At 33.2% G+C, this 127107-nt stretch overlaps 6 protein-coding genes across 10 annotated transcripts in view; 4 read left to right on the forward strand and 2 right to left on the reverse strand.

Moving 5' to 3' along the window:
- Positions 1-13439, forward strand: part of LOC132728528 (ceramide synthase 2-like) — a 17490-nt gene extending 4051 nt beyond the window's left edge. For both annotated transcript variants that reach the window (XM_060714165.1, XM_060714166.1), the window contains exons 2-11: positions 2566-2834; positions 3915-4038; positions 4981-5087; positions 5713-5770; positions 6561-6611; positions 7334-7426; positions 8460-8588; positions 10394-10500; positions 11363-11522; positions 12175-13439. In XM_060714165.1, coding sequence (XP_060570148.1) covers positions 2638-2834; positions 3915-4038; positions 4981-5087; positions 5713-5770; positions 6561-6611; positions 7334-7426; positions 8460-8588; positions 10394-10500; positions 11363-11522; positions 12175-12402 — 1254 coding nt within the window. In that variant the 5' untranslated portion in view covers positions 2566-2637 and the 3' untranslated portion in view covers positions 12403-13439. The remainder of the gene's footprint in view (positions 1-2565; positions 2835-3914; positions 4039-4980; positions 5088-5712; positions 5771-6560; positions 6612-7333; positions 7427-8459; positions 8589-10393; positions 10501-11362; positions 11523-12174) is intronic.
- A 13925-nt stretch (positions 13440-27364) lies between these two features.
- On the forward strand, positions 27365-46873 carry LOC132728529 (ceramide synthase 2-like). The gene is made up of 10 exons (XM_060714167.1): positions 27365-27784; positions 29827-29956; positions 31833-31939; positions 33862-33919; positions 38077-38127; positions 39025-39117; positions 42392-42520; positions 43590-43696; positions 44365-44524; positions 45396-46873. The coding sequence occupies exons 1-10, from the start codon at positions 27591-27593 to the stop codon at positions 45522-45524; spliced, it is 1158 nt and encodes a 385-aa protein (XP_060570150.1). The 5' UTR covers positions 27365-27590; the 3' UTR covers positions 45525-46873.
- Positions 46874-52425: 5552 nt separating this feature from the next.
- On the forward strand, positions 52426-57385 carry LOC132728531 (NAD(P)H-hydrate epimerase-like). The gene is made up of 7 exons (XM_060714168.1): positions 52426-52522; positions 53401-53525; positions 54016-54124; positions 54682-54792; positions 55084-55261; positions 55663-55746; positions 56595-57385. The coding sequence occupies exons 2-7, from the start codon at positions 53416-53418 to the stop codon at positions 56810-56812; spliced, it is 810 nt and encodes a 269-aa protein (XP_060570151.1). The 5' UTR covers positions 52426-52522; positions 53401-53415; the 3' UTR covers positions 56813-57385.
- Positions 57386-60087: 2702 nt separating this feature from the next.
- Positions 60088-98510, reverse strand: LOC132728532 (ceramide synthase 2-like). Of its 4 annotated transcripts, none has more exons than XM_060714169.1 (11): positions 98148-98510; positions 97417-97628; positions 88249-88372; positions 81834-81940; positions 77964-78021; positions 75374-75424; positions 73769-73861; positions 73140-73268; positions 72012-72118; positions 67367-67526; positions 60088-64285 (listed from the first exon to the last, which is right to left on the reverse strand). In XM_060714169.1, exons 2-11 carry the CDS (start codon positions 97611-97613, stop codon positions 64205-64207), a joined length of 1107 nt encoding a protein of 368 aa, XP_060570152.1. In that variant the 5' UTR covers positions 97614-97628; positions 98148-98510; the 3' UTR covers positions 60088-64204. The 4 variants fall into 4 exon arrangements, with proteins under 4 accessions (XP_060570152.1, XP_060570153.1, XP_060570156.1 ...); XM_060714170.1 differs by lacking the exon at positions 98148-98510 and adding an exon at positions 97988-98114; XM_060714173.1 differs by lacking the exon at positions 98148-98510 and adding an exon at positions 98014-98037.
- Positions 98511-109805: 11295 nt separating this feature from the next.
- LOC132728533 (uncharacterized) lies at positions 109806-111186 on the reverse strand. The gene is made up of 2 exons (XM_060714174.1): positions 110642-111186; positions 109806-109944 (listed from the first exon to the last, which is right to left on the reverse strand). Exons 1-2 carry the CDS (start codon positions 111184-111186, stop codon positions 109845-109847), a joined length of 645 nt encoding a protein of 214 aa, XP_060570157.1. The 3' UTR covers positions 109806-109844.
- Positions 111187-120473: 9287 nt separating this feature from the next.
- Positions 120474-121010, forward strand: LOC132728534 (dynein light chain Tctex-type 5-like). The gene has a single exon (XM_060714175.1). The coding sequence runs from the start codon at positions 120474-120476 to the stop codon at positions 121008-121010; it is 537 nt and encodes a 178-aa protein (XP_060570158.1).
- The last annotated feature ends 6097 nt before the right edge of the window (positions 121011-127107 follow it).

Genomic DNA, 127107 nt, shown 5'->3' on the forward strand with positions numbered 1-127107 from the left:
GTATTCCGAGGGTCCCAGGTTTGAGTCTAGGTCATGCTTCACATTTAAAAAAAAATTAAATGGAGGTGTTTCAAACATTACTTATGGCGAAAAAAGTATTTAGTGAGTAAAATATGTAAAGGATCAATTGGGAGGGATCCTTTTTAGGGAAACCTCAGATGATTCCTACAGTGTAGAATTACCGTCTGAATGCAAGTGTTGTTTTGCTTTAGTGCTGTACAACTAAGTCCTCCGTCTGTTGAGGCCTTTAAAAGGGGGTTGTCCTTAACATTGGGGTGGTCACCGAGCGCGGGTCTGTACTGTATTTCTTACCGCAACTATAGCAGTGACATTTCGAATGTTTTTTTAATGATTACACCAGAACAACAATACAGGCAAGTGATACTGGAATAATGGATAGCAGCACGTGATCCAATGATAATCAATTATGTATTATTCCGCCAACATGATTAAAGGGGAAAAAGTAATGGAAACATGTATACATACACTGTTGTTGTTTCCCAGAAACAGGCATAGGAACTTTTACATGAACGATGGAAAAGTTCATCTATGGAGTAGTTAATCTGAAAACTTTGCTACGAAAGACCGGTGGGGACATTTAAACTTCATAAATTCCCGATATCATTCGTGAAGTTGAACTTCATGAATTCACGTTTTGAATTTCACGATTTTAATTCCGTGAATATTTAAACTTCATGAATTCACGATTTAAACTTCACATATTCAACATTGCGAAATCACGCTTTGAACATCACGATTATAATTTCACGATTTCGACTTCACAAAAAAAATCACAATTTCAACTTCACAAATTCACGATCTCAACTTCACGAATTCAAGATTTTATGTACACGGCATTGAAATCGTGAAAATTAAAACATATATTCATGAAGTTGAATTCGTGAAGTCGAAATCGTGAATTCCGTATGTTGAAAGCTTGAATTTCCGAAGTTAAAATTGTAAATTCACGAAGTAGAAATTGTCAATTAACGAAGATGAAATCGTAAATACATTAAGTTCAAAATATGAATTTATGAAGTTGAAATCTTGAATTCATGATGAAGAAATCGTGAATTCATGATGTTGAAAATTGCAAATTCGTAAAGATGAGTTGTAAAACCCGAGAATTTACATATTGCAAACGCCATTTACAATCCATGTAAATTACGAAAAAGAAAAAATGACGAAGAATCTATGGGTGAATAAATTAAAACAACTTTAAAACCTAAAGTGATTTGACTTCACCACTTGAGTTAAAGTGCTGTTGGCTGACTAACTTAAAGATTTTTGATTCTGATATCCCTAAAATTGATAATGGATAGTTCCGAAATGGAAACTGAGCAAGTCCATGTACATTTTTTCCCATAACACTACTATTGTTTTTGGTGTTGTAATCAACCCATTCATGCTGCCTTCTGTCCTGTCCTGTTTTAATTTTGGTCCTGTTAGGCTTCTTACCGGTGTTCTTGTGTTGCTGTATCGTGTGGGGGTTGCGTTCATTGAACGCCGCCCTTCCTGCTTGTTTATCATATGAGCCGCATCACGACAAAACCAACATAATGGGTTTGCGACCAGCATGGATCCAGACCAGCCTGCGCATCCGCGCAGTCTGATCAGGATCCATGTTGTTCGCTTACAAAACCTATAGCAAGTAGAGAAACTGATAGCGAACAGCATAGATCCTGATCAGACTGCGCGGATGCGCAGGCTGGTCTGGATCCATGCTGGTCGCAAACCCATTATGTTGGTTTTGTCATGACGCGGCTCATATCTTGTTGTTGTTGTTCAGCCAAGGAAAATGGCACAGCTGTGAAAAACTACAAATGTAGCGTAATATATTATTAAGTAAATGATGAATTAAGATAACACCGGTTTTCCTTATTTCAATATATAGTCGATAGCGTTCTTTTCCTAAATGTAAGTGGCGACATCTGCACCACAATGTAAATAATAAGTAAAAAGTCGTTACTTTTCGGTCATGTTCGTCCAAAATTCGGATAAATAGTTCGATCCCGACATGGGCTTTAGTAATCGGCAAGGCGTTTCGAATGGTAGACTCATAAAAACGACAGAGTGTTTCAAATGGTAGACTCATAGATAGGCCATTGTTTTATTAGATACCTTATATTCAAATTAAGTGGTCATTTGTCAAGCCGGATGTTGACAATCGAAATTAATCTAATGGACGCCTGGTTTCTTATTAAAAACCCGTCATTGTTTCTGTCATTGTTTCTTGTACAATATATTGATACGCGACAGTAAATCCAGATGGCGCCTTTTAATCAAGTGCCCAATCATTCGGAAGCTGTGTTTCTAAAAACAAGCATTTCTATTTACAGCTGTTGCTGTAACATGTGCTACGATACTTGTCAATGTCATCATTGATGTATAAATGTCATGCAACAAATGATGTGATGTGTTACTTAGCATTCGTCAAATTGTGTTTTACTCTTTCTGAGAAATAGTCATAAATTAGCACATAACACAAGGATGTTTTCCAGGGAAACGTACGTTTACATATTTAAAATATATCATTCAAATCAATTCTCATCGCCATGCTTTCAGAACATTTCAACTTGATGTGCACCGGAAGTAAAGCTACAAACCGGAAGTGAAACATATTTTTATCTTCCAAACATGGCATTGAAGAGTTTCAACGACTTCATCTGGGACGAACGGTGGTGGTTCCCGAACAAAGTATTTGGCAATACGTATGGCTGGAAGGATCTTGAGAACCAGCCAGGATCGGAAGTATACTATCCAGAAACGACGGATCTTCACTTTGGTATTTTACTAGGAGCTGCTCTTGTTATACTCAGGTTTATTATTGAGAGGTAAGATCTTTATTCACAGAGGCTTGGGGGGGGGATCTGACCCCATACGTCGGTGCCTTTTTTATATCGAGATCTAAATGAACATTCTATTTTCATATTTGCATTTATTTTCATATTTGCATTTTATCATTATCATGCAAATATGTACAATTCATCATAACGGCAAAACGGAAGTACGATTTCACACGTGCCTTTACTCTAATAAAAAGGTAGAACCATTATGAGTTTTGCTCTAAGGGCTTAAGTTCGCCGGAAGTTCAAAGTCCAAGTACCTTTCAAGTTTCTGTGAACAACAGTACATGTGTCATGGGATCACTGTTTAATATTTAAAGCAGATATATCTATGGGTTTTTAATATATTCAGTGTTAAGCGTTCAATGCGCCTACAAAAGACTTGTTGTTTTTTGTTTCTTGTTTGAGCTCAGATATTTTTAAAACATTCTATTTTATTATGATTAGGAGTACTGTATAATATATTTTTGAATAATGTTTGTCTGTTTTATATTCTTAATAATATTTGATTCTTATGTACTTTAAACCGCTTTACATATCAAATACCGTAGTTATATTTACGAAAGACCGGTGGGGACATTTCAACTTCATGAATTCCGGACCCCATCTACGTGATTTCAACTTTATTTTATATTCACAATTTTAACATACAGAATTCACGTTTTCAATTTCGTGAATTAATGATATCATCGTTGTGAAGATGAAATCTTGAATAAGTGAAGCTGAAATCGTATGGTTAAAAACGTGAATTCGCGAAGTTGATTTCGTGAATTCATGAAGTTGAAATCTTGATTTCGTTAAGTTGAAATCGTTAATACAAGAAGTTGAAATCAAGAATCCGTGAAATTCGCAAGTTGAAATTGTGGATTGACGAAGTTAAAATTCCAAATACAAGAAGATGATTCGGGAATTCAATAAGTTTAAATGTCCCCACCGGTCATTCGTATTTATTAGAAATTTGCATATTCATCATAAAGAAGTAACTTGATATAAAGTTAGAATGATGCACAATAAATACTACTATAAGTTAGATGTCACAATGTGGATTTTTTATGTTTCTTTTCACAGTGTTCTGTTGAAGCCAATAGGTTATAAACTTGGTGTACAACCACAAAGGGTTCCATTTATAACACCAAACGCTGTTCTGGAGGAGGAATATAAACAAAAGAGACAACTTCAACCAAATTATGAGGTATAAATTTATTTCTTATATTTAATGTTGTTCTAAGTGGCCCAGCAGGCCCACATATATTTAAATCAAAGAAAATATCCCCGGAGCTTAAAGGGACTCCACTGAGGTTTTTTGTTGTTGTTTCCCCCCCCCCCTTTTAGACATGATAGGACTGATACTACTTTTTTCGGGATTAATATTCCATTTGATGTAGGTCTATACCAAAGCTTTTATGCAGAATTTCAAAACATTTGCCAGAACAATAAATCTAATTGTGACAAATGACCCAAAATTGAAAAACGTTGCAACGGTTTTTCACTGAAACCGGGCCAAGAACAGCACAAAAATACTTAATGATTTTTTGGGTATATTTCTTGATTATTTTTTGTGTATCTTTCTTTTTTAAGTGCCCCCAGCTTATCTTCATATCGTATATGTAAGAAATTCAAATTTTCTGTTAGACTTTTTGACCTCAGTGGGAGTTCCTTTAAACTATCAAATTGTTGAATACTTTAATTAATTAGGTTCGCAACTATACAACAATTTGAGTTTTCTTTATGTTTTGGGGTAAAACTTTAAAATGAAGTCGCTTTTAATATTAGAAGTGTATTGCAAACTGCACCTGAAAGAATCAAAGATTATTTATGTACCTTGTCTTGACTGCCTATTATTATAGTATTACCTATAGAAGATTGGCCTATCCTTGCTTTTGATGATGATTGTAAAACTTGTATGTTTTATATAACAATAATGGTTCAAAAATATAAATCATGCTAAACAAAGACTACAACTATAATCCTTTTCAGTGTGATAACTGGATAAAATGCCATTACAATACACAACGGAACGTCCTCGGTTATCATCCATAAGACCGGAGATCCGAAGACTGACGGAAAGGGCCGAAAAGTTGCGAGTGTTCAATATTTTATTTTGCAAATAATAAATTTATTTGTTTTATCAAAGGCATTATCAAAGCAGACTGATTGGTCAGTACGACAGATAGAGGTGTGGTTTCGGAAAAGGAAGAAGCGTGATGCCACGCCCACAATAAAAAAGTTCTGCGATAGCGGGTAAGGCCTTATTTCTTAGTTTGTTGATAGAATCAGTAGAGGGTTTATGCACTTTTTCCGTGCATGAACATCTGCAAAAGAAGGAGGATGCATTTAAAGTCCGCGAAAAGGATGCATGGCATTAGCCCTATTCTTGTGTTAAATTATACGTCGGTACTTCCGCGTTTTGTTAACCTTTTTCGTTTAAAGAAACAATTTTTCCATGCTTTCCATGCTTTCCACGTTCTAGTGCGGTGCCATTTGACAGTTATGTTCTGATAAAAAAACTACCGGGCCGTCATTGCAGTCAGCTATTTTACATGGTGCCCCGAGTGGCGCATGTTAAAAACGTGTAACATAGCGCGTGCTCACGTGTTTTTGTCCGTTCTTCTCCGTTAATGTATGCATTGGTAATTTTATACAAAAATAGAAGTTTAAGCTCGTGTAAGGGTAAATGTAGGATATCTTACAAGAATTAATCTTGTTTTCTAACACTACAATTTTCTGTGAACTGTAAATTTGTTTTAAAATAGTCGTAAAGACGGTAAACAACACTTGTTTTGACATACGTTTATACAATTTTTACATTCGTATGTTTATATAAATTTAACTTCCTTTTATGATTTTATTTCTTCTTTATTTGCAGATGGCATTTTATATTTTACACATCCTCGTTTATCTATGGCTTATGTCTACTATGGAATGTAAGATATTTTACAACATTATATTTAAACCTTACACCACCCCTGGATTCGTAAATGAACTTCACCAGGTTTTGTATTGAGATTAGTCCACTTTAAGTGAAGGGGTTCCGATACAAGCAAAGATCATTGTCTAAACAGACTGCACGGATTTGAATGGTTGTCGTCTGACTCTATACTGTTACACAAGCTGGTTCCCAAAGTTCTCGAATGGTTCCCATTCTTCAGCCAATCTAGCCACAGCAAGGAACGATGCTATCATTGGAAGCTCCTTTGCATTGCCCTTTAGAGCGTCTATTTCTGTGGGTGCTTTTAGGTCACGTGCCGCTTCTGTGTTGCCAAGTAACGGACACTGTTACAGATTGTGCTCGGTTGTTTTGGTTTTCAAATGCCACAGGAGCATTGTGGTGACTGAGGCGGCTTGAGTCTATTATGCAGGGCAGCATTTGTAAATCAAACATGTTGTGTCCGGTGCTGTTCAGGTCTTGAAAAAAGATAATATTCAATCAGCATCATTGATTGTCTTAGGCACCACAACCCCGCCCCCCCCAAAAAAAACAAAAAAACAAACAAACAAAAAAACAAACATTGGTTTATATTTTGAAGCACACTATTTCATCTGGTACTTCTTATACCAAAGACATGTCGTTATTGTCAATGCTTTCTTTGAAATAGTTCATTTTTCTATTGTAAAATATTTCTTGCTAACAATGCTTATGTATTTGTTGATCAGTCAAAACTTTGTAATATGTTCTCTGTATATAAATTTTTGTTTACTTTTCATGTTTTACAGAAACCATGGTTTACAACAACAAAGGAATGCTGGGTAGGATGGCCGCAACAGGTGAATAATATATTTCGAATACTATATTTAGTAACACGAGTTTATCGTAAAAATGTAAAACAAAATTCATAACTATACATTATCTAACTAAACCAATTTATGTCGCAAAACTGGTTGTCATCAAAATACCATTTCAATGTATTGAAGTTAAAATATTTCCTGTCCCTGTACATATGCTAACAATGATTCCTCGGGTGTTAATTACTCGTCTTTTAGAAAGTCGTTCTCAATACAATCGGGACATCTCGGTAATTATTCAGAATAACTTTTCCGAAGTTTGACGCGAAAGGCCGAGAAGATCCGAATGTTAAAAGTTTGGCTATCGGAACACGTTAGTCTCAATTTCCAATTGTATTTTCTCGGGCTTTACCGTCAAACCTCGGATGATTATGAATAATCGCCGAGATGCTTCGAATGCCAAAAATGTGCTCGCATAGACCAATACTCGTCTCATGTAAACAAAAAATCAACAAAAACAGACAAACAAACAAACAAAAATACATAAACATGATATGATATGACACGAGAGATTATTGTCTATAAAATATAATGAATTATTTACTGAATGTAATATATACATCGATAATATAGCAAAAGAAATAGTACATTACATGTTACAGACTTTGTCATATCATATATTTTATTACATTATTACCTTTAATTAATTTTTATTACATTTTTACATTAACTTAATTATGATCATAGTTTTATTGTATTTCCAGCATGTATCTGACGGCATATATTGGTACTACATGATAGAGCTTGCCTTTTATTGCAGTTTGATATTCACCTTACTCTATGACCACAAAAGAGCAGTATTATACTTTTTTCCATTACACATGAATATATATGAATTGCATAGAAAAAAATGACCCTGTCTGCATATTTGAATCACTTAAATTACAAATGTGTATAAAAATGATTAAAGTTAATTACAAAAGTGCATCAAAAGTGCATCAGGGTTTTTTTAAGCTGCGCATGCATGCCTCCAGATGAGTCAAGAATTTTTCAAAAATATCCACTTTGGCAAAAATGCACTAAGATGTTTAATAAAAGTAAAAAATCTCACAATTCAAGTTATGAACTACATGTTACATGCATTTGAATGTCGGATTTTGCAGTATAATCACCATATTTGAACTGTGTGACTAACGCAGTAAGGGCTAGTTTTTGCATATTTTGACCTATATTTGGTAATTTACGTGGATTGAAAGTGCCGTTTGCAATGTGTAAATTACTGTATGTAATATTTTACTTTTAATACATAATATAAAATTTCATGAAAATTATCAGGAGTCTGGAGGCGTGCTGTTTTAAGCTGTAGGTAGACGATAAAACAAATAATACAATAAAGTCAGTTAATACAGAACTCATTTTAGTCCGATATTTTGATAAGGAAGCTGTAAGCATATAGGCACACTCTCGAATCGAACCTGTTCCTGAAATCAACCTGTACTGAGCAATGAGTGTACATATTTATTGCCAAAGTAAACAACGGCTTGACCCCTAGTGTTGCTTTAAGTTTGTAACACCCCAGGTTAACCAAAATCATCTTTCCTGTTTCTGCGTTATATGACCTAAATTGTGCTATAGCGCCGTAAAACCAAACAAAACAAAATATCTCTCCCTCGTCTTGTGACTTGACCTTGTAACTAAAATTTGTTATTCTTTATGTGCAGCGTTCTTTCTTCATTCTCCTAAACTCATGGCAAAGGTCGTACTAATTATTAATACTCGCCAAACTTTTCTACATTTAAGCTGGAAACGTTGTGATTTAATTGTAAAAAAAAATCTTAAAATTAATAATCTTGTTGTTAATTTGATGGATTTATCTTATTTCATTTTCAGGATTTTGTACAAATGATAGTGCACCATTTAGCAACAATAGTTCTCATATATTTTTCTTGGATCAGTAACTTTGTGCGAGTTGGTTCACTTGTGCTTCTCATACATGATGTCTCAGATCCCTGGTTAGAGGTAAAGTGCATTATCTTTAATTAAGTATTAATTAATTAATTCATTAATTCATTAATTCATTCATTCATTCATTCATTCATCCATCCATCATTCATCCATCATTCATTCATTTATTTATTTTGTGTGCTTCTATTTCAGTCGCCCATCGGTAAATTGGTGTGTTACAAGATATAGGCGAAGAACATGTTATTAGTACTTGAACTGGGGATCATGGTGGCTTATTTGTGCCATGCCGTTTTTCCCTCCGCAGGGCGCCAGAAACAAATACGAAATCGCTTTGTCGTAATTTCATGCCGTCGCCTTTCGCTCCGCTGGGCTGCAGCGAAATTACAAAAAAAAAATAACGAAGTAACCACTTTAACCAGGCAAAACTTCGAAATCACGACAATGTGACTCTTTTATCTTACTTTCGTGGTCACTTTGTCGTATTCTGGTATGGCGCCCCGCGGAGCGAAAGTACGGCATGGCACAAATCAGCCACCATACAGAATCTCTGTGTTTGGTAAAAATAAAACTCTGTGTTCTACCAATTACTGATGCTAGAAGTCAATAAATGGCTTTAAAGAGTTGTTAAAGCTGCATGCCTCCACATAAGCCATAATATTTCAAGAAAATCAAACTTGATAAAAAAATATAACCATATTTTTTACTGCGTGACTAACACAATAACAATTTTTGCATATTTTGACTTTTTTTTTGTCATTTACGTGGATTGTTACTGCCGTAAATTTGATCACTTTACAATATTTTACTATAAAAACTAGAACGTTTGTACTTTTATTATGATTATGACTGTGCTAACAATTTCATTAAACACACGTAGCCTATTCAGGGCGCTATTGTATTACGGTTATATGAGTCTAGATATCAATAAAGATTGTATATTATAAATAAATGTAATAAAACGCGAGGAATTTCTCAACAATTATTGAGCCGTGTCACGACAAAACCAACATAATGGGTTTGCGACCAGCATGGATCCAGACCAGCCTGCGCATCCGCGCAGTCTGACCAGGATCCATGCTTTTCGCTATCAGTTTCTCTACTTATAATAGAGTTGGTAAGCGAACAGCATGGATCCTGATCAGACTGCGCGGATGCTCAGACTGGTCTGGATCCATGCTGGTCGCAAACCCACTATGTTGGTTTTGTCATGACACGGCTCAATTGTCAAAGTTGTAAAATTATGTTTAGTGAGAAAATTACGAGGCGTGTATACGTGAAGATTAACAACTATGTCATTCACGTGAATAATTTACCAGCTTGTATTTGGTTATAAAATATGGACCACCTTTGACCCCTGGTTTGAAATGACATATCATAAGACACATGATTCAATTACATTTTATGTTGATTAGTAATGGCGGCGTAAGGTACGGATTGGCGGAGTATTAAAGGCACACCATGCCTTAGAAATGAATAAACTTTTCTTTCTTTAGAAAAGTCAAACATTAGTTTGGTAATGTTTCAATAAAGTTTTATATTAAGAGCATGTTAGATGCTTATCACCTGGCGGAAGTAGCGCTGAAAATAACATTATTTGTCATTAAAAATGTTCAAGTAGGAAAATTTTTTGACTTTCATACAAAATGCTAAATCATTATACTTACTTTCGAGGGATGACCCCTTTACCACATTTTTATGCTTCAAATGCAGAAAGTGTTTGATATTTTGTAACTTAAATCATCTATATTAAATAATTCTGTAAATATCTATGTAATACATGTGCAGTTTTGTGTCTTTTTTTATACATGTACTTTTAAATATCTTTATATAATATTTATGACGAATATTTTTTACTTCAGTTGGCAAAGATGGGTATATATCTAAAACGTAAGACACTAACAGATGTTGCGTTCGGCATATTTGTTTTGGTTTGGACGGTAGCTAGACACTATGTATTACCTTTTATGTAAGTTCTACTTTATGTGACGATGTTTTGAATGTCAATTTCCTTTTTATTTCACATGCTCGTTTCTTATTAACATTTTATGTATAATATTTAAAATATGACGTCATCATATCTTGTCAATTGATAACATACCCGTTCAATTTTTGTGAATCCGTAAAATCGGGGCCTACTTTTATTCAATACATAAAGGATATTAAATGAGAGTAGTTTGAATACAGAATTTATTGAACGAGTCGAATAAATATGATGATCTTCATACCACAAGATGAAAACAAATCCTGTATTTATAGATAAAACTTTTTTTATTATAATTTTTTTTGACGTTACAATTTGAAGTAAAACGTGTTTGTATTGGCTGAATTTAGAAGAAAGAAGTCCGACAAGACATTAGTGAAAATACGGAAAATATGTTTCACTGCAGTGAAAAATTAATTTTTACAGTGAAAATACCGAAAATGAAAATAATATTGTAAACTGCTCCTCACGAAAAAATTATTATACAACAAATAAATTCCTTTTATTGCCATTGGTCGAGACAAGGTCACATGACTTTACAATGATATTAAAATGTGCTTATCCGTCTTTATCTGTCTTACGAGCCCGGAAGTGTCATTTGATTCACATTTAGTGTTGCGTGACACTTTTTAGTCTCGTCTTACCTTAAAGAAATGGTCGGTACATATTTAGTGTTGCGTTACCTGTTTAAGTGTCATGTTACCTTAAAAGCACGATGATGATACGTTTAAACTCCGTATTATGTTAGGCACAGACAAAAACATGCCTTAAAAGAGACCAAAGGTAACATTCGTCCCGGTTTTTTACGAAAGGCATATACTTAATATTGTGTTATGTTCTGTTTCAGAATATTGTATACAACCACCATTGAAGTTCTCGATATCATAGATGCACCTACCTTTGTTAACTACTTTTTCAACTTCTTTTTGTACCTGCTACTGATGTTAACGTGTATTTGGTCGTATCATATTTATAAAATGGTGTACAAGACGCTTACAGAAGGCGATGTAAGTATTGAAAGTAATTAAAACTGCGTCAGAAATGTTTTAAAGAAAATCAATCTTGAGAAAAATGTACAAAAATTTTAGTTAAAGTAAGCATATTCACAATTCAATAAATGATTTACATTAAATAAGCAATTAATGACTGACTTTGCAGTATTTATCACCATGCATTATATTGTACTGCGTGACTTACGCATTAATAGCTACTTTTGCATATTTTGAACTATTTATTATTAATTTTAAGTGAAGTTTGAAATGTGGAAATGACTTCCATTTATCATTATATATTATCAATATCATATTTATTTCCCCTTTTGATTTATCATTATATATTATCCATATTATATTTATACCCCCATTTGAGTTATCATTTTATATTATCGATATCATATTGATCTCCCCTTTGAATATATCATTATATATTATCAATATCAAAATTATCTCCCCTTTTGATTTATCATATATTATTAATATCATATTTATCTCCCCTTTTGTTTATCATTCTATATTAATTTGATATTATCAATTTCGTATTTATCTCCCCTTTAAATAAATTATTATATATTTGTCTCCCCTTTTGATTTATCATATATTATCAATACCATATTTATCTCCCCTTTTGATTTATCATTATGCTTGCATTTTATTGATGCAGATTAAAGATAGTCGGAGTGACTCGGAGGCCGACGATGATGACGTCACTGTTGACAAAAAGCTTGACAAACCAATTGACAGTTATCAAAATGGAAATAATCACACAACAGAAAATGGAAATAATAACACAACAGAAAACGGAAATTGTCATAATGAAGTAAATTGTCATGCGCCGGCAGTGGAAAATGGAAATATAAAAATAGACAAGAAACAAGCGTTAGACACATGAATTTTATATTAAAATGCAGACTATTGAAATAAATAGAGACTTTTAAATTATATACATGTACATGTACGTATATGACTTTTTAAAACCTTAGAATGGATTATAATATAGAGCATGGGAACGCTGTAAAACATCAAAGATGAAGTTATATGTGAAGTGATAAACACGTGGTACCTGTATTTTATATATGAGAATGTTGAGATATTTAAACAACAAATTTGTTTATGTCCAACAGTGTTTAATCATATTATATATAATGATAGAGGTTATGCAATATGCATGGCCTATCATGAAGAACTTTAATAGAAGATCACCAAAGAATCCACGTAATGACACTTACTCTTTGATTTCTAAGGCCTGCTATTGGAGTTCTGATGCGTGCAATTTGAGATATATTCTTTTGTAAAATTATTGTATCTGCTTAGGATCCTGCCTGGGTTTGCGGTTACTTTATCAATAAAATCTAGTCAACAGTCTTGCGTGAGGTCAGTAGTTCTACTCGGGTACCTGCTCGTTACTCAGGTGCCTGCTCGCCACTTAGGTACCTTCTCGCCACTCAAGTACCTGCTCGCAACTAAGGTGCCTGCTCGCCACTTAGGTGCCTACTCGCCACTCAAGTACCTACTCGCAACTCAGGTGCCTGCTCGCTGCTCAGGTACCTGCTCGCCTAAAATCCGCATGTCATTCTCCACCAGTACACCTTGTAATGCCCCATATGACATTGGCAATGTCGGCTTGTCTGAAAACTCAGCAAAATATACGTTCTACCTATATTCTTATATAGAATATTGATGGAGACATGCCATATTTTTTTAATTTACGATTTTCTTAATTCACGGTTCACTTAAAGTAAACCAAATTTCCTATTCAAATATACATGTATCATTATTATTTTTTAAATATTTTATCCCGAATATAATTTTCATCTTCCAGTTTCTTTGAAATTTTTATATACGTATGCTCATTATTTTATTATTATTTTCTATTATTATTATATTGAACGTGCTGTATGAATTGATTATTAAATTTCTTTTGCCATACTCATTGTGTAGACTTTCTATGCGCAACATATTTTATTTAAATGTGTCTATAGTTACATTTGTAAAATACCAAAGTTGTATTAAGTTTGTAATATTTGAATAGAATACTGAAAGGGGGGAAGATTTACAGGGAAGCACCGTTTTGGAACCAAATCACAACCAGTTTAATTCTTCGCTATTTAAATAAGATAAAGATTGAAATTAAAATACGTACTTCCGGAGTTTAGAATTAGAAACGATCCTGCTCAGGTGACACATGACCTTGCACGTAAAACCAATCACGTGGCAATTTCTGGCGGGAAAACTCCTGTCCTCCACACTCGCGCAGGTTATAAACACATACCAAAGGGACACAACTCTTGCATATTTATATATAAGTATTGTGATGGGTTTTCCCTCTTGTTTTTCATTCACATATAAATGTACATGTATATTTGAAACACGCTTTTAGTCATTTAAAGAAGGATTGCCAATGATTTATGTCAAGTACAGAATTCTTTTGGCGGAAAGAAATGGTGCAAGGCAGGTAGGTAAACAAGTTTGCAGGCTAGCTCCTGATCTATGTTAAATGTTTCATACTTACAGTCAGTCATTCATTACGAAACACAACAAATTGAGATCCGGTTTCACCCTGAAAAAAATTCGATCCCCGGGAGATGCTTTGGTAGTTTAGCGCGGAGGATGGTAGTCTAGTACTGGTGTAACTCTCCAGGAACGATGGTCAGGAAACTACCCGCCGATATGACTGAAAAACTGTTGGGAAAAGGCGTAAAATGAAACAAACAAACAAAAGAATCACCCTGAAAAAAACATTTATGACGGTGCTACTGTCACCTTGCCTTTCTTTATGTGTGTGTATTTGAGTTTATTTATACTCGTAACCGGTTGCCCATATTGGCGAGTCCTCCAGGAGAGTACTAGTATTAGTCATTTAAAATATTTTGGAGGATAGTGCAAGAAACAGATACAGAAAGATGACTCAATTCCAGACGCTTCTCCTGGTTCTTTAACATGCCAAGTGTTAAGTCTCATCTATAAGACTGTTATATTAATTTAAGTTGGCCAGCCCGGGAATCGAAACCACAATGTCAAGATTACAAGTCTGGTGCTCTAACCGATAGAGCTCTGCGGGCTGGCTTTCTTCATCCATTGTTTTCTTTAAATTCAATACTTATTTGTTTCAGAACTGTTTATTGATGTGTTTGCTTTATTCTGAAACGCTATTTGTCTTAGGAGTAAAACGCAAACAAACCACGGTGATAAACCTTTAAGAGGGTTCGCAAGTTAACCCACGGTGATAGCCTCAGAGATTCAGGAAAGCTGAAACGATCCACGGTGATAGGCCTTTAAGAGGGTTCTTATCGCAAGGTAACCCATGGTGATAGTCTCGGGGAATACAAAAATGCTCAAACAACCAACGGCGATAAGCCTTGAAGAGAGTTTTTATTGCAACCTAACCCACGGTGATAGCCTCACGGAATACAGTAAAGCTGAAACGACCCACAGTGATATGCCTTGTAGAGGGTTTTATCGCAAATTCACCAAGGGTGATAACCTAAGGGAATACAATAAAGCTCAAACGGCCCACGCTGATATGCCTTTAAGGGGGTTCTTATCTCAACTTAACCATCGGTGATAGCCTCAGCGAATATAGTAAAGCTCAAACGACCCACGGTAATAAGCATTTAAAAGGGTTCTAATCTCAACCCAAGGCGATAGCATCAGGGAATACAGTAAAGCTGAAAGAACCCAGGGAATACAGTGTAGCTATAACGACCCAGGCTGATTGGACTTTTTGAGGCTTCTAATCTCAAGTTAACCCAATGTGATAGCCTCATGGAATACAGGAAAGCTAAAACGACCCACGGTGATAGGCCCTTTAGAGAGTTCTCATCTCAATAAACCCACGGTTATAGCCTTAGGGAATACAGTAAAGAACAAACGACCAACGGCGATAGGCCTGTCTAATGGTTCTTATCGCAACTGAAACCTCTGTGACAGCCTCAGAGAATACAGGACAACTAAAACGACCCACGGTGATAGGCCTTTAAGAGGATTCTTATCGCAAGTTAAACAACGGTGATAGCCTCAGGGAATACAGTAAAACTCAAACAACACACAGTGATTGCCTTTTAGAGGGTTTTTATCGCAGGTTTAACCACGGCGATAGCATCAGGTAATAGAGTAAAGCTCAAATAAGCCATGGTCGTAGGCCGTTTCAAGGGTTCTAATCTCAACACAAGGTGATAGTCTCAGGGAATACAGTTAAGCTCAAACGACCAACGGTGATAGACCTTTAATGGGGTTCTTATTTCAAATTTAAACACGGTGATAGCCTCAGGGAATACAGTGAAGCTCAAACAACCCATGGTCATTGGCCTTGCAGAAGGTTTTAATCGAAATTTTACCCACGGCGATAGCCTCAGGGAATACAGTAAAGCTCATACGACCCATGGTGATAGGCCTTTAAGGGTGTTCTTATCTCAACTTAACCAACAGTGATACCCTTAGGTAATACAGTTAAGATCAAACGACCCACGATGATAAGGCTATCTAGTGGATATTTTCGCAACTTTACCCTCGATGATAGCCTTAGATAATACAGTTTAGCTGAAACAATCCACGGTGATAGGCCTTTTAGAGGATCTTGTCGCAAGTAAACCCACGGTGATAGCCTCAGGATACAGTAAAGCTCAAACAAACCACGGTGATAGGCTTTTCAGAGGGTTCTTAGTGCAAGTTTACCCACGGTAATAGCCTCGGGGAATACAAAAAAGCTCAATCAACCCACGGTGATTTGCCTTGCAGAATGTTTTAATCGAAACTTAACCCACGGTGAAAGCCTCAGGAAATATTGTAAAGCCCAAACGACCCACGGTGTTTTAAAGGGTTTTTATCTCAACTCAAAACACGGTGATTGTCTCAGGGAATACAGTTATGCTCAAACGAGCCACAGTGATATGCCTTTTAGAGGGTTCTAATCGCAAGTTAACCCATGGAGATCGCATCAGAGAATACAGTAAAGCTCAAACGACAAACGATGATAGGCCTTCAAGTTGGATTTTAGCGGAATTAAGTTAACCAGTTTAGATATCGTCAGGGAGTACAATGAAGCTCAAACGACCCACGGTGATAGGCCTTTAAGAGGGTTCATATCGCAAGTTAAACCAAGTTAAAAGCCTCGGGGAATACAGTTAAATTGAAACGTCCCACGGTGATTGGCTTTAAAGAGGGTTGTTATTGCAAGTTAACCCACGGTGATGGCATCAGGGAATACAGTAAAACTCAAATGACCCACGGTTGAAGGCCTTGTAGAAAGTTCTTATCGCAACTTAACCCCCGGTGATAGCCTCAGAGAATATAGAAAAGGTCAATAAAGCCACGGTGATAGGCCTTTCAAAGGGTTCATAGCGCAAGTTTACCCACGGTGATAGCCTCAGGGAATACAATAAAGCTCAAACAACCCACGGTGATAGGCCTTTTAGAGGGTTTTTATCTCAACTTTACTCAAGGTGATAGCCTCAGAGAATACAGTAAAGCTTAAACGACCAACGGTGATAGACCTTTAAGCGGGTTCTTATCTCAACTTTACACACGGTGATAGCCTCAGGAAATACAGTAAAGCTCAAACGACCCACGATGATAGGCCTATCAAATGGTTATTTTCGCAACCTAACCCTCGGCGATAGCCTTACAGAATACAGCAAAGCTCAAACAATCCACGAGGCCTCTAAGAGGGTTCTTGTCACAAGTAAACCCACTGTGAAAGCCTCTGGGAATACAGTAAAAATCAAACGACCCACGGTGATAGACCTTTAGGATGGTTGTTACCGCAAGTTTACACACGGTGATAGCATCAGGGAATACAGGAAAGCTCAAACAAGCCACGGTGATAGGCTTTTTAGAGGGTTATTAGTGAAAGTTTACCAACCGTGATAGTCTCAGGGAATACAAGAAAACTCAAACAACCCAAGGTGAATGGCCTAGCAGAAGGTTTTAATTGAAACTTAACCCTCGAAGATAGCCTAAGGGAATACAGAAAAGCTCAAACAACCCACGGTGATAATCCTTTTAGTGGGTTCCTATCGCAAGATATCCCATGATGATAGCCTAGGGGAATACAGTTTATGTCTCACAACCCACGGTGATAGGCCATTTAAAGGGTTCTAATTTCAACTTCACCCAAGGTGATAGCCTCAGTAAATACAGTAAAGCTCAAACGACCCACGGTGATAGGCCTGAAAGGAGTTACTTTTCTCAGCTTAACACACGCTGATAGCCTCGGGGAAGATAGAAAAGCTCAAACAACCTATGTGAGAGGCCTTGTAGAGGGTTGTTATTGCAAGTTAACCAACGGTGATAGCTTCAGGGAATACAGTAAAGCTCAAAGAAGCCACGGTGATAGGCCTTTTAGAGGGTACTTATTGCAAGTTAACCAACGATGACAGCCTCAGGGAATACAATAAAGCTAAAACAACCCACGGTGATAGGCATTGTAGAAGGTTTTTATCGAAACTTAACCTACGGTGATAGCCTCAGAGAATACAGTAAAGCTCAAAGAACCAACGGCGAGAGGCTTTTAGAGCGTTCCTAACGCAAGATAACTCACGGTGATAGCTTCAGGGAATATAGTAAAGCTCAAACAAACCACGGAGATACGAGTATTTATGGTTGTTATCGCAAGTTAACCATCGGTGATAGCCTCAGAGAATACAATTAAAGCTCAAACAACCCGCGGTGATATGCCTTTATAGGGTTCTTATCTCAACATAACCCACGGTGATAGCTTCAGAGAATACAGGAAAGCTAAAACTACCCTCGGTCATAGGCCTATCTAATGGTTCCTATTGCAACTTAACCCTCGGTGATAGCCTCAGAAAATACATGAAAGCTAAAATGACCCACGGTGATAGGCCTTTTAGACGGTTCTGTTCGCATGTAAAACCACGATGTTAGCCTTAGATAATACAGTAAAGCTTAAACAACCCACGTTGACAAACATAATAGAGGGTTCTAATCGCAAAATTTACCCTCGGTGATGACCTTGGAGAATTCAGTTAAGCTCAAACAACCCACGAAGATAGGCCTTTTAGAGAGGTCTTATTGCAACTTTACCCACGGCGATAGCCTGAGGGATTACCATTAAGCTCAAACGACCCACGATGATAGGCCTTCTAAGGGGTACTTATCTCAACTTAACCCACGATGATAGCCTCAGGGAATACAGTAAAGTTCAAACAACCCATGATGAAAGGCCTTTCAGAGGGTTCTAATTGCAACATTACCCACAGCGATAGCCTCAGGGTATACAATAAAGCTCAAACGACCCACGGTGATAAGCCTTTCAGACGGTTCTAATTGCATGTTAAATCACGGTGATAGCCAGCAGGAAATACAGTAAAACTAAAACGGACCCACTTTGATAGACCATTCAGAGGGTTATTCTTGCAAGTTAACTAATGGTGATAGCCGCAGGGAATACAGTAAAGCTCAAACGACCCACGGTGATAGGCCTATCTTATGGTTCTAATCGCAACCTCACCCTCGGTAATGACCTTGGAGAATACAGTAAAGCTGAAATAAACCACAGTGAAAGCTGTTTCAGAGATTCCTAATCGCAAGTTAACCCACGGTGATATCAGCAGGGAATATAGAAAAGCTCAAACGACCCACGGTAAAAGGTCTTTTAGAGGGTTCTAATCTTAACTTTACCCACCGTGATGGCTTCGGAGAATACAATAAATCTCATATAACCCACGGTGATAGGCCTATCTAATCGTTCTCATCTCAACTCTACCCTCAGTGATGACCTTGGAGAATACAGTAAAGCTCAAACAACCCACGGTGATAGGCCTTTTAGAGAGTTCTTATCTCAACTTAACTCACGGTGATAGCCTTAGTATATACAGCAACGGTCATACGACCCACGGTGATAGGACTTTTAGAGGGTTCTTATTGCAGGTTAACCCAAGGTGATAGCCTCACTGAATACAGTAAAGCTCAAACAACCCACGGTGATAGGCCTTTTAGAGAGAGTTCTTATCTCAACTTAACCCACGGCGATAGCTTCAGAGAATGCAGTAAAGCTAAAACAATTAACGGTGATAGACGTATCTAATGGTTTGTATCACAAGTAAACCCACGCTGATAGTCGTAGAGAATACAGTAAAGCTAAAACGACCCACGGTGATAGGACTTTTATTTAGAGGGTTCTTATCTCTACTGAACCCACAGTGACAGCCAAAGGGAACACAGTAAAGCTTAAACGAACCACGTTGATATACCTTATAGAGGCATTTAAGCCTCATGGAGTACAGTAAAACTCAAAGAACCAGCGGTGATAGGCGAATCTGATGGTTCTTATGGCAAGTTAACCCTCGATGATAGTGAAAGACCTTTTAAAGGGTTTGTATCTCAACTTGACCGAAACTCATAGCCTCAGGGGATACAGTAAAGCTACAAAAAACAGGGAATACAGTAAAGCTACAACAACCATCGCTTATTGGCCTTTTAGAGCGTTCTAATCGCAAGGTTACCCATGGTGATACACTCAAGGAATTCAGTTTAGCTTAAACAACCCACCGTGATAAGCCTTTTAGAGGGTTCTTATCGCAAGTAAACCAACGAAGATAGCCTCAAAAAATACAGTTAAACTCAAGCAAACCACGGTGATATGCCTTTTGGAGGGCTCTTATCGCCGGTTTAGCCACGGTGATAGCTGCAGAAAATACTGTAAAGCTCAAACGGACCACAATAATAGACCTTTTAGAGGGTTCTTATATCAACTTAATCCACGGTGATAGCCTCGGAGAATACTGTAAAATTTAAACGACCCACTATCTCAGGGAATGCAGTAAAACTCAAATGACCCACAGTGATACGCCTTTAAGAGGGTTGTTATCGCGAGTGATCAGGGAATAGAGTAAAGCTCAAACAAGCCACGGAAATAGGCCTTTTAGAGGGTTTTAATTTCAATTTAACCAAAGGTGATAGCCTCAGGGAATACAGTTAATCTCAAGCAACCCACGGTGAAAGGCCTCGTAGAGGGTCATTATCTCAAGATAACTTACTGTGATAGCTTCAGGGAATACAGTAAAGCTCAAACAGCCCACGGTGATAGGCTTATCTTATGGTTTTTATCGCAAGTTAACCCATGGTGATAGCCTCAGGGAATACAGTAAAGCTCAAACAACCCACGGTGATAGGCCTTGCAGAAGGATTTTATTGAAACTTTACCCAAGGCGACAGCCTTAGGGAATACAGTAAAGCTCAAATGAACCACGGTGAAAGGCCTATCTAATGCTTGTTATGGTAACTTAACCCTCGATGATAGCCTCGGGGAATAGAGAGAGCTAAAACGACCCACGGTGATAAGCCATTAAGAGGGTTGTTATCGCAAATTAACCCCCGGTAATAGCATCAGGGAATACAGTAAAGCTCAAACAAGCCACGGTGATAGGCCTGCTGGAGGGTAACCCACGGTGACAGCTTCAGGGAATTCAATAAAGGTCAAACAACCCACGGCGATAAGCCTTGCAGAAGGTCTTTATCGAAACTTTACCCACGGTGATAGCCTGAGGAATTAAAGTAAATCTCTACCAACCCACGGCGATCGGCCTTTTGAAGGGTTGTAATCTCAACTTAACCCAATGTGATAACCTCAGGAAGTACAGTAAAGTTTATACGACCCACGTTGATAGGCCTTTAAAGTTTTTTTTTTATCTCGGCGATAGCCTCAGGGAATACAGTAAAGCTCAAACGACCCACGGTGATAGGCCTTTTAGAGTTTTAATCGAAAGTTAACCCACGATGATAGCATCAGGGAGTACAGTAAAGCTCAAACGACTCACGGTGATAGGCCTTTTCCAGGGTTCATATCGCAAATTAAACCACGGTGAAAGCCTCAGGGAATACAGTAACATACTAACGACCCATTGATATTGATAAGGCAGTAAAAATGTTGAAAAATAATAAAGCATGTGGATTAGACCAAATAGTTAACGAACAAATAAAATGCTCATATAGTTTAATGAAAGATACGTATTTCAAACTTTTTAATTTAGTATTTGAAAAAGGTGTTATACCTGAAATGTGGACTATTGGGATAATAAATCCAATATATAAAAACAAAGGTGATGCTAGTAAACCTAAAAATTATAGACCTATAACACTTCTAAGCTGTTTGGGAAAACTTTTTACCAGTATAATAAATAATAGGCTTACTACTTATGCAGATGAAAAAAATATAATAAATAAAAGTCAGGCAGGTTTTAGGAAGGGGTTTTCAACCACAGACCAAATTTTTGTATTACATCATTTAATCAATTACGTTAATAACAGTAAAAATAAATTATTCTGTGCTTTTATCGATCTCAAACAAGCCTTTGATACAGTCTGGAGAAATGGTCTTTGGCAAAAGCTCTTTAATCTTAATATAACAGGAAAATGTTTAAATCTCATTAAAAACATGTACGATAACATTAAATCATGTGTCAGAGTTAACTTTGAAGTTTCAAATTTTTTCCCTAGTAACATAGGCGTACGTCAAGGAGAGAATTTGTCCCCTCTACTTTTTTCAATGTTTTTGAATGACCTTAGCGATTATTTTGCAAATAGTAATGACAATATGGGAATCACGGTACAAAATGACCAAAACGCTGACGAAATTCGTGATTTTTTAAAGATATTTATATTACTTTACGCTGATGACACTGTTATTTTATCTGAATCGGTTGAAGATTTTCAAAAATCATTACATTTGTATGAAAATTATTGTAAAATATGGAAACTTACTGTAAATACATCTAAATCTAAAATCGTAGTATTTTCTAAAGGACGACAACAAAACTATAATTTTATCTTGAACAACGAAAAATTAGAGATAGTAACGGAGTACAAGTATCTAGGAGTTTTATTTTGTAAAAGTGGATCATATACTAAAACTAAAAAGCATATAGCATTACAAGCTACTAGAGCAATGTATAGTTTAATAAGAAACTCAAATCGACTTAGTTTACCAATTGATATCCAAATAAATCTTTTTAATAAAACAATAAAACCTATTCTTCTTTATGGGGCGGAAAAATGGGGATATGGTAATATAGAAGTGATTGAACGAGTCCAATTAAAATTTTTAAAGTATATTTTAAATATGAAAAGATCCACTCAAATTATATGGTGTACGGAGAAACAGGCTGCCTGCCGCTATCTATTGACCAATTAAACATTTACCTTCTGCTCTATGCGGATGACTGCATACTATTGAGCGAAACCCCGGAAGGAATGCAATCACATCTCGATTTGCTATATAACTATGGTGTAAAATGGAGATTAACCGTCAATGTAACGAAAACAAAAATTATAGTATTCAAAAAAGGTAACGGGCGTGTGAGAGATAACGAAACATGGACATATAACGGCAACGGGATAGATATAGTCGAATCTTTCAACTATCTGGGCTACGTACTAAGCAGTAATGGTTCGGCGAAACGGGGCATTGATGCCCTTGCATCAAAGGCTATAAAATCCATGAACAATTCACTATCGGTAACAAAAGACATAGAAATGCCAGTTAAGATAAAATTCAACCTATTCGACGCATATGTTACTTCCATTCTTTGTTATAGTGCTGAAATATGGGGTTTTTCATCCGCAGAAGTAATAGAACGTGTACACCGAAAATTCATTAAGCGAGTCCTAAATGTGAAACTATCGACAAGTAGCCATGGCATATACGGTGAAACGGGTAGACATCCACTAGTTCTTAACAGAAAAGTTCGAATTGTTAAATTTTGGTTGAAACTTTTACACAACGGACAACGGAACTGTATAATATGGAATGTGTACGAATCTATGTTAAAACAGCTGAAAATGGACTGCAAAACTGGGCCTCAAAAGCGAAGAAACTACTTGATGTATGTGGCTTTGGGGAAGTATGGCTATATCTACGTTCGGTAGATATTAACGCGTTTATACCAATATTCAAACGAAGATGTTATGACATATATGTTAGTGAATGGAGAGTGTGTACGCGAAGTAGCCCAAGTATCATGTTATTTAATAGTATTAAACAAAACTTTGGAATGGCAGATTATTTAACATTGATGGAAAATAAGAAATATAGAAATGTAATAACAAAAAAACGTTTGTCCTCTCATTGCCTTGAAATTGAACAAGGTAGGCATAGGAACATTCCTAGGAACGAGCGTCTGTGTAAATTATGTCTTCAACGAACAACAGAAGATGAATTCCACTTTATATTAGAATGTCCGGTGTATAATAACATTAGAAGACAGTATATACCACATTGGTACAGAACAAGGCCAAATATGATTAAATTCATTGATTCATTATCATCCAGTGATGTGCAAATTTTATACAGACTGGCAAAATATCTAATCAAAGCATTTGAAGAAAGAAAGACTCTCTTAAATACAAATAGTTAATTAAAATACTTAACTTAAATACTGTGTCATATGAAATAACAATTACCAAGTTTGACATTTTCGTTATCATAATTGTATATGAATAGTCAGAAATAGCAAAGCCGAATATCTCAAATCTATCGAAAATATGTAGACTTTGTATTTATCTTTGATACATTGATTCATTATTGTATATGCTCTCATTACATACTTTTATGCATGCATGTAAAATATTATTGTTTAATCAATATGCTGTTCGCATACGATTTATTAATAAGCTTATGTTCTGTTCTGTTCTGATATAAACGAAAGAATAATCATGTTTTGGGCTAGATTAAAAAAGCACGATGTAAATAATCATCAAAAGAAATTGTCGTCTCTATAATACAATATTACATATAATCTTTCAAAAAAACTTAAGTGAAAATAATTTGAGAAAAAAATTTCCTTGGATTGCAAACTTAGGACAAATTTTTATAAATTGCGGTTTATGTAATATATGGGATACACAAAATTTTGGAAACGAGAAGTGGTTAAAATTAGCAATTAGACAGAAACTAAAAGATATTTTTCTAAATGATTGGTATTCCGTTATTCAAAACTCTAGCAAAAGTACATTCTACAGAATATTCAAAAAAGAATTTAAATTCGAAAAATACCTTTTATCAACCCCTTAACCTTTTCTTCGTTACATGATAAAATTTCGTACACGTAACCATAGATTACCAATAGAAACCGGAAATTGGGCCCGAATACCAATCAATCAAAGAACATGTACTTCTTGTAACAATAAAATAGGCGACGAATTTAATACTTATTTGAATGTGTTTTGCTTAATGATGAAAGAAAGAATTTTTTGAAACCCTATTATTACAGACGTGCAAATACATTCAAACTAGAACAACTAATTAATACAGAAAACAAGAGCGAATATTTGAAATTATGTAAATTTGTTAAAACAATAATTTTAAGATAATCAAATTAGTATTCACCTCATATGTGATTACTTACATTACATTCCAAGACTATTACACGAATATTTCACAGATTAATCTTTTATTACCCATAGTAAATTTTAAGTGTTTGTTTGTTATAATATTTGTCTAAATAGTATGACACTTTTTTCATTTAGCTTGTTAGTATGAGTCTATAAATGTCATTGTAAAGGTTTAAAATATTATGTCGTACATAATTGTACATCACTTGTCAGTTGTTTATATTATTATTTCTTTTCCCTTTTTCTTTTTTGTAACTATTCTCATCGTTTGTCGATAAATAAAAAGAAAGGTAATATAAAACGAAATTATACCCTTAGAGAGTGTCTAAATTACGTGACTCTCCACGGTTTTTTGTGGTAACATATTTACTAAGAACTTTAACAATTTGTGGTTTTGATACATTGTTAATTGAACGTACTGCAGTTCAGCAAATGATATGAATAAATACTCTTTTTACGAATTATTTTACCACTCAAATTATATAATTATACATTGTACATTTGTTTAAAGAGCCTCTACTAACATTGTACTTATTACTAACCACATTTATTCATGTTAACATGAAATGTGTGTAATAAAGGAAATTTGACTTGACTTGACTTGACTTGGCGATAGGACTTAAAGAGGGTTGTTATCGCAAGTTAACCCACGGTGATAGCCTCAGGGAATACAGTAAAGATCAAACGACCCACGGTGATTGGCCTTTAAGAGGGTTGTTATCGCAAGTTAACCCACGGTGATAGCCTCAGAGAATACAGAAAAGCTCTAACAACCCACGGTGATAGGCCTTTAGGGGGCTCTTATCTTAACTTAATCCACAGTGATAGCCCTAGGGATACAGTAAAAATCAAACGACCCACGATGAAAGGCCTATCTAATGCACTTTTTCCTTTATGAGGTCTACTTGTGTGTGTGTGTGTGTGTGTGCGTGCGTGCGTGCGTGCGTGCGTGTGTGTGCGTGCGTGTGCGTTCGCGCTAGTGCGTGTCATATTTACACAGCCAATAGCTTTGAGTTTTGCTCCAGAGTAATATTATTAAAAAAATGAAAACACAAAACAAAGGGCAATAACTCCGAGATCCTGCTAAAGAAAGTTAAATTTCTTGTGCATTGCACCTTTCGTTGTTAAGCTATTCTCATTTATGATTTTATATTGATACCACTGTTTTGCTCCGAACGAAAAATCAGCCGGTCGCATGAATAAGCCCGGTGTACTGCTTTTTAACCGCTTACCAATACAACCATTATTACTTCGCTATAGAAAACCTTTTAATTCAAATTAATATTCTCGTATCATATTTTTTTTATAAAGGTTCAGTTTAAGTCATTACTAAACACGTTTAGATCCTCTTAATAAATACACTATTATTCAATTTTACATTTATAACAAATAGTAACAGTACCCGGGACCTTATAGCTCGTCGTGCCTGTCAATATTAAAAATCACCCTTTCATTTTAATAATAAAATGGAAAAGATCAATACCCCCTTTCAAATCGTATCATCACGGGGCTTATTTTAGATTAATTTCTCTTTGAGCGGTGTTTTTTATGTTTCTGTGTATTCAATGGTATTTCAGCCTCTCTGCTACGGAATGACAAGGGCGAATATCGATCTGCGCATTTTCTGTATTTAGTTCACATTCAAATTGATCAGTTGTAATTAGTAGAATGAGCAGCACGTGCGAGGTCCACGTGCTGGGTCACGTGATGTAGGACGCACACATACAAACTTGATTTGAATTACTTTCGTTAAGTTATGGTCTTACATGTCATATTTTGCATTAATTTTTTAATTATTATCATTGTAGTGTGGTGGAAAAGTAAATAAAATAAAATATAAAACCCACCTTCGGCAAATATATATATACGAGTACTAAGTAGTTCAGTCTTCTTTTCTTTTTTAAAAAAAAATAGTATTAAAGCCACACCCTATAGACAAATAGAGTTAAAGCTACGCACTGGGATGCACGCCTCTAAAAAAATAATAGAAATGCTTTGAAAAATTGATAAAACCCAATTTTAAGTGTCGCTGCAACAAACTTTAATAAAGTTGTGATACATCTATGGTTCGATTTAAAAAGATTATTTGAATGAACACACCTAGCAAATTCAAATTGATGGAGATTTTTTTTCTATTTTATATTTACATGAAGGGCGCGTGACACAACTTTGTACCTTTAAAGTACCATTTGTTCGTTAAAAACTCAATATTTTTCTATACGTATATCGACGCTTGCATATATGTACTTTAGATACCTTGTTTACTTAGAGACATAAAGTAAACTTTAATGCATTGGAAAAAAGATAAATGAGAAATAATTCTGATTTGCAAAGATTTGAATAAATGAGAGAGAAAAATGTATTATATGGCGCGTATTGATCCGAAATAAAATAGTCCTGGCATTGTTAATTTTATATTGTAATGATGAGAAAAATAACAGCCGATATTTGGTTATCTATGACAAATAATTTCGTAAATTATGTTTTTATTATTTACATTAGTCGCATATATCGATCTCAGAGCGTTTGCGAGATACATTTTCCCTCTCAGACTATCATGATTCCCCTGGAATAAAGTATTAGAGCCAAGTCGTCTGTAATGATGCGAATCGATCTTAATAGACGCTTGGTATCAGTAAAGCGCCTTCGCCAGACATTTTGCATTCTGTACATAACAGAGATCGATTTGCGCATTATGAGATAGGAAAAAAAAGTGAAAGGAATAAGTTGATGATGAAATCTTTTACTGATGTAATTTGGGATGAAAGTTTGTGGTTCCCGGGAGTGTTTATGGGGAAATCGTATGGCTGGAAGGATTTACGCAACGAGCCGGAATCAAGCATCTACCTCCCTCAGATTTGGGATCTGCATTGGTGTATCGTCGTCGGCGTTAGCTTTGTCTTTCTTAGGGTCATCGTGGAAAGGTAAACAATATACATGTATAATATACAATTAAATTTCATCTTTGAAGGCTTTTATCTAATGTTGCAAACACATGTTGCCCAGCCCATTCGCTTATCAGTTTTATATTTATTTAGAATATACGTGAATGTGTGCTATATTAAAATATATTTAATAAACTAATTATTTTTCACAGAATGTTGTTTAAATTATCTAAATTCTATGTTTATAAAAGAACACATTTATCCAAAATACCTACGTTTGATATACATGTATTTGGTAATTATGATCATGTATAATTACTTGGTACATAACATTATCAGATTATTTTCGCAACGAAAATTACAAGCATTCATATTGCGTTCATATTCGAATGTTCGTGCTTAATTATCGGTCACTAAAACTACACATGGTTTAATTAATCGAGTCACTTTGAATTTATAGAAGATAGTACAGCTACTCTTTTTCACAATGTTCAGCTTTGTCTTCTTTGACGTGTATATAGATGCTTAATATCGAAAACTAGGCCTATTTTATATATCACAAACTCCTCCGCCAACCCCCCCCCCCCCCCACTGAAGACCCCCCTCACCCACCCGCGCACTAACCCATCAAATTTTTTTTAGAAAAATAATAAAAATAATAATAACAATAAATTGTATTTGAAGTTGTCAAGGGAAGAGTATGTTAAGAACAATTTCATCAAGTAAAAGCATGAAGTGTACATCGAAATACAAAATAACTTTATGTTCTATGAGTTTGAAAGTCAAAGTCTAAGAGTCAAAGATATTGGTCTTTAATAATGCAATGTTGATATACCTCTTCAATATCAAAGATGCTATATTGAGTAGAAAGCTATAAGCTTATAGGCCGACTTTCGAATCCGTTCCTGAAACCAACCAGTAACTGAGCAATGAGTGTAAAGTTTCTTGCTCAAGGAAACAACGACTAGCCCCTGACGGGGTTTGAACCCATGCAGCTAGCGATCATTAACCACTCGGCCATGCCGCTCAATATATTTTTAATATTGTTATTCATGCGATATGTTATATATAAATAACAATAAGAGTTGAAAATCGAACATTTGTGAAATCACGGTCTAGTGACATAGTTCTATACGATTCAAACATGTACAAGCTGTTCGTACGAAAAAAAGAGCTTTATTCGATCATATAGCCATTGAATTCGTCTATAGTTTAGTTACATTTATCCCCATTGTTTTCTCTCCACAAAAATCGATTGGACCATTCACTTTGTTTAATATTTGCTGTTTTTTTTTTATTTTTTCATCTGTAATCAAGCGGTTGATTGCTGACGTCAAAAATGAATTGTATTAAATTTTAATGACAGGACGTCTATATATATCATTTTAAAGGGAGAGTGGTTGGCAGTTAAAGCGACTTTGTTGGCATTGTTCATGAAGTATTAATACATAAATACTAATAAAACAATGTATAAATAAACTTTGTGTCACATAACGTGTAAAAATAGACTTTAAGTAAAATGTTTTCTGTTATATTTGTAAAAAAAACCTCAGTGGAGTCCCTTTAAGCGTCAATGTTGTTCAATAAGAATATACAGTATTGTAAGTATCGTCATATTTTCATATAAGTACTTTATTAATTAATTGTTATTGAACAATTCTATGAGGCAAATTAAGACTCCAGAAAATAACTAATTGTGTTAGATGTGTGACTGACATAGTAGTAAGTGCAGAATGGATGTCGTGTCCGGTGTTCGTTCTTTTTAGAAAATATTGTATATTGTGCACCGGATTTAACCATATGTCCAAGAATTATCGGCACCCTTGTCGGCCAAGATAAGATCTCACGGCGGGGAAGTGGGTGGAGGGCGTCTTCTTAAGCTGAATTCCCTGTGTCTTTCACCAGCTCTTTCATCCGTTGTTGGTAGGACTGAAGGTTTGTAGATTTGTCCCAAAGTCTACCGATTATCTTGATTAAGAAGCAAAGATATTAAGTCGGACCTTAAAACCTTGTATCCGCTCTTATATGGTAGCCAATATATTAATATTTTTTTATCAGAACTCTTATATGTTTATTTATAGATTAATTTTAACACCTGTCGGGTATTATTTGGGAATTCCAAGAAAACAACAGTGTAAATTGACGCCAATCCCACAACTTGAGGCGGCCTATAGGAAGAACAAAATACACAAACAGAAACACGACTTCCAGGTAAGTTTGAGCCATTATTTGTACATAAGATCAAAAGATTAATGGCATTCAAGTGTTTAAGATCACTGATTTATAAACCACTTCTTGTCATTTACCGCTGATACTCTTACTTCCATAAAGAGCTTATCATTTACCGCCGTGGCTTCAACTTCCATAAAGAGCTTGTCTTTAATCGCCGTGGCTTCATCTACAATAAGTACCTTCTCATTTATATCTGTGACTCCAACTTCCATAAGGAGCTTGGCATTTACCGCTGTGGCTTCAACTTCCATTAGGAGCTTGACATTTACCGCTGTGGCTTCAACTTCCATTTGGAGCTTGACATTTACCGCTGTGGCTTCAGCTTCCATAAAGAGCTTATCATTTACCGCCGTGGCTTCAACTTCCATAAAGAGCTTGTCTTTAACCGCCGTGGCTTAATCTACAATAAGTTCCTTCTCATTTATATCCGTGGCTCCAACGTCCATAAGGAGCTTGACATTTACCGCTGTGGCTTCAACTTCTATTAGAAGCTTGGCATTTACATGTACTTCTGTGATTCCAACTTTCATTAGAAGCTTGACATTGACTTTTCCTTTACCGATGTGAATCTAACTTTCATAAGTAGCTTGTCAATTACAGATGTGGCTCCGACTTTTTTCAGGTCTGTTATTTCTAATTGTGACTCCAACTTCCAAATGTAGATTGGCATTTACCGCTGTGGCCCCAACTTCCATAATGAATTTGTCATTTCCCGCTGTTGCTCCAGCATCAACAAAGACCTTATCATTTATCTCCTATAAGTAGCTTATTATTTATCTATGTGGTTCCAACTTCCATAAAGAGCTTGCCATTTACCATTGTGGAAATATCGTTAAATTCTTTTATAAAGGGAAGCTATTCAGCAAGCTTATTGAAAGTCTTTAGTTATACTTCTAAGTTGCCAACTTGACATCATCCGAGTCCGTTCTTTTACCGGTATAATGGAAAGTCACCTGATATAAGCCCCCACCCTGCTGTTGACACCTGAATCTACCCATACTACCAGTGCAGACCAAGATCACCTGGCATATTCGCGCCATCTGATCATGGTCTGCACTGTTTAGTCAGTACTTTTTACCCCTAAAAATGATAAATGGTTGAGTCCAGATTGAAAGATGGACAAAAGAGATTAGGAATGTCAATGAAACATTAAAACATACCAATTAAACACACGAAAGGAAAAGCATAGGGCATGCATACCATATAACATGTTCATTGTAACTAATTTAGTAGAAAAGCTATCAATTATTAACACATGGTTTCTGGTTATACAAGAAAGTGTTCTTGCAAATGGATAACTTTTATTGTTGTAGTTGATATATGATATTACTTTTATCATTTTCAATATTTGAAAATATGAATTTCATGAAGAATTGAAAAACGAATAGAAATAATGATGCTGATGATGATGATGCTGATGATAATGGTGTTGATGCTGATGATGATGAAAAAATGATGCTGATGATGATGGTGGTGGTGATGATAAAAATGATGATGATGTTGATGATGTTGATGATGATGATGATAATGATGATGATAATGAAAATGATGATACGTATGAAATGAAGACTACTTTGATATCTTAACTGCGCTACTATGCAATGATGAATTTGAAGAAAAAATGTTTAAATGTGTCAGGCACAGCCAAAGCAAATAAATGAATTTGTAAAAAAATTGATCCCTCGGAACCATCAATCATAACAAAATAACATGAAAATTGTAAACTCGGTTTGTTGATGTCTGTATATGTGGGATAATGGAAAAGTGCAACATCTCTCACGCCCCTTGCAGAAATATTATTTCAATTGCAATATTCTTTTTAATAAATACAGGTTTATTTCATAAATTGTTTCAGTTACTGTCAAAGCAAACTGACCTAACAGAGAGACAAATAGAGGTGTGGCTTAAAAAACGAAAAAGGCAAGATGCCACGCCTCCTATTCGTAAATTTTGCGAAAGCGGGTAAGTACCAGCTTAAATAACCATAATTTTTATGTTTATAAACATTTATTATTATTACTCATTATTTACAACATTTGCGCTAGTGTCAGCTATAGAATATAAGTCTTTAGGTATGCACAATAAGCCATTCTGATACATAAATATTCATATAAATATAATTTTTGTCCTATTTACAAAAACAAAAGCAATGCACGAAAATATGTTTGATTTAGCTGAAATGTTTAATATTGTAAACGGAATGATAATAGATATTGCCTTTATTTGTTGATGGAAATAACATGATCTTGAATACATGTATATACTTCACATTGTAACCTTGTCATTTTCATGCGGTTCCATTCCTTATAAACGAAAATGCATAATATTTTTTGCAAAGCATCAGCAACAATATAAGAAGCTAATTTGTTTGTGGTTGTTAAGATACCGTAGAATGATCGTATAACACATCTGAATCCTTCACTTTTTTGTCATCGATTTGGTGTCTGGATACAGATGCCAAGTTTTCTTTCACTCTCTAAGGATTATTGTAAAACGAGCGTAGGATTTTCTCAATGGTGTAGACGATCTTTATTAAATATTTTTCGATGATGTAAACGATATTTATTAAATATTTGTTTTGTCACGCGAAAATTCACTAGCTGCCTTCCTACTACGGTGGCACAGAGGTGACACGTGTGTATTGTCATTTATCTCAAGCGAACGATATACTATGTCGTGCGCAAGAGTTACTATGTCGTGTGCCCGAGTTACTAAGTCGTGCGCACGAGATCAATTAGTGGTGCCCACGATATACTTTGTCATTCGCACGAGTTACTATACCGTGCGCTCGAGATCATTAATCAATAAGATAACACTAAATATATCAATTTTTAACTTAGAAAATTCCTGGTTAAAGTTTCATATGTAACATAAATCTTTGAAACTACTACATGTACTTAAGGTTTTTACTTGCCCATAGACCAGACAATAATTTTACTAAGTAATTGCCCCCCCCCACCCCCGCTTGAAAACACAGTATCTCGTAAGCACAACTTAATTATCTCGTTAGCACGACTTAGTAACTCGTGCACATCACTTAATAATCTTGTGCACAAGACTATAGTAACTCGTGTGCACGACTTAGAAACTCGTGCGCACGAGATAATTAAGTGGTGCGCATGAGATTCTATGTCGTGCGCACGAGATAAATAAACACACACATGTCACCTCTATGCCACCATATGTTTAATCGTATTTTTTTATAAGACACATGTGTTCTTTTATACCAATATCTCTTTTAATCACGACAATATCAATATAATGCGAAAGATTTTTTCAAGGCGGTAACTTTCGTTTGAACAAAAAAGCATATGTTAATTTGTATCACAGTTCGGTTTCTATGGTGATTTACTGGTGTCAGTTTTCTAAATTATTTCTAAAAATCTTATCATGTACATGTATATAGCACTAGTATATGTATTTTGACATTTTGATGACTAATTCCGCTGTAAGACAAAACAATATTTATTTTCCTTTCAAATTTGAAAAAAGAAAATTAGCAGCTGAAGCCTAAAAATATCAAATTGTTTCGACCTTTCAGATAATTTAAACTATTATGTAATGCTTTTAAAAGAAGTGACAGGAAATACTTTGTATGATTATACACCTGTTAAGTAACTTACAAGACATGAGGTTTTTTTTAACTATTAAAAACTACTAATTTCTCGAATGTCGTATAATTTTCCCAATTAATGCCAGGAGCCTGTGAAAAGGCACTGGGTGGACAGTGCTTACCATTGAGTGTACAGTATGTTCATGTTTACATGTTTAACTTACAACCATTTAAAATAATTTTTGATACCTCATTGAAAAAATGTACCAGTGATTCACCTTTAAAGTGTACAATCTATTTATTTATTCATATGAATGTTTACAAATTTCAGATGGCATTTTCTGTTCCGGACCATATCTTTTATATACGGCTTGTGTGTACTTTGGAATGTAAGTATATTACCAAATGTTCAGATACTTTTTAAATTTGTTCCTTATTATCTATGACATCCGATTTAATAATCATATTAATAACACGATATCTATTTACAATTATATATGAATCATAGTTTATCCTGCATACGCTGTTAAAGCAATATGCCTACATTTTCATGCGTTTATTCAAGAAAAATTTGAAAAATTTAATGTAAAATATTGTAAAGTGAACAAAGAAAGTAATTTATATACACATTGCGAACGTAGAGTAGAAATAAAGCGATAAATATTGCAAAATCAGTCATTATTCGCATATAACATGTAAATTATTACTTGGATCTTGAATCCTTTTTACTTTTCTTAAATTCTTAGAACATTTTTTTTCTCAAGTTTGATTTTCTTCTTATAATCTGGATCATCTGGACGCATGTAGCTTTTAACACTACATTAAAGTTTGCCAGTGAAGATGAAATTCTAAAAGTTAGTTATAAAAGAAAGCTTGTATGAATACGTTCCCAATGGACGCCGAATAACTAAGTCATTGTTAAACGAACCAGAAACCCGACAATTCTAGAATACAGTTAATCATCAATTTTAAGCACATATTTACTACCCACGTGACCTATTACATTGTACATGAGTCACATTTCAACATAATTGTTTGTCATTAACGTGGTCAGTACTGAATAATGTATAAGTTTGATGTAACAAGCTATTGATTTAAAATATCGCGAATAGATCTTAAAAACACGGAAAAGGCATTCCCAAAAGATTTACAACACGCGAATTAACAGGAAGTGGATCAATAATCTTTACCAGAATGGACTAGCCTTGTCTTCAATTAACAAAGGGTTGTAAGAACTTTAAAGGAACTCCACTGAGGTATAAAAGCCTAATTACATTAAATATGAATTTGTATATATAGATCAGATCAGTTGAGGCACTTTAAATAAATAGATATGCAAACGGTTATTAAGAAATATACTTAGAAATACATGTAAATTGAAAAATATATATTCTTAGCCCGATTTGAGTGAAAAGTGTTGCAACGCTTTTTAATTTTGGGTCATTTATTCACAATTAGAATAACTATTCTGGAAAAACGGAGTGAATGAATGATCTGAAATTTTGCACACAAGTTATGGGTCTACACGCCTATGGTCTGCACTGTTCGCTATTTGGTCAGTTTAGAACTGACCTAGATTTAAACTATCATTTGTGATTTTTTTCTGATGACAAAAAATGTCAATGTGAAGGTGCATCGAAAAAGCTTTTTCATTGACACGCGGTTGCAGAACAAAACAAGATTCGGACTATGTATGTAAGAAATTTGTTATGTCATTCACTGTTGCGTTCATAAACATAGGGATTCGTTTTATTTTCAGGTAAATGTCAAATGACATTGAATTGATGCACTCAGTGTGATTTGAAAAAAAAGTTCACTGTGTGTCATTTAAAAAATGTTGATCTATCACATTTATAACTTTTCCATCTTGAGAAAATATAACAAATGAAATTTTAAAGGCACATGCTACAGTTACATAGAAATAAAGCATGTTGAAAACTTGATAAAAGAATTGATTTTGTTAAAACTTTGAATGAGCTTTGATGAAAAATAAGTATATATGACAACTTACAATGTATATATTTACAACACTGCACCTTTTACAATTCTGGAACCGAAATTATTTTTACTAGTGTATCATCCTTGCAGAGTGAACCAGCTCATTACTAATGACTAAGTTTAGAAATTCCAGGCTTGATATACCAGATTAATAGACATTTAAAAAAAATCGGGAGTTTTGAAAAGTAAATTTCACAAATTCAGCGGGTAAGATAAGACTTGCAAATATGTATAGTCTTACCAGTGCCAGAATTGTCGGCTGCTCAAGTTTAATCTTTTTAAGTTTAATCTTTTTTTTTCTTTTTTTTTTTGCAGCCCATCACATTACCTTTTCTATTACAAGTAGAGTTTGTCGAATATAGAAATTAAATGCGAACTTTGGCGAAAAATGCCCCAAGGTTAACCGTAAATATTTGAAAACAAAGTGTGAAATTTATCTTCAATATTTGATGCATATAAAACGTATTTGAAACGTCGATGTTTAAGAAATTTGAAATAATTCTGTCATATATCATTCTATACAGAGAATGAAAAGTGGAATAAAGTTAAAACACAAAATTTCCCAAGAAATTATATATGGTATTTTTAAAATTTCATTGCGGACTTAAAAAGATCGAAACTGATACCCGTCCGGTTTGCATTACTATTGTCGTATATAAACCAATTCAAGTCATTTCTGTTAAAATTAGCCTTCTTATCAATAACAATAAGGCAAAGGCATATTTTTAAGTCTGCCCTTTTTCAAAAGGGCGGACAGCTTTTTGTCCCTTTCTCGTGGAATCCTGTGATGCTGGGGAATCCTGTGATGCGTGTATGAGGTCGCACGGTCACTTTCCTTGTATGTCCTCGATGCGTGTATGTGGTCGCATGGTCGAACATCTCAATAAAACGTTTGCAAAGGTAATTTGATATGGCACCGTCTGGTTCTAAACATACTGTTGAAATCGTAATAAGGACTTTAAAAGCCTCAATACTACTTTTTTTTATTACCTTTCGCCTGTAATTTAAAATAACCTAAATATGAGAAAAGAGATTAAAAATTATTACAGTTTGTAAATTAAATAGAATTTTTTACTCATAATAAGGAGAAATAAACCTAATTACAACTTTTTAACTATAGATAAGTAATTGTAAAAGCCTAATTGGAAGGAATAAAAGAAGCATTTTTTGGAATTGAGAAATATAATTTTTATTAGGAGCAACTTCAAAAAACTTAATGTAAAATAAAGCTTTTTACACCAAAAAAAAAAAAAAAAAATAAGTAAAAAAAATTAGGAATTTTATATATGTCCTAATAAGTGTTTAAAACTCCTAATTAGGACATGCAAAGTCCTGACTAGTTTTTAGACATTGAAAATGTCCTTAACTTACCTCACAGAAGTAACATTCAGTCCTAAGAAGGTTTTTATAACTCTTAATTACCATTTCAACAGTTTTTAAGAACATTAAGATTTTGCACCAGACGTTTCTATACCAACACTCCCTGAAAACGTTGTCGATATATTAGGAGATTTTCAACCATTTGGCCATTTATATACACAGAGGGCATGGCATGCAAGGACCAAATACACACATCACAGGATTTCCCATTCTCTTACGAGAAATGGACAAAGAGTTGTCCCCCCTTTTATTACAAGACAGATTTTAAAATATGCCATTTTATTATTGTAATTGTTAATTAAGAAGGCTTATTTTCACAAAAATGTCTTGAAATGGTTTATTTAAATTCCATTTTTTAGAACTGTCTATCAATCTGGGAACATCAAGATTGAAATTTCTAAAAGTATGAAAGGATGTGCGGCCTGGCATACATGTATCTCTATATTGGTAAAGAATTTCGGTTCCAGCATTGTAGTGCTGTGTTGTTAATAGTGATCATATCTCAAGATGAAAAAAGTATCAATGCGATAGGTGCACCAAAGTTAAAACACTTTTTAATGACACACAGTAAACTTAATTTCAAATCACACTGAGTCCATCAATTCCAAGCCATTTCACATTTCCTGAAAATATAAGGCATCCTAACGTCTATGAACTCAACAGTGAATGACATAACAGATTACTTACATACATAGGAAAATTTCATCGTTCCAAATCTTGTTTTTTCCTTTCACTATGTGTCAATAAAAATCTTTTACGATGCACCTTTCAAATTATCATTTTGTTCTGTAATCAGAAAAAAAATGCTAATTTAAAGCCTCTATTGTGGATAATAAAATAATAAAAAAGAGTGACAGAATGTAAGCAAGTTTCAGAGCATTTTCCACCACCATAGTAAATACATATTTTGCCTACAAAGGCAGAATTTATATTATTTAAAAATAAGACATACTGTGCGATCATTAGCGTCGTTGCGACATATAACAGCGCCTCAAAGCTCGCCGATGATTGGCTGTGTGAAAGGTCACCAGAAAATGATTTTGTATTTGGTCACGGTCAGATCTAAAAGCAGAATGTTATTTAGAGATGATTTTAATCAGATTGACTTATGATATTAATGCAGAAATCTTATTGTTATTTCAATTCAGAAATCTTATTGTTCTTCCAGAAATCCTGGTTTAGTTCTAGTAAAGAAGTTTGGACAGGATGGCCAAAACAGGTAAATGTTACTTTATTAATTTTATCATCCTTCAAATATTTAACTTATATCTATATAATTTGTTGAACGGTACGTTGACTGTTAACCTTGACAGAACAGGGGTTATGTATATTTCAGGATGTATCACATGGTATATACTGGTATTATATGATATAAATGGGGTTATGTAAATATCAGAATGTTTCACATGGTGTAATTCAGGTATAACATGATACAACGGGGTTATGTATATTTCAAAATATATCAGACGGTTTATACCGGTATCACGTGGAATAAATGGGATCATTTATATTTAAAGACGTATCACATGTTATAGATTGGTATTACATGATATAAATGGGGTTATGTATATTTCAGAATGTTTCACATGGTGTATACTGGTATTACATGAGATAACAGGTGTTATGTATATTTCAGGACGTATCACATGGTATATACCGGTAACACATAGTATAAATTGGATCATTTATATTCAAAGACGTATCACATAGTATAGATTGGTATAACATGATAAAACTGGGATTATGTTTATTTCAAGATGTATCACATGGTATAAACTGGTATTACATAATATAACTGGGATCATTAATATTTCAAGATGTATTACATGGTATATAAAGGTATCACATGATTTAACTGAGGCTTTGTATATTTCAGGATGTGTCACATGGTATCTACTGGTATTACATGATATAACTGGGGTTATGTATATTTCAGGATGTATCACATGGTCTATACTGGTATTACATGGTAGAGCTTGGATTATGTATATTTCGGGAAATATCACATGTTATATACTGGTATTACATGATATAATCGGGGTTATGCATATTTCAGGATGTTTCCAATGGTATATACTAGTATTACATGATATAACTTAGGCTATGTATATTTCAGGATATATCACATGGTATATACTGGTATTACATGATAGAACTGGGATTTTATTGGAGTTTGATTTTCACGTTAGTCAGTGACCATAAAAGAGCGGTAAGATAAATTTTAATTGTTTGTTTCTATTTGTTACTTTAAATGAGATAAGGAAGAGTGTTGGCAGAGACATATATCTTATTAACATAATATTCATGTTTATCATATAAAAGGAATATCTATCGTATAAATGGAACATATACATTTTGAATGAAACATATACCATATAAACAGAATATAAACGGAACATATACCATATAAACAAAACATGGAACATTTGTCATATAAATGGAACAATCTGTCATATAAATGGAACATCTGTCATATAAATGGAACATCTGTCATATTAATGGAACATATACCATATGAACGGAAAATATATCATTAAAATTGAACAGGTATCATATAAATAAAACACTTAAGAACATATATATCATATAATCGGAACATCTGTCATGTAAACGGAACATCTGTCATATAAATCGAACATATATAAACGGAACATCTGTCATATAAACGGGACATCTGTCATATAAACGGAACATATATCATATAAACGGAACATATATCATATAAACGGAACATATATCATTTAAACGGAACATCTGTCATATAAACGGAACAGCTGTCATATAAACGGAACATCTGTCATAAAAACGGAACATATATCATATAAACGGAACATATATCATATAAACGGAACATATATAAACGGAACATATATCATATAAACGGAACATATATCATATAAAATGAACATTTATAAACGGAACATCTATTATATAAACGAAATATCTATCAAATGAATAGAACATTTATCATAAGGTCCCTTAGAAAATCACAAATGACAGTGTAGACTGTAGAATAAACCTTGACGTTGATATTTTTTCTATATTTTTACTAAAATACACAAAACGTCGTATAACTTTCACGACTAGCATAATACCTAAAACTATAACACCGAAAATTGGACAGTTAAGATTTTTTACGCTGTAAAACTGTAAGTTAACCAGATATATAATGAAATATGTGTCTAGCGCGTGCTTAGCAAAATGTTTTAGGTGAACCAGAGGCTGTGAGTTGTTCCATCTGTAAATTGTATTGGTAGACAAAACAAACCTAGCTGATAGGTTGGATTATCTCCGATATGTACGTTACTCAAGCCAATATTTTGTACAATTAACTTCAATAATTAATGATAATAACGCAACAGACATTATAAATTATCCATCAATATTCTAAATATATTTCATTTCTGGCCATGGCTATAGATTTCTGCCCCAGCATAGATAATATTATTCCTTCAACACATACAGCTGCCTAGCTTTGCCTGCAAAATGTGTTTGACTCTTTATGGAACTAGCATGTAGTATAAACTTTTGTCTTCCTAAACACTTAAAGCAGCATACATCCAGATATATGATAATTTTCATGAAAATTTTGAAAATGTATCAAAAAAGTTATAATTGTCAAGTGAACAAAGAAAGTTATTTACACATTGAAACAGCACTCCGGTCCTCAAAAACTACTTAAATAAAGGTCACAATTTCCAAAAATAGCCCTATGTTAGTTACTGCAGTAGAAATATAGTGATAATATACTATAAAATCAGTTATTCATGCAAATAATTACTTAAATTTTGAATATTTGTACTTCTCTGAAAATCTTAGTACATTTTTCTTAAAGTTAATTTTCTTTATAGGGACGGGAGGCTTATATGGAGGCATGCAGTTCTAAACGTGAAATAACATATTTTGTGACATACCTTTAAACCGAACTCAATGGCGCTTGATATATCTGATTAAACCACTTCAAACATTATCAACACCAAAAATAAAGGCCAAAGATACATTGTTTTTACAGACACGGTCTATTCATAATGTTAAAATTTTAAATTCAATTGGTATTTAAAAGAAATCAAATTGTCTTGGAAATTGAAACGAATATTCAGACATGCCGTAAAACTCTCACAATTTATTCAATCATCTTTAATTTCCCCAAGGAACAACGAATATTTCATAAATTTTCTTCTTGAAAATGTTTTATTACTTTGAAAATGTCGCAGTCAGTGTCTTCGGTTGTTTTTTGTAAAAATTTTCTTCTCGTGAGAAACTTGGCTAGAAGTCAAAGTTAAATCTAATTTAAAGTTGTCAAGAACATAATTATTCTCAAGTATGATTCAAAATTAAGTCGATAAAAAAAATTGTTTAAATTCTACTTTTAAGTTTTCAAAAAGTTCTTGAAATTCTTGTCCCTTGAGAACCAAAAAATAAAGTGAACCGTTTATTTCAAACAGTTAGTAAAATGTTTGAAAATGCAGTGATCCTGTATGTTGTAAAAACACTTAAGTAAGATTTCATATATGAATATAATTATTCATCTAAAACAATTTTCAATATGTTAATATATGTTGAATATGTACAGCAACTGTTTATGTGCAATATATGTAATCATTAAAATATATGCATTCATTTCTTATTGAAATATTTGGCTTAGACTTTATAGAAAACAAATTTCTAATTACCTCCATTTATTTACATGAAATGTAAATTTGGTAATATCTTTACTAATCATGCATTTTTGAACTTATAATATTGATCAAATTTATTGGAGCATCATATTTATGATTTAATACCATAAAAAAATTGTGTTACAGGATCTTGAAAGGGCAAAATAACCTTTTATTATATTAAACATTTATTGGTAATATTAAGCATAACACAGACGTTAAAATACATTCATATGTCTTTTACCAGACATGGTTAATTAATGTCCGGAAAGTTTTCATTTAGTTAGAATTTTAGTGCTAAAAGAGTTTTCCTTACACACACAGCGGCTTTGAAAGGTAGACAAACATTTTGTGTTATTTCATTTCTCAATGGTTATGGTTTTGAAAATGAGTTTTTTCACTTCTATAGCTGATATCATTCAGTGAAATCATGTGAAATCTTGCAGACATCTTAAGTATTATATAATGTAAAGTGCGCTCTCTGGAGAAGATTACGAGATTTGTTTTGTTGCGTCATATAGACGATTAATATATTTTATAACACACGGAAAATGACGGAATGTCCAAGTTTCTTTCAGTAAAATCTCATATTAGTTTTAATTAACATCTTATAATATTATTATACATGTATATCTAAAGAGCGTTTTTTTTTTTGAGAAGATGACGAGATTTGAATTGTTTTTTTTTTGCTCTACGTGATAAGGACGCTTAATATATTTTCATAACAAACGGAAAAAGACGAAATGTACCGAAGGTTCACGAAATTATAATAGATGTTTTTTGTATGTATTCTTGATTTTTTAAACTTGATTTATTTTATTTCAGGATTTTACACAGATGTTGATTCATCATATAGCTTCTATAGTTTTGATTTATTTCTCCTGGTTAACAAATTTTGTGAGAATTGGTACGCTAGTTCTTATAATCCACGATGCATCCGATCCCTGGTTAGAGGTATAATTTACAATAGTATATAGAAGATATTGAATGAGTGCAAGTTCAATACTGAATTTATTGCACGAGTTGAATAAAATTATATGATGCGAGCCTGTGGCGAGCATAAATTATTAATATTATTTTATTCAGCGAGTTCAATAAATTTAGTAATGATCTTACACGAATGCAATATTCTTTTTATCACATACCAAAAGTTTTAAGTAAAAAAAGAATCATTTTTCATTGACTTGCCTATTTAGTGTAAGTACTATGTTTTTACAACGGCCGTGCAATATCATTTTTACGGAGTCGCACAATCGGCACGAATATGTGATAAAATATTTCTCTGGTTTAGATGTGTAATATATGTTATAAGAATAGCTATGAAATATGTTTAAATGAAAATTTCATTTTCTTTTTCTTTCCTTTTTGACTTTATGAGATAACGACACTTAACGTCATTTTACAAATGACGTCAAAAAGACGTTAACGGTGTCTTTGACATTAAAAATATAGAGGATATTTATTGTGCATGTAAGATTGAAATTTAAGGGATAGTCGATTTATCTACAATGCAATCATTTTCCATCCTTTTTTTCAGTCTTTCAGATATTGATAAAAAACAATTAAAATGTATTATTTAGATATTTTGATAAGATAACTTTTAAAGGGCACTAAGAAATGCTTTTAGTTTTATTGCTCAATAGCTTTTTGATTTTGATGTATTTCTATGGTATCAAAAAAGTTACTCATTGGCCATATACCAAAATTATCTTTTTCATCTGTTGCTTTTTGGCAAAAAAAACAAACAAACATTTATAGTGAATTAGTATTTGCCTACTAACTTGCCTACTATTTGGTATCGAAGTCAAAGTACTAGGCTGTTTACATTTTGCTTCTTGTATAAGTTATTTCACATTTATCACTGATGTATTCAAGTACATGTAACAAGCAATTGACATTCTCTAAAACAATTATTTAAACATTATAACATTCATGTTTGCCCTCTCTAAAAAAATGTAAAAATTTATTTGTCCTTGAGGCATAATGGGCCTTTAATCTAATATCTTCTTAATCATTATTTCAGATTGCCAAATTAGGAATTTATCTCAAATGGAAGAAAGCTACTGACGGTTTCTTCACAATTTTTGTCTTAGTTTGGACACTATCTCGACACTTTCTGCTGCCTTATTGGTAAGTTACAATCTGTATTTGTTTGTGTGTAGATTGCTTGTACCAAAACGAAAGAATTAATCGCTTTATTGGCGTCCGCGCCGAAGCGCGACGCCTTTTATGGAATGAGAAAGGACAATTGCAACTTTTTGGGCTTTTTCGTCGGTCATAATAGCCAATCATTCCGATTGTTTAGACTTGTAACACATATTTGAAAGCTTTTGGTGATTTTAGTGGTAGACATAATTTGTCTTCCGATACTACGACAGACCGGTGGGGATATCTCAACTTCATGAATTCCCGATTTCATTTTCGTGAATTCACACAATTTTAACTTAGTAAATTCATGTTTTCGACATATACGGAGTTCACGAAGTCACGATTTCAGCTTCATGAATTCTCGATTTCACGAAGTTGAAATCGTAAATTTTTGAAGTTGAAATCGTGAATTCGTAAAGTTGTTGAAATCGTGAAATAATCAAGTAGAAATCGTAAAGACGACAACGTTCATTCACGAAGTTGAAATCATGATTCCGTGAAGATTTTTCCTACCAGTCTTTTGTAAGATGCAGACACTTCCTTACAACATTATATAACACATGGTTGCCCTATCAAAGAAAAAAAATGTATTCTTAGGCTTACTTTTCTTGCCTGTTCTACAGAAGTGATTTATAACGTTTTTTTTTCAGCGTCCTATACCACACCACGTACGAGTATTTAGACTTTGTTGACAAACTGCCATTCGTCTATTACTTCTTCAATTTCTTCCTCTACTTACTGATGGCACTAAGCTGTGTATGGTCATACCATATATACAAGATGGTCTATCAAAAACTACGCCAAGGGGAGGTAATTCAACCTTATCATTTTCTCTAAGAATTGAATTCAAGTTTGTTTTTTTAACATTTGTTCTAAGAATCGAGTACATATTTCATACTTTGTCCTCTGTTTCAAAACTAAAACAACCTAAAACATACATTTGTATTTATTTGATTTCATACCCGCCCTTTCAAAACAGACGAGATGGCAAAAGGCCGCCTTGAAAAAAATGGCGGCAAATGTCCGGGGATGGAGGAAAATCTTCGTTTTTCAATAAAATAAACATGAATGGTCACAAAAGTAATGCAGCAAAGAAGCACCAGCTTCCTTTGTAAGAAGTTGAATTCTCGATTTGTGACCATGACCTTGTTGTCACTCAAAAAGACCTTTATATATATAAAAGGACAATAGCGTCCTTTCTTGTCATGTAACTTTAAAAGATACATGTATACCAAGGGTCAAAAAAACTAATTTACTTTAAAACAAAAAACTTTGAATTTTATATAAATGTTTAAATAGTTCAAAACTTACCCTGTGATTGACCTATGTTTTTTTTCTTTCATATATGGTGTTATAGTGCACATCTGGATCAGCGGAAATCTACATATATCTTTACCGATGGTCAATTTTGTGATCCATATGGGTTCATCCCCGTGTACTAAACAATTTGGTTTAATGAGACCCGTTGGGGTAAAATGTCATTATGACAATGGCTTGATATATTTATATAGATCTAACTAATACAAGAAGTTGCCGCCACCTGGATGTCACTTACTAATATATGATCCAGACTCAAAAATCGAGCTCTTATTTCCGTATAGATGTAAAAAAACAACTTCATTTAACAAACTTGATAATTAAATACTATGAATTTACATGTTTTTCTTTTTCTATTTTAAAGGTAACTGACTCACGAAGTGATTCCGAGGGAGACTCTAGCTCAGGGGAAACAACTTCAAATGGAAGCACCGATAAAGATCACGTTAAAAACGGGATAATTAAAAAGCAAATTTATAATGAAAAGAAATGATAATGATTATTATTTACAGAGCACATAGATTACAACTTTCACAAAAAATTCTTGATAGGAACTCCACTGAGGTCCACTGAGGTCCAAAAGACTAAAATATAAAAATTGAATTTCTTACAAAGCTGCGGCAATTTAAACAGAAAACTATGTAAAAGATATATGAGAAAGATACTCTGAATAAATTGAATATCGTATTTTTGTGCTATTTTTAGCCCGATTTGAGTGTAAAGCGTTGCAACTCTTTTCAATTTTGGATCATTTTTTTCACAATTAGAATAATCATTCTGGAAAAACCGAGTGAACGAATGATCTGAAATTTAGCACACATGTTACTGGTCTAGACCTACATGTACATTAAATGGAACAATAATCTCGAAAAATTGTTCCCAGTCCCGACATGTCAAATAAACCTCAGTGGAGTCCCTGATAATTGATCATTCAAATTAATGTCACGTGACCCGTTGCTAGTTTTCGGTGCTTCTTAGCAATCAATAACACTACATTAAATTTTTCATTTTTCTTCCTTATTTGAAATTTAATATTTTATAGTGGATTGCATTGATTCTTATTGTTAAAGGCGCATTATGCGTCAGGAATCCACAAACCACTTATTAATGAATCTTAAAGGCCCATTATGCCTCAAAACCTTTTTTATTGTTGATATTTTGTTACAGTTACAGTTTACAAAACAATTTTCTCATTTACCATATAGATGAACCATCTTTTGCTTTCGTTAGCAATGGGTATAATCGCAGAGAATGTGTATTTTGTATGGAAGTGAAAATACTACTTTGTTTACTTTTACTTTTTGCTGCCTTTACAACACATTACTACACATTCAGCGCAATTTTCTTCAGCTGTTTTACATCTCATAATTATGTTCTAAATCCATTATCAACAAATTATTAAACTTTTTTTTGTTGACATTTCTAAAGAATTAAAACAAATGGATTTTTGAGGCATAATGTGCCATTTAATTAATAATTTTTTTCGCTGTATTATATTGTATGCGTAATACCTCTATAATGTTCAGCATTTTTACACGTTTATTTATAAATACCTCTACATACATGTAATTTATTTACAGTATATATATTTTGAACCTATAGATACCTCCATAAATTAATTATTTACAATACATGTATATTCATTTATTTCCATGGACACTGCTTTACTTATCAAACGTTTCAACTAATAATTGCAACATATTATATGAATCCGTTTTTATGTAATTTTTTTAATGATACACACCAAAAACAGAATATATGGAATATAGAAAAATTATGACCTTTGTTCACGTTGTTCTTAAGTAAAACTATGATGCAAATTAATAAAATTATTAGAAAAATACATCGGTGGTGTTTGATTTTTCTTACCTCTCTCGATTAAAAAATATATTCATTGTATCTTATACATGTATTATCTTTATTATCTTTGTATTATCTTTTCGAAAATATTGACTAAAACGTTTACCCTATATACAAGCTATTTTAACATTAACAATAAAGTCATCCTGTACAATTGTTATATACTGTGCATATATATTAAGCGGCAGTTACATGTTTAAAGAGAAATATCATCTTCAACATACTCTTTCTTTCAAGCTTTGATATTTTCACTAGATCTGAAAGGTCTTCAGGGGTATTCCACTTTCTGTAACAGACGCCTATAAAAGGGCTTTTCCAAAAAGACATTTTATTTAAAATCATGCATTATTTAAAAAAAAACTTTCAACGTTTTTCTTAACCAAATCAGCACTTTTAGCGATAATTCTTTCCAAAATCAAGAGACCTCTTCCTAATTAAGACAGAAAAAAACCTGCATGGACATACATGTATCTTATTGTTGGTATTGATTTTGTCATTTAAATCGATAATGCAAGACTTTAGTTCTGAATCACATCTTTCAAAATAAGTTTGCTGTTTGTACGACGATTTTGTTTGTTTGTTTGTTTTGGTTTTTAGGTCACGCCGATACAATATTGGTCATATGGCGACGTTCCAGCTTTACTCGTGGAGGGAGACTTCAGGTGCCTCTCCGTGCATTATTTCAGGCACGAACGGGCACCCGAGTAGAACCACCGACGTTCCGTAAGCAAGCTGGATAGCTTACTCACATGAAAGAATCCAAAGTCCATGTGGGGATTCGAACCCACAGCGGTGAGGGGCAAGTGGTTTGAAGTCAACGATCTTAACCACTCGGTCACGGACGACAATAACTAAGTTAAATCAGAAGATTTCAATGGTTTTTCTTGAAATTAGTTTCCACTCATCACAAGTAACACTATGCAAACAAGTTATGATTTTTTGAAGTCCAATTTTTAGTGCACTCAAAAGTCTTGGTGCATTACTTTTATCTTTTTAGTATTTTAAGCATTAATATGTGTTTGATGAGACAAAATTAAAATATGTAGATAGTTAACTATGTACGGGAGGTAAATCTGCAATGCATATACATCAATCTCCACGCAATGATCTCCCCTTAATTCTTCGGTTAGGGTACTATAAAGGGAAGTAACCGCTGCGGGGATCTCTGTAGTATGTACTGTAGAGTTATTCCTCTTATTACTACACATTCGTCTTGTATGTATGTATATGTAGAGGAGAGTCTATTATAAAGAAACAAACAAACAAACAAACACATATATCTTAAGGAAAACCTGACAGAAGTGTGTACTGAACCTTTCAGGATTATCTACACATTGGCACGAAGTCAATTAATAAGCATTGTAGAATAGAATACTCCATATATCATTGAGAAGAAAAACTTACTTTCTCTCATCATTTAAATTCATTATACAGACGTGTTTTTAAATAAGATTGAGCCATGACTTATGATAAATAATTATTGTGTACTCTAAAGCACAAAGGGCGTTTGAATCTACAAAGAAAATTAAACTTAAATTTAGTAATGTGTGATAAAATAAGATTTTTTTTTATTATAGTGGGCTGTACTTTGGGATTACGTCTGTGCTTGAGGTTTACGTCTGTGCTGGGAGGTTACGTCTGTACTGAGGGTTTACGTATGTGCTGGGGTACTCTGTGCAGGGGGGGGGGGTTACGTCTGCGCTGGGGTTTTAACGTCTGTACAGGGTGTTTACATCTATATTGAGGGTTTATGTCTGTGCTGATGGTTTACGTCTGTGCTAGGGTTTTACGTCTGTAGTCTGTACTGGGGGTTTACATCTGAATTGAGGGTTTACGTCTGTGCTAGGATTTTACGTCTGTGCTGGGGTTTTTATGTCTGTGCTGGGGGTTTCACGTTTGTACTGGGGTTTATGTCTGTACTGGGTTTTTTACATCAGTAATGGAGGTTTACATCTGTGCTGGTTTTTTTTTTTATTGAGGGTTTACGTCTGTGCTAGGGTTTTACGTCTGTGCTGGGGTTTTTGATCAAACGCTTCGGACAAGTAATCTAGCTAAGGATTGTTGACTATATGTGGGTTCATTTTTAACTCGCTCAGAACATTTTGTATACGGTGTGGGCATTTGAGATATAGAGTAACAGAGCGGACACAAAGATCTCAAACATTTGCCTTGAACTAATGGCTTTTGCAACTGCATTAAACACGATTAATTAATACTCCGATGGATGAAAGAGATCTTGAGTTTGAACTGACATAAACATATCCTATAAGATACAAAGTTTGACATTATTAAAGACATACAATGTAGCTAGCGTATGAATTCGACTGAATATTATTTATCTGAAGTTTGATGGAAGGACCTGAGTAATTGTGATTGATACAATTTTGTCAGATCCTCAGTTATAATTTATTATTGAAGTAATATAAAAAAGAAGAAAAAATATGAAAAAGTATTATATGAATAGCTTAAGATGAGTGTCCCTATGCCTGACACCTTAACATGATTGTCTCGATGCCGGAAACGATTGCCCTAGAAGAAATAATTGCCCCGTAACCTAGCCGAATAAGATTGTCCTGATGGCTTAAAATTATTGATTATTGCCTCGATACAGGAACATGCTTGTCCCAATAACTAAATAATATTGTCCCGGGACGTGGACATGATTGTCCCGTACATAATTGCCCCGATACATGAACAAGATTACCTCGATACCTTAATATGTTTGCCCCGATACATGAACAAGATTGTCCCGTGGCATGTTTGCCCGGATACCTGAACTAAATATTATCCCGATACCTGAACAAGATTGCCTAGGGCATGATTGTCCTGATACCTAAAAGAAATTACCCCGTAACATGATTGTCCAGATACCGGAACATAATTGACACGCAACATGATTGTCCCAAAACCAGAACAAGATTGTCCTATGTCATATTATTGCCCCGGGAGATGATTGTCCCGATATTTGAACAAGATTGTCCGGGACATGATTGTCCCGATGCCTGAACATAATTGCTCGTAACACGATTATCCCAATCTTTGAATAAGATTGCCCCGATACCTTCATGATTTCCTCGGTACCTGAACATGTTTGACCCGATACCTGAACAAGATCACCTCGATACCTGAACATATATAATTGCCCTGATATATTAATTTACATGATTTTTCGGGGCATGATTGCCAGTCAACACCTAAACACGACTGCCTTTTATTTATTTATCTATCTATCTATCTATCTATCTATCTATCTATCTATCTATCTATCTATCTATCTATCTATCTATCTATCTATCTATCTATCTATCTATCTATCTATCTATCTATCTATCTATCTATCTATCTATCTATCTATCTATCTATCTATCTATCTATCTATCTATCTATCTATCTATCTATCTATCTATCTATCTATCTATCTATCTATCTATCTATCTATCTATCTATCTATCTATCTATCTATCTATCTATCTATCTATCTATCTATCTATCTATCTATCTATCTATCTATCTATCTATCTATCTATCTATCTATCTATCTATCTATCTATCTATCTATCTATCTATCTATCTATCTATCTATCTATCTATCTATCTATCTATCTATCTATCTATCTATCTATCTATCTATCTATCTATCTATCTATCTATCTATCTATCTATCTATCTATCTATCTATCTATCTATCTATCTATCTATCTATCTATCTATCTATCTATCTATCTATCTATCTATCTATCTATCTATCTATCTATCTATCTATCTATCTATCTATCTATCTATCTATCTATCTATCTATCTATCTATCTATCTATCTATCTATCTATCTATCTATCTATCTATCTATCTATCTATCTATCTATCTATCTATCTATCTATCTATCTATCTATCTATCTATCTATCTATCTATCTATCTATCTATCTATCTATCTATCTATCTATCTATCTATCTATCTATCTATCTATCTATCTATCTATCTATCTATCTAATCTATCTATCTATCTATCTATCTATCTATCTATCTATCTATCTATCTATCTATCTATCTATCTATCTATCTATCTATCTATCTATCTATCTATCTATCTATCTATCTTCTATCTATCTATCTATCTATCTATCTATCTATCTATCTATCTATCTATCTATCTATCTATCTATCTATCTATCTATCTATCTATCTATCTATCTATCTATCTATCTATCTATCTATCTATCTATCTATCTATCTATCTATCTATCTATCTATCTATCTATCTATCTATCTATCTATCTATCTATCTATCTATCTATCTATCTATCTATCTATCTATCTATCTATCTATCTATCTATCTATCTATCTATCTATCTATCTATCTATCTATCTATCTATCTATCTATCTATCTATCTATCTATCTATCTATCTATCTATCTATCTATCTATCTATCTATCTATCTATCTATCTATCTATCTATCTATCTATCTATCTATCTATCTATCTATCTATCTATCTATCTATCTATCTATCTATCTATCTATCTATCTATCTATCTATCTATCTATCTATCTATCTATCTATCTATCTATCTATCTATCTATCTATCTATCTATCTATCTATCTATCTATCTATCTATCTATCTATCTATCTATCTATCTATCTATCTATCTATCTATCTATCTATCTTATCTATCTATCTATCTATCTATCTATCTATCTATCTATCTATCTATCTATCTATCTATCTATCTATCTATCTATCTATCTATCTATCTATCTATCTATCTATCTATCTATCTATCTATCTATCTATCTATCTATCTATCTATCTATCTATCTATCTATCTATCTATCTATCTATCTATCTATCTATCTATCTATCTATCTATCTATCTATCTATCTATCTATCTATCTATCTATCTATCTATCTATCTATCTATCTATCTATCTATCTATCTATCTATCTATCTATCTATCTATCTATCTATCTATCTATCTATCTATCTATCTATCTATCTATCTATCTATCTATCTATCTATCTATCTATCTATCTATCTATCTATCTATCTATCTATCTATCTATCTATCTATCTATCTATCTATCTATCTATCTATCTATCTATCTATCTATCTATCTACTATCTATCTATCTATCTATCTATCTATCTATCTATCTATCTATCTATCTATCTATCTATCTATCTATCTATCTATCTATCTATCTATCTATCTATCTATCTATCTATCTATCTATCTATCTATCTATCTATCTATCTATCTATCTATCTATCTATCTATCTATCTATCTATCTATCTATCTATCTATCTATCTATCTATCTATCTATCTATCTATCTATCTATCTATCTATCTATCTATCTATCTATCTATCTATCTATCTATCTATCTATCTATTTTGCTATTATGAACTATCTACTAACTATAATCCTATCTATCTATGAATTATCTATCTGAAGTATAAATAATCTAATCTATCTAGCTAGGGTCTTTCGATTATACTTTTTTGTTTTCTTTCCGTATAATTTCGGTATGTCTGTCCGGAATGAGGACGGGTTTTACACCTTCCAAAGTTCAATGGCCGCTTCCATTCCAGTAATTCCTGCATTTTTTCCTTGAGATAGAAAAGGTAAAGTTGACTTCTGGCGATGCTGTCATTCATATTTTGTCAAATATTCAACATAATCAGTATCTTAAGATACTGGTTGTTGTATTATTGCGCTTTATTTACTTTGCAAAATATCAATTTTTACACAGTGAATAAAGTATGATAACTTTTGTTTTTTTGTTGTTTATATAACTGTTATTTGAACCATCGATGGGCAAGGTCAGCCTTTGCATTTTAATGACAAACAGTACACACACAAATGTTTGCAGTATAATGTCATGAAAATGATGTCTTTGTCAGTTGATGATGATGTGCAGTAGTGTTGAACAGTGTTTAAAGTTGGTAAACAGGTTATATCAGTATATATAACAGTAGAACAAATGATGATGATGATTAAATTTATATTTTGGGTAATGTTGATGACAAATCTAAGAACCCTAAGACAGTAAACAGGTCTTCAAGGACAGTAAACAGGTCTAGCAGTACTATAAAACCCCTTCGCTGAAGTCCCTTTAAAGATGATGATAATAATGATGATGATATGATAATGATTACAGATCTATAATGATAATTTTGTTGATGATGATGATAAAATTTAGGATTTTGATGACAAAGTGATGATGATAATGATATATAATAATAACAAATCTATGATGATGTTAATGATGATGATATTGAGATTGTTGATGAAAATAATTTGATACTAATAATGATAATTATGATTACAAATCAATGATGATGATGATTTAATTTTGGATGCAGTTGACAAATTTATGATGATGACTATTGAAGATGTTGATGATGATTATGTTTAGTATTACGATGATACATTTTGATGACAATATTTAAAGTTAAATCTGCACAAGAAATATTTATTAACTTCATATTACACATTACAGGACAACTATTTGCTGATGGTCTTATTCATACGAACAGCTAGCATACTTGCTCGTACAAATACAATTTTACATCATCTGGTGTACAGAAATATGGCGGTGAAAGTTGGAAACCTTAAATTTTTAAAGTAAGTTAAGATGTATAGACAAATTTGCATATTGACATATATACCACAACATAGTAATTGCCTTTCAGTATCTTTAGTTTTCTATTGAAAATTAATCTATTGTAGTGATTGCTTACTCTAGCTTCTTAAAAAATGTATGTTATACATGTGTTCAAACTTTTTTTCGATGATCAAATGGGAGATTTTTCTTCAAAAAGAGGGAGATTTTAGAATTTGCAATAAACAAAGAAGGAAGTTCTGACATCCAAAGTAGGGAGATTTCTTAAATTTGTGAAAATACCCCTTATTTTAAGAAAAATCTTTGAAAATATGGCTGCAAAAAGTGGGAGTCTCCTGCTAAAAAGTCAGAGAGTTCACATGTATGGTATGTTACAACTTTGAAGTTTTGGCGCATCATTTACTATCGCAAATCATTCAAATGCACAAGTCATGGGTACAATTAAAAAAAAAAAGAAAAAATAAAGAAAATGTTAATTTTGTTTAATTTTAGTCAGAAAGAGGCTCAGGACATAGATCAAGAATTATTCACAGAATATGCCTTTAGTGTTGATCAACTGATGGAGCTGGCTGGGTATAGTTGTGCTGTGGCCATAGCAAAAGTAAGTTCACAATATATATAATAATATATACATATCTTCTTGAATTATTTTTATTACACTTTTTGTTTATTGTAATTCACATTGCTTCTGTAGAGGCAGATAAAAAAAAATAAAATGACCATGTTGGAAAACATTTGTGTTTATTTAAGTTTTTAACTATTTATATGCATTTAGCACTGCAGGTTGTTTTCACTGAGGTTTAAGTCCCACAAAACACATTATAGGTCACCTGGTGACTTTCCTGTTTAACTGGTGGAGGAAGACGTCGGGTTCCGTTCCGTACATTATTTCAAGCACAAACGGGCACCTAAGTAGAACTATCTTCACTCCTTGAGCTAGCTGGATAGCTTCCTCACTTAAAAGAAACCAAAGTTCCTGTAAGGATTCAAACCCAAAACGGTTCAGGGAACATGGTTTTAAGTCATAGACCTAGAAAACTGGGCCATGGACACCCCTAGTTTTGCAAATAAAATTAATACAAGGAAGTTAAGAGGTGGTTTGATAATCTGTCTTTAATTTAGTAATTTCATAACATGCATGTATGCATATTTTTGAAGTGTTATCCTGTTGAAAAGATGACGAAAGATAATGCTGCTGTCCTTGTGTGCTGTGGGCCAGGAAATAATGGAGGTGACGGACTTGTATGTGCCAGACATCTTAAAATGTTTGTATGTATCTTTTTCTTTAGTTCAGTCAGTCTGTATTTCATTTTGTTTTGATTCAATGACGTGTACATGTATCACACAATTGCTTTAAAAGAACAATAAAATAAATTGTGTTTTAATGTTTAGTGTATTCATTTCTACCAAAGCAGCATGCCTCCAGATTCATGCAAATTTTCATGAAAATTTTGATTTTTTCTTTTGTAAACTATTTTCATGAAAATAAGCAGGAATTGGGAGGCTTTGTGCTTTAATAAATAGATTTTTATATATTTTTTTCCTGTGTTTTTCTTTCAGGGATATAACCCCACAATATATTATCCAAAGAGGCCGAATAAACCTTTATTTAATGGTCTATTTAAACAATGTGAAGGTTTAGAAATGCCTTTCCTGTCAACGTTCCCATCAGGATCGCAGTCAGTTACAGACTCGTATAACTTCATTGTTGATGCCTTATTCGGGTTCAGCTTTAAAGGTGTGTGGAACCTATTTTTTCTTTATAATTGTAAAGAGCTTGAACTTTTGTTTACATTCTTTGTAACTTTTAAGCTTGTCTGTTTCCAAGAGAAGGTCAAGCTATTATGATTATTATTGTTGTTTTTGCGCAAAAATGTAGCCCATTATTCAAAAGGTATCAACATGAAACTTGAAATACTTTCTTTGCATGACAAGGTGCAGTTGTTACACAAGGGGACATAATTCTGAAAGCAATTTTTTTTAAGTTATGCCCCTTTTTAACTTGAATTTTTGTCAAAAGTGTTGATTTTAGCAGATGAGTGTTTTAGCACCGCATGTGTCTTTTTTATCAGTTCTTGACCCATAATTGAAAGGCAATTAGCTATATAGTTGATTCAGTCCGATGGTCTATGGTTCCAGGTCCTGTCAGGCCAGAATTTGCCCCTGTAATGGAAACTTTGAAGAATACTGAGTCACCAATCTGTAGCATAGATGTTCCATCAGGTATGTATATTCGCTTCAAATTGTGTTTGTTGTTTTCATTTTTAACTGAGAACTCTTTGTTCCATAATGGTTAACTTTTATGAAACCTGTCACATGTCATTTTTCACAATTCATAAAAACAACATTTCTGTACCCACATTTGATTTGATTACACAGAACAAATTATAGCATTTCTTGGTAACCCAATGTGACCTAATACCATAAATACCTCATGTGACATTACTAAATGTTACTCCATTTAAAAGGATACACTTTTGATGTCAATGTATCTACATATACAAGACATACACAAATTGTCTTAAAATTCTCAACACAGTTAATTTTTACTTTGTAAAAATTCAGAGATACTGCAAAATATTTGATGTCTGCCTTCATTAACGATGTTTCAACTTTCTCCACCATTCATGGCTACTGATGGGCATCCCATTTTCGTTATATTTCTTTCGTCATGTAATACATATTCATGGACTTTTTTTGGGTTTTTTTTATAGCCCATATTCGGTCATATTCCCAATTGAAAATAGTATATTACTTTCCCAATCCACAGGAACGAATTCCCAATCAAAAGTTACAAAATAAAAATATTGAATTACAAATTCTAAAATCTTTTAAAATAAGGGCTTTTTCATGGTTATAGTGCTTAAACATATGAAAATGCCATCCTAGACAGTGATTCTTTAAATTCATTATAATTAATCACTGCAAAATTAAAGTAATGCTTTTTTTCCCAATTTTTATCAAAACACGCTGAAATTCCCAATTCTATTAGTATTGGTCATGTTCCAAAATCCTAGAAAAAACCCCTGATATTTCTGGTATGTGTCTAATTTTCACCTATTTTCTTCCAGGCTGGGATATTGAGACAGGTGATGAGAATGGAATAAAGCCAGACATGCTTATCTCCCTTACTGCTCCGAAAATTTGTGCCAAGTTATTCCAAGGAAAACATCATTATCTCGGAGGACGTTTTGTGCCGAAAAATCTTGAACAGAAATACGCGTTAAATTTACCATCGTACCCAGGCACTGAGTGTGTAATTGAACTTGAAATGGAAAGAAATAGTTAGCACGCCGACATGATTTCAAGTCTGCTCTCAAATAATAAACATTGTTATTATTCTGTATGAGTTTTATCACATACCTGTAAAATATGCAAGAATTGAAAAAGATGTACATGTAAAATCAGTGTAGAGCAAATAGTGTACATGTATGATCAAAATTGAACAGTAAGTCACCATTACAGGCATGCCACTGATTCGTAACTGCAAGAAGCAGAAGTATTATAATACTGCACGTTTGTAACGTCGCTTTTCATTGGATAATCGTGATGTTTATAAAGTTTTATAAACACGGCTGCTGCCGATTAATAAAGAAATCTTGCTTTATTCCTCTAAACATGATGCTTGCTGTCTTATAAATTTGTTTTAAATGTTTCTGACAGGTTATATGGCTGTTTATAAAGGTTGTTTGCAATATAACCCTTGCCTAGCGACTCCGGTTATATATACAAACAACCGTTTATATAGGTCCATATAATCTGTCAAAAATCTTTATAACTATTAATATCAGTAGCAGTGCCTAGTGCTTGTCTAGAAAATACATTATTAAATACATTGTATTTGTGTCCTTTGAATTAACAATGTCTTTTCATTTAACAAGTATGCCCTTTGGATTGTCTTCTTATTTGGGACAGTTATATATATATATATATACTTATAATATTATTGATTGTTGTAAGCCACACTGCCCTCCCCATCTTCCCCGAATTAAAAATGTCTTTTTCTTTAGGATAGTTGTAAATAAAATTGTAAAGTGTTTCAAATAATAACCTTTTTTTAGCTCACCAGAGCCGAAGGCTCAGGGTGAGCTATTAGTATCAAAGGGGGATGCTCCAGCGTCCGTCGTCATGCGTCAACAATCGTCTTCTTCTCTGAAACTACTGGGCATATTTACTTCAAATTTGGTCTGTAGCATCCTTGTGACAGTCACACTTGAATTTGCTCATGTCATTCCAATTGGTCCCTTTTAGGGGTCAGCAGAGCTAAAAATAGAAAAACCTTTAAACATCTTCTTCTACAGAACTAATTGATGGATGATCACCAAACTTTGTCTGTAGCATTCCCGGTAGTCTTTTATCAAGTTTGCTCATATTAATTTTATTGGCCCCTTTTAGGGGTCAGTAGGGCTAAAAATAGAAAAACCTTTAAACATCTTCTTCTACAGAACTAATGGATGGATGATCACCAAACTTTGTCTGTAGCATTCTTGGGTAGTCTTTTATCAAGTTTGCTCATATGAATTTGATTGGCCCCTTTTAGGGGCCACTAAAGCTAAAAATAGAAAAACCTTTAAACGTCTATTTCTACAGAAATAATTGATGGATGATCACCAAACTTTGTCTGTAGCATTCATAGGTAGTCTTTTATCAGGTTTGCTAATATTATTTTGATTGGCCCCTTTTAGGGGTCTCTAGAGCTAAAAATAGGAAAACCTTTAAACATCTTCTCCTACAGAACTAATTGATGGATGATCACCAAACTTTGTCTGCAGCATTCTTGGGTAGTGTTTTATCAAGTTTGCTCATATTAATTTGATTGGCCCCTTTTTGGGGCCGCTAAAGCTAAAAATAGAAATACGGTTAAATGTCTATTTCTAGAGAACTAATTGATGGATGATCACCAAACTTTGTCGGTAACATTGTTGGGTAGTCTTTAATCAAGTTTGCTAATATTATTTTGATTGGCCCCTTTTAGGGGTCTCTAGGGCTAAAAATAAAAAAACCTTTAAACACCTTCTCCTACAGAACTAATTGATGGATGATCACCAAATTTTGTCGACAGCATTCTCAGGTAGTCTTATCAAGTTTGCTCATATTAATTTGATTGGCCCCTTTTAGGGGCCACTAAAGATAAAAAAGAAATACTGTTAAATGTCTATTTCTAGAAAACTAATGATGGATGATCACCAAACTTTGTCTGTAGCATTCTTGGGTAGTCTTTTATCAAGTTTACTTATATTATTTTGATAGGCTCCTAAAGGGGCCTCAAAAGCTAAAAATAGAAATACCTTTAAATGTCTATTTCTACAGAACTAATTGATGGATGATCACCAAACGTTGTCTGTAGCATTCTTGGGTAATCTTTTATCAAGTTTGCTCACATTAATTTGATTGGCGGCCTTTTAGGGGCCGCTAAAGCTAAAAATAGAAAAACCTTTAAACATCTCCTACTTCAGAACCAATTGATGGATGATGCCCAAACTTTTCTGTAGCATTCTTGGGTACTCTTTTATCAAGTTTGCTTATATTAATTTGATTAGCCCCTTTTAGGGGCCAGTAAAGCTAAAAATAGAAAAAACCTTCAAACATCATTCCTACTGAAATAATTGATAGATGGTCACCAATTTTTGTAGCATTCTTAGGTAGTCTTTTATCAAGTTTGCTCATATTAATTTGATTAGCCCCATCTAAGCTAAAGCTTAAATGCCCCAGGTCATGGCATTTCTTCAAATTATTGTTTAAACATATTCTATGCTCAAGTTTAATATGAGAATATATTGACATTCCAACACTGAAAAGCAGTTGTTTCTGGTGAGCGACTCAGAGCCATTATGGCCCTCTTGTTTGGCGACATATTCTTGGATCTCTCCCATTGTATGAGAATTATCATAGTTTTTATCATTTTTTTTATAAAAATCATGACCTTTACTCATGCAATCAAATGTAGCTTGCCACAAGGAATTTTGATATATCATATGTTATAATTTTCTTAGCTTGGCAATAAGCGTCGTCATGATCCTTTTTTTTCTTTTTTTTTTAATGCCACTCTGTACATGAAATTTCAGACAGATGTACATGTAAAAACTGTTTTATAGTTTTTTCTGATGTACATTTTGTATGCCGCAGAACTAAAATCTATGTCAAAATCCGTGCGGATGCGCAGGCTGGTCTGGATCCATGCTGGTCGCAAACGCACTATGTTGGTTTTGTCATGGCGCGGCTCATATATAGAATTGATTGAATTGCAAGAACCTGACAGGAATTCACTTGCAAACAAAAGAAATGTTTATGCATATTCTCAATTCAATATTGAAATAAGGACAAAACTTCTCAAAGTTTTGTATAATTTATTACAAGAAAATGTTAACCAAAATCTGCTCACAATTAATACATGCATACTAATTAATTTTAAGTTTCTAAATTTAAATATGAATTTTAGATCTTAAAATATTTTTTTGTGTCAGATCTAAAGATGTTAATATTATAAATTACTGAATTTAGTTTGTTAATATTTTAAATTAGGCTGACAAACACAGTTGATTAAAACAAAAACAAGAAACAAAACATTTTGACATTTAGTTTATTTTCTCCAAATACAAAGGTGCAATTTAATGAATTAAAGAATAACAAAATTATAGAAATGTAGTGATGGAGATATGAAATAAGTTTTAAAAAAAGTGATATCACATTTTAACAGATAAAAAGAAAACAAGAAATCCCTCAAAATTAACTCTCAAAGAGTAAAAACATTTTATATTCAATATAAACTTGGTAAAACTTAGTAAAAAATACCCCCAAAAATGAATAAAAGTAAAGAATACATAAGGATCAATCTGATTAAAGTTAAGATCTTAAAGCGGACTGTTATTTAGAGCTAATTTTTTATCAGATTGGCATAAGGATTTACAGTTCTCTGCAACATTCAATGATTTTTTTCTCCGAATTTACAAAAAATGAACCCTTTTTCCTGTCTTTAAAATGAAGTTGATAAATTCTACTTCAAATATTTCTAATCATTTTCACAATTCTGTAAAACAAATAAATAAATTTTACTTCTCCAAAACACTTCAGACGTAGACAAATTTGTAAATATTTACCGGAGATAAACTAAGGAGATATGTTATTTCTTTAAAAGTAAAATTGCATATAAAATAATTCACATATATTTATATCTTGAAAACAAACATAACTAAATACACAATGGCTGTATTAATTCTCATATTGGTGCACACAAGGTTAATAAGCAAGTATGACGGGTATCAATAAATAAAATAGAAAGGGGGTAAAGTGTCTGCCTCTCAACCTATGGGTTCGAGCCCTAATCGGATCACGACCACGTTTCTTCATATGACACCAGTACTGGTTGCTTCCAGGAAGCGGACTCGATAGTTTAAATAAATGAGCCGCGTCACGACAAAACCAACATAATGGGTTTGCGACCAGCATGGATCCAGACCAGCCTGCGCATCCACGCAGTCTGATCAGGATCCATGCTGTTCGCTTACAAACCCTATTACAAGTAGAGAATCTGATAGCGAACAGCGTGGATCCTGATCAGACTGCGCGGATGCGCAGGCTGGTCTGGATCCATGCTGGTCGCAAACCCATTATGTTGGTTTTGTCGTGACACGGCTCAAATATGTTTAAACCAATAAACAAGATGGCTCATTGTATCTTAACTTCGTTGATGAACTTATGATTTTATATGACTCTTATTTACAAAGCAGTGTCATGACGTCAGAACCCTTAACCTGTAGTAATTGAGGAATTGCTTTTTAATGCTTTAATTTAGAAAAGTTCATTAAACGTTTAAAAGGGATTTTGGTGTCAGTATCGAGCCTGATCAGACTACACGAGCCTGGTCAGACTGCACAGATGTACTGACTGGCCTGGCTCTATACTGGTGGCAAAGACTAAGCCTTTTTGGTTCCAGCAGGTTAGGGGTTAAGGTTACAAAGTCCCGCTTAAAGGCCCATTACGCCTCAGAAATGAATAAATATTTACTTCTTCAGAAAGGTAAAACATAAGTTTTAATATAGTTTAAATAATGGCTTTAGCGCATGTTAGATGCTTGTTACCTGAATTAAATAGCGCTTAATGTACATGATGTAAAATAACATGTAATAAAAGCAGCAAAATGTAAACAAAACAGATTTTCAAGTTCTGTACAAAATACTAAATCGTTGTAAATGTACTATTTGCCAAAAAGGAACAGAAGACGAAGACAACTTAGGTAATTGGCCAATGAGTAACTTGTTGAAAACTATAAAACAATACCAAAAATAAAAAGATTTTGAGAAAAAAAATAAAAGCGTTTCTTGGTCCTAAAGGGCCTTTAATGAATAAAAAAGCAAGCAGAGCTATTCAAAAGATATCAAACAGAATTGTAAAAAGGGTTCAATATCAAGTTGTAAAAACGTGAGGTAGGGAAAAGATGCTGGTATGTCTACTTATAGTACTTATGAATAAGAATGCAATACGTACTATTATAGAACGTGTGCAAAAACCTCATACAAAAATAAATATGATAATGAATAGTGATAAAAATAGAAACATGACATAATTAAATCGGCACCGACCGGGTAGAACATACGTATGGGTAAGAGTTTGTCTACATTAAGAGAATCGGAGCACATAATTTAGATGGAACTGTTGCTTATAACAAATAAAACATCTAAAAGCAATGGGAAGGGGGATAGATATATAAAAAGCTTGATAAAAATAAATAACCTGGTAAATTGTGCAAGCATTAGATCAAAAAAGAAATAGGTTAATAATTTTATGATTACACTTAGGAACATATAAACAACAAAATAAATTCTGCTTCAAAAATACTTTTGGAATGAGATGAAATAAATGGAGGATATTGAATGAGTGAAAGTTCAATACTGAATTTTTGCACGAGTTGAATAAAATTATATTATGCGAGCCTCTGGCGAGCATAATATTATTTTATTCAATGAGTGCAATAAATTCAGTAATGAACTTACACGAATTTAATATTTTGTTTATCACATACCCAAAATAAAGACCGTTTAAAGCGAAATAAGAATTATTTTTCATTGACGCGCCTATAGTATAACGCTAACATTTAGCGCGTCTTTACACTATGTTTGTATAACGCTAATGACGTCACGTCAAAATATATGCACGGTCGTGCAATACCATATTTACGGAGTCGCAAAATCGGCACGGGTGTGTGATAAATTTCGTTACGGCGTCGAAAGTGATCTTTCACAGAAGAATGTAACGTGAACATTACGCGACGCCATCGAACACGATTTCTTATTGACATCAATAATGTAACATCCGAGTGACGTAACGTCATCCACAAAGTTACGTTAAATGTTACGTCAACATGGCTTAATGTCATTGACCACGATTTTCTATAGGGAAAAACACAATAAAAAACACATATTTACATCAAATAAATTCATTGGAATGGCAACAACATGAAACAGCTCGCACAGCACGATATGGTCGGCATGACGTCACTTCCATAATGACCGATCTAACAAATGGTGACGTCAAACACAAAATCCTTCATTATTCTAGTAATAAACATCTGACTTTAATTTCATAAAGTCGTCATCAAACCATGTTTATGCCAGGTATAACCATGGCATACGGTTTCTGTTCATAAAACTAGATAACGAAAGGTTAAAAATATGTCCCTTTGGACCTGGAACAGTCCCGCGTCAATCAAAAGTAAAGGGAAGTAACTGGTATCGATTTACAAGAAAAGCTCATCCCCGCATACGTAAAATAACGTCGCGCTTTCATTAATAAAATACACCAATTAATTTCTATTAAATTAGCGGCTAATTGGCAAAGCCGTTTGAGTAAAGCGCTGGTGATGATGGTATTGAAAAATATAGCTCTATGAAAGTCCTTCAATTTGTAGACATGATGCACGATGCATATGCATTACCTCCTGCACGTACAATACAAACTCTAACGAAGGTCTAAAATATATATCTATTTTATGTATGCTTCTACTATTAAACATATTTCTAACTGAATGAATTTTGATTAATATTCAATTGCATTTTATAGATCAAAACGAGAAGCCGACAACAGCCGCCCCAATACGTTTTAACATGAAACCCCGCTAGTTAAGTCTTAAGTCATTTTGGACTTAAAAAATAGCATTTTAGGATAGAGGGCAAAAAATGAATATCATAAAACTGTTAAAAATGTAAAATGTTGGTAAATTATATCATTTTCTCCCACATTTTGCATGTGTGTGGTTTTTTTTCAATCCATGGAAGGGAGCGGGGCACCCTTTCCAAACCCATCCTTTTTATTTAGATATATATTAAATTTAATGTCAAAAATTGCCTGTAACGCAACTCCAATTAATTATTATTACATACTATATTACATTCTTGCATATCAGACTGGATAATCTACTGTTTACACCGGTGCTAGAAAAAAAAACAACAGTCTTACAGTCCGGTGTGAGATAAATAAAACAAAATGTTAACCTTTTTAAAGGTTACCTTAAATACATATAATGAAATACTTATTAACATTTGATTTACAAGTTCATAATCTACTCTTGGAGGAAACAGAAATGCCTCCGACATACGCTCAATTCTTTCTAAGAATTATCTTACATAACATATTTTCCATGAAAGTAAATAACAATTATACAATTTATCCTAAACAATTATTTTGGTTAAGATTTTCCGTTCGCCACTGCAGCACCGTTCTCTTGTGGACTTTCTTCTGTCTCCGTGTCGCTCCTCGTGTCTGTTACCTAAAAATAGAAAACAAACATACGTGATATGACGTCATAGAAAAATATTTCCGTTAGATAATGGGCCTATTACGTCAAAGATATACGGGTTAAGGTGCTAGGCGGAAATGATTTTTTTTTTCATTCTCCATTTCAAACAATATGATACGAAAGCAGTTTCTTATTCATAGGCAAGGTCTCTGATTTTTTTTGTCTCATGTAAGCTCCTAAAATAATTATTAACATTCGGAAAAACTATTAAAAAACGTGAACGTAACTTGCAGAAGCAAAAAACACGTCTTCGAGGAGGGAACAGTTTTCCGCTTTGCATATATAACACATACAATGTTGCACGCGATATCTTAAAATGGCGTCGCATACCATGTGGTTCGGAAACCCTGTTACAGTGATCCCAGTAACGTCTTTATTTATAATGCTGCAAAAATGATCAAGTTACAAGTAATATACTTGCGTATTTCAACTTCCAAGCTTGGAAAATGAACATTAATTCATAATATATTTGCGTGAATATATTTACACTTGGGATTATACGTTCTGGAGAATATATACGAATAATAAACTTTGCAACTACATTGTAAATGCTTTGAACAAAGAAAACAAGCAACATATGTTTTCAAATGGAAAAGATTAAAGATAACTTTCGTTATTAGATCAACAGATTCAGCATTTTGTTGCCATATTGTTGTTGTACATAATGAGAAAAAACCCACAGAGATATTCTATTGATGATTAACTAATCGGTCCATGTTCTTTGTATAAATATTCGTTTACAATATGCCTCAGAATTCCATATTTATGTTTAATGTTTTAATAATGGATTTAGAGCATGTTAGATATTTAACAGCTAAAGAAAGAAGCGCTGAATGTGCAGTAATGTGTTGTCATGGCAGCAAAATTTAAACAAAATAGTATTTTGTCTTCAATACAATATGCAAATTTACTATAATTATGCCAACAAAGCAAAAGAAGCAAAGATAGTTCATTTACATGTATATGGCAAATGAGTATTTTTTTTGAAACTGTGACAAGATATTAAAGATTTAAAGCTTTTGTGGAATAAAATGACAGCATTTTTGAGGAATAATGGGCCTTTAAACTTTTTTTCCGCAGCTATTCTTTTTAACCAGATTATGTCTGAATGAGACATTTAATAATATATATGAACGCTGTATAGAGATTGCCAAGCTAGTGTTTGATATTACAAAATTTATCAGGCAAAGATTAGAAATAAATTTCTTTTTCGTGCCGAGCCTTTCATGTTTGTCGCGCTGAGCCTGATAAATTTTATAAGATCAGACACTTGTTTAGTATTCTATTGATCAACTTTGTTTTTTAATATGCGTGTCTTCCTTTAAATTTCAAATGAAACAAAAACCAGTAAACGAACAAACGTTCAATTTGCATTCAATTCACTAAATTGAAATTCTATTTAAGACCTTTTACAGTTGAAAAAATTATCTAAGATAAGTGAAAATAAATATATAGATTTTGACTCATGGTATAGCCCTATCCGAGAGTATTGAAATCCTTCAACACGTGGCATGCTGGGAAAATTGTCGTCTGCTTAAAAGTCGTCTGCTTAAACATTGAATTAAGTGTAATTTTCAAAATGAAAAACAGGTGACTGTTGACCAGCTTGATCACTGAGAAAACGCTGCTCAAGGTCCTTGGCAAAGACTTTTGCAAACATTTTCCGTCTACTAATGGTTGACAATTTACGTACTATTCCAAATTCAAAGCGAGACAATCTCATTTACATTTAGCATTGAAATTGTTACAGCGATTGTGTATGCCGGCGGCAACATATTTTACATATGCGACCAGTGCAGACCAAGATCAGCCAGCACATCCGGTCCGTGTCGTCTGATCATGAACGGCACTGTCGCTATTCAGTCAGAACAGTTTTAGAATATTTTCACTAAAACATTGAAAGGTTTAAAATAATTGAAGTTTTTTTCCATATTGAATGACAGACAGGTTCATTTTAGATATTTATGATAGTAAGTTCACTTTTCGCTCGAAATGTACATGTTTATTCAGTACTGAATAAAACTTTATGCTGTTCTCATGGCAACGAATAAAATGCCGCTGCATCGATCAGTTGCATGACAAGTAATATAATTTCAAATAAAATCTTTGTAAGTGATACCTCTATAATATAATAATAGTTCAAAAGATAATTTAATTTATATTTTATGCATCAAAGGAAGGTCTCTTAATGGTAAGTTATTTATATTTTACTTTACTGTCTCAGAGATGCATAAGTGACATATTAATCATATCAATCATATCAGTTATTGTGAAGCGATCGAAATCCATAGAAACAAAAATTCCTTTGAACTATGTTCTCAAATAACGGTGTCTTAAATGATTCACATATTCATATACGCAAAAATTTACATGAAAGAAAATATGATTTTTTTATACAAAGGTATAAGTTGATTTATAGAATTTTAACTCTAAAAAAAATTAACATTTATAAAAAGGCTGAAGAATTACGGACAACAGGAACACGAATACCTATCGTGTTTTAATTTGGCTTCCGTTCGGGCAATTTCTTTATATTTCTCGTATTTCAACTTCCCTTTCCTTCGGACAATTTCTTAATATTTATCGTATTTTAACTTTTTCTTCCCTTTGGACAATTTCTTAATATTTATCGTATTTTAACTTTTACTTCCCTTTGGACAATTTCTTAATATTTATAGTATTTTAACTTTTACTTCCCTTTGGACAATTTCTTAATATTTATCGTATTTAAACTTTAACTTCCCTTTGGACAATTTCATTATATCTATTGTATTTTAATTTGGCTTCCCTTCAGACAATTTCATAATATTTATCGGATTTTAACTTATCTTCCTTTCGGACAATTTTTAAATATTTATCGGATTTTAACTTTACTTCCCATCAGACAATTTCTTGACATTTATCGTTTTTTAACTTTTCTTCCCTTCGGAAATTTTTAAATTTTTATCGTATTTTAATTTGGCTTCACTTTGGACAATTTTTAAATATTTATCTATTTTGATTTAGCTTCCCTTCGGACAATTTCTTAATAATTATCGGATTTTAACTTACCTCCCCTTCGGACAATTTCTTGATGACGGCTTTTATGAGATGGTACGTCCACATAAATCCAAGGGCAAGGAGTAGGTACAAGAAAAAGTTGAAAAAATAATTGAAGAACGTTGGTTCCCCAAACACTGTCATAATCTCAAACGTTGTGCTGTATAAAATTCTGAAAATAAAAAATATTAAATCGAATTTTTATTATCAATAAAACTATGATTGACTATAACTTCATCCGATTAAATGTGTTACTACTGTACGTCTGCAAAGCAGCACGCTTTTATACGGTTGTTGTAGAAAAGGTTTCGCTCTACAAAGGTTATGTTCATTGTAAAGTCTTTTTTTGGGAAAAAAACTCTTTTTTTAGGAAAAAAAACAACACCTTTTTTTGGGGAAAAAATTACTTTTCTTAAGGAAAAATTACTCTTATTTTTGGGGAAAAATTACCTTTTCACTGGGAAAAATTACTTTTCTTTGGGAAAAATTACTTTTCATTGGGAAAAATTCATACGGTAGTATTTGCACGTTTAAAGGCTTATGACGCGTTTGAAATGGGATATTTTTTTTCCTATTTAAAAGGGACAAATATGTGCTTAATAATAATGGGTTTTAAGCATATATAAGATGCTTAAAACGCCTATAGTAAGTATAGTAGGTACATGCAGCGCTGATTGCGAAGTAATATGTTATAGTTCTGACAAAGGTATTTAACGTAAATAAAGTGGTATTTTTACTCGATTCATTTTTTACTTAATAGTCAAAATGCTACATCACTTCATAACTGCATTAATTCCAAGATAAAATAGTAGCAGAAAATAGTTCAGCTTTAAAGCCACTAAGTTCTTTTTTCCCATAAATTGTAAAAGGGCGCCATTAAGTTTTAAAGAAATGAAAATAATTTTTTTCGTTAATTGGGCCTTCGTTTTTATAAGAAAATACCATAGTATTTATGTACATTGAGAAAGATCAAAGGAAGTCGGCATTGATAGGTCACTACACCCCCACTCCCATCCCCCTAAAATAAGATACATATATATACTAATAATATATGTATTCTTTTGGGGGTTTGGGGTAATGACCTATCCACGCGCCGAACATCTGTGATACAGATATGCACTGTATTCTGTAAACATTTTTTTTTTCAAAACTGGATATCTATGGTAGTAAAAACTGCTTCCAATATCGCCCACATAGCTTTACTGATACGCATTTACAATTAAATAACCCAATTTACTGATTCTGCCAATCCAGAGTTTAATTGAACAGTTTCTAATTGGGAAGAATGGAATCAAACAGCACAATACATCTAATCATCATCTACTGATAGTATAAATGATTAAATTATGAACAATTTGCAGAACTTTATTCTGTTATCGTAATGAAAACTGGAATAGGAAAAAAAACAACAGTAGATTAACTGGAAAGTGAAAAGATCGATGGCGCGTTAGGAGTCACGTGATCTAAATCACGTGATTTAAATCACGTGATTTAATCATAAAATCAATTCTGTCCGGCTGCACTGTAGACTGGTAGATGGAATTTAAAGTTGCATCTGTCTTGCATGTACATACATGCAGTTTTGAAACAGAGAAATTTATCGTCTTCGTTTGGCACACAGAATGGTGGGCGGGGAGGTGTCTCTTTGATCTTTGCCAGCGCGTGAATGCGTCAAAGATGCGTCCCTATGATTTGTTAACAAGGTCACCGTAGAAATTAATTTTTAAAATGAATTTGATAAAACCGTCGGACATTATTTAATTGATTATCTAAATAAAAAACATTCTTAAAATTAATCTATTTCAGAAAAAAAGTCTCTAAAGGAGCAAAATTCTATTATTAGACTTGTCTTTAGTTCTCTATTCTTTCCCATGATAAAAAATAGTTTGTTTGTTGATCACTTGTACATAAAATATGTATACTGTTGGAAAAAGATATGTTTAAACCAATTTTCTAAAAACCTGTTTTCAGTGGATTACTCCGAAGAGCGACCGGCTAGATTATGTATGATACATGTACGTGCCGATAACGTGTTTCACATTTCTGTACTTATCTTATTCGTTTTGTTGGGTCAAATTACAAACGGTATTATCTATGTAACGTGATGAATCGTAACTTTTCTTCCTCTTAATTTTTCTTCTTTAAAAAAAGGCGAAAATAATAAGGGTATGACTCGGTCTACAAATTTTGCTTATTGCAAAAATACTTTTTAAATAAAATGTACTTAGAGAAGTGATTTGTACGTTAAGTAAGGGGTGGTTCGCTGACCAGTACTGACCACTTTGGACAGGGAGAATAGTAAAATGGGGTTATTCTTATTATTGGGGCCCGAAAAAAAGATTGATTGCAAGATTAACAAGATATGTTTGTAAAACATGTATGCCCCCTATCAGCAGCCAATTAGTCATGTGATAAGGTTATTATGCATGACTTCTGACCCAGTGATCAAACAATTAATAAGGGTTATCAAGTATCTACTGGTCATGACCTGAACCTTTGACCCCTTGACCCAAAACTCAATAGGGGTCATCTGCTGGTCACGACCAATCATCATACAAAGTTTGAAGTTCCTAGGCCTAAGCGTTTTTAGTTAATTGATCAGAAACCGTTTTTACCTACAAGGTCAATGTGACCTTGACCTTTGACCCCTTGACCCCAAAATTAATAGGTCATCTGCTGGTCATGACCAATCACCATACCAAGTTTGAAGTTCCTAGGCCTAAGGGTTCTTTAGTTATTGATCGGAAACCGTTTTAACATACAAGGTCAATGTGACCTTGACCTTTGACCCCAAAATCAATAGGGGTCATCTGCTGCTCATGACCAATCACCATGCCAAGTTTGAAGTTCCTAGGCCGAAGCGTTCTTTAGTTATTGATCGGAAACCGTTTTTACTTACAATGTCAATGTGAGCTTGACCTTTGACCCCTTGATCCCAAAATCAATAGGGGTAATCTGCTGGTCATGACAAATCACCATACCAAGTTTGAAGTTCCTAGACCTTAGCGTTCTTTAGTTATTGATCAGAAACTGTTTTTACCTACAAGGGCAATGTGACCTTGACCTTTGACCCCTTGACCCAAAACTCAATAGGGGTCATCTGCTGGTCACGACCAATCAACATACAAAGTTTGAAGTTCCTAGGCCTAAGTGTTTTTAGTTAATTGATCGGAAACCGTTTTTACCTACAAGGTCAATGTGACCTTGACCTTTGACACCTTGACCCCAAAATCAATAGGTCATCTGCTGGTCATGACCAATCACCATACCAAGTTTGAAGTTCCTAGGCCTAAGGGTTCTTTTGTTATTGATTGGAAAGCATTTTTACCTACAAGGTCAATGTGACCTTGCCCTTTGACCCCTTAACCCCAATATCAATAGGGGTCATCTGCTGGTCATGACCAATCACCATATCAAGTTTGAAGTTCCTAGGCCTAAGGGTTCTTTAGTTATTGATCGGAAACCGTTTTTACCTAAGAGGTCAATGTGACCTTGACCTTTGACCCCAAAATCAATAGGGGTCATCTACTGATCATGACCAATCACCATATCAAGTTTGAAGTCCCTAGGCCTAAGGGTTCTTTCGTTATTGATCGGAAACCGTTTTTACCTACAAGGTCAATGTGACCTTGACCTTTGACCCCTTAACCCCAAAATCAAAAGGGGTCATCTGCTGGTCATAAACAATCACCATACCAAGTTTGAAGTTCCTAGGCCTAAGGGTTCTTTTGTTATTGATCAGAAACCATTTTTACCCAAGAGGTCAATGTGACCTTGACCTTTGACCCCTTGACCCCAAAATCCATAGGGGTTATCTACTGATCATGACCAATCACCATACCAAGTTTGAAGTTCCTAGGCCTTAAAGTTCTTTAATTATTGATCGGAAACCGTTTTTGCTTACAAGGTCAATGTGACCTTGACCTTTGACCCCTTGACCCCAAAATCAATAGGGGTCATCTACTGATCATGACCAATCACCATACCAAGTTTGAAGTTCCTAGGCCTTAAAGTTCTTTAGTTATTGATCGGAAACCGTTTTTCCTTACAAGGTCAATGTGACCTTGACCTTTGACCCCTTGACCCCAAAATCAATAGGGGTCATCTACTGATCATGACCAATCACCATACCAAGTTTGAAGTTCCTAGGCCTTAAGGTTCTTTAGTTATTGATCGGAAACCGTTTTTTGCTTACAAGGTCAATGTGACCTTGACCTTTGACCCCTTGACCCCAAAATCAATAGGGGTCATCTACTGGTCATGACCAATCACCATACCAAGTTTGAAGTTCCTAGGCCTAAGGGTTCTTTAGTTATCACTCGGAAACCATTTGGTCTACGGACCGACGGACCGACAGACCGACGGACCGACGGACCGACAAGTGCAAAGCAATATACCCCCTTTTCTTCGAAATTGGGGCATAATAAATGGCAATACGCAACAGGGCTGATATCCTGACCCTCGGGTCCGTTTCCTAGAACTAACCAGTACTGGTATTGTATGAGCAAACGCGGTCGTGACCAAAGTAGAGCTTGAACCGGTCATCCTTGGGCTGAGAAACAGGTTCTTTAACAACCAGGTCACTGCTATCCTTTTTAGATATGAGTGTTATAAATATTTGATATATTGACAAGGTGGACACGCTGTCTATACTTACGCATAGGGGAATATGATATGCCTCGATGTAATCCAAGCAATAACAAAGACAATAAATACACAGTCGGTTGTTCTCTTCCACTTTAAATAATTAACCATCTTTGTAAGCTAATAAAATAGAAGAAAAACAGAAAATATTAAATTGGCCGTACACAATATCCAATAAAATTGCAAATAATATATTTGAACTTTTTTCTTCAAATCCGGTACACACGTTATATGCGGGTCTTTAACACTTAATACATAAATATCTTAAATATTGAATAACTGTCCAATATTTGAATTTGAACAAAACCATTCATTTTTGTAAGGAAAAATCTGAAGATATGTACTGACTGAATAGTGAACAGTGCCGACCATAACCAGACAGCACGGATGTGCCGTCTGGTTATTGTCTGCACTAGTCACATGGCTGATTCAGTCGCCGGTTGATAAATTGAAAGGCACATCATGCCTTAATAACGAATACATTTTACTTCGCGTAAAAGGGCAATCATGGAATTTGAAACGTTTAAATAATGATTTTGTCAGATGCTTGTTACCAGAAGTAAATAGCGCTGAAAAATAATAATTTCTTCATTAAAGAAGTAAAATGTAAACTTAGTAGTATTTTGACTTTCATACAAAATACTAAATTACTAAAACTGTAAAACTACAGATTGCCAATAGCAACATAAGAAAAAGACAGTTTAGACTATTAGCTAGTATTTTTTTTGGAAACTATAAAAGTACACCAAAAATAAAAAGCTTTTGATCGATAAAAAATAAAGCATTTCTGAGGCATAATGAGCCTTTAATTAAAATATTTGAGGACAAAAAGTTGTTTTGCTACTGAAATGTACACATACAAGCACTAGACTTTTTAAAAAAAACTATCAAACAATCTCTTGCCATTATGCAAGAATAACGGCCTCGAGTTTGCACCCAGTAATAAAAACTTTAATATGTACCTGAAAAATATAATAAATATAACAAACAAAATACCTCGAGTAATGATTTTTCATAAACTATTAAACGATCGTTTGCCATTATGTTGGAATATGGCTTCGACTTTGCACTTAGTTATAATTAAGACTCAAAGATGTTAGGCACCTATGATGTGTAAATACATATATGACGAACAAAATACCTCGAGTAATGGGTCTGCAACATCGTGCACGATAAGCACGAGTGTTCCAATTCGTACAAAATTGACCATCCACGAGAAGTTCATCAATACAATAGTGGCAATGTGATGTATAAACATCTGGTAGAAATCCTGAAACAAACACACGTGTTCACATTATTTTTATACCAAAATCATTTCACATTTATGCATATAATATTACATCACTACATCAAAATATTTATTTGACAGATATTCGAATTTGCTGTAAAGAGTATAACATTATATATCTAATTTCTAATTCTATTTTGTTCTCAGGCACGCTTTTTAATCAAACATTCAAGGTCTGCTTTTAAGATCACACAAACAAAACAGCTATCTACTCAATTATTTTTGCAGCGTTCCTTCGTTGGTGCATATTTCAGACTTCCATTCTGTTGTTATTTATTTATTTTATTTATTCATTTATTTATTTTTTATTTATTTATTCAATTTTTTTTTAATTTATTTATTTTCTTATTATTTATTTTAATAATTGAAATTTGCACTATTTTGACATTCGCATCTTCTCTGCTCTTTCGTTGAGATAAAAGCCGAGATGATCCGTTTGTTATTTCGCGGAAGTTTATCATATTAACGGAAATATTACTTACTGCTCTCTTTGGGTCATAAATGAGTGTAAATATCAGGCTCCAGTAGAATGCAAGCTCTATCATATAATACCAGTATACATCGTTGGTGACGTTCTGTAACATGTATTAAAAATAAGTAATCTTACTGAACACATGTTTGATATTTCTAAAGAATAGGGAAAAAAATGGATTTCTGAAGCACAATGGGCCTTTAATTATATATACGTTTATGTTTTTCGTAAGGCAGCACACAATTTTATCCGATGCATCACAACGTCTAATTACTTTCGACTATAGCAGGTCATAATAAAGTATCAGGTTTCTATAAGGTATTGAGGATTGTTTTGAATTATGATTAATTATTTTGATATATGATAGATAAATGTCATCCTCTTCTCTTTCTAATGACCTTCTCAGATATTATTAAACTTATAAATCAGAATACATAGTTTTCCCTGACACAGGCAGACAGTTATTCATATTTTAATTATTTCAAAAACCTTATAATATAGTTTACCGATATTTGCATGTTTTAAATAACAAGTAGGCAGTCCGTAACTTATAATGTTTTTACCCTGATGGAACAGTCTTTGCCACCAGTATAGACCCCGGCCAGCATGCACACCCGTTTAGTCTGACCAGGCTCTTACTGTTCGCTTATGAATTTTAATCTTGCTACCCCCAAAATTGATAATTGACTGTTCTAAAAATGGAAACAGGATAAGTCCATTTTAAGGAACTCCACTAAGGTACAAAAGCCTAAAAACATAAAAATTCAATTTCTTACATAGATCAGCTGGGGGAACTTAAAACGGAAAGATACTCAAATAGAGTTTAAAGAAATATACTCAGATATAAGTTGAAAAAATACTTTCTATTTTTAGCCTTATTGGGTAAAAAGCTTACAACGCATTTCAATTTTGGGTAATTATTCTGAAAAAAAAAACGGAGTGAGCTAATGATCTGAAATTTTGCGTACAAGTTATTGGTCTATACCTACATTAAACAGAACATTAATCTTGAAAAAGATATTTCCAGTCTGGTCATGTAAAAAAACCACCTCGGTTGAGTCCCTTTAAAGCATATTCAGCAGTTTTAATATATAAAAATAGAAGGGGAATAGAATATTTGGACATTACATGATATATGACCCCACATAAGCAACGAATCAACAGCGTAAATAAAATCGCCTGATAATCAATAGAAACTGGCGTCCATTTCGCTCGTTCCACTGTTCGGGGATTATTTTATTGTGACAGACCGAGATAAACCAGATATACCGCAGCAGACGTCAAAATACGACTCCGCGAATGAAGTAGTCCACTTTTATTATAAGGTTCTATATATATTGTGTAAGTTTTGCAGTTTTACATGTAAGCGAGATATTCCATGTTTGGATATTTCCTATACACCTACACTAGCTACATGAGCTTACCAATATCTCAAAACTTGAGTCGAACTCCGGATATTAAGAATGTCACGTCAAGGGAGATAAAACTTGAAATGTTGTTTTTATTTTTTTTTAGCAAAACAACTACTAAAAACATATACGTACTTTTTTCGAAACAATGTGATACCTTTAAATTCTGTGAAAAAATGATAATACTAAAATTGAATTATGCTCACCTGTAACGGCCATCCCACCCAGCAGTCTATAGTTTTACTGAACCATGGTTTCTAAAGCCAGAAAAAAATAAACAATTACTTTTCTTTGAAAATTGTACATCATCATCATTCATCATAATCAATACCAATAACAATACCAACAACAAGAAGTCTAACGTCTTCATCATCAAAAACAATATCATCAGTAACATTTTCACAATCATCATCACCGTCATCATCGTCCTAATTATCATTATCATCATCATCATCATCGCTACAATTATCATCGGCATCATTATCATCATCATCATCAACATCATTACGATCAATATCAATACCATCGTTATCATCATCATCATCATCGACAACACCATATTATCATCATCATCATCATCATCATCATCATCTATACCATCATCAGTATAATTATCATCAACAATATCATCATCATCACCATCATCTATACCATCATCAGTATAATTATCATCAACAATATCATCATCATCACCATCATCATCATCATAATCTTTCTTTTTTTTTTTGAACATCTAGAAAAATCATTTTTAGCCATAACTGAAGGTTGGCCGACAATTTATATATTTATTATATATTATTTATATTTGATATTTTCACTTCAATATCCGAATGAACGATCATAATGAAACACTGTCAACTGTATACAATGGTTAATGTTTTAATTCTTATGAATGAGAATATAAAAAGATAAATATAGGAGAAACAGAAAGGAAGAGCAAGAAAAATACAAGAAAAAACCGCTTGAAATATTGTTTTTATATATATTTATTTAATTTTACCCATGAAATATGGTGCTATATCAGTCAAATATATTTCATATTTTTTTAAAAATAAATATGAAATATAAATATGAAAGTAGGCGGGGGAAATCTTTCGCCATTTTGTTGGAAAAATCTGATAAATACAAAACAACTTTTTGTTGAATTTTGTTTTGAAAACGGTCTAGAATGATAGAAAATGGTCTAAGTAAGAAAATTAATCCGAACACCAATAGAGGATATTCAAGTTTTTTCTATATATAAATGATTTATTTTCATCGAGTGGTATGAAAATAAATATTTCATGAGTTGCGGTAGCCACGAGTGAAATATGGTAATTTTCATGGCAAAGATGCCAAAAAAATCATGTATTTATAGAAAAAAACTTGAATTTTCTGTTTATTATACATTTGTATACATTTTTCTCTTTCTGAAAATTAAAATTTGAAAGACTTTCCCTTAAAGTTTGAGTACTGACAGAATCTAAAAGAAAGTAGTCCGGCAAGACACTAGTGAAAATACGGAAAATATGTTTCACTGCAGTGAAAAATAAATTTTTACATTGAAAATACGGAAAATGAAAATACGCATTTTATTTCATCAATATTTCTCAATATTTCATTTATAAGTATATAATAAATATCTTTTATTCAGTCATTAACGCTGTACAGACGTTTAAAGAGTTGTTTACGTGACGTCACAATGTAGCGCTAAATATCGCGTGCAAAAAACAAGACAATAACTATAATATGAAAAAGACAAAGCCTCAAAGCGAGCTCGATGTACTTTTAACGTGAAATAGTATTAAATAATCGCGCATTTTATTTCAAATGCATTGACGAGTGCGTGTGACGTTACACGTACTGTGTTAAATATGGCTCCGCCCCTGTCGTTAAATGAATAACGAGTTTTGAAAACGTTGATAAAACTTTGTTTATTTTATTTCACTCTATAATTTTTCAAGCGAAATAAAGATTATTAAAAGTGAAATAAATGTAAAACTTAAAACGTTTGCGACATTAAAATAGCGTACTTGATTTGTTTGTTTTGCACGTGCTGTTTGGCGCTACATTGTGACGTCACGTAAACAATACTTTAAACGTCTGTACAGAGTTAACGACTGAAAAAAAGATATTGGCGTTCGGATTCATTTTCTTAGTTAGACCATTTTCTTTCATTCTAGATAGTTTTCACAACAAAATTCGACAAAAAATTTGTTTTTATTTATCAGATTTTTCAAACAAAATGGCGCCTTCAATTTTCATTTTACATTTTCCGTTTTAAAACTGTCATTCGATATTTTTATTCACAGCTTCCGTTATTCTGGTTCCCTGTCCAATTATGGTTCCCATAGACGTGCGCGGGTGACCAGTCTACACATCCGTTTTCAGTCAGAATTCCTCAGTTTTTATCGTTATCTTTAAATTCGAAAAGTTGCGATGTGTCCAATTCGGTACTTCGGACGAAAGTTTTCAAAACCATCACTTACCAGGTACTCGCGTTACCGTAAAGCTCGCTTTGCGAGCAGGCCCTTCGGGCCAGCTCGTCGAGCTCGCTATTACGCGCTGTACAATTGCAGTTGCGTAGCAAGCAAGGGGGTTCGTAACCTTTTTTCTTTGATTATAAAATTAAATAAAAAGGGTTTTTTTTCGTTTTTCGTGAAATATGGTATATATTTCCACTCAACATGATAAAATGCCACATATTTTCACTCGCCGTCCCGGCTCGTGAAAATATGTGGCATTTTATCATGTTTCGTGAAAATATATTCCATATTTCACTCAAACGAAAAAATATCCTCTTAATATTCTACTTACATTTAATATAATGCTATAGCCATAGGTAAATGAAACGGCATAGAAGAGAAAATGCCATCTGAAAGATATATATGAACGATTCATGTAAATATTATATTAAATAAAGGTAAAAAAAAAGACATATCATTCATAAATTTCATACACAATCTTCCAAGAAATGGATACAATAATAGTATCTTTTTATTCCTCCAATATTGAAGAGCATAATAATATTATTTTTTAAAAGATTTCTTTCATGATTTTATATTGTAAGTTTTCCGTTTCGAAAATCTTGATAAAAAAATTTAAATGGACTTCATATATATACATGTACTGCATAAGCTACGTCCACAAAACACGGTGGGCCAGTTTCTAAATCAAATTATTCTTCCCTGCTACCAGTATTAAATAAAACAAATACAATCCATTATGACAGAAGACCATGAATATATATTTGAAAGTTTCGTGCTATGACAAAATTTAGTAAGTTGAACTTTTCAAAGATGCATATAATTTTTATATACTTCTGTACAGAACAGAACAGATCAGAACAAAATCTTTATTTGTAGACTTGAGCTCTACGCTCCTTGTCGTTATAAATACAATACATATAATACAAAAGTCAAATTAATTATAGCATGAATACATGTAGAGAGAGATAAATAAACTTTGTTAATAACATTTTATGTGTAACAAAAACTAATGTAAGTCATAAGTACAATTCGTCAAGTACTTATTGCTCTGACAATTTCTGAATATAACGTAAGTGTTTTTTTAACAAATATCTCTAATGAACGTTATACAGTGTGGCAATACCACGTGACATTGACGTCATTTTCGGCATCATTTCCAAGACAAATGTTGCTCGATTCGGAAAAGAAAATAGCCGTAAATATTTTATTTCTGTACCAATTTCTTTGGGATATGCACCAGTCTACGGGGAAAAATATAAGCTTTCCACAGAATATTGAATCTTCGTCAGTTTATAAGCCGTTTTATCAAACACTTTGCATAACCTTGGAAGTTGCTTGTATTAGAGCGGGCTTCAGTTGCAAGCTTTTTCGTTTTCTGGCGTTATCTGGTCTACGTCATGATTAAAATGTCAGGTTTACAACAACCGGGAGTACGGAAGGCAAAACTCTACCTATATATGTTCATATTTTTATTATGAATGACATAAATCTTAAACTTTTCTTCAATTGTCAATTCTGGCACCAGTTCCAAGTCGAAAAAAAAGGACTACAGTTTAAAGCAGATTTTAGAATCCGTTGCAAATGCAAAGCAACATGCCTACCGTTATCTTTCTATAATTATGTTAACCATGAAAAACATTTTATTTACTATACGATTCACATAAACACAAATGAATATTTAAATGATTTTTACACGCTGCGCTATAAGTGATTTTAAAAGTCGTAAAATTGTTGTCTGCATTTGTAAAGAAATTTATTTGCTCTTTAATCATTGTTCTTTCACGGTAATGATTATGAAAAATCTATTTGTGTCATGTAGCAATACCAAACGTGAAATTGAAAACAGAAACCCTAAATATCACCCAAAACGGCAAAATTGAAAATGTTGCAGGCTCGGATTGACTTAGCTAGGATCACTTCGATTTGTATGCTGTGAAAAGGGCTACGCCTTAACGCGGCAATTTTAAAGTCAAAGGTTATTCTTTTGTAAAGAGTTTATTTATACGTATAACCATATATATATAAAGAACCTGTAGCAATGTTTTAGTATGATAGATTCAGCTTTTTAAGACAGTGGCACTCGTTGATAAAAAATGTTTTTACATCCTGTTTTCATACCCACGGTAACCGTTTTTCGTAAACTGGATATAACTTCGTTCACTTAAGAACACTATTAAACACACTATTAAACACTATCTATTTTATAATTGCATTTATTTCTGTTGATAAACTGCATATCTGACAAATTTAGTTAATTATATCAGTCAACTCAGCTTTATCAGAGAGCTCACCAATATACATTGTAAAGAGAGGAAGGGAACGGAATATTTATGGTTTGAACACATTTAAATCGAGTAGAACTTTTTAACAATAATGTCTCTTTCAACTGAATAAAAAACGATAGGGCTATTTGGGACTATTTCTTATCGATGTGGTCATTGGCTGTAAATGCATGGATTATTGCACGCGGCATGACCCGCAGATGTCCTCAACAGGATTTTTGTAGCATTTTAAGATTTAAAAAAGGACCACACATTAAAATCTAAAACATGATAAACATGACGCATATACTAAATAAGTGAATTATCTGATATGTAAATAAAGAAGTAAGTCAGTTGACAGTTGAAGGATAAAAATTGAACATACTCTTCAAATGTAATGTAGAGTTTTGCCTTCCGTACTCCCGGTTGTTGTAAACCTGACTTTTTAATCATGACGTAACAGTATTAACAGTATTTTTGTAAATCTCATCAAATATTGTTCATAAATTAGGATTTTAAACGGAAAACCCCACGGTAACACTTAAGTTCGTATACGAATTTTAACATGCAAATGAAGACTATAATCAGCTCGTGTATGCGCTACGTCACAGTGTTATAGTTGTTATCCGGATCACAACAAATTAGGCTGATCAAACTCCGAAAAAACTCCATAAAGGGTTAAACTATCTAAATATGATATTTTCTTGTGCAAATAACTTTTACCGTTATAGATTCACGGTGCAATAGGTCTGGGGTTCAGAAAAAGTAATCATCTCATAAAAAAGATTAAATTTATATGAAAACATCCGTTAGAATGCTGAAATACAACAAATGTATGCCGTTAAATTAGGACTGCTACTTATAGTCATGTTTGTTGATTTAATATTGATGTACGGATGATCTAAAGGCGGGGTTTCTCATGCAAACAGAAATTGTACTTCTGATTTCGCCACAATGAGGTTGCACATTTTTATGCGTATAAACTTATTTTGGTTGTCTGGACACCAAAATAAGATCTAGAGTCGATATGAAACCCAATTTATTAATTAAATGTCGCTATTTCTGTTTTTATGAAATTTATTTAATGTAGCTTTAATGCTTCAAATCTAAAAAAAAAAGTTTCTAATCGTATAAATACTAATAATTGATTCATAAGTTCCAGCGGTAGGTATTGAAAAAAAAACACAGTATTCTACTGTTTACTTTCTCAGGCATATGTAAACAATTATCTTTATTTAGATATCTGAAATTCTTTTGAAAAATACCACCTGAATCTATGTATTCATGTAACATGTAATTAAAGAAGATACTGAAGTTACTGTTTGCAGATGTTTGCTGGACAAAAGTTCGTATTCAAGTTGTTAAATGCCGTTCAATTTCAATTCAATTTTATTTACAATAACGCCCCCTTTTATACAATTATCAATTTAATAATGGGTCTTAAGCTTGGGTCACAAATATTTGCATAAAACTGTTTAATTTAGGCATTCCTCGTGTTAAAGCTATTAAAAAGACAAGAAAAAATACTTGAAATACATTTTATAAATTATACAAATCTAACTTATGCGAAAAAAAATCCCATGAAAGAAATATCGAAAATCGTAGAATTTTGCGAAAGGATAATGAAAGCGCGGAATGCCACATTTTGTGATCTTCATTTTATAACTTGTTTAAAAACATGTAAACTTAAAATCTTTTTAAGGTAAATTTGCTACATATCTCCCTCGCAAAACTTACAACACAATACGGTAAATTAAAAAAAAATATAAAGCAATGAAAATAGATATTTTATTAATCTAATATAACGTTTTTAAATATCAGCGATAATGTCCACATTGAAATATCGAGTTGATTAATGAAATATATTTTACATGTCTAAATTTTGTGCGTGCGTATGTTTCAATATATGTTTTATAAACAATTTAAGTACTACATACCCGCTGTCACAGAATTTTTGTAAAGTTGTATGAGAATCTACTTTCTTTCTATTTCTAAACCAAACCTCAATCTGTCTCCTATTCAAATCTGTTTGCTTTGATAATACCTGTAAAAAAATAGATATATATCTTACTGACACTACATACCCTGTAAAATGTAGATATTAAGAGGATATTTTTTCGTTTGCGTGAAATATGGAATATATTTTCACGAAACATGAGAAAATGCCACATATTTTCACGAGCCGGTACGGCGATTGAAAATATGTGGCATTTTATCATGTTGAGTGAAAATATATACCATATTTCACGAATAACAAAAAAATAACCTTTTTATTTAATTTCATGATCAAAGAAAATGGTATCGAATCCCCTTGCTTGCTACCAACTGCAAGTGTACAGCGCGCAGTAATTTATGCGTAAGCACGAGCTGTTTGGCGCTACATTGTGACATCAAACAACTCTTTAAACGTCTGTACAGCGTCTAATTACTGAAATAAAGATATTGGTGTTCGGATTAATTTTCTTAGTTAGACTATTTTCTATCATGCTAGATAGTTTTCAAAACAATATTCAAGAAAAATTTGTTTTGTATTTATCAGATTTTTCAAACAAAACGGCGACAGAAGTCCCTTAAAATAAATATGAGTTTTGACTCCGCCCACTTTCATATTTATATTTCATGTTTATTTTAAAAAAAAATTAAATATATTTGACTGATATAGCACCATATTTCATGGGTAAAATTAAATAAACATCTAACTTTCGTTTACTTTTGTTGAATCAACATGCATTAGACATAGTTTTATCAACAGGGACACATTAGACACAGTTTTATTAACAAGAACGCATTAGGCACAGTTTTATCAACAAGAACGCATTAGGCACAGTTTTATCAACACAAACGCATTAGACACAGTTTTATCAACACGAATGCATTAGATACAGTTTTATCAACACGAACGCATTAGACACAGTTTTATCAACAAGAACGCATTTCATACAGTTTTATCAACAAGAACGCATTAGGCACAGTTTTATCAACACGAACGCATTATCCACAGTTTTATCAACACGAACGCATTAGACAAAGTTTTATGAACACGAACGCATTAGACACAGTTTTATCAACACGGCCGCATTTCATACCGTTTTATCAACATGTACGCATTTCATACAGTTTTATCAACACGAACGCATTAGACACAGTTTTATCATCAAGAACGCATTTCATACAGTTTTATCAACACGAACGCATTAGACACAGTTTTATCAACAAGAACGCATTTCAAACAGTTTTATCAACAAGAACGCATTTCATACAGTTTTATCAACACGGACGTGTTAGACACAATTTTATCAACAAGAACGCATTTCATACAGTTTTATCAACAATAACGCATTTCATACAGTTTTATCAACACGAACGCCTTAGACACAGTTTTATGAACAAGAAGCATTTCCATAAAATTTTTATTAAATGACCGCATTTCTTTACTTTTTTAACACAAAGTATTTCATAAGTTTTTTCAAAAGAACGCTTTTCATAAGTTTTATCAACACGAACGCATTAGACACAGTTTTACCACACACCTGTGCCGATTTTGCGACTCCATAAAAATGGTATTGTACGGTCGTGCATATATTTCGACGTGACGTCATTAGCGTTATACAAACACAGTGTATGTTAGCGTTATACTATAGGCGCGTCAATGAAAAATGACTTATTTTTCACTTTAAACGGCCCTTATATGTGATAAATAGAATATTAAATTTGTGTAAGTTCATTACTGAATTTATTGCACTCGTTGAATAAAATAATATTATGCTCGCCAGAGGCTCGCATAATATGATTTTATTCAACTCGTGCAATAAATTCTGTATTGAACTTACACTCATTCAATATCCTCTATTTATCAACAAAAACGCATTAGACACACCTTTATCAACACGAACGCATTAGTCACAGTTTTATCAACAAGAACGCATTTCATACAGTTTTATCAACAAGAACGCAATAGACACAGTTTTATCAACAAGAACGCATTTCATACAGTTTTATCAACAAGAACGCATTTCATACAGGTTTATCAACACGAACGCATTAGACACATAGAGGATATTTGTTTGTTTTGCATGTAAGATTGAAATATAATTTCACTGAGTGAACACCAGATGCAATATTTCACGAGTGGCGTAGCCACGAGTGAAAATATAATAGCTGGTGTTCACGAATGAAATATATTTCAATCTTATATGTGAAACAAATAAATTTTCTTTTTATTTCATGCTTTTTAAGTGATTCTAAGTATTTTTTTCTATTTTTTTCCGCGTAACGTCGCGCATTCCCCCTTGTGACGTCATCACATCATGACGTCACATTATCAATTTTGAAATATAGGCCGGTTACATTTCTCTAATTTTGTTACATTACTAACATTATGTATGATGAAATCGACTTTCTTTTCCTAAATAAGCAAAATTTACGCATGACGGCATATATTTCTACCTGTTATTCCATTTAGTTATGATTTTTTTTTCATCCGCATTCAGATATAGTCCGGCTACAGTGAAAATTATATTTTGTAAATTTCACTAGTGGTTTATCGGAATATAATCATCTGATATATTACAATAAAACACTGGAAAGCATGAAATAAATTTTTATCAACACGAACGCATTAGACACAATTTTATCAACAAGAACGCATTTCACACAGTTTTATCAACACGGACGCATTTCATACATTTTTATCAACACGGACGCATTAGACACAGTTTTATCAACATGAACGCATTTCATACAGTTTTATCAACACGAACGCATTAGACACAATGTTATCAACACGGACGCATCAGACACAGTTTTATCAACACGGACGCATTAGATACAGTTTTATCAACACGGACGCATTGGACACAGTTTTATCAACAAGAACGCATTAGACACAATGTTATCAACACGGACGCATTAGACACAGTTTTATCAACACGGACGCATTAGACACAGTTTTATCAACACGGACGTATTAGACACAGTTTTATCAACACGAACGCATTAGACACAGTTTTATCAACACGGACGCATTAGACACAGTTTTATCAACACGGACACATTAGACACAGTTTGTATCAATACACAGTTTTATCAACACTAATGCATCAGACACAGTTTTATTAACATTAATACAATAGACACAGTTTAATCAATACACAGTTTTATCAATACGAACGCATTAGACATAGTTTTTTTATCAACACTTATGCAATAGATACAGTTTTATCAATGTATACACAGTTTTATTAATATGAACGCTTCATACACAGATTTATCAACACGAGCGGACAAGACACAGTTTTATCAATACATATGCTACAGACAACAGTCATTTGTAGAAATCAACACCAACACGTACGAAGTTAAGAAATTTAGTATGCAAAAAGTCTTCCAACATGAAGACACATACCATCTACCAGTAAATTAAATCAATGTAAAGCTAACTCTATTCATCAAAAGCTTGTTTACATAGTTCATCGCCTCGTCAACTTTGTAAATAATTCCCGTCAGGACTCTTTTTTTTAAATGAGTCTGATAAACGCAGGAAAACATCGAAACTGAGCTATGATAAAGACCGTGGTTAGCATATTTTGGTCTTTCACATTTCACTAATCATTAAAACACCTCAAGGGAAAATTGTGGAATAGTTTGGAAAATAGAGATATATCTCCGAAGAGGAATAATAGCAAAGCAATCAACGTTAAATTGATGACTTGAAAAAGATTAATGTGTCGCGTTTTCCCCCGCGTCATTGCTATAAGATAGTATTTCATTATCTATACGTAATATTTGTGATGAAAGATGCTGAAGTATACCAGAAGAATAATAAAGATAACAGAATACCTCACGAACACGACATGAAACTAATAACGGAGAGGACATGAAATACATCACGGATGCGATGTAATAGACATAACGGTTAATATGATTCACATCATGGGGATGACATAAAACACTTTATCACACACCCGTGCCGATTTTGCGACTCCGTAAATATGGTATTGCACGGCCGTGCATATATTTTGACGTGACGTCATTAGCGTTATACAAACATAGTGTAAAGACGCGCTAAATGCTATCGTTATATACTTAAGGCGCGTCAATGAAAAATGACTCTTATTTCACTTTAAACGGTCTTTATTTTGGGTGTGTTATAAATAGAATATTAAATTCATATAAGTTCATTACTGAATTTATTGCACTCGTTGAATAAAATAATATTATGCTCGCCAGAGGCTCGCATAATATAATTTTATTCAACTCGTGCAATAAATTCTGTATTGAACTTACACTCATTCAATATCCTCTATTTTCGGAGACGACGTTAAATGCAGTACGTAGTCAACGTAACTTACATCACGTAGATGACGTAAAACCTCATGGAGACGACGTCAACGACATCACGGAGACGACATCAACGACATCTTGGAGACGATATAAATACATCATGGAGACAACTTAAACGACACCACTGAGACGACGTAAACAAAATAAACAAATATCGTTTTTTCGCCGATTATTGCATTTTTTCATTCATTATCATACATAAATCGGTGTAAAAGATGAATTAGAAAACAAATGTCTCTCTGACGTTAACGACATCACGAAAACGACGTAAACGACATCACAGAAACGACGTAAACGACATCACGGAAACGACGTAAACGACATCACAGAAACGACGTTAAAAAAATTATGGAGACGACGTTAACGACATCACGGAGACGACATAAACGACAACACGGACACGACATAAACGACAACACGGAAATAACGTAAACGACATCACAGAAACGACGTTAACAACATGACGGAAACGACGTTAACGACATCACGGAGACGACGTAAATGAAGTAATGGATACTATGCGCCAGTATTTCAACGTGTGCACTGGTCGCAATGGTTATACCCAGTCCGGAGATCAGACATTAAGGCTTTAATACATGTAAACTCAAAATATTTCTTTTAGATGAAGAAGATTAAAGAATGTTTTGAAAGCAATTTATAATACACAAAAAAATGTATTAAAATTCATATCTACAATAGAGTTGTCATAAACTTTAAAATTCGGAGACCTTTGTGCACTTTGGTCATAAGCACACTTACTAAGTATTAGTATAAGTAGTAATTCAACATGTTATTCGAAGGTCAATCTTATCCTATTAGGTCACTTTTAAACATCTAAAATAGAATTTTATATTTAAGGCACGTTCACTTACTTGTATAAAAGTAAATCGTGGTTTGGTTACTTTGGTTTTCAGATATAGTTCACGTATAATTGGCATATTGATATTTCATAAATATGGTATCATATTTTATAACTCCCAAATGAGCTTTATATTGCAGTTTACAATTTCATTAAAACGTGAAATATTAATACGTTTTCACATGCATGAAACAAATTATACGTGTAACAAGCTCTCATGGTGATAAAACTAATTTTTAAGAAACTGTTACCTTAAAGCAGCACGCCTCAAGCCCTCAAGATTCATACTGCTTTTCATTAAAAAATTTAAAAAATATTAAAAAAATAAAATATTGTCAAATGAACAAAGAAAGTAATTAACAAAGCAAACGACACTTTAAATCTAAGAAAACACAAAAATTGGCCAGAATATGCAAATAAGCGTTTACTGCGTTAGTCACGCAGTAGAAATATGCTGATAAATCTTCTAAAATATCAGTCGTGAATTCCATATAATGTTTAAATAATTTCTTGAATTGTGAATATTATAACTTTTCATACATTTTTCTCAATGTTATTTTTCTTGAAATGTTTTAGCTCATCTGGGGGCATGCAACTTTCAATGTCATCACTTCGAAGTTTTACTCAGACACTTTTTCAAGATTCGTGCTTTTTATTTCAATCCATTTTTTTTGGATATTGTATTATCCACTCAAGCAGATGAGGTTTGAAGCCTTAGACATATCTATACCAACAAGACCACGCTTGTATGTCAACCGAGGACCTGCCATGGGAATAAAGTTTTGTGTCTCCGGCTCCAAATCAAACTGCCTAACGGACCGATCGTCGGACAATGAAAACCAAGATAAACAAGAATTTCTCCGTTTTACGCTATACACGACGCAGATAGCTGAAGAATTGAACGTTAGTGAAACTGTGAAATTAATTTGGAGCATTGATAGAACGCGGTACCTATACCACGTGACTTTTCTGTGAATCAGCGTGGGTGGAAAACCACTCGTTCTAACCAATGAGTACTAGTAACCAATACATGGAACATCACTTTTGGAAAAAAATCAGTACTTCTTTTTCCCCTGTTAGATGAAACCTTTCTTTCAGGAATTTTCCTCTTAAAAATGGAAAAGTAAAGACGAAATGATATTCGAATATACCTCAATATCAACTGGCTTCTTTTTTGTCCGTCTGTAAGCAGCTTCTAGAACCGGGTTTGGCACCAATACGGGTTTACGCCGTTCCTGTATACCAAGTTTAAGTGCCAGTGGTCGTAAAAGTATTCTGAAAATATTCAAATTAAACAATCAATTCTTAGTATAATGATGTTGATGGTGGTGGTGTGGTGATGATTATGATGATGATGGTGAAGAAGAAGAAGAAGTAGCAAAAGATGATGAAGATGATGATGATGCTTGTGATTGTTGATATTGTTGTTATTGTTATTATTATTATTTTTGTTGTTATTGTTGCTGTAATTGTTGTTGTTATTGTTGTCGTTGATACTGTTGTTGATATTGTTATTGTTGTTGTTTTTATTGTTGTTGTTGTTATTGTTATCATTGTTGTTATTATTGTTGCTATTATATTTGTTGTCATTGTTGTTGTTGTTATTTTTATTATTATCATTTTTATTATTATCATTATTATCGTTATCGTTATCATTATTCTTTCAACATTTTCTACACAATACTGTTACTAACAGTATTTTGGGGTATATATTTATGGAAGTTGTCTTATTTTTTTTCATTTTTTTTTGTCAACTGAGCGCTTTACCACTTAGGAATCAACATTGTCGTTGATTAAACTCATAACACCTTTTATGATAGCATACATAATCATAAAATATTCAAAATTTGCAATGGTAAAGTAAATAAGGAAGTGTTGACTTGTATTATAAAATACATTGTTTAGATAAGATAAAAACAACATTTTTTGTTAACAAACAGGACACGGGTAAACAAGTTTGTGAGTGTAATGTTAATTACTTAAACAGTTAAAACAATACAACGAACGAGGTTGGGAAATGCAAGTGAATTCACCATACAAGACATGTACAAACAACATCTTACAAGTCTAATTCTATAGTACATTTGAAAAAAAAGGATTGGAATACATTACAAAATTGGCAAAACATAATGCAAAAAAAAAAGTAAAATAAATAAAATCACAAAAAAAAACTCAAGAATAATCAAGGAAACTAATAAAAACTGTAGACCACCGAGACATAAAACAATCCAGAATGTAACCTCAACTACCAGCACACGCCAATATCGTTTGACAACATGAAGTAAGGAAAGACAATATAATCTAGTGACGAAGTCGGGTTCTGACGGTTTTTAGACACATCAATTGTATACGGTGCATTAGCTAGATTAACTGCCTGGGTCATTACTGTTTAGTGGCTATTTCATTAGCTAGAAATTCCCGGAATATACTCCAGAAATAGTATATAGGCGCCCTTTTATCAATATTATAACCAATGTTTGAAAGTACAACATGTTTAACATCGTCTGATCTATATTAAGTTCTAAAATGGCACTTTTATGTTGTAATACTAGCATGACCATATTCATGTGGGTAACACTGGCACGGGCATGTTCTTGTGGTAACACAAGCATTGGCTTGTTCGTGTGGAAACACAAGCATTAACTTGTTATTGTGGTAACACAAGCATTGGATTGTTCGTGTGGAAACACAAGCATTGGCTTGTTCGCGTGGTAACACAAGAATTGGCTTGTTCATGTGGTTACAAAAGCATTGGTTTGTTCATGTACTTACACTTGTATTGGTTTGTTTATGTGGTAACACTAGCATTGGCTTGTTCATGTTGTAACACTAGCAATTGCTTATTCATGTGTCTAACACTTGTGTTGGCTTGTTCATGTGGTTATAAAAGCATTTGCTTGTTCATGTGGTAACACTAGCATTTGCTTGTTCATGTGTGTAACACTAGCATTTACTTGCTAGTATAGCCACATGACTTGTTCATGTGGTAACACTAGCATTGACCTCTTCCTATGTGTAACGATAGCATTGGCTTCTTCATGTGGTAACACTAGCATTGACTTGTTCATGAGTGTAACACTTGCATTGGCTTCTTCAAGTTGTTACACTAATATTCACTTGTGCATGTGTGCAGCTGCGCATGGACATGAAAAAGTTTCGGCCTAGAATCAAAAGACGTTGCACATACGGGCAAAGGAAAAAAATACAACCAAGAATTCGTAGGGGTAGCGAATGCCCCATCAAACCGTTTTAGCGGGTATTTTATCTTAAAGCAAAACCCTTTTGGCCTTAATGTTCTTTAAAATTACCCAAAAAATTCACCCTTTGTAGCAAGTTGAACCGCCAATTTAACGCTATGTTTTGTTCCCCTGAGTAAAGCTACGTATATCTTACGTTTGTTTTTTTTCTGATAAACAAAAGCAAAATATTTGTTATTTTCGTTAAAGGCTTTACATATCTTTATATATGATAACACACACTTGACTAATCTTGTCAAACTTATCACACGAAGAAAAAACAATCTCTTGGATTGATTTAGGAATTAAGTAATCTCTTGACTGAGTTTTTGTATCAACACTTTGTTTACATAACGCACTTATACTGTATTTTATATACCACATAATGTGCAGTGAGTAAATAAGATAAGGGCATTACGTTCAATTTTTCCAGCATTATAAACAAAATTAAACCTTAAGATGACAATTATTTACAAGTCAAATATATCGTTTAATTTTTTTTTCAATTTTTGCCAAATTTAAGGGAAACAAGAAAAAAGGGGTTTTTGGGGGAAAAATGAATCCCCAAACCTTTTTAAAGAAGACATTACGTTAAAATAGTGTTATCAACACAAAAGTCCCCATTCAGTTTAATTCAATTTAAGTACTTTTATTTTACTCAATTGCTGCATAAATTTACTTTTTAAATCAGTTTTAAAGTTCATATTTTATTTAAGTGCATAATTTCACTTGTGTTACTTTCCTAGTTACCTTTAAAAGTTAATTTTAATTCTATATTTAAGTTCTTTTTTATATCTATTTTGCTGCATACATTTCCATTTTAAATTAGTTAGAAATATACTTTTCAAAATACATTGTTCGCTATATTGCCGCATAAATTTCCTTTTTTAAGTTAAATTTACTCCTATTTAAGTACTATTTTTACTGCACACTAATAGCTACATACATTTTCCTACTAAAGTAAGTTTTGATACCAGTTAGAGGTCCTGTATATTGTAATTGAGGTTGTATACCACACTTAAGTGAAAATTTTATATATGTATATAATTATGCTTATAAAACAATTTTCAAACATCGAAGAATATGTAAAATATGTACTACAAATATTAATTTTGTACATATTTGTAATTATGAAAAAAAATATATGCATTCATTTCTTAATGTAAAATTTAACTAAGAGTTTACACAAAATAATTTTTTATTACCTCCCTTTATTTACATAAAAATTTGTGTCACACGAACTTTAAAAACTTGTTTCACTATATCATTTTATTTTCTTAAAGGCCCATTAATTATGACTTAGTAATGCTGTAATCTTCATTTCTCAAAAATACTTTATTTCTGGTCTCTTGATATATAATTTCAAACAAAGTAATTCATTGGCCAATTACCTGAACCATATTTTGCTTCTGTTTTTTCTTTTTTTCTTCTTTTTTATATCATGCTATATATATGACAAAGAATTTCACGTTCATCACTAAATTCTTAAGAAGATAAGCATATTACATGCTCTTGGCCATTATTGAAACGTTTAAAACTCATGTTAGAAGGGACAAAATATTGGTCTTCGAGGCGTAATGTCAGTTGATCGGTGGTCGGTCACTTATTAAATTTATTAAATGCCTGGCGCAGAACTTTTACTTTTTATCACCGTTCTAAAAACGGGTCGTATTAAAAGTACCCCCCCCCCCGCCCTCCCCGGCGGCCAGGTTGGAGGATGATTCATGTCATTTAGGTTAATATTTCAAGGTCAATGTCACTAGAGTTATTAAATATCCAGATATTGCCCAGAGCATATCGTGTATTTACTTATCTATAATGCCCACATCCCTGGCAAAAGCTTTTGTTGCGGGCGTATTTTGCGACAATGTTGCCCTTGTTTAATTTTGCATTTCCTTTTGTATTATTCATACCTATATATTACCTAGATGATTCAGTTTATTTGACCTTCGGATATTTGTTTCCAATTACCGCAAATATTTGATACTGTACTTTAAGTTTACATTAAGTACACCAAACAACAAAATACAACACTGAAGCTACACATATTTGAACAGAGTCGACCACTCTTAAAAATAAAATTATATAATTTCAATATGATAAAATGCATCTTTAAGGTTTTGTGCTTTATTTTGTTATTAATCCATTATTTATTTTATTTTTCGACTAGCTTACATAGTTGTTTTAACTATTAAACCGACGTTATAAACACATCACAAATATGTAAGTGAACATGTAACATATGTTGTACACTTGAATGATTTCGCTACATCTTTCAGCATTGCGATACACGTATTATATTTTTTCTAAATATTCTACATAGCTAAATACTGTTCGTTTTTCTGTTTTTGTGTTTGTCCGTGTGTCTGTCTGTCCCTCATGTTAAAACTATGACAGCTTTTAAACATATTTTCAACAATGCGAATAGCGTAGCCTGTTGTGCTGGCACTCATAATGGAAAGGTAATAAAGTAAACCATTTTATATTAGTTCATTCATTCATTCATTCATTCATTCATTTTCATTCATTCATTCATTCACTCACTCACTCACTCATTCACATTCATTCAAATTGTCGACTTAGTTGCAAATATCTTTTGACCTTAAAGACTCCTACCAAGATCATGATCGTGCAGCCGGCAAAATTGGTGAATGGTTTTGTCCAAATTGAATCACTCAATGATGGACATTTCCATTTAAGATACTTTAAAGCAAGTGATTGACGATTGTGTGATTGTGTTAAATAGAGAAAAAGGTAGGTAAATTTTTCAACACTGTAACATTTATACATTCGCATCTGAAACTGCGTATTTTATCTTGTGATACTGTGATGTGTCACTTACATAATTGTACATACATATCATAATTAACTTTACCTGGGGACATGTTAATGCATATAATTAATGAATATTCATTACATTACGTCTTTAAATTTGCATACATGAATGATTATAAACTTATATATTTGATTATGTGTAATTGATAACACGCTCTAGTTACATAAGAATGAATTAATAATTAGTTTCATAATAAAATATGATTGCTTTCTGCTGTTAGAGATTGCGTGCTTTTCTGATTAAGTTAATTAATTTAAATAACTTAACTATAATTATCTGATAAGATTATTAAATTTTGAAATAATATAATTAACCGAAAATCATTTATATACATCTATCTTGTATGTGTATTTGAGTTTATTTATACTCGCCACCAGTTGCCCGTGTGGGCAAGTCCTCCAGAAGAGTATTAGTCATTTTATATTTTGGATGATAGTGCAAGATACAGAAAGATGACCCAATTCCAGCAGTTCCTTCTGGTTCTTTTGCGTTCCAAGTGTTTAAGCACTCATTCACGGGACCTCGACTAACAATCTCATCCGAAGGACTGATCAGTAATTTTAGTTGATAGTTCATGTATTTCTTTGTAATACTGGCTTTTATATATGGTATATGTAGGGTATTCACGCATGAGTGCGTCTGCAGAGAATGTCATTGTAATTGTACGACTCAAACCCACAACTTCCAAATTTGGAGTCGCTTCTTTATCCCTTTACACTACCCATTATTGCCAAATATTCTACGCTTTTAAAAGCTGGTTTACTTGAACATAAAAATTTGAAGACGAAAAAAATGGTACTTTTAAGTAAAATGTCGGATAAAGTATTGATACAATCAAATGTTTTGTCATTAAACTTCTTGTGCAATCAAACAGGTTCTATTAAACAGCAGGAAACGTGTACTAATCTTTTTCATTCAAGTTTTGTGACCTGCAATGAAGATATAGCCAAATTAAATGAAACTAAAATAGGGCGCGTATGTGTGTTAACCTTAATTAAGATAATTGGTTTAAGATTATATACAGTATATGGGCGGTGATTATCTGCTGATTAAATTATTTCATAATGTAACAAACTATTAAAATAACACGCATAATTATGAACAGGGTTTATTTCTTCGTTCAGGCCATACGTCATATTATGGCAATTTTCCAACTGGGCGTTTAAGGTCCCATGGGTCATCGTAGTGGAGCGACAGTTAGGATATGACTTCAGCGTCTTTCAAATTTTTGAAGGACCCTGATGGTTTTAATGAGATTGAAGATTAAAAAACTTTCCCAGGCTCTAACTCAGATCTCCGGTATTTGATTGGTCAGAAACCGGCACAAAGGATGTACTCTAACCAATAGTCATCTTGATATTCAAGACATGTCTCAGAAAGTATATAACTTTGAACTCAGATGTCCCTCCGAGTTTTACGAAGCCTGATGTCTCCCCATGTCTTACAACTACAGTGTTTCAAGAACGCCCAGACATTTAGCTAGAGTCATTGACTTCCATAAAACTTATAATGTATATATTTGAAAACACGATACATAATATATTATTGAAAAATGTGTTTCTTTTATTAAATGAAAATTGTAAATGTTTGATTATACAGCGTGTGACTATCACCAGACCGGAAAGTTAGTAATAAAGTACGCAATATCGTTAATATAGTTTAGTTATAATGTATACATACTCACACTATTTCATTATAAATCAAACGTACCTGAGTATAATTACGTATGATATACATCTACGACCATGCTTTATCAAAAAAGTATGTCATATTATATCTAGGACTTCTCACAAAATTTGTCAGTGACCGCGCAGGAGTCACGGTTTCGAGTCCAGGTCAGGCACAACGAGTGCAAAATTTCCACACCCTCTGACAAGTACATGTATATAAAGTGACACTTGTACATGCCGCCATTTATTTAAATCAAACAGAAGCAGAACAGCACGTGCATTATCAATACTCCCCATCATTCGTCGCCTACTGAATTATGATGGCTGTATCACAATCGATTTGACCTACATTAAAATTAATTGCAACCAATAGAATTGTAGGTTACAAAACGTCAGGTAGATAAGGATGCTTCCCATTGGTTAAAAGAGTAACTAGCCAGAATTTAGCTCTATTCTTATTAAACAGTACCCAGAATAAAATAATTTGATAAAGTATCATGCCCACTTTTTATAGAAACATTCATGGTATTGCAAACAAAATAATGCACACGTGTTGTGTAATATCAAATAGTTTAAGCTTAAGCGCTTAAACTTAATATCACTTATATTATTCATAATTTTGACTTCAAATTTTAATATTATTTTCATTATTATCAAATAATAATCGTTATCATCATCATCATTATCAAAACTAATCTGCAAATAAGATATCTTTTGACATGCAAAACATATTCAACAAGTATTACATTCAAACCAAAGCCTTAAAAAAAACAAAAATGCCTTTTTTGACATATCTTGTTTTTGTGCTATAAGACATTTTTTTTCTTTCTAACTTGACCAAACATGTATATACTATAAATCATCCATAAATATGGGTTATGGGCTTAAAGACGTTGGCGGGAGTTAAGCTCCAAATATGCTTTGAACATAGATAAAACTTTTTTTTATTTTAGAGTATTACTGGTTAAGACACATGTCTGTCACAATTGATTTTAAAATTCAATAAAAAATTTCCGCTAATCCACTAAGCCATTCATATAACACACGTATAAGCTGCTTTTCATAAATGTTAAACAAATATGTTTATCCCCTTAAATACATTGTGTAAATTTCAAGGTTAAACGCAAATAATTTTTGAAACAAAATTAATATTTTTATAAAAACATTGTGTCGTATATAGCCTTTGTGAGTTATAGTAAAAAGTTCATTACGGGTAAAAACACGTGATAGTTGTGTCTTGCACTCGATTCCATTTCATAATAAAAAATGAAAAGTAAAAGTAAAAAAAGCATAAAAAGGTAACGTACAGTATTTATTGCACAATATGCAAACAAATCTGTGAAAAAATTTACAGTTAAAAAATGAAATTCATCATATTAAAATTCAAATCTTGAATTATTTAGCCTAAAATTAAAAGGATTGGTTGTCGACAGAAATGATAGAGATTCGTTTTTATATTATTTTGTAGACGGTAATATGCTTACTTGACGCGTTTTTACATTACACAACAAGCAGACGACACATTTTAACATACATGTACACGATTTTATCTAATGTAACTTATTGAATACATGTATAAAACGTCTCATTTCTGCTTTCTACGGAAGCTTAGACGGTGCATAAATGTTAACCTCATCTCGTGAAAACGACGCTAATTGCAATACTCGTTGAAGAAAAGACTAGTGTGTAACTTATTATACAAAAACCATGTGCTTCATCAATTCTTTATTCTAATCACGTTCGTAAAACTTCCTGAATTTGAAACCGGTTGGTAATTTGCTTCCGTAATTATATACATATATATCAATGTCTTATACTAAAATGGTCCCCTAGCAAAATTTAAATACACCTGGTCAAAGTATAGAATAAATTCAGATATAGTTTCCATTTATAAACAAAACTGAACGTGAAGGTAGATTTAATGAGTTAATAAATGATTATATACGGGGATGCGGAGAAAAATTGTCTTGGACTTTTAACTTTAACAAAGACTACTTTGGGAACTTATTCATGTATTGATATTTCATGTACATTTCCAAAGTTTACTCATAGCTGATTGACATCACATGAGCTAGGTCATAATGTTATGCAGTGAGTAGTCAAAAGTACATGTAGTTTAAAATGTATTAAATGTATAGCCTGTGTTATGGGGTGAAACTTATTTTCTTGCAAAGGCATCTGTAAATAAATCATCTAAAAGAAGTAAAAAAAAAAACAGACACTACCAGCACAGAACAATTGTATGTTCAACAATATCAAATTCAAGCTAAGTCATCAATAATTGAGTGTGTTTCATTTTCAGTTATGATGTGTTTGACAAATAAAGCTAAGCAAGTTTTTTTAAAGTAATTTACAACAGAAAACGGAAAATAAATCATATGCTAGTTTTTTATTCAAATTTAAGTTTTAGCAACTTCCGCATTCTCTGCAAGGTCGAGCTATCAGAACTCGGACAGAAAGAAGCTGTCGGAAGAAGGGCTCGAATCTATATGAATTTCTAAGAGGGTGAAGGGATGTTACCTAGGGAGCGGGGATGGTTTGCAATGGGGGAACAAGGTAATAAATTATCTAACATACCTGTCCAGTATATATCTGACAGCAACAAGGGCCATTCCTAAAGCCAGGGACCATTGTATGTCCCATATTTGCGGCAGGTATGTTTTTGATCCGGGTTGGTTTACTAAATCCTTCCATCCGTACTTATGCCCCGAAACATTTTTCGGGAACCACCATTGCTCGTCCCAGATCAAATCATAAACCTGTTTTAACGCCATTTATCCGACCATGCCCTGTAAAGTAATGATTTTTTTAAACAAATAAAAAAAAAAACTTCTATGTCATCCTCGCGCACGGTATTGTAATCTATGAATATCTAATGATAAACAATAAACACCGAGGTTGTTCGATTTTTTACTTATATAGTTAATCCGCTTTTTGAAAAGATTAGCCCCTACGTCACCTTTCCGGATTTAACTTTTTTAAGAAAAATTTACGGTCTAGTATACCGGACAACGGATACGAGATATTATTCTAAGAGCAATGAACACGAGCGTATGAAATACACACACATATTGTAAGCTAGAGGATATACACTGTACAACAATACCGATTAGCAATCATTAAATCAATAACTAAGAAGACAGTTTACTCTAATTTCACACTAAACATTCTTACACAATTCAAACACTGCAAACATTTAAACAAATTCTTTTCGCAGCCGACAGTATAAAGTAAATCAATATTTAAGTTTAATGTGAAGGAAAAGTATCTTAAAAGATCATTTCAAAATGAAATTATAAATAACGTACCTGCTTCCGTGTTCAGATACATAAACCTTGTATATTAAATCGTCTGTGAAGTTTAATAACATGTACTAATATGTGTATTTGCACTGACTAACTATTAGTAAACACATATAATTATATTGGGATAGAAATAGTATCTTAACTCCACCTTACACATGCATCAACTGTTCATTTCTTAATAGCTAGGTCTCTCCCGGGTTAAAAACTCTATAATATATCCTGTATGTCGACATTCAAATCGCTCATTCATGAAACCACGCTTCGTAACCAAATCAAAGCGCATACAATATTCGTGATATCATAAGATGAATGAAAATCGAGCCGCATCTTTTGAAACAATTCAAACCGTGTAAAGAGGTGGTTATATTGTTACGCGGCCTAGACGCTCGCTTTCGTACATTGTCTTGATGTAGTGAGAGATGCTTGCGTGAGGTTGAAATCGATAAAGGGATATTATGTGGTGATCTGAGAAAAATGGCGCGCATTTTTAATTTTCGTGTTATGTAATAAAAAGCTGAATTTCTCATGCAAAGCATGTGTCCCGCATCAATTATATTAATACATGTTGAGTCTGTGTACTTGCCCTTTTCCGGTTTCGTGATATCTTAGGGGATTTTTAAATAAATATAGCCATGTGACTTCGCAAATATGAACCTAGTATAATTTCCCTGATTGTTTTATGACAGAAAAAAATATTTCCTTTCACTCAACAATTTTTTGCCGCTTTCTGAGGATATTAAATAATTCAGTATGATTTTTGTTGAGTGATTAACGCTCATTTTGTAGTTTTAAAACCTATAAAAATTGTTTGCTAAATGAAAGTTGCATGCCAAATAAGCAAGAAAATAAAATTTCAGAAAAAATGTTATAATATTTTTTAAAAAAAAGTAAAAAGATTCAAGATATAATTGTCTTGTTATGTGCGATTAATGACTGATTTTACAGTATTTATCCCCATATTTCTATTTTGTGACTTATGCAGTAAGGCTTATTTTTTGCATATTATCATTTGACCTCTTTTGATAATTTACTGTATTATCTGTAAATAACTGTTGTTGTTTTTTCACTGGACAATTTTTAAATTTTAAAATCATTTTTAAAAATTGTCAAGAAAAATTAGCATGTCTGTAAGCATCTGTCAAATTTTCATTTAATGATACAGTCATTAAGGTTAGTCAAATTTCTTCTGTTTTTTTTTCCCACGGCGAAGCTCGACTAACTTAAGTAAAACTACATAATTTGATATATTAAGTAATTCATCAGTATACTTTGAAAGAAGTAGATAATTTTAATATAGGTTTACATATTGCAGTAATAAAATCTTGCTCATTTAGATACATTCACGTGACTATTAAATATTAGAGTGTTAACTACGGAAGCTTACAGGGTGTATGAGTATACATCCACAATGGATTTCTATTTATAACATTTTTTTCTCTCCATATTTTAACTTAAAAAGAATCGGAATAAGTGAAAAGAATGTCGGTACCATTATGTGAAGTATATTTATAAAGAATATGAAATAAATAACAGTAAAAGTTTTGAATCGTCGGAAATGGCAAACATAATCTATCTTTACATATTTTAGCTTTAATATACATGTACACTACATGTATGTATACATGCAGTTTGTAGATATACATGTAGTTTAGAGTATCTTATAGGTAACAGGTAATATGATCACATATAAACTATTGAAATCCTATATAACCTAAAAAACTTACAGCAGTAAATACTCGTGCATGGTTATATAATCATGCAAACACTCTACATTTGCTCTATTGTCATTATCTATACATGACAGGAAAACGAGAATATTTATTAGCGTTTCATTTTCATACAGTACATACAAATACAGTAAAAATATAAAATACATGTACATGTATTTATAAAACCTCTCACGGTGAGTTAAAGCAGACTATACCAACGCAGTTTTTACGCACAGTAATAAAAATATCAAAAATCATATTATGTAAAAAGCAAATAAAACAATAAAATTGTTACATTTCATGGTGTATATATATAAATCAACGACGTTCATTTGAAATATTTAGGCATGCTTTTGCACATGTATTAATAACAAGAACTGTCTGAGGACAGTAACGCTCGACTATTCGAAAAGATGTCACAAGGGTATTTTATTTAGTATAATAATGCTTACCTATATGAATACATAAAATTGTCCGAAAAGGTACAAAGGCTTGTTATTAAGATGTTTTAACGAGTTAATAACTGCTTTATTATTATGATTTCCAAAAAAGGCACAACCCCTTTAGTAGTTAGGGAGATACCAGCTTACAATAAAAAAACTTTACCATTAATTTCTAAGCCCAAAAACGGGCATAAATATGCAAACAAGCAAACCAGAGTTATGGGACTTGTGTCAATCATGTAAGATAATTCCAGAGAACAAGTGTGTGAAGGTTCAATCCATTCCCGTCAGTAGTTATGGAGATACCAGCTTACACGCAAAAACTTAACCAAGAAATTCTAAGTCGTAAAAGGGGCATACATATGCAAACAAGCAAATTGGAGTTATGGGACTTGTGCCAATCATCTTAGATAATCATAGAGAACAAGTGTGTGAAGTTTCAATCCATTCCCTTTAGTAGTTATGGAGATACAAGCTTACACGCAAAAACTTAACCAAGAATTTCTAAGTCGAAAAAGGGGCATAAATATGCCTAAAAACAAATCAGAGTTATGGGACTTGTGCCAATCATGTAAGATATTTACAGAGAACAAGTGGGTGAAGTTTCAATCCATTCCCTTCAGTAGTTATGGAGATACCAGCTTACACGCAAAAACTTAACCAAGAAATTCTAAGTCGTAAAAGGGGCATACATATGCAAACAAGCAAATTAGAGTTATGGGACTTGTGCCAATCATCTTAGATAATCACAGAGAACAAGTGTGTGAAGTTTCAATCCATTCCCTTTAGTAGTTATGGAGATACAAGCTTACACGCAAAAACTTAACCAAGAAATTCTAAGTCGTAAAAGGGGCATACATATGCAAACAAGCAAATTAGAGTTATGGGACTTGTGCCAATCATCTTAGATAATCACAGAGAACAAGTGTGTGAAGTTTCAATCCATTCCCTTTAGTAGTTATGGAGATACAAGCTTACACGCAAAAACTTAACCAAGAATTTCTAAGTCGAAAAGGGGCAAAAATATGCCTAAAACAAATCAGAGTTATGGGACTTGTGCCAATCATGTAAGATAGTCACAGAGAACAAGTGTGTGAAGTTTCAATCCATTCCCTTCAGTAGTTATGGAGATACCAGCTTACACGCAAACACTTAACCACATGGACGCCGACGCCGACAAATGGTGACTGTATTAGCTGATTATTCTGCGAATGGTCGAGCTAAAAACAAATCTCAATTACAGACACAATTTTGCTAATTTCAGAATTCATTTGAAATATTTTTAATACGCAGGTATTTTTTGCACATCTGTTGACAATCAAATCTTCTGACTTCAAATTCACATATTTTTCAGAATCACTGATAATTACAAAAGTCTTTGATTATACCCATTGACTAATTGATTATATTTTGTTGGATATTGTTGTACAATAACATGCCATGAGTGACTGTTCTTCGTTTTCAATTTTATCATCAACTTACATGTATTATGTATGCATGTATATATTATACGCGTGTCTCATTCTACAACTGAAGTAGTGAAATGAAAATTGCAAACACCGTGAAGTCCATGAAGTTGGCACAGAAATCGACATTAAACATTCAGCTCGACATTCGATTTATCACTGTTGAGCTGGTATGGTAAACTGGCAAGACATTCAGCAGAACATTCAGCTCGGCATTCGATTTATCACTGATGAGCTGGGATGTGAAGCTAGCTAGACATTCAGCACAACATTCAGCTCGACATTCGTTTCTTATATTCTTTTTGAATGTCGAGCTGGGATGTGAAGCTGGCTAGACATTCAGCACAACATTCAGCTCGACATTCGTTTCTTATCTTATTTTTGAATGTCGAGCTGGGATGTGAAGCTGGCTAGACATTCAGCACAACATTCAGCTCGACATTCGTTTTTATGTCTATTTTTGAATGTCGAGCTGGGATGTGAAGATGGCTAGACATTCTGCACAATATTCAGCTCGACATTCCCTTTTGGTTTATTGTTTAATGTTGAGCTGGGGTGTGAAGCTGGCTAGACATTATGCACAACATTCAGCTCGACATTCGTTTTTTTTCTATTTTTGAATGTTGAGCTGGGATGTGAAGCTGGCTAGACATTCAGCACAACATTCAGCTCGACATTCGTTTTTTTTCTATTTTGAATGTTGAGCTGGGATGTGAAGCTGGCTAGACATTCAGCACAACATTCAGCTCGACATTCGTTTTTTTTTCTATTTTTGTATGTTGAGCTGAGATGTGAAGCTGGCTAGACATTCAGCACAACATTCAGCTCGACATTTGTTTTTTGTCAAAAATTTTGAATGTCGAGCTGGAATGTGAAGCTGGCTAGACATTCAGCACAACATTCAGCTCGACATTCGTTTTTAGTCTATTTTTGAATGTCGAGCTGGGATGTGAAGCTGGCTAGACATTCAGCACAACATTCAGCTCGACATTCGTTTTAAGTCTATTTTTGAATGTCGAGCTGAATGTTGTGCTGAATGTCTAGCCAGCTTCACATTCCAGCTCGACATTCAAAAATTGACAAAAAACAAATGTCGAGCTGACCTTAGGGTTTACATATATCAATGCATGGGTTAAGTTTAAACGCGTATTGTTTAATAAGATGTGGCTTACTTTGTTGTTGTTGTTGTTGTTGATGATGATGATGATGATGATGATGATGATGATGATGATGGCTGTATTGTTTATATTTTTTTTTGACAGGTTATAGGAAACCCTATATAAACGGCTGATTGTATATATAACCCGAGCCGCTAAGCGAGGGTTATATTGCTAACAACCGTTTACATATACGTACGTCATATAACCTGTCACGAATTGTTTATAACCTAATTTGAAATACAGCAGCAGGACCTGAACTTTATTCATAATTTCACGGCAGCCGTGTTAATAATTTATTTAAACGTCACGGTTATCCAATGAAAAGCAACGTTTCAACGTGCACTGTTATAAAATATCATTATTATAGAAAAACATTGCATTTCAAACCAATAACCTTTATATTATTAGTTTTAAAGATTGTTGACAGGTTATATGGCCCTATATAAACGGTTGTTTGTATATAACAACCGTTTATACAACCGTTTATATTCGGCCATATAACCTGTCAACAATCTTTATAACGAATTTATAATACTCCAAACTTCCTTTTTCAGAGAAAAAATTTATTAAGATTTCCTTATAAATTGACAGCAACCGTGTATATAAAACTATATAAAAGTCACAATTATCCAATGAAAAGTGACGTTACAAACGTGCAGTATTATAATTTTCATTTAACTTTAAATGACTTAATGTACACACGTATGTGAACAGTGAGGTATGTACATGTAAAGGATATAAAAATAAACCGACATAATTTATCATACAAAACCTTTAATGAAACATAATATATTTATATTGACACCAGCGTCAATGTAGAGCGTTAAAATATAAGATTATAAATTATTCAGGCCTTTTTTATTTAGTTAACCTTACTCTCTGTTTAAAATACACAAGGAAAGTTTACTTTTGAAAACGTCAATACAAGTAATGTGCACTTAAAGTCACCGTCATGCTACATGTTTTTTATTATTCCTCTTTTTTTCATTCTAGATAGTTATCATTGTATAACAAAGAGGTCGACCAAAGTTTGTTTATTGTCATTGAATACAGCTGTTTATTTAGTTTGTATCTGTGTCTGTAATACACGAAACTTGTGTACACTGTCCGATACATATTCTTCTTCCTTATTTAAAGATTTAATTTGACACCATTATAGATTATGTCAATATTAAATAACAGGGGACACAACCGTCGACGTTTCTTTACTTTTCTACTTATTGATTAACAGCCCTGACCATAAAGTCCATAATACTCATTTAGGTATAACAATGATATGATCTTAAATGAATTTAATTACGCTCTATAGTCTTGTTACACAATCAGCATAATTAAATGTAATCGCGAAGTTGGCACATTTTGGCTTACCTACATTCCATATTTTCGCCAGTCCTAATAAAGTTTCGGCCATTTCCGTCAATCTTCGGTTATGGACTATTATCATAAAATAATCCTCGATGTGTGTTTCGATTGTATCTTTGCCCATATTTGGATGTGGCCTTAACATTAAAACATAAACATTGCAAAATATACGATTTCATGTAATCGAGGTCAATGACGAATTTAAGTATTGGTTCGATTTTTTTTACAGTCTGGCCGCTGCAATAGACGCATCAATCACCAGAAATATGTCTGTCATTGCATGGGCTGTGTCCGATGGGGCGATTTGCTGCTGTATACACTAGTACACGATACGAGCTTTATTTTAGAAAAAAGACATTTTCTAGAGCCCACGGTGACATTCCTTTCTTTCAGATTTCGTTGCGGAGGCCAAAGAATCAGGGCCAGCAGATGGCCGCATGGTATTGACTTTACCCAGTGCAGCGATTTGATCTTTTGATATATAAACTTTACGAATATTCGTAAAAACGGGCCATTTTCTAGAAGTTACAATGACCTACCCTCGATGCGCATAAATAGTGCATTAGCTTAGATGCCCCCGAAAGCCTTAGAAACGTGACCTTCAGATGCCAGCTTCAGTGTGACGATTCCTTCTTTCCTTCGGTCGGATATCACCATTCGAACAGCAACATGTGACCGATATTTTAGTCATGGACTTTACCCAGTTAGGCAATGTGTTTTATTTTGTATATAAATTCTAAAAAAAATCATTAAAAGCAACATAGTTTAGCGACAACCGTGACACATTGGTCCGATTATGTTGCAGATTAGCCGGTGCAACACCTTGGGGGCCAAAGGGGGTTGTAACGGTGCCTGGATTATATATTAGGGTTATTTTGTGACAAAAAACTAGGTCCAGACCAAAAACACAACAGGTGACAACCATTATGGTCACAAATAACCCTAATATAGAGACCTGTTGATGCCCGCTTTGGACTGTATCAAATGCGGCCATTTCAGTTTTCATTAAAAATACAAATGTCGTAAAAATGTGTCATTTTCCATTTCCTAGCGTGACCCAACCATTAGTCCGCTTTTGTTCCAGATTGGCCATTGCAATAGCTTTGATGCTCCCCGTTATGTCAATATAAAGCGCATGGTTTTACTCAGAAAACATCTTCAGATGCGCATGTGGCATAAACTTCATGTGGCAAGCCGATTTGTTATTTCTACATACACACCGTACGTAATTTCATAAAAAAAGCTCAAGTTGTAACACTCTTGTAAACGTGACCTATACCAATTAATAATTCGATTCCATTGCTTAATGACAAGTACAGTTGAATGTAGGGAGCGTTTCGCAGCACATTAAGATAGTTACGAAAAATATGGCCGAAAAATTGTTCGCTGCCTGTCAACGAAATACTATATTTATACATTGTACTTCTGTCACTAATAACTAGGACAGTGAGGCGACACAAGAACTTCATTCGTTTTTTATTTGTTTGGGTCGTCAGACCAAACAAATAATGGTAGCGAAATTTCAGAGTCTAATGTTGTTAATTGCAAGTGCCGAAAGTAGTCCACTTTTTTGAAGCGGTTACTTCCCTTTTGTATGTACACTAACGCCGAAAAATTCAGGGGAAGATCAAACTGCGTAAAGATGGTCAAAGACAGGCGCGTTAATTTTCCAAGCAAAGTAATTCCCGAATGGTCGAAGATTTCTAATATTGTTTTATTGTATTTTCTGAAATCGAAAATAAGTAAATACAAAGCGGACATTCAATCTCTGACACAGAAGTTTACGACAAACCTAAACACAAGTAGTTCCAATACAGCTTTTAAACAAACGATTTAAAAAGAAAGAAATATTTTATTTTGTTACAAGTATCCAAACAAATTACAACGCATTTAAAGTTAAAACAATAGCGTTGGCTTATAGAATTGTCAATAAATGCACAATCAACAAATTACGCGGATGAAATATGATTTTATCAATGAAAAATACTATTTTTAGCGATGTCGATTACCGATACTGACACAAACCGAGTAGTGAATATATAGATTCTACATGTCGGACTGTTTTGGGCGAGAAGATTTTCGCTGAAATATTTACTTCAATTTTAAACAACAGGTTAATCCTGAACAAAATACCTTTCCGAAATTATTAAGGATTACAAACCGAAATGCAAATGGAAGTTCTTTATTTAGAATGCACTTGATGTTATTCAGACTTTGAGTAATATTGACTTCTCCGTTGGTACAGTGGTAACGCACTCGCTTAGTGAGTGAGAGGTCTTCCGAGTTCAAATCCAATCGAGGGAAACTGTTTTTTTTTTGTTAAAATTCTTTTTTAAGTGTCTTTGTTAAGGAGTAGCCATGAATATGCCAAGGATAAAGTGTGGCTGTCGTAAAAAATGACCAAAATATGAATTTTTTGATGCAACTCTAGTTATGCAGATCCCGTATGTATCAAACTCGGTGCCTTGCAAATGAATTATAATACATAAAAATAAACTTATACAGGAAAATGCATACGATATACAGTAACGATTTAGATTGCAAAGAATAGAAAATACCAAGATCTTGCAGCCACTTTGATTGCTTTATAAAATATACATGCTTATAGTAAGTGTCCAGGATATTATTTACATCTGTGTTAAACAACAGTTTAAAGTCGTTAAAAGCCTAATTTAGAATAATAGGTTTTTCTTCAGGCTGTTCACATATAAAATTCACCGTGGCTGAAGGTTTTCGGGCTCGCTAAGGAAGCGAAGAGGTCTGGAGTTCAAAATCCCAGTAAAGGTAACTCATTTTTTTCAAAATTGTTAAAGTCAAATATAACATTTGGATTGAATATCAGTGTTGCAATTAGTCTTATAGCCAATATACTACAATTAAAACGCTGGAAAGCATTAGTGGCACTATTCATATAATCTCACAACCTGCACCTTTCTTACATTCTGAGACCCAATTAAATTCAGCGCCTTCTGTGCTTTGATTTATTTTTACAGTATAACATGCAATAACAGATCTTAGTTTTGAAGCTTATATATATATCAAAAATACATGAAAATGTAGCGAAAAGTCATTTACCAACTCATATTTCAAATATGCCTAACAAGTAAAAAGAAATGATCAAATTTAAGATGCTTGCATAAATTTAAAATTATTACAAGTAAAATACAAATACATAAAATATACTGTTAAACGTAAAAGGTAAGACAGACAAATTGAAAAGATTTACATGATATATAATTTCCTATGAAGAAGTTAGAGCTTATCAAAACAAATTCAGTTCTTAATGAACACATTAAGCACTAGATCAAAAACATCAGCAAAAATCTAGAAGCATATATGATGAAACAAAAGACATGAAAAATGACTGAAAGAATTATTCAACTTTTTATATATTTTGTTTTTAAAATCACTAAATTATTCTTCAAATGTTATGATAAAAATCAATTTTTACACATATTTTCTATAAAACACATTGGATCAATCAAAGCAAAAGCTAGAAGAGAAAGTTCTAATGCACTTAAAAACAGGTAATTCTGCTTTTCTTTGATGTTATGGAATAGCTTGATAGGTTATTAGATCCCGGAAAACATGTTATATAGTTGTTTGTCAAGTATAACAGTATGTATAGACGTTGTCACAGCTGTTTGGGCTAGATGTGAAGCATTACAGACATTATATCACTGTTACATGTATGGTGATTGATTTAAAACAATTTTGCGTTGTCGCTAGCGACAAAACAACATTTGAGCCGCGTCACGACAAAACCAACATGGTGCGTTTGCGACCAGCATGGATGCAGACCGGTCTGCGCATCTGCGCAGTCTGATCAGGATACACGTTGTTCGCTATCAGTATATCCACTTGTAATAGGCTTGGTTAGCGAACAGCATGGATCTTTCCATCTTGTCGTCTTTTTGCTGCGGCACGCACCGAACCGCGGCGTGTTGTCGCCATGTCGCCCTGTCGATTGCCTTATATCGAAGGATTTGCTTATTATCGTGCTGTCGCATTGCTCGAGCGAGCATCAAAACGCCAATTAGCCAATTATTTCATTTGAGTCAAACGACAATGTGTCATTGCGCCAAACGCCGCGACACAATGCGCCGTTTGGCGTCTTTCGCTATCGACAGGACGATTTTATGCCAAGGCGTTTGTCGTGTTGACGCTAGCAACATCTCGACGCGCAAAAGTGTAACAAATCAGCCACCATATAAATTCTTCCATATACGTCAACTAATAGATAAAGATATGCATAGAAATGTATAAGGAATTTAAAAAAAATTATATAAATATTCACCAGCCGAATCAATATTTCTATCCTATTACTTATAAACTAAGGTAGACTAATGTCGCCTAACTTTATAGGTGATTTTGGAGGTAATAAGTGTTTTAGGCTAATTTGAAAATTATTTTAATGTTCACAATAAAAAGCATAAATCTGGAAGCAGTAATCGGATTTTTAGACCATTGAAAGTAAGGCCGCAGTTTCCAATAAGTATGATTCATGATGGTTCATCTTTTACATTCGATGCCAAGTTTAAAACTACCAACCTACTGCAAAATACGCTTTATAGTTTCCTCACACAATATAACTCGAAATATCCAGCGATCATAACCACAAATAGAATGCAACTCCTTATGTTCATAACCATTAAAGCTGCTTGCCTCCAGATGAGCCAAAATATTTCAAGAAAATCAAATTTGAGGAAAATGTACGAAGATTTTAAGGAAAGTACAAAAATCAAGATTCATGTTATAGTTAAAATTTTTGTGCGATTAATGACTGATTTTGCAGTACATTGTATTTACCGCGTTTAATACTAACACAGTATAAGGCTATTTTTGCATAATTATTTTGATCAATTTTTTTGTGGACATTTTCGTTGAAAAAATAATAGTATGTACATTAATATCTTTGTTAACATTACAATATTTCACTGAATCTGGAGGCATGCTGCTTTAACCTGCTGAAACCGAAGTGACACGTCAGTGAAATTTTTGAAAATATTATTAAATGTGTTCATTTTCGATCCAGTTGTTAACGTGTTTCGCTCAAGAGGACTCATTTTCAAACGGTGGTTCACGTGCATTCGAATTGTACGGATATGGATATCCGTTCTCACATGTAGTGTCGCCATTATCATATGGCGGTATAAATGAACTTATTCCAGACGGTGCTATGGCAGTTTTCTCCACGGATGATAATGCAACAGCGTTGTCAACAGAGTGCGCTGCGCTCAAGTTGTCGTCTGTAACCATCGTGTGTTTGTTTCCATCGTCTTCATGACATTTGTCCCTGCGTCCTCATTATTAATAGATAGCTAGATTCAAACAATCCTCCAAGGTTTTTAACTAACGTGGTCTAAGTTAATGAAGAAAAAGGGGCACGTTTAATATCATTAACAGCCACACGCTAAATACAGCACACGACACCATTGTACTAAAAGAATGCAAACGTAACAACGACATGTTCCTGGCTGCTGCGCCGTGATTTATCCGTCATTTTGAATTCTTCAACGGTGGGATATTCCGGAAACTTGTTCCTAATCCTTTTCCCATGTCAACAAGTATAAAACGCTGTTAACAATAAGATGAGAACAGTTGGAACGGTTGTGAACAGGATGAAAGCTACACTTCCGGTAATGGCGTCAAACTGACAACTGTAAATAAAAGAGTAAAAATTGACATGTTTATTATCAACTGTACATGTATATTGTGCCACTTTATAAGAATATGTTAGTTACACCCGATGTTCGTATCGCTGTGACACAAGGAATGGTCTCTCTTTTTATTTGGATTGGTTGTACGGATTTAGGTCAAATGGCGCCGGAAACAGGAATATGATTTTTGCTGTTTCACCGGAAGTATACCGATGGTGTATACAAGTTTTACAAGGTGCCTTCTATTTTACCGATGTTATTCCAATAGCTTCCGTAAATGTATTCATATATCGCACATTTCGATTAATTTTAAAAAGATGCAGATATGACAAAAATGTTAAAGAGCCTTAACCTTTGACATAAGACAACTCCTGTATGAGTTGTGCAATGAAGTCATGCGGTTCTATGAATATTTAAAACAACTTCTGTATCAAAATTTTATACTTTATCCATCAGTCCATAGGGTGTAATTTGCATATATATATATATAACAATAACAATAAATAAGACTATACAAACCTTCAAATTTTTGGAAATGAATTGATTAAATATTAAGAACAATGGTGGATGCACTGTGAAGAAAGTGGTATTCATTCTACCCTTGAAACATCAAATGTGGCATAATGGACATAAATATTTGGTTTAAATTGTTAAAAACCTTCAATACACAAATTTTATTGACACAAAAAAAACTTACAAAGTTCCGTTTGGCCCGAGCTGTCCCGTAAAAGCAGCGGCAATGGCGGCAACAAAAGGTAAACCAAATGTCCACGCCAATAGTTTCCAATCATATCTACCAAAGTTTAAGTTCTTGTTGAAAAACATCATAATAAAAGCATTAATTGCGACAACATTCACTAAAAGATTTTGTGCTGTAATAAATTCTGTCAAAAGAAAGCCATAAAACTCGCACAATATCTTAGGCCGAATGTGATCCTTAGTTGTGAGGTAATGCAAATGGTCAAGGCCATGAAAAATGTTAAATCCACCGTCGCAAATAGCAAGATAAATGATAAATCGATCACGTTTTGCCCAAGAAAAGAACTTCCTGAAATTCTTGTGAGAATATGACAAAACCATGACGATGATTACGCAAACAAGACTTAAAGAAATACATGACAGAGCTGGAATATGAATCCGGTAAAACGATCCATTTGACAAACCGTACACTGGTAAATCGTAACCGCTCCTTGGAGCACCGGTGTCCGTATTATTAATGGAAACCTCCGTTGTATTATTCATGTTCAGTATCTAGTGACCAAAAATAAGTATTTGAGTCCGTTTTTAGAAGTCATTAACAATCCATTAATATTTGTTTCTAAATCTAGACCTTCAAAGCAAGGCTTAAACTTGCCGGTGTATTAATTCCATAATGTTCTATTTCATCCGATGATAAAAGAAATAATCTCACAGAAAAAAAAAATAATTTTAGCAAATTACTTTATATAAACAAATCAAGAGTTTTCAAGCACTTTCGATCTTTAATCGGATGTTCAAAGATGGTTCCCGGTTATTGTACTTCGTTTTATAATTTTACTGGAATATAGTTCTACTTTATATAGCTCACATTGCAGCAAAAATCACTGCAACCCCAAATTTTATAAAATTCTCCATTCCAAAAATAAGTCGATTCCAAAATATTATAATTCATCATATTTCTTACAAAAATAGTTAAACATTCTTCATCAGTTATTTAAAGGGAGATACAGGCAAAATTTTCATTTCTTCGTTTTGAATTGTTCATACATTTATGATTTATGATGACACGTACATAATGAATCAGAAATCCTTTTTAAATTCTTTGGAAATGTTTAAACGGACCCCACTGAGGTTTTTTGACATGATGGGACTGAAAATATTTTTGCCAGATAAATGTACCATTTGAGGTAGGTTTAGACCACTAATCTTTGTGCAAAATTTCAGGTCATTCGTGCACTTCGTTTTCCAAGAATAATTATTCAAATTGTAAAAACATGACACAAAATGAAAAGCGTTTTTTAAAACGCTTTTCACTTAAATCAGGCTAGGAAAATCATAAAAATACAATTTTCAATTTATTTCAAAGTATATTTCTTATCTATCTTTGCATATATTTCTGTTTAAAGTGCCCCAGCTCATTTATGTAAGAAATTTAAATGTTATGTTTTTAGGCTTTAAAACCTCAGTGGAGTCCCTTTAATATGTATTTGTTAATGTTTAAATAATGGATTAAGCGTATAAGATGTTTAATAACTAAAATAGGAGTAAAATGTTATCATAGTATAATGACTTACATACAAAACACTAACTCAAACCTTACATCAATATATATCAATGCATTTTATTGCCAATGCATAATTTGTTGATCATTTGGGATAAATCAAACTAAAATAATACATTTAATCAAACAGTGCGGTTCTGTTAGTGAAACGGAGTTAATTTTACACTTATAAATGAAAATATTGAGAAATATTGATAAAATAAAATGCGTACAGTCAACAATCGTTATCTCGACATTGCTTTTCTCGATATTTCGTTATCTCGATGAAGTCCAGATTTTCTTCCTCCTTTATCAATATTGGATATGATCTTTGATTATCCCGATATTTTTATTTCGATATTCCAATATCTCGAAGTAGAATTTCAGTTCCAACAATCATTTTCATACTATTATCCTTTGTTTATTTCGTTTTGTAAATTCACAGGGTTGAATGAATTTTGATATTGAAAATGATTGGCATCAACTCTTAATTGGTCCTGCTGGAATTTAAAATCTGCCATTAGCTTCAATCATAATTAAGAAATATTAACTTAAAAATATATAAACATTAAGGCACTTATGTGAACCCGATCCTACGAAAGACCGATGTGGACATTTCAGCTTTATGAATTCCCGATTTCATACGATACGTTTTCAATAAACGAAATGCACGAATTCGAGTTTTGAATTTCACGAATTCGAGATTTTACTATTTAAACTTCACGACTTAAGCTTTACGATTTCAACTTTCACGAATTCAACTTCATGTGTTCATGTTTTAAACTTCACGATTTTAACTTCACGAATTATATTTTCACAAAGTTGAAATTTTGAATTCGTAAATTCTGAATGTCGTAAAGATGAATCCGAGATTTCAAGAATGTCACCGCCGGTCTGTCGTACGATTCTAATGATATTGTTTTAGTGAGGGGAAACAGTACTGTTTATGAATCACAAAGAATTATGCCTACAGATAATGTATTAAACAATTAAGGTTTAAAAAAGCTTCATAAAATAGAAAGACTTTATGCCTAGGGATGATCGATCTAACAATTTGATAATGAACTAATCTTATGATAGATAGATTATTATCTGGATAAAAGTTGTATGGTCATTACATTAATTGACAGAACTCAAAGGAAATGCACTGAGGTCCAAAATCCTAAAAACATAAAATTTTAATAGCCTACATTAAATCAACGTGGGCACTTAAAACAGAAATACATGTATATGCAAAAGATAGATAGATATACTTTTAGACTCAGAAATAAATTGATATGGTATTGTTGTGCTCACAGTCCGAGTTGAGTGGAAAGCACTGTAACGCTTTTCGATTTCGGTCATTTTTCACAATTGGAATAATTAGTCTGGAAAACCGGAGTTAACGAATTATCAAATTTTTTGTATAAAAGTTAATTTCTTGAAGTACATCAAATGGGACATTAATCTCGGAAAATTATTTCTAGTCCCATTATATCAAAAAACCTCAGCGGCAGTCATTTCCAACAAAATGAGTTATAAACGAAAACATACCTTTTTCGTTCCAAGATGGCGGCGTTTGTTGACATTTTGTAGGATATGACGCAGTTTTGATTCCCAGCCCTGGGTGTCCCTTTAACACAATATCTGATTGTTATTTGTGCTCTGATTATCATTAGTTAAAGGCCCATTATGCCTCAGAAAAGCTATCATTTTTATTTCTCAAAAACTTTTAATTTTTGATATCGTTTTACAGTTTCCAAACATTACACTCATTTGCCATATACATAAACAATTTTTGCAACAAAATTTCTAAATCCGTAAAAGTATTGTTTATAATTGTCAATAAAGATACAACACCCACTTTTCAATTTACTATGGTGGCTGATTTTGGAACGCCTTTGTGCGTTGTGTTGTCAATACCGACAGCTCGATAAAGCGCCAAACGGCGCGTTGTCGGACACTCGTCTTGTCGTCCTGTCGCTAACGATGCACACCGTGTTGTTGCAGTGTCGAATTGTCGCTCGGCTCAAATCGAAAGATTGGCTTATAAGCCAAGCGACAGGGCGACATCGCAGCGTTGGGCGTGCTTCGCTAGCGACAAGACGATAAGACGACAATGCGTCGTTCCTTGCCTTTCGCTAGCGACAAGAAAAAATGAGACAACGATAGTCTGTATTGTCGCTATCGACAACGCAACGCGCAAAGTGTACCAAATCAGCCACCATAAATTTCGAATTATTATTCCATTTTACGATGTGCTTAAAATGTTTTGTTATTAATGAAAGAAAGTTTATTTTGACATCTATGTAAATAATTTAATAACTAAAAAGCAATATAAACTAATGTAAAATAGTAAATTAAATGGACACGCTGGTTTTAATGGATTCTTTGCATCACTTTGAACATTTTGCAGGCATCGAATTCTTTTGGGAAATCAACTCAAGTAATGTATATCAACAATAAGCAATAATACACCAGTTTCTGATTACATTGTTAAAATATGACAAACAGTAATTATAAAATACATGTAAACACCGATGACATATTTCTTATGATCATTAATTCATAACATTTTAAAAGTGTTCCAATCTCGACGAAAATCAAGGTGAAAGGTCAACTTTTGGTATCCGCTCAATAACTTTTGTTTGATTTGGCCTACTGACACCAAACTTGGTGTATAGGTAGCTTATATCAAGAGGCAGCTTGAGATTGCTAACCAGATGTCTATGACCAAGGTCAAGGTCACTGTAACTTAAAATAGAAATTCAGTTTCCGCTCAATAACTTGAGTTTGCTTTTGCTTATTGACACTAACCTTGGTGTATGGTTAGCTTATATCAAGAGACAGCTTAGAATTCTCAGATGTCTGTGATCAAGGTCAAGGTCACTGTTCCTCAATATAAAAATTCAGTTTCCGCTTGATAACTTGAGTTTGCTTTGGCCTATTGACACCAAACTTGGTGTATGGATAGCTTATATAAAGAGGCTACTATGGATAACAACCCAGGTGACTAGGATTAAGGCCAAGGTCACTTAATTGCTAACAATTGAAATTAAGTTTTTGCTCAATAACTTGAGTTAGTTGTGACCCATTGACAACATTTGTGAGTAGTTTATATCAAGGCACAACTTGGTATTGCTACCCAGATGTCTGTGATCAAGGTCAATGTCAATGTTGCTAAAAAAATCAGTCTCCGCATAATAACTTGAGTTTGCTTAGACCTTTTGACACCAAATTTAGTATGTGGGAAGCTTATATCAAGAGGCAACTTAGGATTGCTACCCTGGTGTATGTAAACAAGGTCAAGGTCACTGTTGCTTAAAAAAGAAATTCAGTTTTCACGTAATAACTTGAGTTTGCTTCACCAAACTTGCTGTGTGGCAGCTTAGATATCTGGGGGCAAGGTCATGGTCGTTTGCTTACAATAGAATTTTCAGCATCTACTCAATAACTGCAGTTCATTTTGACCTATTGATTGCTGTCATCGTTGAAAACGGTTTTCCTCGCATTGCGGCGCTTCATGTTTGCTTGCCAACGTAGTTAAAAGCTAAGGATTCTTATAAATATATACTTGAATAAGAGTAAATAATAAGAGCACTGTTCTTAAGCTCTGTTGACAATTGGTTAAATTATAGTTAATAAGTATTTTGTATGGAAGTTAAAATATTATTTTGTTTACATTTTGCAACCTTGACGACATATTACTGCACATTTAGAGCTAAATTCCTTAGTTCTGTAAAGGATGATAAAAAATATAGTAATTGAATTAAAAACGATTTTTTTGTTCGATTCTAAAAAAAGGTTTGAGTGAAAAGCGTTGCAACTCTTTTTATATTTCTGTGTTATTTTGTACAATGAAAATGAATATACTGCAAAAACGGGGAGAGAAAATGATCTTTAAAATTTTACCCAAATTATTGGTTCAGGTCTTCATCAGATGGTTTACAAATCTTGGAAAAATATTATAAAAGTCCTTTCTTTTAATTTACGTGGATAGTAAGTGCCGTTTGCAATATGCAAATTACTTTTTTGCACCTGGGTAGAACCCACCCACGTTCAGTACGTAAAGGTTTTTTTACACGGTTGTTACAAATCAGTGCGAAATAATGTCGAACTTCGGGCAATGTTTATTTTCACAAGTAACCTTGGGACCTTAATAACAATTTGCTCGTATAATTCTTTAAGCTTCTTAAATCAAATTTAGATTAGTGGAATCAAAGCGAATATAAGTATAATAATTAGGTCAATTTCTTTGCATTTTAAACACCTTTTGATATTACACTCATAATAAATCATAACAGAATTTACTGCCGCTATTTAACATAAACTTCGAATTATACAAATAAGTCATATTGGTAATCCATAAAAGTACAAAAAATAATCCGACAAAAAAGTCGAAATATATTGCTAATTCTTTGGACAATGGATATTTCTCATCAGGAAAGGACTTGGTAATTTGACAAATTATAACAAACTGTAAAACGACTGATGCAGACTAATTTCAAATAATAAAAAGTTATTTTTTTAACCGTGTATCTTTAAGCGGTCGCCTCCGTGGTCGAGGGGTTAGAGTCGATGACTTCTAATCCAGTTACCTCTCTGGCGTGGGTTCGATCCCCGGGAGATGCTTTTGTAGTTTAGCGCGGAGGAAGGTAGTCTAGTACTTGTGTAACTCTCCAGGAACGATGGTTAGGATACTACCCGCCTATATGCCTGAAATACTGTTGAAAAAGGCGTAAAATGAACAAACAAACAAACAAAATCTTTAAGCGGTCCGCAACAATAAAAGTTGATACTAGTAAAACTAAAAATTTTCTCATGTAACTAAAATGGCGTACATAAACTCAACATCACTAAGTTCACGTCCTAGCTTATTTCAGGGTGATGGCATATTTCCATGTGTTAACATTGGTTAAAATTGACATATTTTTGTCTTACACCTAAACAAGAAGTTTTCTTTGTTAAATGTTTTAAATCTGTATAATTTTTCGTAAAACAGAACAATATTCTACTCATTTCTGCAAAATTTCACAATAGTTGGTACGCCTGAAACAATCATCATTTTCTAAATGTTCTTGTCTGTTGAAAAAATAAGTAACAAAATAAAGATAGTTTTGATATTAAAAATTGATTAACATAACATTTAGTAATTTTAACTGAAAAATGAAAAAAAAAACCTATAATGTAACACCATTATTCTATGACCTTCTCGTACATCAGAAAATACCTAAATGTTACATCTTATGACATTTTTGTACGATAAGTTCATTGTTTTCCTACTTGTTCCAAAGTGCTAAGTTACGTGAAGTAAGATGACCACAATATACATTTTGTAACTTCACTATCTATTTTTATTGGATGAAGTGTAGATTCAGTCCATTCTAGTGAAGAACCAATAAATAGAATGTTTCCTGAAATATTTCTCTTTTTTTTTTTGCGTAAAGTGAAACCGCTCGAATATCTGATCACTTTTCGTATTCATGTTTGTATTTTCCCCTCATACATTCTATGCATGTCTGACTCAATAGAAAAAGAGGGTTCTTTATTTTAACTGATTAAAAATAAGGAAATATTTTAAAAGTTATGGAAGAAAATAAAATCTGGACATCTATTGTATAAGGCTTTTACCCAATACAGATAATAACAAGAGCTGTCGGTAGGACAGCAACGCTCGACTATTCTTAGTGCTTGATAGTAAAAAAAATGCTTGATACAGTTACCTCCTCCTGTTTAAAGGTTGGGGTCATGATGGTGAACAAGTGTGCAAAGTTTCAAAGCCATATGTCAATGGACTTTGAAAATATTTGAACTTTTACAAAAACTTTAACGTAAATTCTAAGTCGAAAAAGGGGCATAATTCTGTCAAAATGCTTGATAGAGTTACCTCCTCCTGTCTACAGGTTGGGGTCATGATGGTGAACAAGTGTGCAAAGTTTCAAAGCCATATGTCAATGGACTTTGAAAATATTTGAACTATTACAAAAACTTTAACGTAAATTCTAAGTCGAAAAAGGGGCATAATTCTGTCAAAATGCTTGATAGAGTTACCTCCTCCTGTCTACAGGTTGGGGTCATGATGGTGAACAAGTGTGCAAAGTTTCAAAGCCATATGTCAATGGACTTTGAAAATATTTGAACTATTACAAAAACTTTAACGTAAATTCTAGGTCGAAAAAGGGGCATAATTCTGTCAAAATGCTTGATAGAGTTACCTCCTCCTGTCTACAGGTTGGGGTCATAATGGTGAACAAGTGTGCAAAGTTTCAAAGCCATATGACAATGGACTTTGAAAATATTTCAACTATTACAAAAACTTTAACGTAAATTCTAAGTCGAAAAAGGGGCATAATTCTGTCAAAATGCTTGATAGAGTTACCTCCTCCTGTCTACAGGTTGGGGTCATGATGGTGAACAAGTGTGCAAAGTTTCAAAGCCATATGTCAATGGACTTTGAAAATATTTGAACTATTACAAAAACTTTAACGTAAATTCTAAGTCAAAAAAGGGGCATAATTCTGTCAAAATGCTTGATAGAGTTACCTCCTCCTGTCTACAGGTTGGGGTCATGATGGTGAACAAGTGTGCAAAGTTTCAAAGCCATATGTCAATGGACTTTGAAAATATTTGAACTATTACAAAAACTTTAACGTAAATTCTAAGTCGAAAAAGGGGCATAATTCTGTCAAAATGCTTGATAGAGTTACCTCCTCCTGTCTACAGGTTGGGGTCATGATGGTGAACAAGTGTGCAAAGTTTCAAAGCCATATGTCAATGGACTTTGAAAATACTTGAACTATTACAAAAACTTTAACATAAGTGGTCATGACTCAGACGCCGACACTGACGGCGACGCTCGGGTGACTGCAATAGCTCTACTTATTCTTATCGAATAGTCGAGCTAAAAAGCCACGTGGTATGACACCGTGTTGAAGTTTCTGGCTTAAAGTATAATACCACAAACTCTCTACAAAAGCAGTTTAAGCCTTTAATCCTTTACTATCATTCGCATACAGCCAAATGCATTAAGTCCCTTTCTCAATCGGGCATGCTGTTAAAAGCATGTGGTCACCCTCTTTATAGGGCAAACTATATTTTCAACTTAACTTAGTGACAATATTTGATTTCTAATCAAGGAGTGTCAATATCAAACAGTCAATAAAATAACTATTGATATTTATAATTGTCCACTTTATTTGTCAATTTATTTCTAAATGGAACACGAATAATACGATGTTAAACTTTTGCTTCTCCCCATGCAACTGCTATGGATTTAATAGCTGTACATGTGTATATATAGATGTATATAAAAATATATTTAATATGCGATCAATATCAGGAGGATTTTAAAACCGATTAAACCATGATTATAATTCTAAAAGTATAATAAATACTTTGTCTTAAAGCTGATTTTATTTTATATCAAGATGCCATATCAAAATTTATTGCTTTGTTTGGTATAGATCGATATCGGTTATTGATTTTGAAAGCACGCCTTGTTTATGTTCAACTTCTATTTAATAAACATAAACATTGTATAAGGAATTTAAATAAAATTACGGAGCCTTATAATTTTTGGAAAGTAATTAATGGTTTATGATTGAGATTAATTTTTAAAATGTAAGAAAGGGTCTTTTTCGATGTATTGAAATAAAACATTTCAATACTTTAGCGAGGAGTATAACAGGAAATAGAAAGTAAGTGCTGTTTAAAAAAAGAGTTACAAAAGTTCTTTTTCAACTAAATTAAGAATTTATAGAAATATAAAACGAATGTACATAATAATACTTATTTGTTATAACTTTTATCGTTCCAAATTAAAGTGGTTATGTAAACTATGACAATTATTTTTCGTGTACTACAAAGATATTGTTGTGGATATAATTTGATATGGTAACCACATCGTATCAAAAATAAAAGATATGATGGATTCGTGTATTTAAACTTACTTTAACATGTCATATTTTAAATGTTTGATATATAATAAAGTTAGTCTTTTTATGATTACACTTTAAACTGATGGCATGTACATTAAATTTAGGAATCTTTTTAAACGCACCATTCCATACTATCTAACCCTTGATAAAGTTTCCTCGACAACCACGTCCGTTTTCTTTGCCTTTCTACCCAATTCCTTTATATATACTTGTCAACTGTACCCACATATGCAGTGTCCATCGTATTACATGCCTTAGTGTCATTATTGCGATTTGGAAATTTGTACATTGTCGTAAATACATAATTTATTTAAAAAAAAACAACTAAAATTTCTATTTTGTTTAGAAAGAGGGCGAAGTCATTGACTGCAAAGATGATGAAAGGAAAGAAGATCGTGGTTGGGTCACCAAGGTTGACACGTTCCAAGATTCTACCAATTAGTACTTCCGGTTCAAGACGCGGACAGACCTTGGAAAGTTTAAAGGCAGAAACGGCATCATTCTTAGAAGTTACGCCCCTTGGATCAAATAGCGCGAGCACTCGACGTCACATTAAATACGAAAACACATACAAACTTGAACCAGAGAAAAACTTTGTCAATGTGGAAATTGAAAAGGCAGCGGAGAACATATTAGTGAACAATTTACATGACAAAAAGTACGAGCCAGAACAATGTAAAACATTAAGTCAAATGCTAAGTTCACGGATTTTAGAAACAATAAAAGACATGGGTTACGGAAAATTTAAAATGGTTTGCGTTGTTTCGATAGGATCAATGAAAGAAAGACCAGGGATGCAATTCGGATCACGTTGTCTTTGGAATAAGGAAACAGACAATTTCATCAGTGCTAAATTTAGTAACACGTCACTGTTCGCGGTTGCTATGGTTTACGGATTACATTATGATTGAAATTCTTAGTGAATAGCTAGCGTCGTTTGATATCAAATACAATGAAGAAGAAAAAACACAAAAACCTATGCTGTTTTTTTTGTAATCTTTCCTAAGTTGAACAGCTGATTTTCTTTTTCTAAGATCAACAGCTGCCCTTCTTTTCTAAGTTCAATAGCTGCCAAGTATTTGATTCCTCTCAGTACATATATCTTATTATAATTAGGTGGAGAAGGGGTCGTATAAATAATGTAATTTATTTCACTGTTATAAAACATAACCGATGCACTTTAAGCATTTGCAGCCCGTGACGTTCTAGTTGTTCCAATAGAAATTACTATATCAATTTAGCCTCGTTTCCATTTTCAGAGTCCAAAAAGTCAATATCAAATCCGTAAAGTCTCGTTTTCATTTCCATAGCAAAATCCATATCACAAATAACCTAGCCTCGTTTTCATTTTTGAGAGTCCAAAATCTATATCAAATCCTTATTGTAACTGAAGTTATGAAATTCAGTCAAAATGTTAAAAAAATAGTGGTGTGAAACACAGAGGCCATTAAACATGATTGAAAAAAATACTGATCTATTGGACTCGCACACAGTTGCAAATCATATATCAGACTCGTCTAATAAAGGTTTGACAGTTGTGCACTCGTCCAATTGAATTCAGTATTGTACTCAGTATAATAAATAATAACCTCATAGTATACATATACTTACGAGTTAATCACTGTTGGTATGTATTAACACAACAGTCATGACTTTACATACTGAATTTTATATACATGTAAATGAAATAAATTACCATACTGTACAACATTGGTTATCTTACCGTACAATATACACAATCATAATTATATTCATTATTTTCGATTTAACATCGGAATCAATTAACATTCTGGTTTTCGTTCAAATCCAGGAAAAGATAAGTGTCCCTTTAATGCAACAGTCATTTGAAACCCTGCTTGCTTAATTGTGTGTCATTTATTGCGGGGGCAATTTTTAATCAGTCGTGTTTTACCTACCATTAGTCCCTGCCCTGTCTGTTATGTAGAGTTCGCGGTGCAATGGCATTTAGCACGAAATTTTAGTAGCAGTACGGTGCCTAATGATAACACTATAATATAGTGGGTGGGGTGAGGTACAATTGTTATTTTTCAGTGTCAGAATGAATGCGTGCACGTATTACAGTTATTATACTGACATACTCAATTTTCGAAGTTAAAACAATGAAAGTTATAAACATTTTAATATTTATCAGTATGTAAATAATCAATGTAAATACAAAATAAAAACTCTTTATTTTTTCCTCGGGGACAACAAGCGGAAATGGCCGAACATTAAGCCACGCGCGTTGTCTTTCACAGTGCAGGGACTCCGTGATGAAATTCGGAATAAAGTTAAAGGAGCATGTATGTTGATAAAATACTATTCATTTATGGGGACAGGGGACCTAAAATGCGCATTTTTGTAGTTCATACAGTGTGGCCAGAAACACAATTCTTAAATTTCAAAATCTGTTTCACGGGCAGATAATCAGTTGCATGTTAGCATTATTCAAGGATATATGGCATGCATTGAAGAAAATTATAGTTTGCTTGCATTGCTCATAAATATAATGACTGACATCCATTTATTGGAGAGGTCATCAGACCTCTCCATAGTGTTCAGACTGATTGCTGGCGGCATCCATTTTTGCGTATCTGATTGTAGTAAATGAATGTCATTTACAGCTTAAAACCATTAGGAGCAGTCTACAAAATTTGTTTTGCGCATGCTCCGTTCCAAAATACGACTTAACTTAAACGAAAAATTGACCTTTTCGAAAACTTAGCTAAACACCGTTTTCCGGTACGTTACGAAACATCGAAGTGAACGAATCGATCGGTACAAAGAAAAATCGGAAAATATTATTTACGTTGTGGATGTTTCATTCCGTTTTAATCTTTTAAACTGTATAATCGATTACAGTATTGTTTTCTTAATAGCGTTTTACTATTTCTTGTTCCGATAAATAGTAACAGTAACGATAAATAGTAACAGTGAACATCATAGCTACATTAACACCATGCACTATTATACGACCGAGTGAACCGTGTACCGCTTGTACAAAGTTTTTTTGAACTGGTATGACTAAGTAACGCAACGTGGATTTTTTGGCGCAAGTGGCACAAATTTGACACACGTTTGATTTTCTTAAAAGGCATGCAGCTTTATATTCTGTTTATTCCAATCAAATGATATAAAACATTTTTTTGTAAATCCTGGACTTAAAATTATCTGATTAACATACTTTATGCCCGTTTTGGAAAACGTAGAGGAAATGTTTCATATACTTACCAAAACATAAACCGAAAATTTGCTGATTGAATTTTACAAGAAACTTTTATTTTGATACTACTTTTAATATACATATCATTTATTTAAATTTAGTTCCCTTTGTATAAAAAGTATCCCTAATGCGTCAAGGAAAAAAATCCATTTCTCCAGCATATAATCTTTCAAAAAACATTAAAAAATGAAGTGTTAACAAACTTTCATTATGATACTATATATTAAATTTATATAATAAATTATATTTTGTTAAATAATTGTAATTTATAACCATTCGTTGTGTCTTATTTTCAAATATTTTCAAATTAAACAAATCTTCCACAGCAGCAAAAAGACCTCTCGCATGCTTCTTTTTAAAGAAGCAAACTTGTATTTACCCCCACCGAGCAAAAATCACATCTGAAATATACTTACATCGGGCGATGATCGGCAATCTTCATGAAGGTGCAGGATAGTCCAGAATTTGCACGATTCCAAATATCACTAACACAAAGTTCAATTAATGGCATTTTCAAAAAAAATCCAATGAACAGCTGTTTGTCATACCTTCAGATTTTTCACAAAATTTATCCAAAGTTTCTTACTTGTTTGCCGCCAACTGTCAAAGCTTGCTTTTACATTTTTATCTCCATTCGGAGAGTCATAAATACATACAAAGCTACCAAAATGTTTAGTTTCGGGTAAAAAAAACACACACAAAAATACTGCTCATTTTCTACACATAAACAAGAAAGAATTACAATGACAAAAGTACCTTCAAAACACAATGTCTGTGTTATTAATAAATTTGACGGGGCCATAATTCGAATATGTCCACTGTCCATTGGAATATGTCCCCTGTCCCCATATAGTAGGCCCCTAAGCCTCAGTAGTGATTTATTTTCAGGGTTGTAGCAGGGGTCTAGGGGCAGGGTTTGGCGGGATGTCCAAACACTGATACTACCACCTGTGGTTCAAGTTAGCTAGGTCTCTAACAACTGTGTAACCGATTAATGAATTTTTTCCTTCATTTGAGTTAAACATTTATTTCCAACAATGTTTAGCAAATTCAAATTTTGTGTGGTAGCTACAAAAATGTCATATTATATCACACTGTTTTATTTCTGGTTCAGTGAAAACATGATTTCAGAAGTTGAAACGTTTCATTTCTTAAAACTTTATATTAAATTAACCCTGAAAAGTACAAATTTAAGATTCTACATAATGTTGCTTTCACTCGGAATACATCGGGCGACTTCAAGAATTCACTTGACGGAGATTGCCGAGTAGTTACGATTGTGTTGCTTTTAGTACTACATGGAAATGATGTAACAACAATACGACGATGTTTGTCTTGATATTTTATTATAAATAAACAAACTATACAGAGAACAAGCGATTATCATAGCATTGCAAGCAATCCATAAGTCCCCTACCGGTTAGAACCCAAGCAACATTCTGATGGGCAATTGGCCATTCAATTTTAATTTACCAGTGAATAAATGACAGGATTGAACTTAAATCTTTTGAGTTTTAAGTTTGTCTATATCACAGTAATGTGTTAAGTTTCCCTGCCTGGTAAGGAAATTATGTTTATACAACAGATAATCAAAAGGTCCAATTTTCTCAGGATGAATTTATATAAGAATAAATAATGTTTCAACTTTTCTCTTTTTTAAGTAATTTTGTTGGAAAAAATCTTTAAAAGTGATCTCAGGAAACAGTTTTTATGAACAGACAGACAGACAGACAGACACAGACAGACAGACATACAGGCAGACTGAAGGAGACTCTAAAGTTATTTTTTCAAACATCCCTGTTACCAAAATATAACATATTTTAATGCAAAATTCTTAAAGAGAAGACAACTCTTGAAATGAAGATGCTAGATTTATGAACATTGTCATATATGATGTGAGTGTTATTTTAAAGTTAAAGGAATGAAGAAGTTGGAGTAAAAAATACCAATTTCAAGGGGGACATAATTCTGAAAATAGTCTTGCTAGAGTATTTAACCTTCTCAAAAATGTTGAGTGATAATAAGAAACATATATATGAAGTTTGAAGTAGATACATTAAGAAATAAAGAAGTTATTTAAAAAAGACATTTTTTTCATAAAAAGTTCAAGGGAGGTAATTCTGATAATTTTTGTGCTAGAGTTGTAAACCTTGTCACATATACCAGAAGTTTGAAATAAACACCTTAAGAAATAAAAAACTTATAGTGAAAAAGCTTAAAAATTTAAATCAGAAATCTTGAAATTCAGTCTATTTGTTGCCATAGCAACCAGAATTTTCAACATAAAAAGAAAAGAAAAAGATGTGCATAATCTCCAGACTGCCATCTACCCATATTTTAAGTTTCATAAAAATATTTTCAGTACTTTTTGAGTTATCACTGGATCCAGTTTATGTTTTCAGATTTTAGTTGCCATAGCAACCAGAATTTTCAACATAGGAAGAAAAGAAAAAGACTGGTATAATCTCCATACTGCCATCTTTCCTTGTATCAAGTTTGATTAAAATATTTTCAGTACTTTTTGCGTTATCGCAGGATCCAGTTTTGTGGACGGACTGACAGACAGACGGACAGACAGACAGACGGACGGAGGGTAAACCTTAAGTCCCCTCCAGTTAAACCGGTAGGGGACTAATAAATGTATATTAAAGTATAAAAAAGTGAAAATATAAAAACTTTATACATAAATGTAATATACATACACATTAGTGTAGAAGATGTACGCATTAGTGTCAGAAGCCAGGTGTACACATCAGTGTAGAAGATGTACATATTAGTGTCAGAAGCCAGGTGTACACATTAGTGTAGAAGATGTACACATGAGTGTCAGAAAATTTACATTTTAACTGGCTTAAAAGTAATTATGTGCGGTGCCGATGAGTATATGTATACATATATTCTCGTAGCTGTACATTTAGTGGTCCTGAATTTTGTATCAGGCCAAATCTTGTTACGAAAATTGTTTGCTATTTTCTCATTATTTGAAACATCTGTGAAAGATGGGCTGAATTTGCAACAAAATCAAATAATCTAGTCAATTTATACAAACGTAGTAATCCGCAAATGTTGAGGTAAAATCCCTGTCATGGAATCTGTTTTTTCCGAGCCATGTCGGCATAATACGTAACTAATTGGCCCATCCCGATCCTCTCGCCTGGTTCCGTAAACAGATTTTATTTCTCTCTAAATAAGTATATATTTCGTACTAATATATTAAATATTATATGGAATTATATTTTTTTGAGAAAATAAAAACGAAAAATAAAATATGATATTCGTAAATGGAAAATTCGTTAGAACTCCATTGCTGTGAAACCAGTTTAAAAAATCCACTAAAATGACGTCATGACCAAAACAAGGAATTACATTATCAGCAATTAAGAAGCATATATCTATCCTTTTGTTAGTCTAAACTCTTCGCCAAGGTTTGGTAAATCAAACTTTGCAAGTATCATATTTGCTTTAACAATATTCTCTCTACTGATTTTTCTTCTTTTCAAATTGCTTATATTTTCTCTACTTAGGGGGCTGCCAGCTTGGGAATCTTCAGTAAACGCCTTTAGAGCAACTGCGACATGTTTCTTGTCAATATCCAATTCTTTAAAAACGTTTTCCAGTGTTGCAACTTTATTCGCGTCCATATCTTCGTATAGAATAGGCGTAAGTACACCACCCTGGCTTAGGAATTCTTGTATAACTTTAATATGCAAATTAGCCCAGGCGTATGTAAAAAGCTCTACCGTATTCATCTTATCAGCGATTTCGGTGAAAAAGTTTTCTTCAAG

Source organism: Ruditapes philippinarum, unplaced genomic scaffold (assembly GCF_026571515.1).
Source record: "Ruditapes philippinarum isolate M1 unplaced genomic scaffold, ASM2657151v2 ctg5821_1_1_1_1, whole genome shotgun sequence".
Taxonomy (NCBI): domain Eukaryota; kingdom Metazoa; phylum Mollusca; class Bivalvia; order Venerida; family Veneridae; genus Ruditapes; species Ruditapes philippinarum.

What these genes read in the sequence shown, in the direction of transcription:
- LOC132728529 (XM_060714167.1), top strand. Translation starts at nt 27,591, where the DNA reads ATGATGAAATCTTTTACTGATGTAATTTGGGATGAAAGTTTGTGGTTC. An exon ending in CTTAGGGTCATCGTGGAAAG is followed by an intron (nt 27,785 to 29,826) that starts GTAAACAATATA and finishes GTTTATTTATAG; the next exon opens with ATTAATTTTAACACCTGTCG. An exon ending in CACTTTCTGCTGCCTTATTG is followed by an intron (nt 43,697 to 44,364) that starts GTAAGTTACAAT and finishes TTTTTTTTTCAG; the next exon opens with CGTCCTATACCACACCACGT.
- LOC132728531 (XM_060714168.1), top strand. Translation starts at nt 53,416, where the DNA reads ATGGTCTTATTCATACGAACAGCTAGCATACTTGCTCGTACAAATACA. An exon ending in ATTCGGGTTCAGCTTTAAAG is followed by an intron (nt 55,262 to 55,662) that starts GTGTGTGGAACC and finishes CTATGGTTCCAG; the next exon opens with GTCCTGTCAGGCCAGAATTT. An exon ending in TAGCATAGATGTTCCATCAG is followed by an intron (nt 55,747 to 56,594) that starts GTATGTATATTC and finishes ATTTTCTTCCAG; the next exon opens with GCTGGGATATTGAGACAGGT.
- LOC132728532 (XM_060714169.1), bottom strand. Translation starts at nt 97,613, where the DNA reads ATGGCGTTAAAACAGGTTTATGATTTGATCTGGGACGAGCAATGGTGG. An exon ending in GCTATAGCATTATATTAAAT is followed by an intron (nt 75,425 to 77,963) that starts GTAAGTAGAATA and finishes TTCTGGCTTTAG; the next exon opens with AAACCATGGTTCAGTAAAAC. An exon ending in TTGCAGACCCATTACTCGAG is followed by an intron (nt 72,119 to 73,139) that starts GTATTTTGTTCG and finishes CTATTTTATTAG; the next exon opens with CTTACAAAGATGGTTAATTA.
- LOC132728533 (XM_060714174.1), bottom strand. Translation starts at nt 111,186, where the DNA reads ATGAATAATACAACGGAGGTTTCCATTAATAATACGGACACCGGTGCT. An exon ending in CTCGGGCCAAACGGAACTTT is followed by an intron (nt 109,945 to 110,641) that starts GTAAGTTTTTTT and finishes TTTTATTTACAG; the next exon opens with TTGTCAGTTTGACGCCATTA.
- LOC132728534 (XM_060714175.1), top strand. Translation starts at nt 120,474, where the DNA reads ATGATGAAAGGAAAGAAGATCGTGGTTGGGTCACCAAGGTTGACACGT.